The following is a 144,179-nucleotide window of genomic DNA, read 5'->3' as shown; positions in this document are numbered from 1 at the left end:
CCGGTAGCCGCGTGGTCGAGGCCTTGCCTCCCCGCGTGCGGCCGGAGCCTCGGATGAGCACTCGGCGGCAGAAGGATATCGTGGACGGGGGCGCTGCTGCTTTCGGGTCGAAGGTGACCGGGCGGCCCCCTGGTGGTTCGGGACCCACGGAGGGGAGGACTAGGAGGGCTTCCCCCCCATCGGAGAGTGATGATGAGGATGAGTCTGGATTCAGGAGACCGCATGGCCGGCCTGGGAGGCAACAGGCAAGTGCAGAGGGCTCCGGCCGGGGCCCTCTTGGCAGGAAGGTCGCTAGGGGGAGCTCTGCCACAGGGGGGGGGCGGGAGTAGGCCAGTAGAGGGCGCCCGGGCCGTAGTCGTAGGGGGGGAGGGTCCTGGGGCCCCTAAGAGGAAATGTGGTTCAAAAGGGGTGAGTTCCAAGGGCGGTGGGGGTTCTCGGGGTGCGGCCAGGTCAGTGAGCGGGTCCCCCAAGGGGGTGGGGGGTAGGTCTGAGCCGACGGGGTCTGGTAAGCATGGGGGAAAAGGTAAAGGGGCAGTGGCGGTGGGTGCGGGAAAAGGGGTTTCGGCGGTGGACAGGCGGAGGAGTGGGGTAGGCGGGGGATTGGGATCCTTTGTAGTGGCTGGGCGGCGGGGGGGCTCGGGTTCTGGGAGTAGTAGTGGCAGCCCCTCGCCCGTTAGATCTCTGGGGTCCCGGGATGCTCGGGGGAGGTCGGGTAGGCACTGCTCCCCCTCGGACGGCTCGGCAGGGGAAGTAGACGGGAGGAGTCGTAGCCCCAGGGGTTCCCGGGTGCCACGTGGTGGTAGAGGTCAGCGGGAGGCTTCGGTGCAGAGCAGGCGCTCCCGGGGTCGTGACGGGAGGGGTATTGATGTCCGTTACACCCTACCCAGGACTTCTTCTCCTTGTCCTAGATCTCGGAGCCGTTCCGCTTCCTCGCAGGCTGGTCACCGGGTGGGCTCCCCGGTCGGCGAGACAGTGGCGGAAGTTCCTCTTCCTGGACGTCGGGCGATCTGCACTGCAGCCCCCACCGTTCCGGTGTCGGGGGGCTTGGCCGGTGAGTCCAGTGGGTCACTACAATCCAGCGCTTTAGTCACCACACTTCAGGCACTACTCCACTCGTTGGGGGCGGGGGGTGACACTAGCGGCATTGGTCAGGTGTGGGCTCCGGGTGCTGTGGCTACGGGCTCGCGGGTCGGGAATTCCACAGGGCCTAGTTCGGCCGGGGACATGGTGGTGCCGCAGGAAGTAGGGGAGGCTGGGAGTGCACTTGAAACAGGACGTAAAGGATAAGATATGGAAGGGTGAGTTCTGTGAGATTTTCTCCCTCCTCCCGTTAGAGGACTTTATTGACCTCAAAGAGGAGGACAAGAAGGATGAGAAAAAGGAGGAGGAGGAGAAGAGGAAGCGGTATCGCAAGATCCCGAAGTCCTTTGGTAATTGGTTGAGGGCCTTTTGCGTGCTGGCTAGCGTGCTTGGCGAGAAATCGCCGGGGTTATGCTCGTCTCTGTTTTGCTATCTGGATGGCATTTGGGAAGCGTACCGGACGTACGGGGGGTTGGCGTGGTGGCGGTATGACGAGCAGTTTCGGCAACGGCTGGCGGCTAATCCGGGTATGCGGTGGGACCAAATGGACCTGCCGCTCTGGATGAAGCTGATGATGGTGCAAAAGGCGCAGCCCTTTCAGAACACGGCCGGCGCAAGGGGGCAGTCCACCTCGCCGGCCACCTTTCAAAAGGGCTTATGCTGGCTCTATAATGAGGGCCAATGCAAATGGGGGTCCACTTGTCGTTTCAAGCACGAGTGCTCCGGCTGCGGGGGCGCTCATGGGCTCAACCGCTGCTTCAAGAAGGGTAAGTCTGGAGGCGCCGGTGCGGCTGTCGCGGCCGGGGGAGGGGGTGCATCCGCTTCCCCGGGGCTTAACCCCAGTGAGGCTAAGCGCGATGGAGCCGTGGCTAAGCCGCTACGGTAACAGGGCAGATGCTGCTGTGCTCCTGGCGGGTTTTGCGAAGGGGTTTTTTATTCCGTTTCAGGAGCGGGTGGGGGGATCGGGGAGGCTGCGCAACCTGAAGTCTGTGGCTGACTTCCCGGACGTGGTGAGGGAGAAGCTGGGTAAAGAAGTCGGGCTGGGCCGCATGGCGGGCCCGTTCGCAGTGCCTCCGATGGTGGGCCTGCGGATTTCCCCACTTGGGGTAGTTCCCAAGAAGGAACCGGGTAAATTTCGACTCATTCACCATCTCTCATACCCGAAAGGGGAGTCGGTGAATGACGGTATTAGTAAGGACTTATGCTCGGTGTCGTATGCATCCTTCGACCGGGCGGTCGAACTGGTCAGGCGGGCCGGGCATGGGGCTCTGATGGCTAAAGTGGACATTGAGGCAGCGTTTCAGCTGCTGCCGGTCCACCCGGATTGTCATCACCTGCTGGGGTGTTTCTTCGAAGGGGACTACTTTGTGGACTTGTGCCTGCCCATGGGTTGTTCCATTTCGTGCTCCTATTTTGAGAAATTTAGCACTTTTCTCGAATGGGTGGTACGGGAGGAGGCAGGGAATCGTTCTGTTGTGCATTATTTGGATGATTTTCTGTGTGTGGGGCCGGCTGATTCCTTAGAATGCCTGCGCCTGCTGCGGACGGTTGAGTGGGTGGCGGGCCACTTCGGGGTGCCGCTGGCGGCGGATAAGACGGAAGGCCTGACCACGTGTCTGTGTTTCTTGGGACTGGAGATTGACTCTGGGCTGGGCGAATGTCGGCTGCCCTGGGATAAGCTGGACAGGCTTCGAGGGGCAGTGGCTGCGGTGGCTGCGGTGGCTGCGGTGGCTGGGGCGCGCAAGGTTACCCTGCGGCAGCTACAGTCTTTGATCGGGCTGCTCAATTTTGCGTGTCGGGTCATTCCAATGGGGAGGGTCTTCAGTCGCAGTTTGTCGGCTGCTACCGCGGGGGTTCGGTCCCCGCACCATTTCATCCGGGTGTCGGCGGCCATGAGAGCGGACTTGGGCATCTGGGATGCCTTCTTGCGGGATTTTAATGGGACAGTGTTGTTCCGGCAGGAGGGCCAGTCGTCGGCCGAGCTGGAGCTTTTCACGGATGCATCGGGCAGTGTGGGCTTTGGGGCATATTTTGGTGGCTGTTGGTGTGCTGAGAGGTGGCCGGAAGCTTGGGGGTCGAGCCCTCTTATGCGCAACTTGGCTTTCCTTGAGTTGTTCCCGTTGGTCGTCGCGATGGCACTGTGGGGCGACGGGCTGCGCGATCGGAAAGTGGTCTTTTTCTCGGACAACATGGCAGTGGTTCACGCGGTGAATCGTCAGTCTGCGGCCTCGAAGCCGGTGGTTAAGCTGCTTAGACGACTTGTGTTGCTGTGTATGTCTCGGAATGTTGTTTTTCGCGCGCGCCATGTTCCCGGCTATTTGAATGAGGTGGCTGATGCTCTGTCTCGTTTTCAGTGGTCCCGATTCTGGCTGGCGGCGCCGGGGGCATCGAAGGAAGGGCAGGCTTGCCCGGACGAGATTTGGCAGCTGGGAGCATCCTGCTTGGAGGACTTGTGAAGGCTTCTCTGGCACCGGCCACTTGGGCCTCATACAGTAAGGTTTGGGGCTTGTGGGAGCGGTCGCTGGACGGGTTGGCCTTGGACGGCGGGGATGCCCTGCGGGATGCTTTCCTGTGGTACACCTGTCAGTTGCTGGCGAAAGGGCCGTCCCCTGCTGTGGTGGACAGGTCCATGGCGGCGTTGGCGTTTTGGTTTAGGTGGCATGGGAAGGAGGACTTTACCAAGACCTTCATCATCAGGCAAGCCCTGAAGGGTTATCGCAGGGGTCGCATGTCGCCAGATACCAGGCGTCCAGTGTCGGTTAAGCTATTGGGGGATTTGGTGGGTCTATTGTCTGCGGTCTGCTTCGATGGGTTCGAGGCTTCGCTGTTCAAGGTGGCGTTTCTTTTGGCGTTTTTTGGGGCATTCCGAATAGGGGAATTGGTGAGTGCTAATAAGATGGTGCAAGGGGGTCTGCAATTTGCGGGGGTTCGTGTTTTGGATAGGAAGGTGGTGGTGCACCTTGGCAGCTCCAAAACGGACGTCCGCGGCGTGGGCCGGGACGTAACGCTGTGGGCCTTGCCGGGCTCGGCTTTGTGCCCGTTGGCTGCTACGGCGGAGTACCTGGCGCCGAGGCCAGCGATAGGGGGTTCCTTGTTGGTACATGCTGACGGATCGTCCCTTTCTCGGTTCCAGTTCACGAAAGTTTTTCGGTTGGGCCTGGGTAAGTTGGGGCTTCGGGCTGAGCGGTTTGGAACACACTCGTTCCATATTGGGGCGGCCACGGAGGCAGCGCGTTTGGGATTGGGGGACGAAGTGGTGAAGCGGATAGGGAGGTGGGAATCGGTAAGATTCCGTTCCTATGTCCGGTTGGGTTATTGGAGTGATGGACTTGGGGGACTGTATTAAAAAAAAAAAAAGAGAAAGTAATATATGGGGTTAGCTGATTAAATTAGAATGGAACGTTGCGATGTTTTGGGCTGGGGTAGGGGTCTCTGTTAGACTTCCCTCACCATTTGTTTTCTCCTCCCCAGGGCATGTGGCATGGATCATGGGCCATTCGTTTGTCTTCTGGGCCGAGAGGAGGGCCGCAGCTCGAGCACGAGGCCAGCAGCTGGGTTTTCCGGAAGGCCAGTTGGCAGTTCGTTGGTTTGGGTATCGGGGATTTTGCTGGGGAGATGTTTGTGGTGCGCTGTTTAGGATGCTGGCGGCGGGGTGCGCGCCGGACTTGCTGGTCCTGCATGTGGGGGGTAATGACCTGGGCCTTACGCCACAACGCCGGCTGGTGAAGTGGATGAAGCAGGACATTAACAAGTTGAGAGGCCTGCTTCCGGGGGTCATGTTAGTTTGGTCGGAGATTGTCCCGCGGCGCCGGTGGCGGCACGCACGGGATCCAGTGGCTATGGATAGGTGCAGAAAGAAAGTGAATAGCTTGATGGCAAGCTTTGTCCGGAAGGTAGGGGGTGTGGTGGTGAGGCACCTTGAGCTGGAGGAAAGGTTGCCAGGATACTACCGCTCGGATGGTGTTCACCTCTCGGATGTGGGTTTGGACCTGCTCAACTTGGGTTGGCAGGATGGTATTCGGATGGCACTGTTTCTTCGGGGTGGCGGAGCTCAGACAGCTTAAGGGGTCAAGGTCTGAGCTTGTGGCGGGACGGGGAGCTGAAGGAGAGGAAATAGGCTCCCCTGGATGAACGTGAGGTGGAATAAACAAATTGTGGTCATCGGTGGTTGAGAGGTTTCGAGTCCTGGAGGTGGCACAGAACCTGGTGGGGCAGGGGTATCCGGGTATACCCCTGCCGTGGTTAATGGATGGTTGGCACTTTGGAATAATGTTGGTGTATCTTATAAATATGTATATGTGTTATTATATGGGGGTCATTGCCTTTTGTATGGTAGCCGAAGGAACAGGATGCGAGGGGGCGGAGTATGGGGGGCAATGACCCATGTTTATCTGTTAATTTATTATCGTTATTATTATTATTATTATTATTATTAATATTATTATTATTATTGGTTAATAAAGCTGTGGACAAATTTCCCCATATTTCTTAGTGTCTGTGTGTTATTGGGTTAGGATATGGGTGTGGTTTGTCCTGGATTCCGACTGCCCAAAATGGCGACTATACACCTGTCATGTAGCCCCATGTAGCTAGAGCGCAGCTAAGCGGAAAAAGGCCTTGACAGGGGTTAGGAGGCGGGCTTAGGAGGAAGTAAGCAAGGGTTGGAATTATGGGTAAGTAGGATGGGCTATTTAAAGGAGCAGCCATCTTAGGTGAGTCATTCTAACTTTCTACCTGGTTGAGTTTGTCCCACCCACCCTCCCTTTGTTTGTTATGTGTTATTTAACCCGTTTCTTTCACAGCGGCGGGACGGGGAGCTGAAGGAGAGGAAATAGGCTCCCCTGGATGAACGTGAGGTGGAATAAACAAATTGTGGTCATCGGTGGTTGAGAGGTTTCGAGTACTGGAGGTGGCTCAGAACCTGGTGGGGCAGGGGTATCCGGGTATACCCCTGCCGTGGTTAATGGATGGTTGGCACTTTGGAATAATGTTGGTGTATCTTATAAATATGTATATGTGTTATTATATGGGGGGTCATTGCCATTTGTATGGTAGCCGAAGGAACAGGATGCGAGGGGGCGGAGTATAGGGGGCAATGACCCATGTTTATCTGTTAATTTATTATCGTTATTATTATTATTATTAGTAATATTATTATTATTATTGGTTAATAAAGCTATGGACAAATTTCCCCATATTTCTTAGTGTCTGTGTGTTATTGGGTTAGGATATGGGTGTGGTTTGTCCTGGATTCCGACTGCCCAAAATGGCGACTATACACCTGTCAAGTATATGCACGTACACATGCCACGTGGTAATCTCGGCCTACTAAATTTATTTTTACCGAGATTCCACCACATTCTCCCCTTTGATGCTTCTGATATTTTCACAATTCCAGAGGCATCACTTAACCATAGTTTGCATATACCTCAGGTTGCCATGAACCAGACCAGACTTTGCGACTCCCTAAAGACATGAATCCCTCAACATTCCTCTTCCTGTACTGGTTCTCCCTGATTTAAAGCCTCATATCTATATATGGCCATAATCTGTGCAGCAGCTTTTCTCTCTGCTATATTTTCTATAATGCCCTGCACAGACCTAACTACCAAAGGAACAAGACATGGTAGGAGAAGACACAGCATTAAGATTAGCATGACTCCACCTACCAATGCCTTAAGTCCTCCAAACTGCTCATACCAATTACCAAACCAACTACTTGGATTATACCCTTTCCATACCTGAGTAGGCACATGCGCTAGTTTAACCATATGGCTAGTAAGCGCAGCTATTGCTTGCCCTTCATCATCTATTTGAAGACAGAAATTGCTTAGGTTAAACTTCCCACATACACCTCCCTCTACTGCCAATAGGTAATCCAAAGCTAATCTATTTTGGTAAACGGCTGTCCTCATCCTAGTATTATGCTTCGCTAGGAGATAATTGGTAATTATCTCAACCACCGCCTGTAACCTTATAATACGGTTGAGCATATATATTGGGGTTCTATATCCAAAAGTACCATCCTCTGCCCATGTAGCTGGCCCATAATAATCTATAATACGCTGGGGAGGCCATTCATTATCTTCCCAGGTACCTATCTCTAGGGGTCCCCTTTTCATACTATGATTCACATCATATACTTTAACTCCCAAAGTCTCTCCTGTTTCAATAGGCAACAAGAAGAAGGATGGTTTGAGCATACCTAACACACATGCCCCTTCCCAGTCCTGTGGTAACTCCGAATAGGCTTTCTTACCACAGATCCAGTACAAATTTGCCGGGGCTTTCCAACTAGATGTGATAGATAGATCAAACCACATGTCCTTTAAATTGGTATACCTTGCAAACGGATAAGGTGGTTCTGAGACATTTGAAGCCGACCACCAGGTTGTATTCTTTGTAGTATCATCATAAGCTTTTTGCCCTAGACAAGTCAGTTCTCCTACAGATGTATTAAACATTATTCCTTTCCTTGCTATGCAAACATAACCTATAATGGAGGTCTTTAATCGCCACTCAGATTTACCTCTAACACTCATTTGATAATCGGCTTGAGAAGATATTATTTGTTCAATTGTCTCAGAACCAGAATACATTACCTCCTTTGCTTCCCAGGGCCATTGGTCTCCCATATTAGTACCTCCACACACATAGCAGTTGGTCACATTAAGACTACCAGCAATACTCTTAGCTAGATCAATAAACAGGTTTTTAGCATTATGGGGGATCTTATTTTCTACACTCATCTCTTCATAAAAAGAATGGAAAACCTGATGAGTTTGGGATGCTATGGTGTCGGTCTCTATCCCTATGAATAATATTGTCCCAGGATCCAAACCCGTCCCATATATCTGGAACCAAAATACGTTTCCGAACCTATCTATAAATTGTTCAGGATTATTAATAAGTATATGGACTTATGGACTTGGGTTACACTCGATAGACTTGCAATATGGTTTGGTAGGCAACTTAGTAACAATCATATCCCTATCTACTGTCTGTCCCCAAGTTGCCCACCCCACACAAGACCAATATGGACAATAATTATAATCCCTATCTGGGCATTTTGGATTTACATACTTGTTTTTACTACTGGGACAAATATACTTATCATTGGACCCATACGCTCTTTCCCATTTAAGATCCCCGCATACATTCCACGGTTTCCTACCACTTGATATCGCCTTACATGCATCAAATAGCAGAACACCCGAAGAATGTACGGTTTCTAATACTGTCTTATTTATTAGGGTCCCCTGTGGGTCTCCATTCTGGAGGGTCAACCAAATTGTACGGGGTTGATACTCTGGATTGAAGCACTTAGGTTCTCCTACTCCTAAATGGCATACACTATACTCTATACCTAAGTATCTACACCTAGATACATATCCTTTACACTCATATTGTGAATGCCAAATAAGGGTCTGGGAAATATGATTACCTGTTATAGTAGTCTTAATGCAAACCTCACAGCTAGGTGTGTCGGTACCTCTACCTTCCTGAATAATTAAAATCACAAAAATATACATTATCAAGAGCACTTCTTTCGACGTCTTAATCCTCATTCTCCGTCCGTGCGATGGCACCTCAGCTTCCAGGATGTAAGGGCTGCAAGGAATGGAGTTCTTCAGGTCCTCTCTTCCCTTCACAGAGGTCCCTTCAAGACACCCTGGCTATGTCACGTGGGTAAGTGGTCAGGCTTTATTATGGCCGTCAAAACACCCACTTGCTGATCTCTTTAAACACACTTGAAATCCCGATATCTCCTCGTCACTCCGACTGAGTCGTGCGCTTTAACCGGATCTTGCAGGGATTCTCTGGATCTGGTGTAGCTTGCCAATAATCTACTGATGCTGGTTTAACCCTGGAGTGATGAATCCACGGAGTCACTTCAGCCACCTTTATAGCTGTAGGGGTAGACAAAAGAACAACATAAGGACCCCTCCACTTAGGCCCTAACGGTACACTGTTCCACTCTTTTATCCATACTTGATCTCCTGGATGATAACTATGAACAGGGGGATAAATATTCACAGGTAATCTATCTTGTACCCATTTCTGTACCTCCTCCATAGTTTTACCCAACTCTAGAACCTGCTGCCGGGTAATTCCTTCTCCCAACTGACTCAAATCCCCCCTTAAGTTACCAAGAACGGGAGGTGGACGCCCATACATGATTTCAAAAGGTGAGAGACCCATCCTTCTGGTAGGTGTACTACGAATACGCAACAGAGCTATGGGCAAAAGAACATTCCACTTAAGCTGAGTCTCTTGACACATCTTTGCCAATTGGTTCTTAATAGTTCTGTTCATCCTTTCTACTTTACCAGAGCTCTGAGGTCTATATGCCGTATGAAGCTTCCACTTAATACCAAGCATATGAGTCAGTTGTTGTAGGCACTGGTGAACAAAGGCTGGACCATTATCCGATCTTATAGAACATGGTAGTCCATATCAGGGTATTATTTCTCGCAACAGGAATCGTACAACTTCTCCTGCTTTCTCTGTACGAGTAGGACATGCTTCTACCCAACCTGAGTAGGTACACACAACTACTAGTAGGTAGCGATGTCCACCGGATTTAGGCATTACCGTATAGTCTATTTGAAGATCGGACATAGGGAGTCCCCCCATATACTGGACTCCCGGTGGTTTCACTGGTCCTTGCCATGCGTTATTCTTGGCAAATATCACACATCTTCGTACAATGGCTTGAGTCAAGTTGGACAATCTTGGTATGTAGAAATGTTTTCTGAGAGATTCTTCCATACTATCTCTTCCAGAATGTGTCCCGTTATGATAGTTCTGGACAATTTCTACAGCTAGTGATGCTGGAATAACTATTCTTCCATCTTCTAACTGATACCAATTGTTCTCCAGGTACTTCCCAGTTTCAGTCTTTAACCACTCTTCTTCTTGAGCTGTATAAACTGGAGTCCATTGAGACAGTGGAGTCGGTATAAGAGCAGCTATATGTTCCACATACTCCTGTCTTCCTGATTCAGCGGCACGCTTAGCTGCATTATCTGCCATCCGATTTCCTTTGGTTACATCACCATCTCCATTCAGATGCGCCCGACAATGTATAATACCAACTTATTTCGGTTCTCACACGGCTTCCAGTAGTTGTAATATCTCAGCTGCGTACTTGATTTCTTTACCCTCTGAGTTCAATAATCCTCTTTCTTTATACAAAGCTCCGTGGGCATGAATGGTTAAAAACGCATACTTGGAGTCCGTGTAGATGTTCACTCTTAAACCTTCTGCCAATTGTAACGCTCGTGTTAGTGCAATTAGTTCTGCCTTCTGTGCCGATGTTCCTATTGACAATGGCCGAGTTTCTATCACCTTGTCTATGGTTGTTACTGCATATCCTGCATAGCGAATCCCTTCTTTCACATAACTACTACCGTCCGTATAGTACTGGACATCAGGGTTCTGAATGCCTTTTGCTGTTCAGGGGTCCACAGGAAGGGATCGTGTTCTGTACCTTTTATAGCTGCATAAAGAGGTTTCGCCAATATCGCATAACTGGGAATCCATATCCTACAGAAGCCTGCTGCCCCCAAGAATTCCCGCACTTGTCTTCTATTCTTGGGTATTGGTATTTGGCATACAGCTTCTTTTCTCTCTGGCCCCATTATCCTTTAACCTTCAGAGATATGGAATCCCAGATACTTGACAGTCGGCTGACACAACTGAGCTTTCTTCCTGGACACCTTGTATCCTGCCTTCCAGAGAATGTGTAGTAAATCATGTGTTGCTTGCTGACATATTTCTCTTGTAACTGCCGCTATCAACAAATCATCTACGTATTGCAATAGTACACACTCTCCTGGGATGGACTTGAAATCCAGTAAGTCTTGACTTAAAGCTGATCCAAATAGGGTAGGTGAATTTTTAAACCCTTGGGGCAGTCTTGTCCAAGTCATCTGGCGTTTCGAGCCCGTCACAGCATTTTCCCATTGGAATGCGAAGATACACTGGCTTTCCGCAGCAATTCGAAGGCAAAAGAAGGCATCTTTGAGATCTAGGACAGTAAAATAGGTAGCCCCGCCCGGAATTAAAGCAAGCAGGTTATATGGATTGGGCTAAACTGCGTGTATACTTACGACCGCATCATTGACTGCTCTCAAGTCCTGCACAGGGCGATACTCATCTGTACCGGGCTTTTGAACAGGCAGCAATGGGGTGTTCCAGGGGGAAGTACAGAATTTTAGGATACCATACCTTATGAACTTATCCAAATATGATTGTATGCTCTTCTTGGCCTTTTGTGGGATATGATATTGTCTTAAGCTCACTGGATAAACCCCAAGTTTCAATTCAATTCGAATTGGTGGAATATTGCGAGCAAGTCCTGGTGGGTTATTCTCTGCCCACACTCCTGGTATATTGAACAAGGATTCATCACTCTTAGGGTTTTGGCTAGTCAACACTGTATAAAGTCGCCACTCTTCTTCCTTTGGTACAGATATTGTCATTATACCTGAAGGTCCATTGAACTTTAAAGATGTTGTTCCATTAGGTAGAAACGTTATCTGTGCTTGTAATTTTGACAACAAATCACGTCCTAGCAGTTGGACTAGACATTCAGGCATATAAAGGAATTGATGTTTCACTACGTGGCCTCCCAATGTACAGAGTCGACTTTTAAGAACCGGTTTAGCAGCACTCCTTCCAGTTGCTCCTATTACGGTGATAGTTCTTCCAGATGGAGGAGCAACTAGGTCAGTCACCACCGAATGTTCAGCACCAGTATCAATCATGAAAGCACTCCTTTTTCCCCCTATTGCTACATCGACCATAGGCTCGGCTCAGCCAAGGGGGATGGAGCCCGGTCGGTATCAATAGTCCTCCATGACTGTGTCCGCCAAACCTACAAAGTCCCTATCTTCTCTATCGCGGGGTCTCTGCGCTGCTGGATAGTACCTGTCTCCACTAACACTTCCTCTATTATTACCACTATTCCCTCCAGGACCTCCTCTACCTCTCGCTCTGCCTCTATAATTACTATATCCTGCCCTAGGCCTGTCTTTCTCATACTGTTCCCTTTGTGGACACTCACTTCTCCAATGCCCTTCTTCCCTACAGTACGCGCATTGATTCCTCCTCAAGGGTTCCCTATTCCATTTACTCTCGCCTTTATCCGTTCCCCTATACACTTCCTTTTCCCTTCTATCTACGCCTGCGATCGCTACCGCTAGCATATCTGCCTTTCTACGCATCTTACGCTCTTCCTCCTTCTTTGTCTCTGTTTCCCTATTCATGTATACTTTATTTGCTACCTCCATTAGTTGGGTTATGGACATCCCTACAAACCCTTCTAACTTTTGTAGCTTGCGCTTTATATCTCCGTAGGCTTGGCTGACAAAGCCAGAGTTAACCATCCGGGAATTCTCAGGAGCCTCTGGATTAAAGGGGGTATACAAACGGTATGCCTCCAATAATCGGTCATAAAAGACACTGGGCGATTCATCACATTTCTGTAATACCTCAGCCGTCTTAGACATGTTAATCGCCTTCTTTCCTCCAGCTTTCATGCCAGCAATAATAGCGTCCCTATAAGCTTTTAAATGGACCATGTCTGCGCCATTGGCATTCCAATTTGGATCAGTGTTTGGATAATGGGCTGCGGCCCATGCTGCCGGGTTGGCCTGATTTTGTGTACGGGCCACTTCTTCCAACGCTTTAATTGCCGCTTGATTTATCCTTGTCCTTTCCTCATTATTAAATAATGTCATCAACAATTGCTGGCAATCAGCCCAAGTGGGATTGTGTGTCTAGACTATTGAAGTAAACAAATCCGTCATGGCTTGAGGCTTTTCGGTGTAAGAGGAGTTATGGGTCTTCCAATTAAAGAGATCGGTGGTTGTAAAAGGGACATAGACGAAGACTGGATCAGCATATTGTATCTGGCCGTCACCGTTAATGTGTGTCGGGCCAGGAGTCAATCGAAGAGGCATCTGATAATGTCGGGTTGTAGGGTACCAGTCATTTGTCGGGTTAGTATGGGGCTTCGTTGAGATACGTCAGTTAGGGGTTCCAGTCGAGGGGTAGTAAGACAAGGGGATGGGGACGCTTTACTAAGGGGAAGGTTGGTGAGTAGAATATTCCGGGCCGGGCTAGGAGGAGCCTGACCGGAAACTAGATATGCTGCCAGATCTGGGTAAGTGGAGATAACGGAAGTAGGTATCGGAAGGGGAGGGTTTGAAACAAGAGGGCTGGGCTCTGAGCTAGAGGAGGAAGTAGGTGGGGACAACGGGGCAAGGGGAGGAGCGTTTCCAACAGCACCTCCTCTTCCTCTTCCGGTGGAGGAGGAGTAAGGGGGCGGCATGGGGATCTCAGACTCAGGGGGCGTGTCCAAAATGGGCGTGATTACGGCCTTAGTGGACAAGCGAGTCCTGGCCACCATGAGGCGACATTGCTCCTCGTGGCATACTCGGATCCATTTTGGCAAGTCATTTACGGCCTTCCTCCAACAGTCTATATACGGAAACTGGCCGTAAAGTTCAGGCCTACCTGATACAGCCACGTGTACACGCTGTACCAGATTAGGATCCAAACTACCACGTGGTGGCCATGCGGCAACCAAAGTAGGCCATTCCCTACTACATAAAGTAGTCAGGCGTGCTGGAGACATCTTTACCCCAAAATCACATACAGTATATCCCTTTTTAAAGTTTTTTATCATACATCCTAAGTGATCCAAAATCGTTGTATCTGACGCGCCCATACTTAACAATGAAGCGTCATCGCCAACAGAAACTAAACAAACACTCTTCCAACGGTCACACCCATTCCCTCGGCAACAGCGCCACGTGGTACAGTTACTAAGCGAAACGCACACAACAAAACACTCAGGGAATTCCCGTACACACAGCTGTTACACCAGTCACTAAGTAACTAATACTGTGCCCTTTGGCGAAACTATACAGTCACCCACGCTATAATTCCCTATATCTGAATTACCCGTCTATAACATACCCCAGTAACATCGTCTTTACAAACAGTAGTTATAGTACGGTTAGCATTGGTTAGAGTACAATTTAAAGTCACAGTTCAATTAGTAGTGGTTATGGTGTTAAACATACAACTTAGACGACAATTATTAGTACTTATTTACAGTGTCAGTAATTATACATGGTTATGGTACCGTGCGCTATAATACAGTTACACACTATTCACACTCTCGCTAGACGGCAGAGCTCACGCTATCTAGCAAGATATACACGCTACTACAACAATCTTTAACACATTTACAATTCCCAACTAATCTATTGGCCAGTACCTTGATGAACTACCTAAAACTATCTACATACGTTTTGGTTAGCCACACTGCCCAAGCACCTCATATAGCGAACTAGAGGGCGGAATTTACAACAGTACCCTCTTAGTCTATCTACTCTATCAATAGTCTAGTGGGTTCCAAATTTACACGCCTTCCCACTTAGCCAAGATAGGTTGAGATCTAGCGAACCGAATTTACACAGGCGCAGCTTAGTCTCCCGGTCCCTCCGACCTAGCGAACAAAATATACACCCTAGAACGCTAGTCTAGACAAGACACCGGTGTCCGGCTAGGGCTATTTACACCAGAACCCCGCCTGACTCCAAACCAAAATTAAACGGGCTGACTACAGGGCGTTTAATTGAGCGGTGCGCCTTCGCTCCTTCCCTCCACTGGAGGGGGCAGATTCCAAATAACCCCTTTTGGGCCTACCGCACAATCGGTATCCAATACCCCTAGTGGGTCCGCCGTCTAAAACAGTGGTCGTCTTACCTCCTCATTCCTGAACCTGGGTTCACACTCATCGACGGGGACACCCCAGCACTTACTACGTAGAGGCCGATGATCTCCTGGACAACAGACCAGTGGCGCCGAGACGAAGGGAGGTCCACGCAGAAGTTCAGGGGTGCAGCCGTAGAGAGCGTGGGCAAAGATAGACCGTCTCACGCCTCTGCTTCTCAGCTACCGTTGAACGATGAGCTTCCCGGCCAATGCACCAAATGATACCGGAGAAACTGACGGAAGCCAAGCACAAAGAGATGGACACAGGTTTCTTCAGGAAGGAAGAGATTCTTTATTCGATTCACCGAACGGGACTCAGAGGGACTAATGTCACCAAAATACAACAAGATCTGAGCCCCGGACAATAGTGTAGGCTCCTTATATAGGCATGTAACTCCTCCCATAATAAGCTCCACCCACACATACTCTTACCCAATCAATCGAACAAGAACTAACTTCCTGTTTGACCACATGGCTTGCCCAGCACAATGGAGGAGGGGAATACTACATCCGGTATTCTCGCACATGCTCCGTACACTACTGATTGTATCTTTGCCACGTGCAACCAACCGACCGATACACCAGTATATGCACGTACACATGCCACGTGGTAAACTCTGCCTACTAAATTTATTTTTACCGAGATTCCACCACAGTGTCACAATAGCTTACATTTAACAAAAAAAAACATTTTGGACTGTAATATAATAGCAGTCAGTTTCCTTCACTAGTGTGCGTTTCAGGGCCTGCCCAGTTCAGATGGGGAGACAGAGAGGAGGAGGAGACAAGTTGGAAGCAGGGGGAGGTCGTCGCAAGGAGCTAGTGGCACAGTCAGACAGCATGCATCGGCACCCAGGGTCCGCCAGACAGCACGCCAATCAACGCATGCTGTTGCCACCACCAGAATACCGTCATTGCAGAGCTCAGCAGTGTGGCATTTTTTTTGTGTGTCTGCCTCTGACAACAGCGATGCATTTGCAACCTGTGCCAAAAGAAACTGAGTCGTGGGAAGTCCAACACCCACCTAGGTACAACTGCTTTGCGAAGGCACATGATCGCACATCACAAACGCCTATGGGATCAACACATGACACAAACTCAAAGCCGCCATCCTCCTCCTGGTCCAGCATCTTCAGCCACGTTAACCACTGCTGTCCTCCTTGCCCCCTCTCAACCATCCGCCCCTCCGTCTCTCGCCTTGAGCAGTTCCTGCTCATCTGCCCACAGTCAGGTGTCTGTCAAGGACATGTTTGAGCGTAAGAAGCCAATGTCACATAGTCACCCCCTTGCCCGGCGTCTGACAGCTGGCTTGACTGAACTCTTAACCCGCCAGCTATAATAGTCGTCGATGACTGTGGGTTTTGTGATTCAGTGTGTAGAGTGGTGGTCCAACTAGGGGCCGTGTGTGTATGATCGTATAGTGTCGGCATGATACGAAGTACCTGATGAAGGGGTGGGGAGAACAGTGGAATGTGATCCATATGTGCCCATGCTATAGCGCAGTCAATGTCCCCTCCCAATGATCCGAGTCAGTGAACGGTATCCCCGTCCGTAGGGCAATCAATTTTGCTCGTCGTGACATTCCCATTGAGGTGAACAAGTTTGGGTGAGCGTGGGAGGCTTGTGCCCTCTTCTGGTTTGCATGTTCCCTTCCGGGCTAGGTAAGTTAGTTAACATCCAGGCTGTTTCTCTAACTAAATATCATGTTGTCGTGACGCACTATGACAGGCATAGTGGGTGAGGACAACCGCCAAGTTCCCTGCCTAGATCAGTGTGGGCGCGGATCGCGCGTGTTCCCAGTTCTGTCAGGAGGGGGTAAAGTGTCGTTGTATGTGTGTGGATTGTAGTGTCTCGAGGCTGCCGCACACATCCATGGGTCAGACCGTCAGCGTCGTCAATGAAAGTTAGGGCTTGCTGTCGTATTGGGAGGGGACCTTGTGCGTCTGTTCGTCAATCTCGTGTTTGTCCCCTAGTCGTTGCGTGAGTTGTGAGCGGAATACTAGGGGTACCGTCTTAACCTAAGAACGTCAGAAGGTTGGTACTGAGCGTGATTCATGTCACACGGATGTTGTGGGGTTCGCACTGTCTCCTGGCCCCGAATTCCCCCCGGTACCCCCCTACGGCCTTGCGCGGTAGGTATACCACAGTTCCCAGGCTTCAGCGTATTGTGCTTCCCTGCCCGCCATCTCCGCCTTCAGTGCTTCAGCTGCCCTTATGTCCTCGACTCGGTGGATCCATTCCTCCCGTGTGGGGATGTCTTGCTTCCTCCAGTATACCGGTATAAGCGATTTTAGCCGCATTTAATAGGTGACGCATGATAAATTTTTTGTATGTGGACAACGGTCGTGTGGATATGTGCAGTAAGGCTAGTTCTTCTGACCATTCAAGGTCATCTCCCAGGATTATTTGAATGTCCGATTTGATTCGTCCCAGTACGGGACAATGTGTTTGCATTCCCACCATATGTGTTGCATGTTTCCCCTGTCTTCCTGGCATCTCCAACACGTTGGTGGTGTAGTGGGAAAAATCCTGTGTAGTAGTACAGGTGTTCTGTACCACATGGAGAGTAGCTTATAGTTCACCTCTTGATAATGGGAGCTAGAGGAGCTTTTATGTTGCCATATCAAGGCCTTATCACATTGTGCCAACGTAAAGGTTTTGCCCATGGCTCATTCCCAGTGTCGTTGGAAGATGTTGTTTTCTGAGGTGGAACTGGTCAGTAAGTATTGGTAGAGATTCGAGATAGCTTTCCCTAATGATGTGCCACGGGAGCAGAGGCTTTCGTACCATGTGAGGTCTCTCTGTAGTTTTTCATTGTGCGAGAGTGAGTTATAATAATGTTTCAGTTGCATGTATCAAAAAACCGCCATGTACGAGCGCGGTCGCGATTCCAGTAATGCGCCCAGCGTCTTCAGAGCGCCGTCCCGAGTGACCTTATGTATTGGGATGTAGTCTGCTTCACCTAGGAATGTCCAGGCGTCTGGCAGTAGTCCGCCTCCTATGTTGGGGTTATGTGTAATTGGCAGCAATGGGCAGGGAGTCGGGGATACTTGCGGTGTTTACCTGAGGTTTTCCCATGTGAGGAGTATTTGTGTTACTGGGTCTTCGTCTCATCTCCTATTGCCTCTCGTTGCCCGCCGTTTCCAGATTGCCGCCTTCAATTTTGCAGTATCCCCTTCCCGGTCCAGGATCACCCATTGTTTGGTCGTCTCCAGCTCGTGCCACTCCAGAATCCGTTGCAGCGTCGCCGCTTGGTGGTATTTTTTAAAATAGGGCAAGGCTAAGCCCCCCCTATGTCTGGGCATGCATAGTATTTCATGACTTATTCTGGATCTTTCCCCCCTCCATACGTACTTAATGACCTCCGATTTCAGGGCCGAGAAGAATTTTGCCGGTGGGGCCATCGGTATAGTCTGAAATAGGAGCCCTTGGGAGTACGTTCATTTTAAGGACCGCTATTCGGCCGTGCCAGGTGATGTGTGGGTAGGACCATCTTTTTAGATCGGATTCAATGCTTTGCAGCAATGTCGCAAAGTTGCGCCGGTATATGTCTTGGGGGTTCGTGGTGATCCAGATGCGAGGTATTTCATTGCTCCTGTACACCACCGAAACGGAAAGAGTGGGCTGAGGGACACGTAGTCTGCCGTGGACATGGTAATGTTCAGTGCTTCACATTTCGCTAGATTAAGCTTAAACCCTGAGATTCGGCCGAACCTCTCCATCTCCGAGAGTATACAAGGCAATGTGATCCTATGCTGGGAAACAAAGAACAGAAGGTCGTCCGCGTATGCGGCCACCTTATGCTTTATGTCCTGCCAGGTGTAGTCGTGGATGTCTTGATGGTCTCGGATTGCCTGTAGAAGTGGCTCCAACGAAAGTGCAAACAGGAGCGGCGAAGGAATAGTACTACTTAACACACCACTCCTATCTGGTGGCACATTAGATTGCAGGCGCAGTTCCCCAAATTTGAAGTAGGAGGACCGACCAAGCATCTTTTTCCATCTCCCGCTTCCTAAAATCGATGCCTTATATACATGTCCCCTGATAGGGGACGTAACAGGGATTAAACTGATAGGAATAATACTACTTAACACACCACTCCTATCTGGTGGCACATTAGATTGCATGCGCAGTGCCCCAAATTTGAAGTAGGAGGACCGACCAAGCATCTTTTCCCATCTCCCGCTTCCTAAAATCGATGCCTTATATACATGTCCCCTGATAGGGGATGTAACAGGGATTAAACTGATAGGAGTGGTGTGTTAAGTAGTACTATTCTTATCAGTTTAATCCCTGTTACGTCCCCTATCAGGGGACGTGTATATAAGGCATCAATTTTAGGAAGATGGAGATGGAAAAACATGCTTGGTCGGTCCTCCTACTTCAAATTTGGGGCACTGCGCGTGCAATCTAATGTGCCACCAGATAGGAGTGGTGTGTTAAGTAGTACTATTCCTATCTGGTGTTAGTCCCCTTGAAACAACTTTTCAATCACTATTGTGGCCAGAAAGAGTCCCTGTGGGTTTTAAAAATCGCCTGCCCATTGAAGTCTATGGCGGTTCGCCCGGTTCGCCCGTTCGCGAACATTTGCGGAAGTTCGCGTTTGCCATTCACGAACCGAAAATGTTATGTTCGCGACATCACTAGTGACAAGCAATATTAAAATAGGGTAAGTAGTCCAAAATCTGTCTGTAAGATACCAGTACAGATCCTATTTACAAAGTATAGTATATTTAGCCAATATCAATCAAAATCACTAAAGAAGATAATCAGTCCTGAGGTGCCTCCTTTAGTCATATAAAGCTGTTACAATTATTACTGAGTTTAATTTAGGATGCAATCCTCATTTGTTTTGTTTAGCAGTTACACAACAGCAGATAGACTTTTCTCTGTGCTGTTAATAAAGATACATTTCTCCTGCTGTGTATTTAATCGTTACAAAGTAGCAGTCTTTGATTGTCAGGTTGGTTCTAACTAGACCTGAATATCTTACATAGAACAGTGCAGACAGGTCAGAAAAATGTATCAGTAAAAGAAAAAACGGGTTTTATTCTTTAGAACAGACCTGCTGTATTTCTGAGCTCCTATTGCAGGGGTAGGCAACCTTTTAGCAGCACTGTGCCGATATAGGATTGTGATGTCCCGTAGCGTGCCGGTCCTATTTTTTTATAAATCGAGGTGTATGTGCTGCCGTATTCTGCTTGTGTTATTTCTACTGTAATTGCTTTGTATCGTTGTATTTGTGCGTATATATGCAGGGCCAGGGGTCAAGTCCTGGGGAATAAAGTGTGGGAACTCACTCGAGTTCCACCCTCACCCCACCACCAGAAAATCAGCTAACGGCGCGCGAGAGGGAGCAGAGAGGACACAGCTCCCTCGCCGCATCTGACAGCGAGACAAGAGCCGGCCGGGGGGATCCTTCAGGTGGCCATTAGGCCACCTCTTGGGCCCCCCATGACAGGGGGCATTTAGGGGGGGGGGCATTTTTTGCCGCCCCCTGAGTGCCTGCAGGACCATAAACGGGAACGGCGTTCCTGCACTAGAAAAAGTGCAGGAACGCCGTTCCCACGCGTTCCTGCAGGACTCGAGCCCGGTGCAGGGCTGTCTTTATTAATGACTGGACCCTGGGCAAAGCATTTGCTTAGGGCCCCCTGGACCTTGTCCCCCCTTCCCAGGCATGCAATCACGTCCTCCACCTCAACACAGTGGCGGACCTAAAGTAGAGAGGTGCAAGAATTCTTGGCGGTCTCCCTGTTGCACAGGTGATTAAAAGGTAGATCCCCATCTGTTGTGCAACTCCAGAAATGCATTGACAGCTGGGGCTCTACCATTTACTCATGTTTGCAGGTTTGTATTTAGCACTAAGCAGTTTTTGTGTGTTTTTGTGGAATATGTTTGTATGTGGTGTTGGCATGATTGCAAGCACACACGCACACACACACACACAGATATACTGACACACACAGAGACATACTGACATACACACAGACATGCTGTCATACAAACATACTGACACACACACACAGATATGCTGACACAGATATACTGACACACAAATAGACATGCTGACATACAAACATACTGACACACACAGATATACTGACACAGATATACTGACACACACACAGACATACTGACACACACAAAGACATACTGACACATACTGACACACAGACATGCTGACACACAAACATACTGACACACACAGATATGACACACACACAAACATACTGACACACACACACTGACAGACATACTGACACAGACATACACTTTAAAACTCACCCTCCAGTTTCCTACCTTTCCTGCTGGTGGCTGAAGGCGTTGGGAGTTGGAGTCTAGAGCTCTTGGCCAGCCCCCCTCCAATCTGCCTACTCTTCTTTCCTGCGCGCTCCTCTCTTTGTGGGAGGAAGTGATGCATGGCCGTCACTTCCTCCCAGCCTGCTGCCGAAAAGCAAGGGGCCCGCTCGTGCTGTTAAAGCACCTCAGCGTGTGCCGGGTCCCTGCTGACAGAAGCCCAGCGGGTGGTCCTTTGTGCATGGGCCACCCGGTGGGCCTCCTTAGTGTGCAGATTACCAGCCAGAGGGTTGGAAATAGTTGAGGCCAGCAGGGCTCACGGTGCAGCTGCCCAGTTTGCCCCGCGTTAAAGAAGGCCCTGCGTATATGAGCTATTATATTGTTTATGTTCATGAGTAGTTTATGGTATTGTGTATGATACATATGAATGTAAGCTGTGTGTGGGTGCTGCTTGTGGAATTGTGTGTGTGTGTGGATGGATATGTCAAAGTGTGTGTTTGATAGTGTGTGGGGGCTGTTTGGGGTATTGCATGTGGGGTTGTGTGCATGTATGTGAATTGTTAGTGGTGTTTCGTTTGTGCGGATTGTGTGTAGGTTTGTGTGTGGGCTGTCCATATTATTTGTATGAGGGGAGGGTTATTCTGCATTTCTGTGTATATGTAGCAGTGTGGGTGGCTTCCCTAGGTTCCAGTGGGGACTAGTCCGGCCAGGTACATGTGAAGGACAGGAGCTGCAACAGCAACTGCGAGCTGCTCTACTACAGTGTGGCTTCCTATTCACAAGTGCTGGGAGGAAGTGATCTGAGATCACTTCCTCTACGTGCTGCAATGCATAAATTGAGGATTGTCCTTCACCACCTTTTCGGATTAGCAGATATCTGAAGTTGTACTGGGACTCCTGATAGGCCAGAGCCTGTTTGACTCTAGCAGCCTTGAGTGCCGTGCAAAGACACCTCGAGTGCCGTGCATGGCACTAGTGCCGTAGGTTGCCTACCCCTGTCCTATTGTATAGTTAACGTTGAAAGAAGCAACACAAGGGTACTTAAATAAGTAAGCTAATGCTTATCTTATAGCTGGTCTATAGTTCTTTGGAGGGAACCTTCAAGGTTAAAGATTCTTATCTCATGTGCCTTCGAGGGCACCCCTTAATCTGTCTTATGCCCACCACTTAAAATTAGTAATTAGTAAAAGTAAATAGTCGATCTTTGGACTACTATATCCCTAAAAATGTGCAGGACATCTATACACCAGGTTAGTATTCTGTCAGTACAGATCTCGGCAATTACCGATTAGATGTCCTGCGCTCGAGGCTTTTGAAACATTTAAAGAAGCGTTTACGTCAGCCCCTGCTTTGCACCACCCTGACTCGTCGCTGCCCTTTATTGTCAAAGTCGACTCATCTGAGTCAGGTGTTGGTGCAATACTTTCTCAGAGAAAAACCCAAAACGATCCTCTTCATCCATGTTGTTTTTTCTCCAAGAAACTGTCGGATGCAGAGAAAAACTATAATGTGGGGAACAGGGAAATATTGGCCATAGTTTGGCATTTACAGGCATTTTCTACTGGAGGGTTCCAGACACCCTATCCTGGTGATCACAGACCACAAGAACCTCTCCTATATAGCTGAGGCCAGACGTCTGTCTTCTCGCCAGGCTAGGTGGTCCTTATTTCTGTCTCGCGTCCAGTATACTATAACATACAGACCTGGATACCGCAACGTTAAAGGAACACTATAGTCACCTAAATTACTTTAGCTAAATAAAGCAGTTTTAGTGTATAGATCATTCCCCTGCAATTTCACTGCTCAAGTCACTGTCATTTAGGAGTTAAGTCACTTTGTTTCTGTTTATGCAGCCCTAGCCACACCTCCCCTTGCTATGATTGACAGAGCCTGCATGAAAAAAAAATGGTTTCACTTTTGTAATTTACCTTAAATAATTGTATCTCAATCTCTAAATTGAACGTTAATCACATACAGGAGGCTCTTGCAGGGTCTAGCAAGCTATTAACATAGCAGGGGATAAGAAAATCTTAATTAAACAGAACTTGCAATAAAGAAAGCCTAAATAGGGCTCTCTTTACAGGAAGTGTTTATGGAAGGCTGTGCAAGTCACATGCAGGGAGGTGTGACTAGGGTTCATAAACAAAGGGATTTAACTCCTAAATGGCAGAGGATTGAGCAGTGAGGCTGCAGGGGCATGTTCTATACACTAAAACTGCTTCATTAAGCTAAAGTTGTTCAGGTGACTATAGTGTCCCTTTAAGGCAGATGCTATATCCAGGCAACACGAGCCACTGGAGGTCGACACCTCCCCTCCAGAACCCATAGTCCCTTCTGCCAACATTATTGCAGCTACACACGTAGTTATCTCTTCCCTCCTTCTAGATGAGCTGAAGAGATATCAAAACCAAGCACCACCTGAAACACCTACAGGTTTATGGTTTGTACAGGGGTTTGTGGGGTGCTGGTGTGTTATAACTTCATTTTCTACACAAGTAAATCCTTGCTGTGGAGTATTTTTGAAGGATACAGAACGCTGAATGGTCAACCAGACAGAGGTGCTGTATCTCATAGAAACACCACAAGGGACAGCTGAGCTAAACTGCACTCACATAAAGTACCACAGACCACAATCCCCCTCACCTGTAGTGTATGGCCAGTCAAGAAGATCTTTTGATCTCCCTTTTAGCTTGTGGAGCTGCATGGCTCTACCACAGATCCAGATGTCCAGGCAAATGTCTAATTTAGATTACAGAAGTGCCCACCTTACCTGCATGCCAACAGTCTAGAATTTGTTAGTAAAACCGTAATCCTGGACTGTTGATGTGCCTTGAGAACTAAGTACAGGCATCACAAAAACATATGATAACATAACAAGACCGTTTTGGTGGCCTTCTGTTAGGAAGGACATCAAAGAGTACGTCATGGCTTGTCAAATCTGTACACAGGCTAAGTCTCCCAAAAGCAAGCGACCTGGTCTCCTACTGTCTTTCTCGGTGTCCAAGACACCTTGGACGCACCTGTCCATAGATTTTATAGTGGACCTTCACCCCTCCAAGAGTCACACAGTGATTCTGATGGTGACTGATAGGTTCTCTAAAATGGCACACTTTGTTCCGCTTAAGAAGCTTCCTTCTGCTGCGCAATTGGCGGTCTTCGCAAAACAGGTATTCCGGTTTCATGGCATACCGATCGATATAGTCTTCGACAGGGCCCTCAGTTCGTCTCATGATTCTGGAGGGGTTTCTTTTCCTCATCTTATCACCCACAGTCAAACGGGGCTGCTGAAAGAGCGAACTGATCGCTAGGACTCTATTTACGCTGTTTTGTGAACAAGCATCAGCATAACTGATCCTGCCTCCTCCCATGGGCTGAGTTTGCCAGGAGCATGGTCTCCACTGCCTTCACTGGCTTATGTCCTTTCCAAGTGGCTTATGGTGTACAACCCAGCGTCCTTCCTGATCTGTTTTCCGATAAGGGAATACCCACTTTGGACGAACACCTAGCCTCGCTTCGGGAGATGTAGGATCAGGTCCATGTCGCTCTGTCTCGTGATCTAGAGTCCCAGAAAAGGTTTGACAATCGTCATAGGGCTGCGGCTCAAGCTTATGTGCCAGGTAACAGAGTATGGCTGTCCACAAAAAACATACGCCTTCGTGTCCCTTGGTGTGAATCGCTTTCTTGAGGTCATGCCACAGCATCTCAATCGGATTGAGGTCAGGACTCTGACTGGGCCACTTCAGAAGGCGTATTTTCTTCTGTTTAAGCCATTCTGTTGTTGATTTACTTCTATGCTTTGTGTCATTGTCCTGTTGCAACACCCATCTTCTGTTGAGCTTCAGCTGGTAGACAGATGGCCTTAAGTTCTCCTGCAAAATGTCTTGATAAACTGTAACCGCAGTATTTGACGCTTCTATTTGTCTCTCAGATATGAAGTGCACGCCCCAAATTTACTATTTAGCAGATTAGCACCCAGAAAATAAGAATGTTTACAATTGCGCTGTAACCACAGTATTTGACGCTTCTATTTGACTCTCAGATATGAAGAGCACGCCCCAAATGTACAATTAAGCAGTTTAGCACCAAAACAATTAGAATTTTTACAACTGCGCTGTAACCGCAGTATTTGACGCTTCTATTTGACTCTCAGATATGAAGTGCAGGCACCAAATTTACTATTTAGCAGATTAGCACCCAGAAAATAAGAATGTTTACAATTGCGCTGTAATCGCAGTATTTGACGTTTGTAGCGGAGAGGTAGTATAATCCACAGGGTCTCCGCTGGTAGACAGGAAAAACAGGTAATAATCCTAGTAGGCAGATACAGCATACAATAATCCAGGTAGCGTTATAAGAATCATTCCCTCCCAAGAACTAGACGACACATAGGCTGGGAGTCAACTGAGGTCTTTATTCACAGTTCCAGTATTTATGCAAGTCCCCATGCAAGGGGTTTCCTTACTGATATAACAGGGGCATTCGGTACATTTCTCCCATCAGGCACTGCTGGACGAGAGGGATACTCCCACTAAACTATACAGTTAAGTGGATTATCCCTCCGTGCAGCAGAACCGGCATTTTACCTTAAAACCCATAACTTTTACATTATTCGTTATATTTAAACGAATGGACGTTCGGTAGATAGCTGGAGTCTGAGCGCACATTTCGTGAAAGTACCGCTCAGATCCCAGCTTAAATGACCGAACGGCGCACAAAATACATATTATATTTAAGTTCACTTCAAACTACCGATTGAACGTAGGGAAACACTTTACCGAAAGACTGGGGCTCGCGAACGGCTTGGAAGTCCAGCGGTATTCGTGCCGCCGAGTAGCCAATTTTAGTTCCAGGCGCTCGACGACCAAATACCGCTGGGCTAACAAAGGATCCAAGATGGCCGACCGCCGCGTGGTCGGTATCCGAACGACGGCCACCCTGAATCCTCTTGATTACCGATTGCAACAATGTTGCAATCCTTAATGGGAGCCACATGACCTCCTGTGTGTGGTCTCCCTTCGGTAGTTTGTTCGTTTCACGAACAGAGTTGAAATTCACTGTTCGTGAAACCATTGCATGAATGCTGGCGGTTTTCATGCCGCCAGCATACGAACGCTATCGTTTGCCTGAACCATATTACACATACATACGCTTGGTTCTTAAAGTGGTACACACATATTTGAACAACATAGTTTTAAAGTGGCTGGTTTTGCCACAACGCTTCTATTTGACTCTCAGATATGAAGAGCACGCCCCAAATTTACTATTTAGCAGTTTACCACCCAGAAAGCAAGAATGTTTACAATTGCGCTGTAACCGCAGTATTTGACGCTTCTATTTGACTCTCAGATTTGAAGTGCAGGCACCAAATTTACTATTTAGCAGATTAGCACACAGAAAATAAGAATGTTTACAATTGCGCTGTAACCACAGTATTTGACGCTTCTATTTGACTCTCAGATATGAAGAGCATGCCCCAAATGTACAATTAAGCAGTTTAGCACCAAAACAATTGGAACTTTTACAACTGCGCTGTAACCGCAGTATTTGACGCTTCTATTTGACTCTCAGATATGAAGTGCAGGCACCAAATTTACTATTTAGCAGATTAGCACACAGAAAATAAGAATGTTTACAATTGCGCTGTAACCACAGTATTTGACGATTCTATTTTAATCTCAGATATGAAGAGCACGCCCCAAATGTACTGTTTAGCACCAAAACAATTCGAATTTTTACAACTGCGCTGTAACCGCAGTATTTGACGCTTCTATTTGACTCTCAGATATGAAGAGCACGCCCCAAATGTACTTCTTAGGAGCAAAAAAATGGCAATTTGTCAAAGTACGCCGTAACCGCAGTATTTGACACTTAGATATGAAGTGCACCCAACTAATGTACTTTTTAGCACCCAAATAATTTTAAGTTTTAAAACTGCAATGTGACAGCATTATTTGACGCTTCTATTTGATTATCAGATATGGAAATATGAAAAAGATATGTAAATCTCCGATGTAACCACAGTATTTGACGCTTCTATTTTATTGACTTTTTAAAACTCCGATATAAGCACAGTATTTGATGCTTCTATTTGACTCTCAGATATGAAGTGCACCCCACTAATGTACTAGTTTGCAGAATTTTTTCCTAAGCTGTCCCTGAAAGCAGCAGCATCCTCTCCCTACACTAATACGAGCTCATGTGCATGCGGCGCTACGCGACTTTAGCTTATATATAGAGCCTGGGTCACATGCTGCACTGGCCAATCACAGCCATGCCATTAGTAGGCATGGCTGTGATGGCTTCTAAGGGCACACGAGTCAAACGCTTGTTGATTGGCTGCCCTGCAGCCTTTCAAAACGCGCCATTAAATCGCCGAACACCGAACTCCAACCCGAACATACAGTGAAATATCAGTGTTCGGGTCCGTGGTCCAAAAACCGTAATGTTCGGTACGAACCCAAATTTTACAGTCCGAGTTCGCTCAACTCTAGTCTGTATGTTTATTTTCCAAAATGCATTACTTTGCCTTTATCTATTTTTATGTATTGAATCTCATTTAACAGTTGCCCGCCCAGTTCCAAATGCCATTGGAAAGAAATATAACAGTTTAGACTGTTATTAGCTTGTGTAATTTTCTGTAATCTGCAAACACCAACTCGTGATTTTCAATGGCCACATCAAGCTCATTTACAAACATTAAAGAGAAGTGGACCTAGGACACATCCCGAGGGTACTCCATTTACCAATTATTTTCAATTTGAAAATTTTCCAAATCACTTTTCTTTACACTCTCTTTAAGCCAACGTTCTAAGTAAAGACAAAAATTAATTGAGGGCAACATTTTGCAGGAATGGTGCAGCCCTAGTGACCAAAATTCATACATAATACAGATTAAGGAACAGTGCACACATAAAAATACATTTTTCAATTTTGTAAGCTACTTAAAATCACCTATCTCAGCAAACAAATATGTGGATTCAGTTCCCCCATATGGCCATATTGTGTTAAGCCCACCACTACTTTACAGTACCTAAATATCAGTGGGTTCTATGCCATTCCAACGTGGGAGACAAATTAAATAGTGCTAGTGCTAAATAACCTAAAGTGTATTTAAATAATCAGTTCCAAGAGCATTGTGAATATATATTATGAAAAATTAACGTGAGAAATGCAATTTTAAAAGAACAGCTCATTGAAGTGATCTGGGTGCACTGTCCCATCACCCTTAACCCTGAGCAAGTAATTATTGCAGTTTTTAATGAACTGCAATAATTACCTGCTAGGGTTAACTCCTCCTCTAGTGGCTGTCTACCAGATAGCCAGTAGCGAGACTTCCAGCTATTTAGGCAACTTTTTGTCGCTATGCATGAGGTCTTCCAGTATTACCAGAATCCCTATAGGAAAGCATTGAGTAATGCTTTCCTATAAGTAAATCCTACTGCAAGCGAGGCCATTGTGGTCATGAGGAATGAAGGTGGACTTGAGCCGGCACTGGATCCAGGTAAGTGACGGGGTTTTTAACCCATTCTGCACCGAGTGTGAGGAGCCTTGACGGAGGCAAAGCTTTAGTGCCAGAAAAACTAATTTGTTTTCCTGCATATATAGTTTTCCTTTTAACCCCTTAAGTCCGGAGGACGTAATATTACGTCCTGCAGGAACCGGCTCTAAACGCCGGCGGGCGTAATATTACGTCCTCGCCATAATGGCCGCCCACGTGGCCGGCGCTAATCGCCCGCTGCAGATCGCGGTCGGGGGGGATGCCTGGCCCCCCAGGCAACCCCCCCTGTGGCCGGTGACCGCGATCTGCAGTCTCTGATCGCAGTGACAGGCTGTCACTGCGACCAGTATTAAGCATGTGTCAGCCGATTTCAAATCGGCTGACACATGCGGCCGGCGGCGTTCCCCTTCTGCAGATCGCGGTCGGGGGACTTACCTGGCCCCCCAGGCAGTCCCCCTGGGGTCAGTGACCGCGATCTGCGAAGTCTGAGATCGCAGTGACAGGCTGTCACTGCGATCTCAGAACTCTCTGATCGCAGTGACAGCCTGTCACTGCGATCAGTGTTACATGTGTCAGCCTATTGGCTGACACATGTAACTGGCACAGTGATCCCCCTGCAGATTGGAAGGGGGGAGTGCTTGTACCACCCAGGCACTCCCCCCTGTGGTCAATTACCCAATCTGCAGGAGGTGATCACAGTGACAGGCAGTCACTGTGATCACTGATCCTGTGTCAGCCAGTGATGTGACATCACTGGCTGACACTGTCTCTGCCCCCTGTCCTGTAAAAAAAATAAAATATTAGTTCAAAAAATAAATGTAAAAAATTACAGTTACAAATAAAATATACTTAGATCATATATATTATATATATATATATATATATGATCTAAGTATATATATATATATACACATACACACACACACATTTACACATACACGACGTGTATTTAAATATTAATAAATATATATATATATATATATATAATAATATCAAATTACACGTAGACTGATACTGATTAAATATATATATAATTATTGTTATATATATATTTATATATAATATAAAAAAATATATATGTAAATACGTAAAAAAATAAAATTAAAAAAATATTTAAAAATAAATAATTAAAAAATATATAGATGTGTTATTTCGTTCTAACTGTATTGTGATATTAATATATATATTTATATCAAAATACACGTAGAACAAAATAATATATATATCATAATATATATATATATCTATATACATAAATATATACGTATATATCACTATATATATACCTATATATAAATAAAAATATTAAAAAAAAATTATATATATATATATACGTATATATACACATATGTATATATATACATATATTAATTCTACACATATATTTATGTAATAATTTTACATAATTAGGTATCCTAATTAATTACAATTAGCGGGACCTGCCTGACAACCCATGCCGAAAGTATAGGGAATTTAATTTGCTAGCACTATATTTAACCCTATAACTTTCCAAGACACCATAAAACCTGTACATGGGGGGTACTGTTTTACTCGGGAGACTTTGCTAAACACAGATATTAGTGTTTCAAAACAGTAATATGTATTACAACGATGATATCGCCAGTAAAAGTGACGTTTTCTGCATTTTTCACGCACAAACAGCACTTACACGGACGATATTATTGCTGCAATACTTTTTACTGTTTTGAAATACAAATATTTGTGTTGAGCGAAGTCTCCCGAGTACAACAGTACCCCACATGTACAGGTTTTATGGTGTTTTCAAAAGTTACAGCGTCAAATATAAGGCTTGTGTTTCATTTTTTTCACATTAAAATTCGCCAGATTGCTTACGTTGCCTTTGTGACCCTATGGTAGCCCAAGAATGAAAATTACCCCTATGATGGCATACCATTTGCAATAGTAGACAACCCAAGGTATTGCAAATGGGGTTTGTCCAGACTTTTTTAGTAGCCACTTAGTCACAAACACTGGCCAAAATTGGCGTTTTTTGCATTTTTCACACACAAACAAATACTAACGCTAACTTTGGCCAGTGTTTGTGACCAAATGGCTACTAAAAAAGACTGGACATACCCCATTTGCAATACCTTGGGTTGTCTACTATTGCAAATGGTATGCCATTATGGGTGTAAATTTAATTCCTGGGCTACTATACAGTCTCAAAGGCAACGTAACCAATCTGGCGAATTTCAATTTCAAATGTAACGTGCTATATTTGACCCTGTAACTTCCCAAAACACCATAAAACCTGTACATAGGGGGTACTGTTTTACACGTGAGACATCGCTGAATACAAATATGTGTATTGTATTGCAGTAAAAGCAAACAGTATTTTGACATCCACAGTTAAAATGTCACATAGAACAAAAAAAATTAAAAAATTCTTTTTTTCTCCCATTTTTTAATAAATTTTTTATATTAAATTATGTTCAATACCTAAATATTTGATGTTAAATGAAAGCCCTGTTTCCCCTGAATAAAATGATATATAATAAGGGGGGGTGCATTTAATATGAAAGAGGTGAATTACGGTTGGACAGACATATAGCGTAAATGCCAGGTTTTGTTTACGTTTTGTTCTGTTCACAACTTGTACATTTGGCTGCGGTGTTAAGGGGTTAAAAAAATACACTGTCAAAACTAAACAATTAAAGTTGTTCAGTTGGGTCCAGGTCTGCTGACTGTTTTTGCCAATTAAGAATATTCTAGTTCTCTATCTTTATCTCAGCACTTTGTTGGCTCACACTATATTATTTTTGTCATTGTCCATCTGTACTGTGTGAATCACTGCATGGTCTGTAGCAGCATTTGACTGAATCTGAGCAGATAAAATAGTCATATACACTTCAGACTACATCTCGCTGCTTCTGTCATCTGTTCATCATTGATAAACACCAGTGACGTGGTTCCATAGGTAATTGGTGAAATAACATACACTAGCCTACACTGTATTTTGCAGATGAATATGTATGCTTAGGATTCTGAGCTATTACTACCATAAGCTTCTTTCCTTCTAGTATTTTTTTTTTTTGTTTTTACTTTACAAAGTCTAATCTGACCTTCCTATTCCTGAGGCTCACCGATGGTTTGCATCTTTTTACAAATTCTATCAGTGCTATTCATGAAAGTGAGACTTGCAGAAAATTTATAGTTAATATCACAATGTAGGTCAAAACGGCCAAGAAAAAAAATCTCATTGTCAATTATAGATTCAGTTTGGCTGTTTTGAAGTTTACTTTGAATTCCCAACAATTGAAGGTTTGCAATAGCTTCCAAATTTAAATTCTACTTTAAAATAACCTTGTAACTGCTTTTTAATTAATAATGAAATATCAAAGGATCAGCTTCTCGGTCAATTTGCTAATTAATTCTGGCCCATTAGCACCTTAAAGGACCACTATAGTGCCAGGAAAACATACTCCTTTTCCTGGCACTATAGTGCCCTGATGGTGCCCCCACCCTCAGGGTCCCACTCCCGTGGCGCTGAAGGGGAAGGAAGGGGTTAATCCCTTACCCTTTTTCCAGCGCCGGGCTCCCTCGGCGCTGGGACTCTCCTCTTCTTCCGTCATCGGCTGAATGCGCATGCGCGGCAAGAGTTTATCAATGTTTTCCTATGGACGCTGGCGTCTTCTCACTGTAAAAATGTTTACTGCAAAAAGGGTTAAACCTAGCTGGACCTGGCACCCAGACCACTTCATTGAGCTGAAGTGGTCTGGGTGCCTATAGTGGTCCTTTAAGGACCAAACGGTCATGTGTCCTTAAGGGGTTAAAAAGTTCGGAACTAATGTAGAAAATGCTGTAATCCCTATCGTTATATAACTTCAAGTATAAAATATTTTTTCAGCCCAGCTAAAATCACTATAAAAAATGATTTCACAATTTAGCAAATTTATTTTCAGAAGAATTTTTTCAAAATTTCCAACTGAATTGCATCAGTTGATGATGGTGCTTTGAGCAGCAGGGCCGCCATCAGGGGGTGACAACCATAACGGCTGTCACGGGCCCGGCAGCCCTGGGGGGCCCGGCTGCCCGGGCCCCACATGATGAGGACAATGAAATGCCCTCAACTAAAGGAGATATTAAAGCTCTCCTACGCACAATTCGCCAGCTGTTTGCCGCAAATCTCGCGGTAGTGCGTGAGGGGATTCACTCAGTAGAGGGCCGTGTGAAGATGGTGGAGGAGGAAACACAAGACCACCTCACATGCAACACCACATTGGAGGCTACGACAGCCGAACTTCATAGAGCTCAAAAACTACTTGAACAACGCCTAGACAACATGGAGGACAAGCACAGGCGCCGGAACGTAAAAATCAGGGGCATTCCAGAGAGCATAATCCCTGTGGAGCTGCCACACTAAATCAGGAGACTGCTGGCAAACATACTAACCCATCAGCAGGCCAAACAGACAGTGGTGGACGGTGTATTCCACATTCCTAAAGCAGCAAGAGCACCAGCTGGCTCACCAAGAGATGTAATCCTACAGCTCCAAACAAGATCGGCACAGATCACCCTCATGACAGCAGTACGGGAACTGCCTTCCTACACATTCGAATCTGCGGCCTTAACCTTCTTCCAGGACCTGCCCAGACCAATGCTGATATGGAGGAGCCTCCTCAAACCCCTGACCACCACTCTCCATCAACATGCTAAACCATACAGATGGGCCTACCCACGAAGCCTGTTGATTCCACACAACGGGAAAACAATACGAGTTACAGACACCTCAGACTCTACATTGCTGACTCTGGGACTGCCGCTGAGAGCTGAACCGCAGGCTTCTCCGCTGACAGTACCACACAATTGGGGCATGTCTAGAGTTGTGGCCTTTAAGCCATCCAAGCCCCCTGCTGAAAGCCCAGGTCCCCCCTCAACCCCATCAACCTCCTCTAGACCGCGGAGCATATGTGGCCTCCCAACCGGCACCTGAAGAGATGGGACACTGACTTGGGAACTACACTAAAAGGTTCCAGTTGTACCACAGTTTTATTTTTATGTTAGTTACTCATTTTTAAACCTCTAATCCCCTTGTTTTATTATCAATATTCCCAATGTTAATTGTATGCAGCGCAGCCTTACTCTTTTGCTTAATAACCTTGTGGGAAGTTGCTGACAGTGAGCTAAGTCACAGTGGAGACTCCAAATAGACTTACCGGCTACCCTATGTAACAATAGCACACTGTTTAAACATGGGGGCACAGATAGACCCACTTGCACAAGCCACGCACAGCCAACATCCCCTCTCACAATGCAGCCGCACCATGGGAAGGGTGAACTAGAGAGAGTCACGGCCCCTCCTCAGCCAGGAACTTAACTTTTCCACAAATTAGCAACACATTCCCGAGCACAGCGCCAGGCACCTCTAAACTTACCCTCACTGTAAGGCATGTTTTGCCCTTCCCAGCCGAGTAGCCGATCACAACTCAGTAAAGAGCCAGGTCAGTGACATCTAACCCCTTCTCCCCTCCCCTAACCCCCCCCCCCCCCGCCCCACCCTGAGCTCAGGGACACATAGCACTAAACACAACATGCATTGACAGATACCAATACTAGAAATATTTAACACTACAGAAGCGCGACATTCTCTGCGCCCAAGCTACAGGGAGTACGGAGGATCAGTCCTGCTCCCCAGCGGCAGAATATTTTACCGGGAGGGGAGAGTGTCGTTCCCCCTGCCCAGCGGCAACCTAGCCCACCAAGGGGAAACACTAAGCCCCTCACCAGCGCAGATGGGACCGTGGTCTCTGCGCCCAAGCTACAGGGAGTACGGAGGGTCAGCCCTGCTCCCCAGCAGCTGGAAGTGTGTAAGGGAGAGGAGTTTGTTACCCCCTCTCCCCAGCGGCAGCCTAGCCCAACCAGGGGAGACACAAAGCCCCTCACCAGCGCAGATGGGACCGTGGTCTCTGCGCCCAAGCTACAGGGAGTACGGAAGGTCAGCCCTGCTCCCCAGCGGCTGGAAGTGTGTAAGGGAGAGGAGTTTGTTACCTCCTCTCCCCAGTGGCAGCATAAACCACCAAGGGGAGACACTAAGCCCCTCACCAGCGCAGAAGGGACAGTGGTCTCTGCGCCCAGGTGTAACGGCTACCCAGGTAGTGAGAGGGTATCTGCCGTTGGAGACGTCCTTTTCCCTGCAAGCTGCTGTGTAGAAGTCAGGCTGGTAGAATCCCATCCACGATATCCAGAGAGAGAGTCAGGTTCCGCTGTAAAAGAGCAGAGTAATATTCCCAAATAATCCCCTTCCAAGAACGAGACGAGGCTAAGTTTTGAAGGGTCAAGAAGAACTGAGGTGCTGGCACACCCAGCCTGGCTTTTATTACAAAAAGGTACAAACAGAACACACCCAGGGGGAGGTTGAAAATAACCAATTACATGCATGGTACAACCCCCACGTCTCCTCCCCTCAGATAAACATATAACATAATTATAACATACACTCTTTTACCCAAGTTCTGGATGTACCCCAAAAATAGGACCGCTTGATAGCTTTCGTTTAGGGGAACAACATGTCCAAATTTCAGCTCATTCGGTTGAGGGGTTCGGGAGTTATGGGTCCTTGAAGTTTTGTCTCCGTTCGCCTATTAAAACTCTACGAAATTCTTGCCATCCACAACTATCTCGGTGTTCGCTGAAATCCCCATAGAAGATTAAGTATAACTACCGAACGGCCGGTTGTTCGGTAGTTCCAGCACGGATTTACGGTTGTATGGAGGTCTCAGCGGTGCTTGCCTATTTGCGTATCCGTTTTTAGTTCCATGCGTTCACAGGCAAACACCGCTGTTCGTGCGCAAGATGGCAGCGAACACGTGGAAGTCCCGAAATGGCGGCCACCTATATTTTACACACGGAGTTCGTGCTGAACGATACGAACGGCTGGAAACAAGCTGGGAGGTAAAGTACTCCTTAATTACACACCAATGTGGTCCGGTGTTCGGTAGAAATACACTGACAAAGCAACGAATCCAGTTACCGAACAGAGGAAATATGCTGTAATTCCCTTGATTATTCCACAGGGCTTAGAGAATTGTAAGGCTCTGTTACACCAGGCTACAGGGAGTACAGACGGTCAGTCCTGCTCCCTAACGGCAGAATATTTTACCGGGAGGGGAGAGTCTCGTTCCCCCTCCCCAGCGGCAGCCTAGCGCAGAATATTTTACCGGGAGGGGAGGAGAGTCTCGTTCCCCCCCCCCCCAGCGGCAGCCTAAGCCCCTCACCAGCGCAGATGGTACCGTTCAGCCATACCAGGGGATTATGGTCTGTAATTAAGGTAAATTCTTGTCCATACAAATATGGGGTAAGTTTCTTTAAAGCCCAGACCAGGGCTAAACATTCTTTTTCCACTGCCGCGTAACTCACTTCTCTGGGCAACAGTTTTCTACTGAGATACGCGACAGGGTGCTCGCCCCCATCTTCTCCGATCTGGCTTAGAACTGCCCCCAGTCCATACATGGATGCATCTGTATGAACGACAAATCTTTTGTTAGGGACGGGGGCAGACAGAACAGGTGCGTGAATCAGAGCATTTTTCAGGGCTTGAAAGGCGGTTTCACAGGCGGGAGACCACAGGACTATCCTAGGCAGGTTCTTTTTGGTTAAGTCCGTCAGGGGTTTGGCGATGGCGCTATAGTCAGGGACAAACTTCCTGTAATACCCTGCCGTCCCTAAAAATGCTAATACCTGAGTCTTGGTGTGTGGTGTGGGCCAGTTGGCTACAGCCTCAACCTTAGCGGGTTCTGGGCACTGCTTCCCACACCCCACCCTGTGTCCCAGGTACTGGACTTCGGCCATGCCGAAGTTACACTTTTCTGGCTTCAGAGTCAGGCCTGCGGCCCGGATCTGATCCAGTACAGCCTCTACATGCCTCAAGTGTTCCCCCCCAAGTTTCGCTATAGATCGCAATGTCGTCCAGGTACGCGCAAGCGAAGTCCTGGAAGCCATCAAGGAGCCTATCTACCAAGCGCTGAAAGGTAGCTGGGGCATTCTTCATCCCAAATGGCATGACCCTAAATTGGTACAAGCCAAACGGGGTGACGAATGCCGACTTGGGGACAGCCTCCTTGGCCAGGGGAATCTGCCAGTATCCCTTGCATAGATCAATGGTGGTCAGCTCATCCACTCTAGGCATGGGGTACGCATCTGTCACGGTACGGTCATTGAGTCGCCTATAGTCCACACAAAATCTGGTAGCTCCGTCCTTTTTGGGCACTAGAACTACTGGGGAAGCCCAGGGGCTGTCAGATGGCTCTATGACTCCTAGCCTCAACATCTCCTGTACTTCCTTTTTCATTTCCTCCTTGACAGCCTCAGGAATTGTGTAGGTAGTCTGTCTAAGAGGGGTCTGTCCTGGGGTCTCGACATAGTGGGTCGCTAGCGTGGTGTATCCCGGTTCTTGGGAGAACGTTAATTTATTTTCTAGTATCAACTGTCTAAGTTGGCCCTTTTCTGCTGCGGTTAGTCGCTCCCCTAGTTGTATTGTGTCAAGCAAGCTATGGGGTTTTTTGAGCGCTAAAAGGTCTGGGATGGGTAAGCTATCGGGGTCCTCTGTAGCAGGAATGCATATAGCGGCAATATGTTCTGGTCTCTCTTGGTACTCTTTTAGTAGGTTAACATGAAAGGTCTTTTGAATTCTTTCATCTTTGTTGCTGGCAATCACATAAGTAGTGTTGCAGACTTGCGCTAATACTTTGTAAGGGCCTTGCCACGAGGTCTGGAGTTTATTCCCCTTTACTGGTCTAAGTACCAGTACCTTCTGTCCCACCTGGAATGTTCTCTGGCGAGCGCCCCGATCGTACCAATGCTTCTGTCGACCCTGGGCCGCATGGAGATGGTCCCGTGCCATCCGGGCTAACTGCTCCATGCGGTCCCGCATCTCCAGAACATATGGCACAATGGGGACCCCCTCGTGTTCCATCTCTCCTTCCCAGTGCTCCTGGATGAGGTCGAGGGGACCTCGAACCCATCTTCTGTAGAGCAGCTCGAACGGAGAGAACCCAGTGGATTCCTGCGGTACCTCTCGATATGCAAACAAGAGGTGCGGCAAGAATCGCTCCCAGTCTCTGTACTCCGCTGTGAAGGTCCTTAGCAACTGCTTCAGGGTACCATTAAAGCGTTCACAGAGACCGTTAGTCTGGGGGTGGTAGGGCGAGCTGAGGAGGTTCTGAATACCGCAGACCTTCCATAACTGTTGGGTTAGATCTGCGGTAAATTGAGTCCCTCTGTCAGACAGTATTTCTCGTGGAAATCCTACTCTGGTGAATATCCTCACTAGGGCACTGGCGACAGTGTCAGCCTGGATATTCGTCAGAGCGACAGCTTCCGGGTATCGGGTAGCGTAGTCCACCACAGTAAGTATATATTTCTTACCTGATGGACTGGGGTTAGGTAGGGGTCCTACTAGGTCGACTGCCACTCTGCTAAACGGTTCCTAAATCACGGGCATAGGTGACAGTCGAGCTTTAGGGTGATCCCCTCTTTTCCCTACACGTTGGCAGGTGTCGCATGTACTGCAGTAGCGCCGCACATCCTTTGAGATCCCCGGCCAGAAGAAGGTCTGGGTGATCCGATAGGTGGTGCGGTTACCCCCCAAGTGTCCTGCTAGAGGAATATCATGGCCAATTCGAAGAAGTTCCAACCGGTACTTTCTGGGTACCACTAGTTGGCGTTTCTGCGAAGGGGCACAGCCTCTTTTCCTACCTACAGTCAGTCGGTATAATCTGTCATTTTCCCATACAAAACGTTCCTGCTCATCCCCCCCACTGGCAGCTATCTCACGATATTTCTGGAGGGTTGGGTCCTCCCTGGTTTCCCTCCCAAACTCCTCTGGGGTGTCCCAAGCTAAAGGTTCCTCTCTCATATGTGATCTACGTGTCTGTGCTTGGCTTACCTGGGTCTCCCGTCCTGTTGTGGGGTCATCGGCAAGCCTGCTCTGTGCTCGGGTGGTTACGGGGCAAGCGGCATCTGTGGTGGGTAAGTAGGCCTCAGTCAGGGGGCCAATATCGTTGCCCAATACAACTTCAGCGGGCAGATTGTCCATGATGCCCACCGTGGTCTTTCCCGACCCGACCCCCCAGTCCAAGTGTACCCGGGCTGTGGGTAAACGGAATACAGCTCCCCCTGTGACACGGACAGCAACTGTGTGTTTGGACAGATGTTCCGGTCTCACCAAATGTCGTTGCATCAAGGTAATGGTAGCTCCAGTATCTCTCAAGCCCTGGGCTACTTGTCCATTTACTCGTACTTTCTGACGGTGGTGCTGACGGTTATCTGGGGATGCGGCTTGATTCGGATCTGCCTCGTACAGGATGCCCAAGCATTCCTCTGGGCCCACCTCGGTCTCTACACAGTGAGCAGCAGAGGTACGTGGCGTGTTCTCTGTAGTGGGTGAGGTGCGCCTCCAGTTATTCACGGCCGACCCCAGCGTGCAGTAACGTGCGATATGTCCAGGGTTGTTGCACCGGTGGCAGGTTATTCTAGATGAGTCCCGGGGGTAGTTGTTGGACCCTTGAGGGCGCACTGGCCCTGGGGGTATGGGAGCACGGAACTCTGGGCGAGGGGTGACAGCTGTGGTGCGTGGTTCCACTTTGTTAGCTGGCCTTGGGGTGCTCTGGCTCACTCTCTTGGACTCGGCGTACTCGTCTGCCAGCCGAGCTGCCTCACTTAGGTTGTTGGGTCGTCGGTCCCTTACCCAATCTTGTAAGTCAGCAGATAAACCTTGGAAGAAATGTTCTAATAAAAATAGCTGCAGTACTTCTTCCCCTGTGTTGGCTTTGCACCCTTGTACCCAGTGTGATGACACCCGCTGTAACTTATTAGCCCATTCCATGTGGGAGTCCACAACCTTTTTCTTGGACTCCCGGAAGCGACGGCGATAGGTTTCTGGGGTTACGGCATACCGGGTTAGCAGCGCCTCTTTAACTTTTTGATACTGTACAATATCCTCTGGAGCAAGAGCCCGAAAGGCTTCATTGGCTTTGCCCGACAATTTCCCTGACAAAATAGTGACCCATTGGTCTGATGGTACCTGGTGTAGGGAGCACTGCCGCTCGAAATCAGCCAAATATCCATCTATTTCCTCCTCACTTTCTACAAAAGCTTTAAATGCATTAAACGGTATTTTCCTCCCTGTAGCAGCGGGTGAGGGGGTAGGAACTGCATGTGTAATGGGCTGTCTAGCTCTTACCAGTTCCGTTTCTTGTCCCCTCTTAGTTTGTATCTCCTCCCTTGCTTCCCGGAACAGCTGGTTTACTAGTTCCACGGACGTTTCTGGATACAAAGTTAGTCTCCGCTGTACAATAGCAGTAATTACATCGTCCTCGCTGACAGGTGCAAGGGGCTCAGTTACTTCCATGGATCTATCCATTTCGTCCAGCTCTAGCAGGTCAGCTATCAGCTCTCTCCGTGGTCTGTTGCTGGCACTCCTACCACGGCTCTCCAATAAATCCTTTAGTGTGGGTCTTTTCAGCTTGGCGTACTGAGTGCTCTTTGGATAAAAGGACCATCCCACCGCTGCCAACCAATGTAACGGCTACCCAGGTAGTGAGAGGGTATCTGCCGTTGGAGACGTCCTTTTCCCTGCAAGCTGCTGTGTAGAAGTCAGGCTGGTATAATCCCATCCACGATAACCAGAGAGAGAGTCAGGTTCCGCTGTAAAAGAGCAGAGTAATATTCCCAAATAATCCCCTTCCAAGAACGAGACGAGGCTACGTTTTGAAGGGTCAAGAAGAACTGAGGTGCTGGCACACCCAGCCTGGCTTTTATTACAAAAAGGTACAAACACAACACACCCATGGGGAGGTTTAAAATAACAAATTACATGCATGGTACAACCCCCACGTCTCCTCCCCTCAGATAAACATATAACATAATTATAACATACACTCTTTTTTTTTCTAGCCGAAAAGAGTTCCACAAGTTTTGGCCCTGCGGTCGGTCTCCTTTCGCCTATTAAAACTCTACGAAAATCTTGCCATCCACAACTATCTCGGTGTTCGCTGAAATCCCCATAGAAGATTAAGTATAACTACCGAACGGCCGGTTGTTCGGTAGTTCCAGCACAGATTTACGGTTGTATGGAGGTCTCAGCGGTGCTTGCCTATTTGCGTATCCATTTTTAGTTCCATGCGTTCACAGGCAAACACCGCTGTTCGTGCGCAAGATGGCAGCGAACACGTGGAAGTCCCGAAATGGCGGCCACCTATATTTTACACACGGAGTTCGTGCTGAACGATACGAACGGCTGGAAACAAGCTGGGAGGTAAAGTACTCCTTAATTACACACCAAGGTGGTCCGGTGTTCGGTAGAAATACACTGACAAAGCAATGAATCCAGTTACCGAACAGAGGAAATATGCTGTAATTCCCTTGATTATTCCACAGGGCCTAGAGGATTGTAAGGTTCTGTTACACCAGGCTACAGGGAGTACAGACGGTCAGTCCTGCTCCCCAGCGGCAGAATATTTGACCGGGAGGGGAGAGTCTCGTTTCCCCCCCCCCCCCCCCCAGCGGCAGCCTAAGCCCCTCACCAGCGCAGATGGGACCGTGGTCTCTGCGTCCAAGCTACAGGGAGTATGGAGGGTCAGCCCTGCTCCCCAGCGGCTGGAAGTGTGTAAGGGAGAGGAGTTTGTTACTCCCTCTCCCCAGCGGCAGCATAAACCACCAAGGGGAGACACTAAGCCCCTCACCAGCGCAGATGGGACCGTGGTCTCTGCGCCCAGGATACAGGGAGTACAGCCGGTCAGTCCTGCTCCCCAGCGGCAGAATATTTTACCGGGAGAAGAGAGTCTCGTTCCCCCTCCCCAGCGGCAGACTGGCCCACCAAGGGGAGACCGTAAACCCCACAACTGTGCAGGTGGGACCGTAGTCTCTGCACCTGCACCCCTGGAGATATGGACCGTCTGTCCTGGTCCCCAACAACAGGACAATATATTGGAAGAGGAGGCAGTGTGCTTTCCCCTACTACAAGAGAGGACATCACAGGGAGAGGAGCCTGTTACCCCTTCTCCCCAGCAACCGCTTTGTCCAACCAGGGGAGAGAACACCCTGGTTATTTTTCAACCAGACTATGGATTTCCAACTGGGCACATGTGGCAGGAGAACACTGGAAGAGCTACAAAGGGTGAGAAAGGCAGACCGACTATCAAAGCACCAGACCGATTGAAGGTCTGGAGTCTGGATAGTCTCTTTGGTAAAGGGGAGAAATGTAGCGGACTGGACCCTGCACCAGAATCTGCCCCAGTTTACTGGAGGGGACTGCTTGCTCGCCTCCTGCCCAGTGATTATGGTCCTGGGAAGATGGGACCCTTAAACCCCTTTGACGGGACCTAAGGGATTGTGTATGACACTACTGGTCCTTTAAGACCCAGCAAGGGACATTAAGCTATGTACCAAGATTTGTGCCTTTCAGTTAACCTTTTCCTTCCCTTCCCTTTTTTTTATTTTTTTTTAAATTCTTTGATTTTTGTTGTGCACAAAATTACAAACAAACAATCTGGTATCGCCACGACAGCTCAAACCAGCTTCATAGCAACAAATTTTAAGGGTAACAGCATGGCTTCATTTGACATAACACATTTTTTATTAAGTAGTGAATCGTGTGGGTCAGTCTGAGTTGTGTGACTAGTGGAAAGGAGGATATGCAGGCGCTTGTCCGCCTGTTACTTAAGCTATATTCAGTCCGTAGTGTAGGTTTGATGTCTAGTGAATCTAGTCGATCTTAGGGTTGTACGGGCTGTCTATTGCTGACCGTGTTGCTTATCTAGCTTGACACCTTAGAGCTTAGGTGAGTTCCCCTGTGTGACGAAGTGCCCTTCGCCACTTTGTTCTGGAGAGGCCTGCTCGCCTGCCTCCTCCCCTGCGAATATGGCCCCGGGACATATTGCACTTTAAAAACTATATTTGGGCATATAGATTTGCATTAGGCTGACTCTAGCCCTTTAACTATGCTGTAGGTCTGGACTGTTAATATAACCGAACAGCAGGGTGATTTATACGAATATATATTGCATGAGAAATACCATTACCGGAGAATGCAGCCGTTCGTATGATTCCACACGAATTCTTTGTGCTCTGAATAGGTGGCCGCCATTTCGGGACTTTACACGTGTTCGCGGCCATCTTGCGCATGAACAGCGGTGTTTGCCTGTAACCGCATGGAACTAAAAACAGATATGCGAATAGGCGAACACCGCTGAGTCCTCCAGACCTCCATAAATTCGTACTGAAACTAACGAACATCCCACCGTTCGGTAGAAAGACTTAATGGACTATGGGGAGTCTAGCGACCATAAAGATTCGAATGGATGGCAAGATTTTCATGTCTTTTCACCGTGCGAACGGAGACCGACCGCAAGACCAAAACTTATGGAACTATTATCGGCTAGTTGGTCTGTGCGGTCGGTCAAAACTTTGGAACGGCATAACTCCCTAACCGTTTATCCGAATGGACTGATTTTTGGATATATATAAGCGATACCAGAGTTAAAGTTGTACCCCCTGTTTTTGGGGTACATCCAGAACTTGGGTAAAATACTGTATGTTTTAATTGGGTTACATTTTATCTGAGGGGAGGAGACGTGGGGGTTGAACCATGTATGTGATTATTTTGGTTATTATTTGGTTATTTTATACCTCCCCCTGGGTGTGTTCTTTCTGTACTGAATTGTAATAAAAAGCAGGCTGGGTATTCCAGTCCTCAGTTCTTCTTGACCCTTCAAAACGTAGCCTCGTCTCGTTCTTGGAGGGAACTGCTATATCACATTGGGGGATTGCTATGTGCTACATACTCCCTTGAGCTTTAACTACTGACTTCTTGTTCCTGATACGCTCTCCTGGAGGAGAGGTCTTCCCTACACGGTCCTGGATGTTGGAGATTCATACAGGGTGGAAGGGAGACAGCGTGGCTCCAGTTAAGCTACGGCGGTTGTGGAGCCTGCGGTGGTTGTGGTGTCGTCTTCAGTGCGTGGAGTCCTCAGGAAGCGCTAGGAGCATCCATCAACAGAAGGCGTTCCGTTACACCCTGGGTTAGGGTAATCAATACAGGCAGGCTGTTGGGGTACATTCTCAATTTATTGTGTGGGTTGTCAATGGGTGTTTTGTGCGGCAATCGCATGTTGGCTCTCCCCCAATGAGGCCGAGTGTGCGAGTGGAAGAGAGCATGTCTAGCGATTGGGCTACTTGTAAGCGAGCATCAGGTACAGGTATGTAGATTCTGCACTCTCGATACTGGTCTTGTATGTCGGAGCCTCTAGCTTGGGGGCTGCATGTCACATTTGTACTGATTTGTGATCTAGGGCTTGGGGGTCCTATCGTTTGTTGGGGTGTGTTGGGGAGGGGGTTAGTGCGGTCACTTGTTACGCATGGTGCTCTGGTTGGGTGGGGGAGTCTGTCGATCATGATTGACGCCTGGGGGTCAGACGTGTTTGTCTGTGTGGTCCTTTGTGTTATGTGGATGGTCGTACTGCTCGGTTTAGGTGTCGGCCTCCCTAAGGTTGTGGGGTGTGTTGGGGGTATGGTGCAACTGATTAGAGCTCGGTGTGTGTGTGTGTGTGTGTGTGTGTATATGAGGGTGGACATCGTGTCATGTTCCCCGTGTGCCGGTCTTATCTCCCGGTAGTTCGTGTCAACCATGGTCCCCGAACATAAGGGTGGCGAGGGTCATATTCAATGTTCAGATATAGACAACGGTAATAAAAATATAGATAAAACATAAACCAAAGATGTTCACTGTAAAACATGGGGAATGCAACCTGAAGGTTTGAAACCCATTTGCAGGCTTAAGTGTATGCCGGTCTCTGCCTGGGAGGGTTCATGTAGTTGTCTCGGCATAAGTTGCAGGGGTTGCTCCCCGGGGCACGAACGGAGTCACCTCTGCTGGGTTCCATGTGTGGGTTTTCGAAGCATTTAGGCATGGTTGTGCCGCGGTCAGAGCGTCCTCAGGCAGACCCAGTGTGGGGAGAAGGGCCCGTGCCTCTTGAGAGTCCCGGACAGCGTGTATTGTGGCGCTGTGTAGTATTTCCAGCATGTGCTGGATTTTCCATCGGTATGTGATGCCTTTAGATCGGAGAAGCGTGGTAAAGTGTTGTCCTCCACGCCATGGTGCTTCCAGATAGGTCCGCGTAGAAGGTGAGCGGCATGCCTTCCAATGTATATGGGGAGTGGTTCCGGACTGCGGCCGTGACAGCTTCCTTATCCTTGCCGCTTTGGAATCGTACCAGGAGATCTCTTGGTGCTGAGATTGGTGCTTTTGACGCTTTTTGTAGACAGAACATCCCCTCCAGCCCCACCGCTTTTGCCTGTTTGGGTGGCAGTAGTGTCGTTAGTAGTCGTTGCACGAGATGTGGCAGCTCCGTCTCTGTTGTGTTCTCGGCTATCCCTCTAATTTTGAGGTTTAGCCTTCGTCTCTGTTCTTCAATCGTTGCAAGCCGTAAATCTGTGTTTGCCTGTTGTTGTTGCAAGTCATGAACTGCCCGTTTGAGTAGAGCTGTTTGCTGGGCGTTTTGGTCATTTTCCAGTGCCCCCATGCGGTTTGTGAGGCCTAGGAGGTCTTTCCTGAGGTGGGCCATATCTGCTTGGAGTGTGCGCTGAAGGTCTGCGAGCAGATCCTTCATGATCGCTGTTGTTACAGGGGCTGTAGCTGGGTGAGAGGTTGAGGGCCCCAGGGCTCTCTGCTCTGGCGGGTATCCCGCTGTTGTTCCCAGGGAGATATCATCGGAAATCTGTGTCATTGTCCGATAAGTCGGCCATTTTGGGGTCTAGGTCATTTTGGGCTTGGCGCCACAGGTCCCCGATATTCAGGCCCAGTGTCTGCTTTTCAGGTTTAAGCTTCTTGGTTTTTCGTCCCATGTCGTCGTTGGCAACTGCTAGTATACAATGCAGGCTTTGGGGGTATGATAAAAACCCTTTGTTTGCCGTTTTTCCTGGTTTTCTGTTCGGAGCTCATGTATTGTGCAGGTCAGTGGCTTGGCTCCGCCCCCTTCCCTTTTTTAATAGTTTTATATGATTATGTTATTTACTAAAGTTTGAAATGAATAAAAACAGTGTATTGGTGCATCTGAGACACATGCACTTTATTTGTTTCTTGCAATGTCAGACATTTTACAAAGTATTGAAGAAGAAAAACAAAATGGGACTAAATTCAACTGGAAAAGTAGCAGTTTATTAAACAAAATTTCAATTAAAGCAATTAGGGGTCTTGCCCAGCATAAAACTTGGAGAGGAAATTAGTGGGTTGAGAAGTTTCAGTTTCATGGAAATAGCGCATGATGTGAGTCTTTTGCTTCCAAACCTTAATAGTTTCTTCTAGTTCCATCTTTCCCTAGTGGAACAGAAAATTAGTATAGTTAATGACAATGGAAATATAAAGTTACTCAAGTACAAAACTTTTTAAGTACTAGAATTTGCTTGCCAGAAACAAAGTCAACAATTGGAATGGTTCTACCTAAGGCATAAAAACACACAAAATGTATGATTATACTTAATTAGTGCTACAAAAACATGTATTCCTGACCCTATAGTGTTAACACCACCATATAGCCCCCCTGGGCCCTTCATGCCTCCATAAATATAGTAAAAATCTTACTGTATTCAAGCCTGAAGCTGGAAATCTGCATGCTGTTAGATTCGGAAAAACAAGCAGTCTGCTGACATGTGGTAGCCTGATCCAATCACAGTGCTTCACCATAGGATTGGCTAAGACAGGCAGATCAGGGGCAGAGCCAGCATGATTCAAACACAGCCCTGGCCAATCAGCATCTCCTCATAGAGATGAATTGAATCAATGAGTCTCTGAGGAAAGTTCAGTGTCTGCATGCAGAGGGAGGAGGTACTGCATCACAGGATGCTGTGCACAGTGCTGCCCTGTGCTCTGCTGACAGCAGATCTGAGTGGATGGAGGCATATTATGCCTGCATCAACTCCAAAGTTCCTCTGGTTCACTCTGAGTGACTGCAACTGGAGGTGTTCCTAGCTTTCAATGTAAACACTGTATTTTCTCAGAAAATACAGTGTTTACACGAGAGACTGCATGGAGCTATAGTTCTCACCTGAACAACCTCATTAAGCTGAAGTTGTTCAGGTGACTATATTGTCCTTTTAAGTTTCTATAGATATTGCTTTCCCACTAAGTTACAAGTATTAATATTTGAGGAGTATGTATATTTGTTGTGGGAGTTAAGCTCAGAAACACACTTGACTATAAACATTGTTTTTACTTTTGCAATGAGATTTCAGGGTCATGATCTAGACATCAAAAACTTTTCATCCCCACCCTCCCCCTTACAACATTATTTTCCCTTATCTAGGCAACCAAGATGGTGATATTATTTAGAAAGCTGAAGCTGTGAAAATGTGTGCTTGCAACATAATTATAAATTGTAATTGTGGATTGGGAGGAGATGAGACAGATGGAGAACAGGCACATAGCTGGGTAACAGTGGGGCGAGAAGGCAGAGGGGGAGGGAAGAGGAAAGGTTTAGCTAGTCCTGATCTAGTGCAGCCTAACAGATTTGCCCGTTTGAGTGAAGATGTTGGGTGCAGCAGCTCAGGAGTAGCTGTACTGCAGGAAGCTGTTCCTTCGAACAGCCGTGGGAACAGCCCCTCTAGTACGGGTGGGGTTGAGAGGGTAAGGAAGTCTAGACAGGTTGTGGTGGTAGGGGACTCTATTATTAAGAGAGTACATAGGGTAATCTGCCACTCTGATCGACTCAACCGGACAGTTTGCTGTCTCCCGGGTGCTCGGGTCCGGCATGTTGCCGACAGAGTGGAGGGATTATTGGGAGGGGCTGGGGATGACCCAGCTGTCATGGTCCATATTGGTACCAATGACAAAGTCAGAGGAAAATGGAAGGTCCTAAAGAGTGAGTTCAGGGATCTAGGAAGTAAGCTAAAGAAAAGGACCTCCAAGGTAATATTTTCAGAAATTTTACCTGTGCCGCGTGCTACAGCAGAAAGGCAGCGGGAGATTAGAGAGGTCAATGCGTGGCTGAAGTCTTGGTGCAGGAAAGAGGGTTTTGGGTTTTTAGAGCACTGGGCCGATTTTGCGCTTGGGTACAACCTGTATAGTCGTGATGGATTGCACCTAAACGGAAGAGGGTCTGCTGTGCTGGGGGATAGGATGGCTAGAAGGTTGGAGGAGATTTTAAACTAGTAGTAGGGGGGGAGGCTCAAAGCAATCTAGAAAAAGGAGATAGGATAGAAATGAGATGGGCCTTAGCTCAGAACAATGGGGGTGGAGATGGGGGGAGGGGGAAGCTCAGAACAGAGGAGGTATGTAATATTGATTCACAAAAAGTACAAATGACTCATGGTAATATTAAATGTATGCTTACTAATGCAAGGAGCCTATATAACAAAATGGGGGAACTAGAGGCAATAGCATACACTAAACAATACGATATAATAGGCATAACAGAAACATGGTGGGATGAGACACATGACTGGGCAGTTAACTTAAATGGGTACACATTATTTAGGAGGGATAGGAAAAACAAGAAGGGTGGTGGGGTATGTTTGTATGTCAGCCATGAGTTCAAGTCAAATCTTAGGCATGTGGAGTGTGACGAGGAAAATGTGGAAGCTTTATGGGTAGATATCTGCTTGGGGCAAACAAAGGGAAATACGTTATTGGTTGGGATATGTTATAAACCACCAAATGTAAATATTAATGAGGAAGAACTGCTGTTAGAGCAAATTGGTGAAGCTGCAAATCGGGGGAACACATTAATTATTGGAGATTTTAATTACCCAGACATAAATTGGGATAGAGGGACTAGTACTTCAAGTAGGGGAATCCGTTTTTTGATGACACCTTTATGTCACAACTGGTACAAGGACCAACTAGAAAGGATGCTTGTCTGGATCTCGTTATAACAAACAATGTTAATCTTTTAACCAACATTCAAGTAGGGGAGCATTTGGGAAATAGTGATCACAATATGGTAACTTTTGAAATAAACTCAAAAAAGCAAAAGCATGTGGGGTATATTAAAACGTATAATTTAAAAAAAAAAGCCAATTTTAATAAGATTATGGCAGCTCTACATATCGACTGGCATAAACTCTTTAGTGAAAAGAACACTGAGGAAAAATGGAAACTATTCAAACAAATATTAGAAAGGTACATTTCACAGTATGTACCATTGGGTAATAAATATAAAAGAAAAATTAAAACCAATGTGGCTTAATAGAGAAGTAAAACAAGAGATTAAAAATAAGAAAAGGGCTTTTAAAGCCTTTAAATCGGACCAATCAGATGCATCCTATAAGATATAAGGAAGCCAATAATACTTGCAAAAAGGCAATTAAAGTGGCTAAACTAGAAAATTAGAAATTGATAGCCAAAGAATGCAAAACAAACCCAATATTTTTTCAAGTACATTAATTCTAAAAAAAACAAAAAATGAAAGTGTAGGTACACTGAAAACAGAGATGGGTCTGTTAGTCAATGAAGACCAGGAAAAGGCAGAAATTTTAAATAACTATTTTTCTTCGGTATATATTAATGAGGATCCTATGGCAAGAGATATGCATATGATTGCTGCAACAAACTTGCAGATAACTTGTGATTGGATAACTCGAGACAAGGTGCTACAGCTATTAACCCCTTAAGGACAGAGCTTCAGAAGCTTGTCTTTCACTTAATGACAACGGCATTTTTTGCTATTTGCGTTCAACTGCAATTTGCTTTTTACTTATTCATTGCACCGACACATATTATATACCGTTTTTTAAAGGACAGAAAGGGCTTTAATTTGATGTAACACATATATATATAAATGCTTATTTATTATTAAAAAAATACAGAAATATGCAAAAAAAATAATTTTTGTGTGTTTTTTTTTTTACAGTTTTTGCAATAATAATGTGTACATAATTAGTGCAGGTTAAGGAAAGTAATTAAAAATAAATTCATTTAGTTGTTCTGAATTACAGAATATATAATGTGTCTGGGATTTTAAGTTTTTTTTGGTAGTTACAGGTCACAAAGCACAAGGAGTAAAATACACTTTTTATGTGGAGCGATTTTAGAATTTGGTATGTTTGTCTTGTAAGCCTAATAGCCATAAAAGAAAACAAAATTGCCACACAAAAGTATATATTTATATAAAGTAGACACCACAGGCTATTTACCTAAGGTTGTTTTGACACTTTCTACGTAGCCATTTTACCGCCAACCTCTGCTAAATATTGGAGTAAAATTGTGTTTTTTGGGGGTTTTCGCACACAAACTTATAACAAAGAACTTCTCATGTGTATTTTGTAAAGTTGGTGTGTGCTATTCCTGTACAAAGTTTTATTATGTGTTCAGTTACTTCTGCTGAGTACAACGGTACCCCCATTGTATGTCTTTGGCACTATTTCGTGAAGCTACAGTGCCATATAGGAGACCTGTCCTTTTCAGTATTCACAGTAGAATTTTGAGAGACGGATTTAATGAGCCTATGCTTCCATTTGGGGTATTATAACAGTTTGACTGTTCAAAAAAACCCCACAAAGGCCTACCATTTGTAAAAGTAGACACCCCAGGGTATGTCATAAGGTGCATATTGTGCCTTAACATGCCCCCATTTTTTTACCATTACATGCCAAAGTATGTGGTAAAAAATAATTTTGTGCATTTTTTACATACGGATTGCATTTTTGCTGGGCATTTTGTATATTTCATATGTGCCACTAAGTTCAAACCCCCCAAATTATGCTCAGCTAAGTCTTCTGAGTAAAAGGACACCCCCATTGTATGTCTATGGCACTATTTCGTGAAGCTACAGTGCCATATAGGAGACCAAGCCATATCAGTTTTTACCGAACTTTGAATTTTGACGCCGGGCCTAAGTGCAATTTCCAAGCATCTTCGCAGGTTTTAAATTCAAACTACCCCACAAAGGCCTACCATTTCTTAAAGTAGACACCCCAGGGTATTTCAAAAGGCATATTTTGAACCTTAGCGTGGGATCATTTTTCCGCTAGCGTGTACCAGGTGTAGTGGTAATAAGCGTTTTTTTCTGCCTTTTTGACACACAAAGTGAGTTTGCACAGTATATTTTGCAAACCATATGTGTACTACCACTGTATAATACTTCATATGTTGCTCAGCTATGTCTGCTGAGTACAAAAACACCCCCGTATGTACCTTTGCCAGGTATATGTGGACATCAGAGGGGCACATTTGGGACACAGCCATTCCATTTTTTTTTCCAACTTTCAATTTTTACGCTGTGCCCATGTCCCATTTTAGAGTATTTTACCAGGCTATATAATCCAAATACCCCATAAAGCCATACCATTTCTTAAAGAAGACATCCCAGGGTATTTTAAAAGGCATATTTTGAACCTTAGCGTGGGATCATTTTTCCGCTAGCTTGTACCAGGTGTAGTGGTAATGAGCGTTATTAAATGTATTTTTTTACTTTTTAAAACTTTTTTTACTTTTTAAAACTATTTTTTAAACTTTTGTTTCGCTTATTAATTTTTTTAAAGTTTCCTAAACTTTCGTAAAACTTTTTTTTACAGATTTAACATTTTTCTAAGCTTTTTCTTTTACCGTTAACCCCTAACTAGCAGTAAGCAGCACTAACAGTAAATTCCCCATTTTCCCATAACTTCCACCCACCCCAGCTAGCAAAATATTTAATTATACAATATTTAAATTAGTTAATTAAATTAATTTAACCCCTGAGGGTTAAAAAATAAATAAAAGTTAATCATCAGGGGTTAAAAAAAATTAGATCACAGTATAATACTGTGATCTGTATTTTGATCACTGTAGGCAGTGATCGACTGGCAGGGAAGGGGTTAATTTTTATTTGGACTGGGTAAAGGGTTTATTTTTTTACATTTTTTACTTAAACGTTATTAAAACTTTTTTTAACTTAATTTTTTAACTTTTTAAAGCTTATTTTTAAACTTTTTTTAACGTTAACCCCTAGTTAGCCTAATACTAAATCCCCCAATTCCCCACTAACTTCCACCCTCCCCAGCTAGCTAAATTTATAACTTTAAAAATTTTTAATTAATTAATAAAATAAATTTAACCCCTGAGGGTTAAAACAAATAATAATTAACCCTCAGGGGTTAAAAAAAAAAATCAGATCATAGTAAAATGTAATCCCTGCCAATTGATCACTGTAGTCAGTGATCAATTGGCAGGGAAGGGGTTAATTTTATATTAAAATGGGTAAAGGGGGGGTAAAGGGGGGTGGGATTTTAATTAAACTTTATTGTTTTGTCACCAGGGGGCAGGATCACTGAAGATCCGGCTCCCTGCACTTCACACAGAACCAGGAAGTGCAGGGAGGCGGAGGTGAGTATAGAGAGCACATGTGCCCGCTCTGGCATGCTGTCAGAGCGGGCACATGTACTCTGACAGCCCGATCCGGTGCTCCCGGTCTGCCTCTAATGCAGAGGCAGACCGGAGCACCATTAACCCCACGATCGCCGCGATTGCGGCGATCTGGGGTTAATTTTAACGGGTGACGGACGAGGTCCGTCACTCGTCGTTAAGGCAATACCCAGAGTGACGGACCTCGTCCGTCACTCGTCGTTAAGGGGCTAAAGAAAATGAATGTAAATAAAGCTCCGGGGCCTGACGGTATCCACCCACGAGTACTTAAGGAGCTAAGTGGGGAAATAAGTGAACCTCTGTATTTAATTTTTCAAGATTCTTTTGTTTCAGGTATTGTACCGGAGGATTGGAGGAAGGCAGATGTTGTTCCTATTTTTAAAAAGGGTTCAAAATCCTTACCTGGAAATTATAGACCTGTGAGCTTAACTTCTGTGACTGGGAAATTATTTGAACGGCTATTAAGGGATAATATTCAGGAATTCATTGGGAAGAACTGTGTTATTAGCAATAATCAGCATGGTTTTATGAAACATAGGTCATGTCAAATAACCTAATTGCATTCTACGAAGAAGTAAGTAGAAATATAGATCAGGGTGTTGCAGTGGATGTGATCTACTTAGATTTGCCAAGGCATTTGATACGGTTCCTCACAATAGGTTAGTCTTCAAACTAAAAGAAATTGGTCTAGATGAATATTCTTGTTCTTGGGTAGAACATTGGCTTAAGGATAGAGTACAGCGAGTTGTCATAAATGGGAAATTTTCAAGCTGGACAAAAGTGGTAAGTGGTGTCCCTCAGGGTTCTGTTTTGGGACCGCTTCTATTTAACATATTTATAAGTGATCTTGAAATGGGCATTGAAAGCCATGTATCAGTGTTTGCAGATGACACAAAACTTTGTAAAGTAATAAAATGTGAGCAGGATATTGCCTTGCTGCAGAGGGATTTGGATAGATTGGGGGACTGGGCACTAAAATGGCAGATAAAATTTAACATAGAAAAATGCAAAGTTATGCACTTCGGGGTTAAGAATGCACAAGCAATTTACACCCTAAATGGTAGTGAACTAGGGATAACCACACACGAGAAGGATTTGGGAATTGTTATAGAAAACAACTTAGGTAGCAATATGCAATGTCAATCTGCAGTTGCTAAGGCCAGTAAGGTTTTGTCATGTATAAATAGGGGCATAAATTCTCGAGAAGAAAATATAATTTTGCCGCTTTATAAATCGCTGGTAAGACCACACATTGAATATGCTGTGCAATTTTGGGCACCTGTTCTAAAGAAGGATATCAAGGTGATGTAGAATTATTAAAAAATCTTTATTGAACTTGTATTGAATTATTGTACTAACTCCATTTTAACCCTCACATTGAGACAAACCCTCCATTTTGTCCTCATTACCTGACTTCTCCATTTTAAAACTACATTACATGACAGAATTTCCCAGCACATTTAATACAATGAACAGAGACCGTATGCTCTATAAGGACATGACTAACTCAGAAACTGCTGAATTTCCCCTAACTCGCAACATAGTATAATTTGAAGGCCATGAGAACACTGTACTAATGAAATGTTCTATTCATAAGAGACCTTGCACCTGACCACAAGACCTGACATCACCGACTGTGTAAAATGACGCTCAAGCCCCCCTTTCCACCGAGTAAACCTCATGCTAGGGAAGATGGCGCTTGAGCCCTCTGTCCCCACCCGTGTCCAGAACAATACCACCTATCGGTGGGTGGACACCTAGCTAACCACTTAGTTTTTGAGCCAATTAATTATATTGATAGGTGGACACTAACCCCGACACTTAACAATTAATCCAATTAATGATGTTTATTTACTGATATCTTGATAATCAATGATGACGCAAAATGCCTCTTAAAAGGGCCTGCGAGCCCGCTCTTGCTTCACTTGCCAATAAATTTCCTCGAAGTTATTTTAACCTGAACTCCGTGTGTCAGTCTGAATTACTTCAGCGTATATACGCAATTTAATTTTCTCTAATTTGGACAGGAACAGATAGACATTTAAACATCTTTGTTTATTGCTAAAAAATACCATAACAAATTCACTAGAAAAAGTGCAGAGACGAGCTACAAAATTGATAAAAGGAATGGAGCATTTTAGTTATGAAGAAAGGTTAAAAAATGTAAATCTCTTCAGTTTGGAAAAACGGCGCCTTAGAGGGGATATGAGAACATTATACAAATTTATTCGGGGCCAGTACAAACCATTATCTGGAAATCTATTCATAAACAGGGCTATACATAGGACACGAGGTCACACATTTAGGCTTGAAGAAAGGAGATTTCATCTAAGGCAAAGAAAAGGTTTTTTTACAGTAAGAGCAATAAGGATATGGAATTCATTGCCGGAAGAGGTGGTTTTGTCAGAGTCTATACAGATGTTTAAATTGCAATTGGATAAATACTTGCAAAAACATAACATACAGGGATACAATTTCTAATTAGTGGGGTAATAGCTGCTTGATCCAAGGAGACATCTGACTGCTATTTTGGGGTCAAGAAGGAATTTTTTCCTATTTTTTTTGCAAAATTGGAAGTGCTTCAGACTGGGTTTTTTGCTTTCTTTTGGATCAACAGCAAAAGCATATGTGAGGAAGGCTGAACGCAAGTCTCTTTTCAGCTATGTAACTATGTATATGAAGAATGTCTAAGATTTATTTTCTATTAAATTATGTAAAGGGAAACAAGTCAGAAATGTCTCTATTATAATACATCATACACATAATGTATTAAAAAAATACTTTATAAAAGAGATTGTAAAGTTGTACAGAATAGAAAAGCTGACTGCAACTTCAGGTCGGCCCCTGCCATCAGAGGCCTTTCACTCTGGTCTATGGAATCTGATCTTATGCCATAAACTCCTATACATCAGTGGTTTATGAGCTGGATGGATTGAATCCTTTGGGAATAGATTAACAGGAATTTGATTAGTTTGTCACAGGTAAAATGGATTTGTGCACAAGGATTGTCAATACTATTGTGCCAAATTTCATTTTTATTAGGGATTTAGTACTGCATTTAAAAATAAAAATGTGACAGAATTAAATACATTTATACACACACACCAATGCTTCTTTCTCTATTAGGAACATTTGATTGGGCAAAAGATCGGTAAAAAAAGACTCGGCATCACAAAGGGAGAGCCGTGGAAGAATATTGGAAGAACTTGGCCCAGCGCTGAATTTTAGGTAGTTTCGAACATTTTATTATCTTTTTTAAATAAAAATTTTTTTAGTGAGGCGGAGCTTGAACGCCAGAAAAGGGAGCTCCAAGCCTTAAAAAAAACTGAGAAAAAGCCTGAAATACCCCCTCCTCTGTGCCCCAACTGGCAAGCAAACACCCCAAGACCTCATGGGGAGAAAGGGGAAGAAAACAATACCACACAAGCCCACCTCGGGACTTACGATAGGGGAGATGTGGAGGCTCCGAATCCAACATGGCGGCTCTGCACGGCGGGTGCTCGGATTTCTCAGAGGACATATCAGAGGAGGAGGGATAACAAAGCAAAGGGATAACAAAGCAAAACAAAGCGGCATGGGAACAGACACCGAGCCGATCACTACAGCAGTCCTGAAGGCGTTACTAGCGGACCTGAAACGCAGCATCCACGAGGATGTCACAGCGCTCTGCGCCGACTTGAAAGGCCTGACAGGACGCATCTCAAAACTAGAGGACTCCTCACAATCCTAGGCTCAGTGTCACTGCACTGCAACACATCGTACAAGCCCTGCAACAGCAGAACCAGCAATATGAATACCCCCTCGCGGTGATTGAGGACGCCAGGCGAGCTTCAAACATCAAGATCAGGGGAGTCCGAGAGGACATACCGGAGGCCGAACTGCCTAAACTTATGGGGCGCCTGATACCAGCAGTGCTGCCACAAAGACAGACCACAACAATCACCCCAGCGGAGGTCTTTAGAGTCCCTAAACCAGACACGGCCACGAGGGATGTCATTCTGACCCTCCGCAACAACAGAGAGAAAGTGGCGATTCTGTCTTCCCTCCGGGGCAAAACCCCCTTTCGCTTTGAAAATATGGACCTTTAATTTTACACAGATCTGTCCTCTGGCACCCTAGCCTGGCGCAGATCGCTCAGGCCAATCACCTCAACGCTCCGAGCCCACAGGATTGACTACCGCTGGCAGTCCTCTAGGGCTCTGACGGTCCAGCGAGGATCCAATATGCTTACCCTTCAGGACATTCGGGACGCACCGGCCTTCATGCAGGCCCTGGACCTGCCTCAAGACTCTCTGCCCCAAGCGGAAATGGCCGCCAACGACAACGGCTCCCCAAACCGCACCCATGTTTGGGATACAGACCAAATCGCCCCATTCATCCCCCAAAGCTCCACGCCGGACACATTTGCAACAATTACGTCCTAAAGGCACAGAGACACCCCCCAACGGAGGCTAGGACCTGCCGCTTGGCCCCGGTAAGGACACGGTATACATCACCCGAACATCCTGACCGCTGCCGGTCTACCTCTAGCCGGGAACGGTACAGACAAGCAGGACACCAGAGACCCAATGATACAGACCACAGAACACTTACACCAACGAAAAATCCCCCGATCCCGGGCAACACTGTGTCCTCGCTCTAACGAGACTAGGTTGGCAGACCCATGTCGAGACTCTGGAGACTTATGGGCACTCACCACAACTCTTAATTTAAATTTTTTACTTTTAACTTTCTGGTTCTTATCCTGCAACCCATCAGCTAGGATTAGCTTATATGCATGCTTAATTCGTTCCTGTAGGCATCGAGAACCAAACCTCACGTTATCACATGACCCAAACATGTATGTATCTATGTACCAATATACGGCTGATTAACTTGAGTGCCCTCGTTTGCCACCATTTACTACCATTGTGGCTCTCATGACCTACACTTGTTTATATTGATGCCCCGGTCAGTAGTTTGCATGTCTACAGTTTATAGCAGGTACACTTACTGTAAAGTTGAACATAGTCTCAGATTAGAGCACTAGCTCTCCACCAGGCACGGCCTCAGCATGGCATATACTGTTGAATGAGGGGTCTTGGTTTAGTTTATCGTATTCACGTTTATGCTTAAAAATTTTAAATTCTTTTTTTTTGGTGCAATAAGAATTACAAACAGGCCTGTGGTGCCACGACAGCAGACACAGGCTCAATGATGCAGACACAGTCATGACAATAGTCAGTTGCACGATTTTTGTATATAAAAGACAGGATGTATTTGCATGTGTGTTGCATATAGAATGTGTACATCGGCATTTGTGAGATGCGTTTCTATAGAGTACAAGAATTTAAACTTTGCTTTTAAACTAGGAACATGCTTAAAGAACATAGGCTAAACATGAGAAATAAAGTGAGAAAACACACTTATGGGTTGTGCATGAGACTGTGGGTATCATGTTGTAGAGCTTGGGTGTTTAACTGTATAGATTGTGTCACTCGTTTGAGAGGTAGGGTAGCTTGTACAGGTAGGGTTAAACTGGCTCTGAGTGCTTGTGGGCCTTGTTTCTAGTTTGGTAGAAGCTCACAGGACCAGTGAACCGGATAGTTGGGGTTAATAGTGTAATAGGGTTGGGAGAATTGAGTGCGCTTAGGGCGCCGTCACGTCTCCAACCTACCCTGAGGTCCCAGTAAGGCTCCTCTTGCCCGGCATGTTGATTGCCTCCAGTATGTTACGATTTATAACTTTGCTAAATTAACTTAAATTAGACTACAGGAAAAGGTAAAAACGTTAGGGAACCTTGCCGTCCATATGACTTGCAAAATTAGGTTCGTCCGTTCCTTGTCGGGATTATCCGACGCCCCGCTGGGGTGTTACAGACTGTGAAGGATTTTCCTGTACAGCTGTCCCATGGCTTAGGTACAGACCTATTAGGTAAAGTTAAGGTAGGCATCTCCAGTGAGATTGCGCTGTGCCGAACCCTGTTGGAGCGCTTACAGTTATGGTTGCCTGTGGCCCAAAAGTAAATGATAAATTAAGGAAATAAAATGTAATAAATAGCTGGTTACAGGCTAGACATGCTAAGTGTGGCTTCTAACGGGCAGGTCTATGCATGAGGTTATGTTGGTTACAGCACATTAAGGACACGTGCTGCAAGGTGGGTATCAGGGCAGGAGAGTCTTAGCTTGCTCAAGTTCAGTGTAAGGCCAAGAGATAGAGGTGATCTGGGGCTACTACCGCTAGCTATACATCGTTGGTGCTGTTGTATAATAACGGCGGTATGGCTCAGGGAGATGCTGCCTGGAGTATATGCAGGTTAGACCAGCGTCTAGACCTGAGGTAAGATAAGCTGGTGTAGCTGAAACCAATGCAAAATATTTTAAAATAAAATAAAATTAAAAATATAATAACAATAAAAAAAATAAATAAAAAAAAATAGTTCAGTTCTACAGTTCTAGGCGTGTAGAGTAAGTACTCGGAACCCAGAGTGTGGGATAAAACATGTCCTTTGGACTGTCCCATTGGTAGGTGTTGCACCAGGTAGGTGGTGTCTGGTTACCCTGACAGCGGACGTCGATCTCCGTCGGCAGCAAGGTAGGTCTTGGTTGTTTGGGTAGTCCGCAGCCCTGTTCATGTGGAGGTCGTAGAGTAGGCGCCTGCGGGTGTCTTCCTGGGGATAAACTCTGTAGTATGTACGGAGTGTCTGTCCAGTGGTAGGCTACGGCCTGCGGGATACGTTGCTTGATTCTGAGAATCTGTGGGGATGTTCAGGAGCCTCATCACCTCTGCGGCCTCTTGGGGGGTTGCGTATCATGTGGTTGGTGTCTCCTCCGCTGACGTTGAGGACTCGGTTTGGGCCCCAGCGGTATTGGATTTGATGGAGGCGCAGGAGGGCTGTAAATGCGCTCAGGGATCTCCTCCACGCCAGCGTTCCAGCCGACAGGTCCGCATAAAAAGAAAGACAGCCCCTCAAAGAGGTACGAGGGCTGTCCTTTTGTGGCATCTAGGACCATCTTCTTGTCTTTGGCCGAATGAAATTTTAGTATGAGGTCCCCAGTGGCAGCCTGAGGTGCCTTTGCTGGTCGTGGTAGCCGAAATAGGTCCTCCAGTGTGATCGTTTTAGCTGCCTTAGGTGGCAGCAATGCCGTGAGGAGTCGCCTGATGAAATGCGGTAACTCCGCTTCTGGTATGGAGTCCGTGACCCCTCTAAGTTTGAGGTTGTTTCGTCGGTGTCTGTCTTCCTGTGCGGTCAGTTGGATTTCTTGCTGCAGGGTTTTTTGCTGCAGATCCTCGATCGCTGCTTTCAGATCCCTGATTTGGTTGGTGTGGCTGTCGGAGGAGGCCTCCACCTTTCCCAGCCTGTCTGTGATGCCCTTGATGTCACCTCTAATTAGGGCCACGTCGGCGGCTATCTTCTTATGGCGAGTCGCCATCAGATCACCAATTGCTTCCATGGTCACTGGGGTGGGGGGGGATCTTTGTGGGTGGTGGTCCCTGTGATTGGGAGTGTGTCAGCGTCGCCAGTATGGAGTCTCCCCCATCCTCATCCGACGAACCCTCCGTGAAGTCCGAGCAGCCGCCGTGCAAGGACTCCATCTTGGCGCCTCCTGCCTCGTGCGCCTGCCGCCATAGTTCCCCGATGTCCATGCCCTGTCGGGGGTTATCGGGTTTTGCTTTTTTGTTTTTCCGCCCCATTCGGCTCTCCCGGTTCCCTGTGCCGTCTCTGGGTACTGTTTGCGTGGGTTTTGGTGCTGGCAAAGTTGCTTTAGCTGTAGTTTGTCCCAGAGCACCGCGGCCATGCGACCGCTCGCTTCAGATGCTTAGCTCCGCCCCCATGCTTAAAAATTTTAACGTATGCCAATAGTTTGTTTATGCTTTAATGATGACACAACTACACTCCACACTACTGGCAGCAACGTTTACTCAACCAACATACATGCTGACATTAAGGCATTAGCTCATTCTTTTCGATGCACCTGAATATAACTGAGCCTGTCCCTAGTTGAGAATCCACATCTTACCTACCAGACGCAACAACTTAGCGTACAAAGGCGACAGGCGTGACAGTCAAGTGCAGTGAACGCGTTGTAGCGGAGGGCAGGTATTAAAGACCACGATCTCCGCTGGTTCCACGAGTAAATCCCCAGTCAGCGCTGAAAAGTAAGGCAAGTCCCCAAATCCTCCCAATAACCGGACGAAACACAGTCAACTAACTCAGTTTATTCACAAGCTGGCATATTTAAGCAGTTTCCCATGCCAGGGGTTTCCTTACAGATAATTCAGGGGATTTCTCCTAACATGCATTGTTCTTTTCCCAACAGGCATTGCTGCACGAGAAGGATACTCCCACTAAAATGGACGATTAAGTGGATTATCCCCTCGTGCAGCAGAACTGACAATTTACTTTAAAATACATATTTTCCACAATATTCGGTACTTTGAGATGACCGAACGTTCGGTAGATAGCTGGGGTCGGAGCGCACCTTTCGTGAGAATACCGCTCTGATCCCAGCTGAATTGACCGAACGCCGCACAAACATAGCTTCACATAGAAGTTCCCCTCAATCTGTCGAACATATCTAGGGGAACGATTCTAACGAAAACCGGGCTCCCGAATGGCTTGGAAGGGCAGCGGTGTTCGCATCATCGAGTAGCCGTTTTTAGTTCCAGGCACTCGACGACCAAACACCGCTGCCAAATAGACGAATCCAAGATGGCCGACCGCCGCATGGTCGGTAGTCGAACGACGGCCACCCAGAATAGTCTATAATTACCGATTGCAACATTGTTGCAATCGGTTAACAAGTGCCACACGACCATAAGTGTGTGATCTACCAGGGGGGCCCTTATTCGTTCGGCGAACGGCTTAGATCGCCGCTGTTCGCCGAACGAAGTACCTGTATGCTGGTAGCTTACGGCTGCCAGCATGCGAATCAACATAACATAACACATACACAGCAAATATACACAGCACATATTACAGCCTCCAGACACCCTTCCCATATTATAGTTCAACAGTGGCTAGGTTTGCCACACGCGTGGTAGCATTATTTTTCGCCCTTTATATTACCTTTTGTCTACAGCATGTCCTCATCCCCCTATTACCAAGCGTGCGACAAAAGACACTGCTTAGCAGGTTCATATTACCCGCTCAACCATAAATGTGTTAGGCCCACGCTGCCATCAGTACAAATCCTAGACTTATCAAACATTAACAATCACAGACAGACACAACTCATATATTGTTATTCTTTAAAGTATATAACCTGTGTAAAGTTTTTTTTTGCAAGCATGTTTAATATAAAAACTGCAGTACTAACTCATGCAATATATTGTTTGACCTCAAATTGCTGGTATCTGCTGTTGTGGCAATATCGGCACACATGTACCTTCTACACACAATAAAAATAAAGAATTAAAAAAAAAAAAAAAAAAATTACAGTGAAAAGAGGGCCCCTAAAGATAATGATAGTACATAAAGCACAAAAAGGGTTACACCAATAATATGTAGGAGTAACCCTTTAACAAAAAAAATAGTATTAAACAAATACACAATTACAACCTGTTGGAAAAACTAATCTTTAACGGATTTATTTTCAGATAGATTTCTTTCTTTTAGTTCAAAACAACCTAATATTTAGTTAATAAGCGTGGTACCAAAATTACCTTGATAACAAGTATATCAATAACTCTGGGATCTGTTACGTGGGCATTGTTCTGGAACATCTGGCGCAATTTGTCTCTTCCTTGCTTTACGGTGATATCCAGCTGGTAAACCTGGACTAAAAATGGCAAAACAAACAATGAAGGTCATCAGGGCAGCTTTTTTGTTTGATTAAATAAACTGAGTACTGTCCACACCTATAGATTGTCACACTTATAATTTGGATGCTTAGCTTCCACATTATCGTCATTTCCATCCAAACTAGATGACAATGATAAACTTGGACAATCCACAACCCAATGTTCAAAGTCAATCACGGCCATCCAGTTTGAATAGTGAAGACACTTGAGAATATGGAAGCCTAGTTTTAGAATCAAAGCAACTAAAGATGGAACAGTCTAAATGCAATATTTCTCTCCCTTATGTCGCCTTTTCTTGGCAGTTAAAGGGAAAATCCACTCCCCAAATAAGAATAAAACTGCTTAGTAGATATACACCCAATGAAAACATGCATGCGATTGGGGCAATAACAAGAGAAAAATAATAAAAAACAGGCAAAAAAATGCAGATTTCAACTCATGGGTCGCCAATAGTCAAGGTTTCAGTTTCCTAAAAGGTTTTTAATCTGAAAACTGAAACAATGACTGTTGTGTTTGTGTGTATATCAGATGCCCATAATTCAAAACAGACTTGGCATGTCCATAAAAAGCTAAGTGTCCCTGGGCACCTTCTTACCTTACAGGGTTCAACTGTTCTCAAACCTTTTAACCCCAAGGTTTTGTTTGCGATTGACAGACTGAGAATTTCAGCTGGTGCTCTCAGTCTATCATTGTCTGACCCTCTCTGCAATCAAGGCAATAATGTCTTTTTAGTGTGCAGGCCGCGCAGGAGGCAGTTCAGACAGGTGCCTTGTTGCAAACCGAGCCACTTAAGACTGTTTGTATGTGTAAGGGTTGTTTTATGTTCCGCTTTATATGTGTTAGAGAGCATTTGTATGCTAGCGGCCCGAAAGCTGCTAGCATTCATATGGTAGTTTCACAAACAGTGAATTTCAACACTGTTCGTGAAACAGACAGACTACTGAATGGGAGACCACACAAGGGGGTTGTGTGTCTCCCATTAACCCCTTAAGCACCAAACTTCTGGAATAAAAGGGAATCATGACATGTCACACATGTCATGTGTCCTTAAGGGGTTAAAGATTGCAACAATGTATCTACAGACAGTTAATTTGTGTCCCGGGTGGCCGCTGTTCGTATGCCGAACACGTGGCGGCGGCCATCTTTGCTCACGAAAGACCAGCGGTGTTTGGTCGTCGAGAGTCTGGAACTAAAATCGGCTGGACTTCCAGACCGTTCGGATGGATTATTCTTTTGGCATATTCAAGCTACCAGTATATGTTCACATTACAAGGTCTGTTCGTCTGAAACCATAATTCGAATGGCTTTTGTTTAATAATGCAGGGATCTGAGCGGTACTTTACCAGATGGTGCGCACAAATCTCAGCTATCTAATGAGGGGTCATTCGGATAAATCTAACACATTTGAGGGTAAAACAAGAACTGAGTACTGGGATGCCCAGCCTGCTTTTTATTGTGGTTACATGCAAACAGGACACTCCCAGGGGGAGGCATAAAATCACCAATCACACATTTGGTACAACCCACACATCCCCTCCCCTCAGATAAACAGATAAACCAATTATACAGTGCATATTTTCAACCAAGTTCTGGATGTACCCCAAAACCAGGGGGTACCCCTTTAAGTCTCATAGATCTCATTCAGGGGAGCAACATATCCGAAAACCAGCCCGTTCGGATGAATGGTTCGGGAGTTATGGGTTTCCAAAGTTTTGACCGACCGCACAGACTTTCTAGCCGAAAATAGTTCCACACGTTTTGGTCTTACGGTCGGTCCTCGCTCGTACGTAAAAACTCCACGAACCCTTTGCCATCCATGGTTATCCCTGTGGTCGCTGTACTCCCCATGCGAAGGGCAATCCTCCTACCGAACGGTGGGCCGTTCGGTAGGTCCAGCACGAAGTTACGTTATCCTGGAGGTCTTAGCGGTGTTCGCGTCTCCGTTTTCAGTTCCAGACGATTGCTGGCAAACACCGCTGTTCGCACGTAAGATCGCCGCGAACACGTGCAAAGTCCCGAAATGGCAGCCACCTATACGTTTACACAAAGGATTCGTGCTGAACCATACGAACGGCTGCAAATAGGGCTGAAAGGTGAAAATAGCACTTTAAGGTACACAATGAAACTAATGCTTTTGTAACAGTGCTCCCTTTCTGTGGAACACTCTGGCAGACACCGTCTGACCCCTTTTCGGGGCAGACTAAGGCTGTCCAGACCGCTGGTTATGCTGGGCTGAGGTCGGTTTGTCTGGACAACCCGTCGGCGTTGCCATTCTGTTTCCCAGGTCTGTAAGTAATGGTGAAATTGAAGGGTTGCAACGATAAACTCCAACGTAATAACCTGCCGTTATCTCCAGAGACCCGGTTCAGCCACACCAACGGGTTATGGTCGGTGACCAGAGTGAACTCCTGTCCATATAAATAGGGAGTCAATTTCTTTAACGCCCACACCAAAGCCAAACACTCCTTTTCGACCGCTGCATAGCTGACTTCGCGGGGCAGGAGCTTCCGGCTGATGTATACAACTGGATGCTCCCCTCCGTCTACTTGGCTGAGGACGGCTCCCAGCCCGAACATGGAAGCGTCTGTATGGACGATAAAACGTTTGTTAAGGGCTGGGGCCGCCAAGACAGGAGCGTTAATCAGAGCATTTTTGAGAGCCTGGAAAGCCGTTTCACAGTGGGGAGACCACAGGACCTGTTGAGGTAAGTTTTTCTTGGTCAAGTCAGTCAGGGGTTTGGCAAGTGTGCTGTAGTCTGGTACAAACCGTCTGTAGTACCCTGCCGTGCCCAGGAAGGCTAGGACCTGAGTCTTAGTGATGGGGTGGGCCAATTGGCGACAGCTTCTATCTTGGCCGGCTCTGGTCGCTGTTTTCCACACCCCACCCGGTGACCCAGGTACTGTACCTCGGCCATCCCAAAGTGTCATTTTTCTGGCTTCAGAGTCAGGCCAGCAGCCCGGATCTGATCCAGAACCATTCCTACATGAGCTAAGTGGTCCTCCCAGGACTCACTGTGGATCGCTATGTCGTCCAAGTATGCGCAAGCAAAACTCTGGAAGCCATCCAGGAGCCTATCCACCAAGCGCTGGAATGTAGCTGGGACAATCTTCATCCCAAACGGCATTACCTTAAACTGATATAAGCCGAATGGGGTGACGAATGCCGACCTGGGGATAGCCTCCGGGGCCAGGGGAATCTGCCAGTAACCTTTGCAGAGGTCAATAGTGGTCAGGTAATTTCCCCTGGCTATACGATCGAGTAGCTCGTCTACCCTGGGCATAGGGTAAGCGTCCGTCACTGTCTTTTCATTGAGCCTCCGATAATCTACGCAGAACCGGGTTGTCCCATCTTTCTTGGGCACCAAGACAACTGGGGAGGCCCAGGGACTATCGGAGGGCTCAATTACCCTGAGTTGGAGCATCTCATCGATCTCCTTCATTCCTGTCCTAACTGCTTCGGGGATTCGGTACGGAGCCTGGCGCAAGGGAGCTTGTCCCGGAGTAACTACCTGGTGGGTGGTTAAGGTAGTGTACCCTGGCTTCTGGGAGAAGGTGAGGTGTTTGGACTGTAGGAGTTGGTTGAGCTGCTCCCTTTCAGTGGGGCTAAGTCGGTCTCCTATCTGAACCTGAGCTACTATACCTGTGGGGGGACTCTTTTCTAATAGGTCTGGAATGGGTAGACTGTCGGGGTCTTCCTGAGGGGGACAACATACGGCCGTCACGTTCTCTGGTCGCTCAAAATATTCCTTGAGCATGTTTACATGGAATGTCTTTCTAAGATTGTTGTCATGGCAGCTAGCTATGACATAAGTGGTGTCTCCCCTTTTCTCTACGATCTGGTAGGGGCCCTGCCAGGACGCCTGCAATTTGTCTGTCTTCACCGGCTTAAGTACTAACACCTTTTGTCCTATGGTGAAGATTCTCTTTCGGGCCCCCCGATCGTACCATACCTGCTGTCTCCTCTGGGCCGACTGGAGATTAGCCCGCACTGATTTGGCTAATTGTTCCATTCGGTCCCTGAGTTGCAGCACGTATGGCACAATGGGGACACCGTCAGTCTCCATCTCTCCCTCCCAGTGCTCCCGGATCAGGTTTAGGGGTCCCCGTACCTTTCTTCCGAAGACCAACTCGAAGGGAGAGAACCCTGTCGTTTCCTGGGGCACCTCCCGATAAGCAAATAGGAGGTGCGTCAGGAAGCGTTCCCAGTCTCGGTATTCCTGAGTGAACATTTGCTTGAGGGTCCCATTGAACCTCTCACAAAGCCAGTTCGTCTGGGGAGCTCAGGAGGGACTTAATTTTGCAAACCTGCCAGAGTTGTTGGGTCAATTGAGCCGTAAATTGGGTGCCTCGGTCGGACAGGATTTCTTTTGGAAATCCTACCCGGGAGAACACCTGTACTAGTGCATTCGCTACCGTATCCGCTTGTATGTTGGATAGGGCGACAGCCTCTGGGTACCTGGTAGCGTAGTCCACTACAGTAAGAATGTAACACTTACCGGAGGGACTAGGGGTAGCCAGTGGTCCCACTAGGTCAATAGCAACTCTGCTGAAGGGTTTCCTCTACAATGGGCATATTTACTAGATGGGCTTTAGGGTGATCGCCTCGCCTTCCTACTCGTTGACACACATTGCAGGTATTACAGTAAGTTCTAACGTCAGCGTGTACCCCTGGCCAAAAGAACGTGTGAGTAATGCGGTGTAGGGTACGGGTTACAGCTAGGTGGCATGCTAAGGGGATGTCGTGGCCTATCTTGAGTATTTCTTGACGGTATTTGTGGGGCACCACCAGCTGTCGCCTACGCTGTCCCCTTTTCTCTGTCAAGCGGTATAGTTTCCCTTTTTCCCATAAAAATGTTTCGTTATCTGCCCAGCCCCCTCCGGTCTCTGCTCGTTCCCGGTACTTTTGTAAGGTCGGGTCAGTCTTGGTCTCGAAAGCATCTGGGGTGTCCCAGGGTATGGGGCCTAACATGTCAGGCAAGGTCGGGGTAGGTCTTACCTGTGTCTCACGCACTGGTGAGAGTTCTCGCTCCGTCCGGGCTTGGGCAGTCACTGGGTTCGCCTCGTTGTTGTATACTGGAGCATAGGCAGAAGTCAGGGGGCCCAAATCGTTGCCCAGTAGTACTTCGGCAGGTAAATTATCCATTATGCCCACGTTCACAGCCCCCTTTCCCGCTCCCCAATCAAGATGCACTTTAGCTGTTGGAATTTTGTACACATCCCCCCGCCACTCTAACTGCCACAGTCTGTCCTGATCGCTTGTGCTCCGGCACCAAATGACTCTGTACCAGCGTGATAGTAGCCCCTGTGTCTCTCAATCCCTCGGTAGATCGCCCCTCGAGCCATACCTTCTGCCGATGGTGCTGGCGGTTATCTGAGGCAGCATATACAGGGTCCGCCTCGTGAAGCGGCCCCAAATATTCCTCCATAGGGGCCTCTTGGTTAACACAGAGGGCCCGGGCAGGACGATATGACCCAGAGGGGTAATTGTAATTCCTGGGTGTCTGGTGCGTATTAAGGGGGCAGCTAGCCATGAAATGCCCTGGTTGCTTGCATCGGTGGCAAGTCGGTCTGGGACGATCAGAGCTGTTATTGGGTGGTCCTGAGTGTCGGGCGGGCCCTGCGGGCACCGGGGCTCGGAATTCAGCACGAGGGGGTGCACGGTAAACCTCTCTGGGTTCGACCCGTGCTGGAGCTCGGTAGTTCGTGAAGACGGGAGTCATAATGTTCATCGGCCAATCTGGCTGCTTCTTCTAAGGTAGAAGGTCGCCTGTCTCACAGCCATTCCTTCCCCTGCTGCTCCATGCCATTATAAAAATGTTCTAAGAGAAACAATTGTAAAATTTCCTCACCGGTCACAGCTTTACTTCCGCTCATCCAGTGATTTGCCGCTCTCCGCATTCGGTGCGCCCATTCCATATGGGTATCGTCGGGCTTCTTTTTCGTGCCCCGAAACTGTCGGCGATACGTGTCCGGAGTTACAGCGTACCGTCGTAACAGTGTCTCTTTAACTAGCTCATACTGTGTCACTTCCTCAGCACCCAGAGTACGAAAGGCTTCCAGGGCTCGCCCGGATAGTTTCCCAGACAATATCGTGGGCCACTCTCTGTTGGGAATCTGGTGCAGGGCACATTGCCTTTCGAAGTCCGCCAAATATTCATCAATCCCTGTCTTGCTCTCTAGGAAGGGTCGAAATGCCGCATAGGGTATCTTGGGCCTCCCAGCATTTTCGACAGGGATGATTACCTGCGGGGCTTCTGCATTGCGGTGTGCGTTCGCTAGGTTGAGTTCGTGGGCTCGAGTCTTTCGTATATCCTTGTCCGCTTCCGCCATCAACTGCTGCACCAGTTCCATGGATGGGTTCGGCCCGTATAGTGAGAGCCTCTCGCGCACAATCCTGGTTTTTTCGTCACTAATCGTGGTCGGTGTTTCCGCCATTGTGAAGCTCTGATCCAGTTCGGTCAATTCTGCGATCAGCTCTCTCCTCGGCCGGTTGCTGGCGAACCCCCCTCTGCTTTCAAGTAAATCCTTTAGGGTTGTACGCTTCAATTTTTCGTAAGCGCTCTCAATCCGTTCTGTACCTCTCCTAGGAAATCCAGGATAGTCCCGCCGCTGCCACCAAATGTTATGGTTACCCTTAGTCTTGCTGAGAGATGGACCGCTTAGTAGTCTGGATTCCTATTGCTGAAGAGGGGAGAAGCTGCTTTCCATAGTATTCCATACAAGTCCTGTAAATGTAGAATAATCCCACTAGCTACAGTACAGCTAGGATACCCTTCTGCCCACAAAACGAGTCAAAGCTGCGATTTGAGGGTCAAACAATGTCAGGATCGGGTCAGGGATCCAACACGCAAAGTACAAACAGGTACAGGGTACGTATACCGGACCTTAGAATGGCCGGACTAACGTACAGAGAGTATAGAGAATGGTCAGAGACAAGCCGAGGTCGAGGGAACGAGAGGACAGGTAAGCGAGTAACAAGCCGGGTCAAGGATAACAGAGGTAAACAGAGTAAGTCAAACAAGCCGGGTCGTAACCAAAAGGATAACTGAAAACACCAGAGCACTGTGTGACTAGACAGGCTAGAACCACGACAGGGCAATGAGCAACAGGGCGAAGTATGTTTAAATACCCTGGCTAGAGAGGATAGACACGCCTCCGACGAGTCCTGATTGGTCTCCAACGGATTGAGTGACAGGTCGTTCCGGATTGGCGTCATGACGTCGGTCTCCGGGCACCATGCTACATAAGGAAGTAACTCCTTCGCGGCCGGCGTCTATGTGAACGGGTCGACCGCGAGGAACAGGAGAAACATGGCGTCCGGACGGATAAACGTCTAAGTCTCTACCTCTCTCGGAGGTAGAGACCTCAGGTACCCTGACAAACAAGAACTGAGGACTGGGATGCCCAGCCTGCTTTTTATTGTGGTTACATGCAAACAGGACACTCCCAGGGGGAGGCATAAAATCACCAATCACACATTTGGTACAAACCACACATCCCCTCAGATAAACAGTTAAACCAATTATACAGTGCCTATTTTCCACCAAGTTCTGGATGTACCCCAAAACCAGGATAGGATAGGCCTTGTTCAGGGGAGCAACATATCCGAAAACCAGCCCGTTCGGATGAATGGTTCGGGAGTTATGGGTTTCCAAAGTTTTGACAGACCGCACTGGCCTTACGGTCGGTCCTCGCTCGTACGTAAAAACTCCACGAACCCTTTGCCATCCATGGTTATCCCTGTGGTCGCTGTACTCCCCATGCGAAGGGTAATCATCCTACCGAACGGTGGGCCGTTCGGTAGGTCCAGCACAAAGTTACGTTACCCTGGAGGTCTTAGCGGTGTTCGCCTGTTTGCGTCTCCGTTTTCAGTTCCAGACGATTGCTGGCAAACACTGCTGTTCGCACGTAAGATGGTCGCGAACACGTGCAAAGTCCCGAAATGGCAGCCACCTATACGTTTACACAAAGGATTCGTGCTGAACCATACGAACGGCTGCAAATAGGGCTGAAAGGTGAAAATAGCACTTAAAGGTACACAATGAAACTAATGCTTTTGTAACAGGGTTAAACTCTGTATGTGCTGCCTTTCAAAGCAAAACGCTGCACATACAAACTTTAGGCACCATAACCACTTCAAGTCACTGAGCGGTCCTGGTGCTTGATAGAGACAGACTGATTATCAGTTCCGAGGATTATTAGTGCGGATATTAGACATATTTCTGATCATCTATATCGGTCATGTAATTTAACTTACTCACTTCTCCTAGTCACTACGCAACGTTTTCCGCATCCATAAACTCCAGCGGCCACCCAAAGAGGCGCCACGTCACAGTCCCTACTTTGTCTCAGTATCCCTCTCGACTGGGTAGGAATTTCAGTGAAATTCTAACACACTCCTAATGAGTATTTCAGAATGACCCTATATACCATCTCTACATCCTCCTGTATACTTTACCTTTCCAATAAAGTCCTTTAAAAAAAAAAAAAAAAAAAAAAAAAAAACACAAAACCCAACATTTCTTATACAATGTGCACTTTGTGTTGCCTCAGGTCTTGTTTTAAGCCCAGTAAGCCTTACTTCAGTAGTGGGGAAAGTGATGGAAACCATGTTAAAGGATAGGATTGTTGAACATCTAAAAACACATGGATTTCAAGATCAGAGACAACATGGGTTTACTTCAGGGAGATCATGCCAAACTAATCTTATTGATTTTTTTGATTGGGTAACTAAAATTATAGATCAGGGTGGTGCAGCAGACATTGCTTACCTAGATTTCAGTAAGGCTTTTGACACTGTTGCACATAGAAGGCTTATCAATAAACTGCAATCTTTGAGTTTGGATTCCAATATTGTTGAATGGGTAAGGCAGTGGCTGAGTGACAGGCAACAGAGGGTTGTAGTCAATAGAGTATATTCGAAGCTTGGGCTTGTCACCAGTGGGGTACCTCAGGGATCTGTACTTGGACCCATTCTCTTTAATATTTTTATTAGTGATATTGCAGAAGGTCTTGATGGTAAGGTGTGTATTTTTGTGGATTGATACTAAGATATGTAACAGGGTTGATGTTCCAAGAGGGATAAGCCAAATGGCAAATGATTTAGGTAAACTAGAAAAATGGTCAGAGTTGTGGCAACTGACATTTAATGTGGATAAGTGCAAGATAATGCATCTTGGACGTAAAAACCCAAGGGCAGAGTACAGAATATTTGATGGAGTCCTAATCTCAACATCTGAGGAAAGGGATTTAGGGGTGATTATTTCTGATGACTTAAATGTAGGCAGACAATGTAATAGAGCAGCAGGAAATGCTAGCAGAATGCTTGGTTGTATAGGGAGAGGTATTAGCAGTAGAAAGAGGGAAGTGCTCATGCCATTGTACAGAACACTGGTGAGACCTCACTTGGAGTACTGTACACAGTACTGGAGACCGTATCTTCAGAAGGATATTGATACCTTAGAGAGAGTTCAAAGAAGGGCTACTAAACTGGTTCATGGATTGCGGGATAAAACTTACCAGGAAAGGTTAAAGGATCTTAACATGTATAGCTTGGAGGAAAGACGAGACAGGGGGGATATGATAGAAACATTTAAATACATAAAGGGAATCAACACAGTGAAGGAGGAGACTATATTTAAAAGAAGAAAAACTACTACAACAAGAGGACATAGTCTTAAATTAGAGGGACAAAGGTTTAAAAATAATATCAGGAAGTATTACTTTACTGAGAGGGTAGTGGATGCATGGAATAGCCTTCTGGCTGAAGTGGTAGAGGTTAACACAGTAAAGGAGTTTAAGCATGCGTGGGATAGGCATAAGGCCAGAGACTAATGAAAGTATTTAGAAAACTGGGCAGACTAGATGACCCGAATGGTTCTGATCTGCCGTCACATTCTATGTTTCTATGTTAAATACTAATTGTTCAGAGGGATGATAGTGACACTTCAGGGATACACAGCACATTACCAAAGCCGGTCCAAAGCCAAGTTGATGGCTGAAGCTTCGACCTTTTTCAGCCTGACCCTTGCCAAAAAAAACTAAGCAATCCCTCCTTTACCTTTTGAGGTATTTTTTATCTCAATGGCATTTGGCACTTCAAATCTGTCACCATGAGAATTTGATAAAGATTTTTATCTTCGTGAAATACTCATAACAGAGCTGCTTTAACAGTGTACAAAACACAAAGCAATTTAAATCTATTATTTTTTTTTTTATATATTATTACTTAAATCCCTGTGAGCCCATGTGTGTAAATGGGACTCTGTCACTCCAGCCGGTGTCAGTGTACAAGCTGCCAGTGTTGGAGGTCAATAAAAAGGACACGGCCGATATCATTACTAGAATGTGCCTTACCCGTATTGGGAACCTCACGGTACCATGCCCGATACAGCTCCCGAACTCGACGTTTCGCTTCCCCCAAATCGTGGCTCAGCAGCGGTCTCACGGCAGTAGCTGCACGAACCGATGCATTTGCAGCAGAGGTCGCCGCCATCTTTCTCCACCCTCCCCAGACAAGCACTAAAGCAGCCAATCAGCAGCAAACGTATAGCAACGTAACGGAGACCTAAACAAGAGAGTCCCAGACAGCTTCTCGCCTGTTCTTTATACAGCTTTATACTTTCCTTGGGTGCCCCACCCCCTTTAATTTGCTGTAGTCTAACTTCACATACAGTGTGCCAACACATTCTTATTTTTAAATAAATGATATTGCAGCTTCGGTAAAATATAAAGAATATTGACATTCAGTCAGGCAACAGGAAGAACTACGTATTCCGGCATGCTGTGCGGCAACGTTGTCGCGTACATGACGTCAAGGCTTGAGGACACATTCTCCCATCTAACATGGCATCACACGTGGGGCAGGAGGATGCAGCCGATCAAGTAGAAGATAAATCAACTTTTAAAGACCTGGTGAGCAGCCGTCACAGAGCGAATGAAGGGCTCGGTGTGTTAGGGATATAAAGTAGGGAAGGGACCTTTTATTTAGCTCTTGCTTCACTTGTTATAATATCCTCCATTCTTTCATCATTTGTGAAAAGCTTGTTTGAAAGTTCCATCACACAGGCAGTCTGCTGTTGTTTATATAGCACCATCAGATTCCGTAGCGCTGTACAAAGGGTATATATCGGTTTTAGAAGGTCACATCGGTTCATTGAGCGTCACTGATAAATTAAAAACATGTTGTGCCTTCACCTGTAGAATAGGTTTGATTACATACATACAATGTTTTACTTGTTCCTGTTCCCTTACAATCTGCTCGTTTAAAGGGTTAGCCAACCACCAATACTACCTGCTTTAAAAAGTGGCCATGGTGGTAGGAGTCTGAAACACAATGCGCATCCAAAGATATTTCCAGTTTTGTGACAGAGGCACTTCCGTCAGTTTCTCCGGTATCATTTGGTGCATTGGCTGGGAAGCTCATCGTTCAACGGTAGCTGAGAAGCAGAGGCGTGAGACGGTCTATCTTTGCCCACGTTCTCTACGGCTGCACCCCTGAACTTCTGCGTGGACCTCCCTTCATCTCGGCGCCACTGGTCTGTTGTCCAGGAGATCATCGGCCTCTACGTAGTAAGTGCTGGGGTGTCCCCGTCGATGAGTGTGAACTCAGGTTCAGGAACGAGGAGGTAAGACGACCGCTGTTTTAGACGGCGGACCCACTAGGGGTATACCGATTGTGCGGTAGGCCCATAAGGGGTTAATCTGTGTATGGAATCTGCCCCCTCTGTCGGATGGGAAGGCGCGAAGGCGCACCGCTCAATCGAACGCTCTTTTTAGTAAGACCGTTTGATTTGGTTTGGAGTCAGGCGGGGTTCTGTGTAAATAGCCCTAGCCGGACACCGGTGTCTTGTCTAGACTAGCGTTCTAGGGTGTACAATTTGTTCGCTAGGTCGGAGGGACCGGGAGACTAAGCGGCGTCTGTGTAAATTCGGTCCGCTAGCTCTCAACCTATCTTGGCTAAGTGGGAAGGCGTGTAAATTTGGAACCCACTAGACTATTGATAGAGTAGAAAGACTAAAAGGGTTCTGTTGTAAATTCCGCCCTCTTGTTCGCTATATGTGGTGTTTGGGCAGTGTGGCTAACCAAAACGGATGTAGATAGTTTTAGGTAGTCCATCAAGGTACTGGCCAATAGATTAGTTGGGAATTGTATATGTGATAAAGATTGTTTAGTAACGTGTATATCTTGTTAGATAGCGTGAGCTCTGCCGTCTAGCGAGAGTGTTAATAGTGTGTTGCTGTATTATAGTGTACGGTACCATAACCCTGTATATTTACTGACACTGTACATAAGTACTAATAATTGTCGTCTATTGCATGTTTAACACCATAACCACTAATAATTGTATTGTGACCTTAAATTGTACTTTGACCTATGCTAACCGTACTGTAACTGCTGTTTGTAAAGACGATGTTACTGGGGTGTGTTATAGACGGGTAATTCATATATAGAGAATTATAGCGTGGGTGACGGTATAGTTTCGCCAAAGGGCATAATTTCGATTACTTAGTGACTGGTGTAACAGCTGTGTGTGTACGGGAATTCCCTGAGTGTTTTTATTGTGTTATTGTGTACGTTTCACTTGGTAACTGTACCACGTGGTGCTGTTGCCGAAGGAACGGGTGTGACTGTTGAATAGAGTGTGTGTGTGTATAGCATTCGTTGTCAACGACGCTCCATTGATAAGTATGGGCGCGTCGGAGTCGACTATTTTGGATCCCTTTGGATGTATGGTAAAGAATTTTAAATAGGGATTTACAGTATGTGATTTTGGGGTTAAAATTTCTCCTGCACGTTTGATCACTTTGTGCACTAGGGAATGGCCTACTTTGGTTGCGGCATGGCCGCCACGTGGCAGTTTGGATCCAAATCTGGTACAGCGTGTACACGTAGCTGTATCAGGTAGGCCTGAACTATACGGACAGTTTCCATACATTGATTGTTGGAGGCAGGCCGTAAACGACTTGCCAAGATGGGTCCGAATATGCCACGAGGAGCAATGTCGCCTCATGGTGGCCAGGACTTGTTTGTCCACTAGGACCACGGTTAAGCCCATTTTGGACACGCCCCCTGAGTCCGAGATCCCTATGCCGCCCCCTTATTTCTCTGCAAGGGGAAGTGATACAAGTACAGGAAGTTCTACACCCCCTCCCCCGTTGTCCCCATCTACTTCCTCCTCCAGCTCAGAATCCACCCCACGCCATACTAAACCTCCCCTTCCGGTACCAGCCCCCGTTAAGCCCACCTATCCCGATTTGGCGCCATTTCAAGCTTCCGGTCAGGCTTCCTCTAGCCCGGCTCGGAATATTTTATTCACCGGCCTTCCCTATGATAAAGCTTCTACATCCGCACGTCTTATTACCCCCCGACCGGAACCCCGAACCGACGCCCCTCCACGAAGCCCTATACTAACCCGACAACTGACCGGTACCCAAAAACCTAAACATTACCAGATGCCTCTTCGTTTGAATCCCGGGTCAGCTTACCTTAATGATGTAGGTCAAATGGTGTATGCTGACCCAGTCTTCGTATATGTCCCATTCACGACTACCAATCTCTTGAATTGGAAGACCCACAATTCCTCGTATACTGAAAAGCCACAAGCCATGACCGATCTGTTCACCTCGATAGTCCAGACGCATAATACAACTTGGGCTGATTGCCAGCAATTATTAATGACATTATTTAACAATGAGGAGAGGACTAGGATAAACCAAGCGGCTATTAAAGCGCTGGAGGAAGAAGCCCGTACTTTAAACCAAGCAAATCCAGCAGCATGGGCCGCAACTCATTATCCTAATGCTGATCCCGACTGGGATGTTAATGGCGCAGATATGGTTCATCTAAAAGCCTATAGAGACGCTATAATTGCTGGCATGAAAGCCGGAGGGAGGAAAGCCATAAATATGTTGAAGACGGTTGAGGTGATTCAGAAAAGTGATGAAGCGCCTAGTGTCTTTTATGACCGATTATTGGAGGCATACCGTCTGTATACCCCCTTTAATCCGGAAGACACTGAGAATTCCCGAATGGTAAACTCTGCCTATGTCAGCCAAGCTTACGGAGATATTAAGCGCAAGCTACAGAAGTTAGAAGGGTTCGCAGGAATGTCCATCACCCAATTAATGGAGGTAGCAAATAAGGTTTATATGAATAGGGAATCAGAAAGTAAGAAAGAGGAAGAGCGCAAGATGCGTAAAAAGGCGGATATGCTAGCGGTAGCGATCGCAGGCGTAGATAGACGGGGCCCAGATAGAGGCGATAGTAGGTGGAATAGGGAACCCCTGAGTAGGAATCAGTGCGCGTATTGTAGAGAAGAAGGGCATTGGAGAAGCGAGTGTCCAAAAAGAGAGCAATACGAGAGAGACCAACCCAGGGCAGGATATGGAAATTTTAGAGGCAGAGCGAGAGGTAGAGGAGGTCCCGGAGGGAGTAATAGTAATAACAGAGGAAGTGTAAGAGAAGACAGATACTATCCCGCAGCGCAAAGGTCCCGCGATAGAGAAGATAGGGACTTTGTAGGATTGGCTGACACGGTCATGGAGGACTATTGATACCGACCGGGCTCCATCCCCCTTGGTCGAGCGGAGCCTATGGTCGATGTGTCAATAGGGGGAAAAAGGAGTGCATTCATGATCGACACTGGTGCTGAACATTCGGTGGTGACTGACCTAGTTGCTCCTCCATCCGGAAGAACTATTACCGTAATCGGAGCAACTGGAAGGAGTGCTGCAAAACCGGTTCTTAAAAGTCGACTCTGTACATTGGGAGGCCACGTAGTAAAACATAAATTCCTTTACATGCCTGAATGTCCAGTCCAATTGCTGGGACGTGATTTGCTATCCAAATTACAAGCGCAGATTACGTTCCTACCAAATGGAACAACATCCTTAAAGTTTAATGGACCTTCAGGTATTATGACTTTATCCGTACCAAAGGAAGAAGAGTGGCGACTTTATACAGCGTTGACTAGCCAAAACCCTAAGAGTGATGGTGTCAGGATCGGGACAGGGATCCAACACGCAGAGTACAAAGAGTGGAAAGGTACGTATACCGGGCCTTAGAATGGCCGGACTAACGTACCGAGAGTAACAGAGAATAGTCAGAGACAAGCCGAGGTCGAGGGAACAGGAAGACAGACAAGCGAAAGACAAGCCGGGTCAAGGGAGAACAGATAAGCAGGGTAGTACAACAAGCCGAGTCAAAACCAAAAAGAGCAAACTAGAATACCAGAGCACTGAGTGACTAGACAAGCTAGAACCACGACAGGGCAATGAGCTGAAGCGAGAAGTAAGCTTAAATACCCTGGCTCTGGATGGTAATCACGCCTCTGACAAGTACCGATTGGATATCGGACACTTGAGTGACAGGTCGCTCGTGATAGCGTCATGACGTCACGTATTGAGCGTCCCGCTAGAAAAGGACGTGGATTCCTCGCGGCCGGTGTTTAAGTGACTGGATGAACCGCGAGGAACGAAGGAAACAGCTCGCCTGGACGGGCAAACCACCAAATCTCTACCTCCCTTAGAGGTAGAGGCCTCAGGTACCCTGACAGTACCCCCCCTCTCAGATACGCCCACCGGGCGGAAGGAACCGGGGCGAGATGGGAAGCGGAGGTGAAATGCTCTGCGAAGGCGAGAAGCATGAACGTCCTCCTGAGGTACCCAACTCCTCTCCTCAGGACCATATCCCCTCCAGTTGACCAGATATTGCAATTTTCCCCTTGAAATTCTGGAATCAATGATGGAGCTGACCTCGTACTCCTCCCGACCCTCCACCTGAACAGGACGAGGCGAGGAGACCTTAGAGGAGAATTTGTTGCAAATAAGAGGTTTCAACAAGGAGACATGAAAAGAGTTAGGAATGCGTAAGGCAGGTGGCAGAGCAAGGCGATACGCAACCGGGTTGATACGAGTGAGAATCCTGTAAGGACCTATGTAGCGAGGAGCAAATTTCATAGATGGAACTTTTAGGCGAATATTCTTAGTACTCAACCATACCCTATCCCCAGGAACAAAAACAGGAGCCGCTCTTCTATGCTTGTCAGCGTGTTTCTTGAACAACGAAGAACTATGTAATAGAATTTGCCGAGTCTGATCCCATAATCTCTTCAGATTGGCGACATGATCATCAACCGACGGTATCCCCTGAGAAGAGGAAACCGAAGGAAAAATCGAAGGATGAAAGCCATAGTTCATGAAGAAAGGGCTAGAGCGAGTTGAATCACAAACAAGGTTATTGTGTGCGAACTCCGCCCAAGGAATCAGACCGACCCAATCGTCCTGATGTTCGGAAACAAAGCAACGCAGATACTGTTCGATCTTTTGATTAGTGCGTTCAGCAGCTCCGTTAGACTGAGGGTGATAGGCAGAGGAGAAGTTCAACTTGATACCCATTTGAGAACAAAAGGATCTCCAGAAACGTGAGACAAATTGAGAACCTCTATCAGAAACAATCTCCGAAGGAATCCCATGTAGGCGAAAAACCTCTCTCGCAAAAATCTCCGCCAATTCAGGAGAAGTCGGAAGTTTAGGTAATGGTACGAAATGAGCCATCTTAGTAAATCTATCCACCACCGTGAGAATAACAGTCTGTCTCTTGGAAGCAGGTAAATCAACGATAAAGTCTATGGACAAACAGGACCAAGGTTTCTCAGGAACGTCCAAGGGGTGTAACAGGCCACATGGAGAAGCATGAGGTAGTTTAGTCTTGGCACAAGTCTCACAAGCTGCGACGAACTCCTCAATATCTTTTCGAAGTGAAGGCCACCAGAAATCCTTGGATATTAGAGAGTATGTCTTGCGAATACCAGGATGACCAGCTATCTTACTTTCGTGAAAACACTGTAAGAGCTCCAGTTGAAGTTCAGGAGGAACAAAGTTTCTTCCCTCAGGAGTGTTTCCGGGAGCTAGATGTTGTGACTTCAAGATCTGGTCAAGTAGCGGAGAATGAATTTTAAGGCTGGTATTAGCAATAATATTGCATTTGGGTACAATGGAGGACACAAGTGGTTCAACTGAAGCAGAAGGCTCAAATTGGCGAGATAGCGCATCGGCTTTAGAATTCTTTGAGCCAGGTCTGTAAGTCAGAACGTAATTGAAATGGGTAAGAAACAACGACCAACGAGCCTGCCTGGAGGACAAACGCTTGGCCTCTCCGATATAAGACAAATTTTTGTGGTCTGTTAGAATGGTAACAGGATGTAAAGTACCTTCCAATAAATGTCTCCACTCTTTCAAAGCCTTGATAACCGCTAGTAATTCTCTGTCACCAATGTCATATCTGCTCTCAGTACCGGACAATTTTTTAGAGAAAAATCCACATGGATGTAAGGGTTTATCAACCCCCAACCTTTGGGATAGGACAGCACCTAAACCAGTCTCTGATGCGTCTACCTCAAGCAGAAAAGGCAGGGAAGTGTCGGGGTGAACTAAAATTGGAGCGGAAGCGAAAAGCTCCTTGAGAGTTTTGAACGCAAGAAGAGCTTCAGTAGTCCAATTCTTAGTATCAGCCCCCTGTTTGGTCATATTAGTGATAGGTGCGATAATTGAAGAGTAGCCCTTAATAAAGCGCCTATAATAATTAGAAAAACCAATAAACCTCTGTACGGCTTTAAGACCTTTGGGTAAAGGCCACTCTAGAATGGACTGGAGTTTATCCGGATCCATCTTAAATCCCTCCCCAGAGATCACATAGCCGAGAAAGGTTACCTGGGTTTGATCAAAGCTACATTTCTCCAACTTGCAGTACAAACCATGCTGAAGAAGCTTGTGCAAAACCCTCCTGACTTGCTTGTGATGAGTCTCAATCTCGCTAGAATGTATAAGTATATCATCTAGGTATACAATGACGCACTCTTGCTGAAATTCCCTAAGAACCTCATTTATCAGATCTTGGAATACCGCTGGTGCATTGCATAACCCAAAAGGCATAACCGTGTACTCATAGTGACCATAGCGAGTATTGAATGCCGTCATCCACTCATGTCCCTGCTGGATTCTCACCAAGTTATATGCCCCTCTGAGGTCTAACTTGGTGAAAATTGTGGAGCCCTTCAAACGATCGAAGAGTTCGGTGATCAAGGGAATCGGGTAGGCATTTTTAATGGTTATCTTATTCAAGCCTCGATAATCAATACAAGGTCTCAAAGAACCATCTTTCTTTTTAACAAAAAAAAATCCAGCCCCGGCAGGGGAGGAGGACCTCCTGATGAATCCCTTGTCTAAATTCTCGTGAATATACTCCTCTAGAACTGAGTTCTCTTTCGTAGATAATGGGTATACATGACCTCTGGGGGGCATGGTACCAGGGAGTAGGTTAATTTTGCAATCAAAGGACCTGTGTGGAGGTAAGGTATCGGCTTTCTTTTTGTCAAATACTGCCTTTAAATCTAGATACTGAGACGGAATTTGTGTCTCTGTAGGATTGTCAGAGGTAGCCGATGTGTTAGTTAATCCTAGAGGTAAGACCTTCCGCAAGCATCCTTCTTGACAATTCTTTCCCCACGAAACAATCTCCCCTGACTCCCAATTAATAATAGGGTTGTGTCTCCTCAACCAGGAGTACCCCAGGACTATGGGAATAGACGGAGAAGAAATGAGCATTAAGGATATATCCTCTTTATGTAGGATGCCAACAGTTAAGTTAATCGGTGTGGTCTCATGGAAAATAACAGGCTCAAGTAACGGTCTACCATCGATGGCCTCAACAGCCAGTGGTGTCTCTTTTAACTGGGATGGGATAGCATGCTTGGCAGCAAAACCCTGATCTATAAAGCTCTCAGCAGCTCCAGAATCGATTAGTGCCATAGTCTTTACTACTCCCTTTTCCCACCTCAAAGAAACGGGTAACAGGAGCCTGAACTCTTTGTAGTTGTGAATAGAGGACAAAGTAGAAACACCCAAGGCCTGTCCTCTAGAGAAACTTAGGTGCGAGCGTTTCCCGAACGATTAGGACAATTTAGGCGTAAATGGCCTCTGACTCCACAATACATACATAAACCCTCCCTTCTTCTGTACTGTCTCTCTCTCTCTGTGAGATGAGTACTGCCTATCTGCATAGGTTCAGAAGTACGTAAGTCCTCGAACTCAGAATTTTGAAAGGTAGGCGCTAGTTTAAAGGAGGGTCTACGGGTCCTATCTCGAGTGTTCTGCCTCTCTCTTATGCGTTCATCAATACGAGATATAAAAGACATTAAATCTTCCAAATTCTCAGGGAGTTCTCTAGTAGCGACCTCGTCAAGAATTACATCTGATAACCCATTCAGAAACACATCTATATAAGCCTGTTCGTTCCACTTAACTTCTGCCGCCAAGGACCTGAACTCTAGTGCATAGTCCACAAGTGTTTGATTGTCCTGTCTAAGGCGCAACAGTAATCTAGCTGCATTGACCTTTCTACCAGGAGGGTCAAAAGTTCTTCTAAACGCAGCTACAAAGGCATTATAATTATAGACTAGTGGATTATCATTCTCCCATAAAGGATTGGCCCATCTCAGAGCTTTCTCAATGAGTAAAGTAATAACAAATCCAACCTTCGCTCTATCTGTAGGATAAGAGCGGGGTTGTAATTCGAAATGGATGCTAATCTGGTTCAGAAAGCCACGACACTTCTCCGGTGACCCGCCATAACGTACTGGTGGGGTAATACGGGAAGAAGCACCTACAGTGGCTACCTCTAGACCTGAGACTGCAGGAGAAATAGAAGGAGTACGTGTCTCCTCAGGTGGGTTACTAGCACGAGACAAAAGTGCCTGTAGTGCTAGAGCCATCTGATCCATCCTATGCTCCATGGCGTCAAACCTGGGATCAGAAGAACCAAGCTGACTGTTTGTACCTGCAGGATCCATTGGCCCTGTCGTAATGTCAGGATCGGGACAGGGATCCAACACGCAGAGTACAAAGAGTGGAAAGGTACGTATACCGGGCCTTAGAATGGCCGGACTAACGTACCGAGAGTAACAGAGAATAGTCAGAGACAAGCCGAGGTCGAGGGAACAGGAAGACAGACAAGCGAAAGACAAGCCGGGTCAAGGGAGAACAGATAAGCAGGGTAGTACAACAAGCCGAGTCAAAACCAAAAAGAGCAAACTAGAATACCAGAGCACTGAGTGACTAGACAAGCTAGAACCACGACAGGGCAATGAGCTGAAGCGAGAAGTAAGCTTAAATACCCTGGCTCTGGATGGTAATCACGCCTCTGACAAGTACCGATTGGATATCGGACACTTGAGTGACAGGTCGCTCGTGATAGCGTCATGACGTCACGTATTGAGCGTCCCGCTAGAAAAGGACGTGGATTCCTCGCGGCCGGTGTTTAAGTGACTGGATGAACCGCGAGGAACGAAGGAAACAGCTCGCCTGGACGGGCAAACCACCAAATCTCTACCTCCCTTAGAGGTAGAGGCCTCAGGTACCCTGACAGATGGATCCTTATTCAACATACCAGGAGTTTGGGCAGAGAACAACCCACCAGGACTGGCCCGCAATATTCCACCCATTCGAATCGAACTACGGCAATATCATATCCCGCAGAAGGCTAAGAAGAATATTCAATCTTATCTGGATAAGTTCATACGGTATGGTATCCTAAAATTCTGTACTTCCCCCTGGAACACCCCATTGCTGCCTGTTCAAAAGCCCGGTACAGATGAGTATCGTCCTGTGCAGGACATGAGAGCAGTCAATGATGCGGTTGTCAGTATACATCCAGTTGTGCCCAATCCGTATAACCTGCTTGCTTTAATTCCGGGCGGGGCTACCTATTTTACAGTCTTAGACCTCAAAGATGCCTTCTTTTGCCGCAGAAGGCCAATGTATCTTCGCTTTCCAATGGGAAAATGCTGTAACGGGCTCAAAACGCCAAATGACCTGGACAAGACTGCCCCAAGGGTTTAAAAACTCACCGACCCTATTTGGTTCAGCTCTGAGTCAAGATCTACTTGATTTCAAGTCCATCCCAGGAGAGTGTGTATTATTACAATATGTAGACGACTTGTTGATAGCAGCAGTTACAAGAGAAATATGTCAGCAAGCAACACACAATCTACTACACATTCTCTGGAAGGCAGGATACAAGGTGTCTAGGAAGAAGGCCCAGTTGTGTCTGCCAACTGTCAAATATCTGGGATTCCATATCTCTGAAGGTCAAAGAATAATGGGGCCAGAGAGAAAAGAAGCTGTGTGCCAAATACCAACACCCAAGAATAGAAGACAAGTGCGAGAGTTCTTGGGGGCAGCAGGCTTCTGTAGGATATGGATTCCCAGTTACGCGATATTGGCGAAACATCTGTATGCAGCTATCAAGGGTACAGAACACGACCCCTTCCTATGGACTCAAGAACAGCAAACGGCATTTGAAGATGTGAAGAGGGCTTTGATGAGTGCCCCAGCATTAGGTCTACCTGATCACACACGACCATTCTACCTGTATGTACATGAGCAAAGAAGAATGGCTGTGGGAGTATTGACACAGTACTTGGGATCATGGCAAAGACCTGTTGCCTATATGTCTAAGCAACTGGATGCAGTGGCCAGCGGTCTTCCACCTTGTCTAAGAGCCGTAGCTGCAGCCGCCCTGCTGGTAGCTGAAGCCTATAAACTCACTCTGGGTCAAGAACTTTATGTACGAGTTCCACATGCAGTACAGACGTTGTTGGATTACAAAGGAAATCATTGGTTTAGTAACAGCCGTATGACCAAGTATCAAGCAATGTTGTGTGAAAACCCAAGAGTGCATTTAGAGACTGTAAATACCTTAAATCCAGCTACCCTTCTGCCGCAACCTACTGAAAGTCAACACGATTGTTTGGAAGTGATGGATGAAGTATTTTCAAGTAGACCAGATCTTCGTGATTTTCCCATCCAGAACCCCGATGTCCAATATTACACAGACGGCAGTAGTTATGTGAAAGAAGGGATTCGCTATGCAGGATACGCAGTAACAACGATAGACAAGGTGATAGAAGCTCGGCCACTGTCAAAAGGAACATCAGCACAAAAGGCAGAATTGATAGCACTGACACGAGCGTTACAATTGGCTGAAGGTTTAAGAGTAAACATCTACACGGACTCCAAGTATGCGTTTTTAACCACTCATGCCCACGGAGCTTTGTATAAAGAAAGAGGACAGAGGGCAAAGAAATCAAGTACGCAGCTGAAATACTACAACTATTGGAAGCAGTATGGGAACCGAAAGAAGTCGGTATTATACATTGTCGAGCGCATCTGAGAGGAGATGGTGAGGTAACCAAAGGAAATCGGATGGCAGATAGTGCAGCTAAGCGTGCCGCTGAATCAGGAAGACAGGAATATGTGGAACATATAGCTGCTCTTATTCCAACTCCACTGTCTCAATGGACTCCAGTTTATACAGCTCAAGCAGAGGAGTGGTTAAAGACTGAACCTGGAAAGTATTTGGAGAACAAATTGTATCAGTTAGAAGATGGGAGAATAGTTATTCCAGCATCACTAGCGGTTGAAATCGTCCAAAACTATCATAACGGGACGCATTCTGGAAGAGATAGTACAGAAGAGTCTCTCAGAAAACATTTCTACATACCAAGATTGTCCAACTTAACTCAAGCCATTGTACGAAGATGTGCAACGTGTGCTAAAAATAATGCAAGGCAAGGACCAGTAAAGCCACCAGGAGTTCAGTATATGGGGGGACTCCCTATGTCCGATCTTCAAATAGACTATACAGTAATGCCTAAATCTGGTGGACATCGCTACCTACTAGTAGTTGTGTGCACCTATTCAGGCTGGGTAGAAGCATGTCCTACTCGTACAGAGAAAGCAGGAGAAGTTGTGAGATTCCTTCTACGAGAAATAATACCCCGATATGGACTACCCTGCTCTATAGGATCGGACAATGGTCCAGCTTTTGTTCATCAGTGCCTACAACAACTGACTCATATGCTTGGTATAAAGTGGAGACTTCATACGGCATATAGACCCCAGAGTTCTGGTAAAGTAGAGAGAATGAATAGAACTATTAAGAACCAGTTGGCAAAGATGTGTCAGGAAACCCAACTTAAGTGGAACGTTCTTTTGCCCATAGCTCTGTTGCGAATTCGCAGTACACCTACCAGAAGGATGGGTCTCTCTCCTTTTGAAATCATGTATGGGCGTCCACCTCCCGTACTTGGTAACTTAAGGGGGGATTTGAGTCAGTTGGGAGAAGGAATTACCCGGCAGCAGGTTGTAGAGTTGGGTAAGACTATGGAGGAGGTACAGAAATGGGTACAAGATAGATTACCTGTGAATATTTATCCCCCTGTTCATAGTTACCACCCAGGAGACCAAGTGTGGATTAAAGAGTGGAATAATGTACCGTTAGGGCCCAAGTGGAGAGGTCCTTATGTTGTTATTTTGTTTACCCCTACAGCGATAAAAGTGGCTGAAGTGACTCCGTGGATTCATCACTCCAGGGTTAAACCAGCAGCGGTAGATTCTTGGCAAACTACATCAGATCCAGAGAATCCCTGCAAGATCCGGTTAAAACGCACGACTCAGTCGGAGTGACGAGGAACCTTGTGGATTACAAATTTTATTGTTTCAGAGATTGGTAAGTGAGTGTTTAGACGGCCATAATAAAGCCTGTCCGCTCACCAACGTGTAATTAAAAAGCCAGGAAAGTCTCGAAGGGACCCCTGTGAAGACGAGCATTACTCCATTCCCTGCAGCCCTTACATCCTGGAAGCTGAGGTGCCATCGCACGGACGAAGACTGAGGATGCAGCCGACGAAAGATGTATTTGTGATGTTTATTTATATGTATTTTTATATTCAGGAAGGTAGAGGTACCGACACTACTAGCTGTGAGGTATGCATTAAGACTACAAGAACAGGTAACCATATTTCCCAGACCCTAATTTGGCATTCGCAATATGAATGTAAAGGTGATGTGTCTAGGTGTAGATACTTAAATGTAGAGTATAGTGTATGCCATTTAGGGATAGGAGAACCTAGGTGCTTCAATCCAGAGTATCAACCCCGTACAATTTGGTTGACTCTCAGGAATGGAGATCCTCAGGGGACCCTAATAAACAAAACGGTGTTAGAATCCGTACATTCTTCGGGTGTTCTGCTATTTGATGCATGCAAAGCAATCTCAAGTGGTAGAAAGCCGTGGAATGTATGTGGGGATCTTAGATGGGAGAGAACGTATGGGTCTAATGATAAATAAATATATATGTCCCAGTAGTAAAAATAAGTATGTGAGTCCTAGATGCCCAAATAGAGAATATAATTTCTGCCCATATTGGTCTTGTGTGGGGTGGGCAACTTGGGGACAGACAGCAGACAAGGACATGATTGTGACTAAGTTGCCTACCAATCCATACTGTAAGTCTATGGAATGCAATCCAATCCATATTCTTATAAATAATCCTGACCAATTCTTAGATAGATATGGTAATTTATTTGGGTTTCAAATATACGGGATGGGTTTAGACCCTGGGACAGTATTGTTTATAGGGATAGAGACCGATACGGTAACCTCCCAAACTCATCAGGTATTCCTTTCTTTTTATGAAGAGATGAGTATAGATAATAGGATCCCCCATAACGCTAAAAACCTGTTCATAGATTTAGCTGAAAGTATTGCCGGTAGTCTTAATGTTACCAACTGCTATGTGTGTGGAGGTACTAACATGGGAGACCAATGGCCTTGGGAAGCAAAGGAGGTAATGTCCGGTTCTGAGGCAGTTGAACAATTAATATCTTCTCAAGCCGATTATCAGATGAGTGTTAGAGGTAAATCTGAGTGGAGATTAAAGACCTCCATCATAGGTTATGTTTGCATAGCAAGGAAAGGAATAATGTTTAATACTTCTGTAGGAGAGTTAACTTGTCTAGGGCAAAAAGCTTATGATGATGATACAAAGAATACAACTTGGTGGTCGGCTTCAAATGTCTCAGAACCATCTAACCCGTTTGCAAGATATGCCAATTTAAAGGACGTATGGTTTGATTTATCTATCACATCTAGTTGGAAAGCCCCAGCAAATTTGTACTGGATCTGTGGTAAGAAGGCCTATTCGGAGTTGCCACAGGACTGGGAAGGGGCATGTGTGTTGGGTATGCTCAAACCATCCTTCTTCTTACCAGGATGAGGACAGCAGTGTACCAAAATAGATTAGCCTTGGATTACCTATTGGCAGTAGAGGGAGGTGTATGTGGGAAGTTTAACCTGAGCAATTGCTGTCTTCAAATAGATGACGAAGGGCAAGCAATAGCTGAGCTTACTAGCCATATGGTTAAACTAGCGCATGTGCCTACTCAGGTATGGAAAGGGTATAATCCAAGTAGTTGGTTTGGTAACTGGTATGAGCAGTTTGGAGGACTTAAGGCATTGGTAGGCGGAGTCATACTGATTTTAATGTTGTGTCTGCTCCTGCCTTGTCTTATTCCCTTAGTGGTTAGGTCTGTGCAAAGCCTGATAGAAAATATAGCAGAAAGGAAGGCTGCAGCACAGATAATGGCTATATATAAATATGAGGCTCTAGATCAGGGAGAACCAATGCAGGAAGAGGAGTGTTGAGGTATTCACATCATAGGAAAAGTCTGGTCTGGTTCATGGTAACCTGAGGTGTATGCAAACCAAGGTTAAGTGATGCCTCAAGTAATTGTGAAATATCAAGAGGCATCAAAGGGGGGAATGTGGTGGAATCTCGGTAAAAATAAATTTAGTAGGCCGAGATTACCACGTGGCATGTGTACGTGCATATGCTGACGTATCGGTCGGTTGGTTGCACGTGGCAAGATACGATCAGTAGTGTACGGAGCATGTGCAAGAATACAGGATGTAGTATTCCCCTCCTCCATTGTGCTGGACAAGCCATGCGGTCAAGCAGGAAGTTAATTCTTATTTGTATTGATTGGTCAAGAGAATTTGCGGGTGGAGCTTAATATGGGAGGAGTTATGTGCCTATATAAGGAGCCTGCACTATTGTCCGGGGCTCAGAACTTGTTGTATTTTGGTGACATTAGTCCCTCTGAGTCCCGATCGGTGAACCGAATAAAGAATCTCTTCCTTCCTGAAGAAACCTGTGTCCATCTCTCTGTGCTTGGCTTCCGTCAGTTTCTCCGGTATCAGTAATCTACAATAGAATAATAACAGAGAAAACCATAGTGCAATAATGTTGTAACAATTGTGAGTGAATAATTGAATAAGTCACACTCTTTATTTGATGTGCCTTTTTGCCACTTTCATCCTGTAAGTGTGCCTTTTTATTTTTAAGTGTCAGTTTGCACTATTATTTTTTTTTTTTCTTCTATTGATACCGGAGAAACTGACGGAAGCCAAGCACAGAGAGATGGACACATGTTTCTTCAGGAAGGAAGAGATTCTTTATTCAGTTCACCGATCGGGACTCAGAGGGACTAATGTCACCAAAATACAACAAGTTCTGAGCCCCGGACAATAGTGTAGGCTCCTTATATAAGCATGTAACTCCACCCATAAGTAGCTCCACCCACACAGTCTCTTACCCAATCAATCGAATAAGAACTAACTTCCTGTTCGACCACATGGCTTGCCCAGCACAATGGAGGAGGGGAATACTACATCCGGTATTCTCGCACATGCTCCGTACACTACTGATTGTATCTTTGCCACGTGCAACCAACCGACCGATACACCAGTATATGCACGTACACATGCCACGTGGTAATCTCGGCCTACTAAATTTATTTTTACCGAGATTCCACCACATTCCCCCCTTTGATGCCTCTGATATTTTCACAATTACGGAGGCATCACTTAACCTTAGTTTGCATATACCTCAGGTTGCCATGAACCAGACCAGACCTTGCGACTAATGACGTGAATCCCTCAACATTCTTCTTCCTGCACTAGTTCTCCCTGATTTAGAGCCTCATATTTATATATGGCCATTATCTGTGCAGCAGCCTTTCTTTCTGCTACATTTTCTATAATGCCCTGCACAGACCTAACTACCAAAGGAACAAGATATGGTAGGAGAAGACACAGCATTAAGATTAGCATGACTCTACCTACCAATGCCTTAAGTCCTCCAAACTGCTCATACCAATTACCAAACCAACTACTTGGATTATACCCTTTCCATACCTGAGTAGGCACATGCAGTAGTTTAACCATATGGCTAGTAAGCTCAGCTATTGCTTGCCCTTCATCATCTATTTGAAGACAGCAATTGCTCAGGTTAAACTTCCCACATACACCTCCCTCTACTGCCAATAGGTAATCCAAAGCTAATCTATTTTGGTAAACGGCTGTCCTCATCCTAGTATTATGCTTCGCTAGGAGATTGAGCGCTTGTGATGTCTCATTGGTAATTATCTCAACCACTGCCTGTAACCTTATAATGCGGTTGAGCATATATATTGGGGTTCTATATCCAAAAGTACCATCCTCTGCCCAAGTGGCTGGCCCATAATAATCTATAATACGCTGGGGAGGCCACTCATTATCTTCCCAGGTACCTATCTCTAGGGGTCCCCTTTTCTTCCTATGATTCACATCATATACCTTAACTCCCAAAGTCTCTCCTGTTTCAATAGGCAACAAGAAGAAGGATGGTTTGAGCATACCTAACACACATGCCCCTTCCCAGTCCTGTGGTAACTCCGAATAGGCCTTCTTACCACAGATCCAGTACAAATTTGCTGGGGCTTTCCAACTAGATGTGATAGATAAATCAAACCACACGTCCTTTAAATTGGCATAACTTGCAAACGGGTTAGGTGGTTCTGAGACATTTTAAGCCGACCACCAGGTTGTATTCTTTGTATTATCATCATAAGCTTTTTGCCCTAGACAAGTTAGTTCTCCTACATATGTGTTAAACATTATTCCCTTTCTTGCTATGCAAACATAACCTATGATGGAGGTCTTTAATCGCCACTCAGATTTACCTCTAACACTCATCTGATAATCGGCTTGAGAAGATATTAATTGTTCAACTGCCTCAGAACCGGACATTACCTCCTTTGCTTCCCAAGGCCATTGGTCTCCCATGTTAGTACCTCCACACACATAGCAGTTGGTTACATTAAGACTACCGGCAATACTTTCAGCTAAATCTATAAACAGGTTTTTAGCATTATGGGGGATCTTATTGTCTACACTCATCTCTTCATAAAAAGAATGGAAAACTTGATGAGTTTGGGATGCTACGGTATCGGTCTCTATCCCTATAAATAACATTGTCCCAGGATCTAAACCCGTCCCATATATCTGGAACCCAAATAAGTTACCGAACCTATCTAAAAATTGTTCAGGATTATTAATAAGTATGTGGACTGGGTTACATTCCATAGACTTACTCTCTGCTCTCTGTCCCCAAGTGTCCCACCCCACACAAGACCAATATGGGCAATAATTATAATCCCTATCTGGGCATTTTGGACTTATATACTTGTTTTTACTACTGGGACAAATATACTTATCGTTAGACCCATACGTTCTCTCCCATTTAAGATCCCCGCATACATTCCACGGTTTTCTACCACTTGATATCGCTTTACATGCATCAAATAGCAGAACACCCGAAGAATGTACGGTTTCTAATACGGTTTTATTTATTATGGTCCCCTGTGGATCTCCATTCCGGAGGGTCAACCAAATTGTACGGGGTTGATACTCTGGATTGAAGCACTTAGGTTCTCCTACTCCTAAATGGCATACACTATATTCTATACCTAAGTATCTACACCTAGACACATATCCTTTACATTCATATTGTGAATGCCAAATTAGGGTCTGGGAAATATGATTACCTGTTATAGTAGTCTTAATGCAAACCTCACAGCTAGGTGTGTCGGTACCTCTACCTTCCTGAATATTTAAAGACACAAAAATACACATTATCAAAAACACTTCTTTCGACGTCTTCATCCTCAGTCTTCGTCCGTGCGATGGCACCTCAGCTTCCAGGATGTAAGGGCTGCAAGGAATGGAGTTCTGCAGGTCCTCTCTTCCCTTCACAGAGGTCCCTTCAACACACCCTGGCTATGTCACGTGGGTGAGTGGTCAGGCTTTATTATGGCCGTCAAAACACTCACTTACTGATCTCTTTAAACACACTTGTAAGCTTGCCAAGAATCTACTGCTGCTGGTTTAACCCTGGAGTGATGAATCCACAGAGTCACTTCAGCCACCTTTATTGCTGTAGGGGTAGACAAAAGAACAACATAAGGACCCCTCCACTTAGGCCCTAACGGTATACTGTTCCACTCTTTAATCCACACTTGATCTCCTGGATGATAGCTATGAACAGGGGGATAAATATTCACAGGTAATCTATCTTGTACACATTTCTGTACCTCCTCCATAGTTTTACCCAACTCTACAACCTGCTGCCGAGTAATTCCTTCTCCCAACTGACTCAAATCCCCCCTTAAGTTACCAAGTACGGGAGGTGGACGCCCATACATGATTTCAAAAGGAGAGAGACACATCCTTCTGGTAGGTGTACTACGAATACGCAACAGAGCTATAGGCAAAAGAACATTCCACTTAAGCTGAGTCTCTTGACACATCTTTGCCAACTGGTTCTTAATAGTTCTATTCATTCTTTCTACTTTACCAGAGCTCTGAGGTCTATATGCCGTATGAAGCTTCCACTTAATACCAAGCATATGAGTCAGTTGTTGTAGGCACTGGTGAACAAAGGCTGGACCATTATCCGATCCTATAGAGCATGGTAGTCCATATCGGGGTATTATTTCTCGCAACATGAATCGTACAACTTCTCCTGCTTTCTCTGTACGAGTAGGACATGCTTCTACCCAGCCTGAATAGGTACACACAACTACTAGTAGGTAGCGATGTCCACCGGATTTAGGCATTACTGTATAGTCTATTTGAAGATCGGACATAGGGAGTCCCCCCATATACTGGACTCCTGGTTGTTTCACTGGTCCTTGCCTTGCATTATTCTTAGCACATATTGCACATCTTCGTACAATGGCTTGAGTCAAGTTGGACAATCTTGGTATGTAGAAATGTTTTCTGAGAGATTCTTCCATACTATCTCTCCCAGAATGTGTCCCGTTGTGATAGTTCTGGACAATTTCTACAGCTAGTGATGCTGGAATAACTATTCTTCCATCTTCTAACTGATACCATTTGTTTTCCAGGTACTTCCCAGCTTCAGTCTTTAACCACTCTTCTTCTTGAGCTGTATAAACTGGAGTCCATTGAGACAGTGGAGTCGGTATAAGAGCAGCTATATGTTCTACATACTCCTGTCTTCCTGATTCAGCGGCACGCTTAGCTGCATTCTGCCATCCGATTTCCTTTGGTTACATCACCATCTCCTTTCAGATGCGCCCGACAATGTATAATACCAACTTCTTACGGTTCCCACACGGCTTCCAGTAGTTGCAATATTTCAGCTGCGTACTTGATTTCTTTACCCTCTGAATTCAATAGTCCTCTTTCTTTATACAAAGCTCCATGGGCATGAGTGGTTAAAAACGCATGCTTGGAGTCCGTGTAGATGTTCACTCTTAAACCTTCAGCCAATTGTAACGCTCGTATTAGTGCAATTAGTTCTGCCTTCTGTGCCGATGTTCCTTTTGACAGTGGCCGAGCTTCTATCACCTTGTCTATAGTTGTTACTGCATATCCTGCATAGCGAATCCCTTCTTTCACATAACTACTGCCGTCCGTATAGTACTGGACATAAGGGTTCTGGATGGGAAAGTCACGAAGATCTGGTCTACTTGAGAATACTTCATCCATCACCTCCAGGCAATCGTGTTGACTTTCAGTAGGTTGTGGCAAAAGGGTAGCTGGATTTAAGGTATTAACAGTCTCTAAATGCACTCTTGGGTTTTCACACAACATAGCTTGGTACTTAGTCATGCGGCTGTTACTAAACCAATGATTGCCTTTATAGTCTAGCAATGTTTGTACTGCGTGCGGGACTCGCACATAGTTCTTGACCCAGAGTGAGTTTATCGGCTTCAGCTACCAGCAGGGCGGCGGCAGCTACGGCTCTTAGACAAGGTGGAAGACCACTGGCCACTGCATCCAGTTGTTTTGACATATATGCAACAGGTCTTTGCCATGATCCCAAGTACTGTGTAAATACTCCCACAGCCGTTCTTCTTTGCTCGTGTACATATAAGTAGAATGGACGTGTATGATCAGGTAGACCTAATGCTGGGGCACTCATCAAAGCCTTCTTCACATCTTCAAATGCCGTTTGCTGTTCTTGAGTCCATAAGAAGGGGTCGTGTTCTGTACCTTTTATAGCTGCATAAAGAGGTTTCGCCAATATCTCATAACTGGGAATCCATATCCTACAGAAGCCTGCTGCCCCCAAGAACTCTCGCACTTGTCTTCTATTCTTGGGTATTGGTATTTGGCATACAGCATCTTTTCTCTCTGGCCCCATTATTCTTTGACCTTCAGAGATATGGAATCCCAGATACTTGACAGTTGGCTGACACAACTGAGCTTTCTTCCTGGACACCTTGTATCCTGCCTTCCAGAGAATGTGTAGTAGATCATGTGTTGCTTGCTGACATATTTCTCTTGTAACTGCGGCTATCAACAAATCATCTACATATTGCAATAGTACACACTCTCCTGGGATGGACTTGAAATCCAGTAAGTCTTGACTTAAAGCTGATCCAAATAGGGTAGGTTAATTTTTCAACCCTTGGGGCAGTCTTGTCCAAGTCATCTGGCGTTTCGAGCCTGTTACAGCATTTTCCCATTGGAATGCAAAGATACACTGGCTTTCCGCAGCAATTCGAAGGCATCTTTGAGATCTAGGACAGTGAAATAGGTAGCCCCGCCCGGAATTAAAGCAAGCAGGTTATATGGATTGGGCACAACTGGATGTATACTTACGACCGCATCATTGACTGCTCTCAAGTCCTGCACAGGGCGATACTCATCTGTACCGGGCTTTTGAACAGGCAGCAATGGGGTGTTCCAGGGGGAAGTACAGAATTTTAGGATACTATACCTTATGAACTTATCCAAATACGATTGTATATTCTTCTTGGCCTTTTGTGGGATATGATATTGCCTTAAGCTCACTGGATAGAGCCCAAGTTTCAGTTCGATTCGAATTGGTGGAATATTGCGAGCAAGTCCTGGTGGGTTGTTCTCTGCCCAAACTCCTGGTATATTGAACAAGGATTCATCACTCTTAGGGTTTTGGCTAGTCAACGCTGTATAAAGTCGCCACTCTTCTTCCTTTGGTACAGATAGTGTCATTATACCTGAAGGTCCATGGAACTTTAAAGATGTTGTTCCATTTGGTAGAAACGTTATCTGCGCTTGTAGTTTCGACAACAAATCACGTCCTAGCAGTTGGACTGGACATTCAGGCATATAAAGGAATTGATGTTTCACTACATGGCCTCCCAATGTACAGAGTCGACTTTTAAGAACCGGTTTTGCAGCACTCCTTCCAGTTGCTCCTATTACGGTGTTAGTTTTTCCAGATGGAGGAGCAACTAGGTCAGTCAGCACCAGTATCGATCATGAACGCACTCCTTTTTCCCCCTATTGACACATCGACCATAGGCTCCGCTCCGCCAAGGGGGATGGAGCCCAGTCGGTATCAATAGTCCTCCATGACCGTGTCAGCCAATCCTACAAAGTCCCTATCTTCTCTATCGCGGGATCTCTGTGCTGCTGGATAGTACCTGTCTTCTCTAACATTTCCTCTATTGCTACCATTATTCCCTCCAGGACCTCCTGTCGCTCTGCCTCTATAATTACCATATCCTGCCCTGGGTCTGTCTCTCTCATACTGTTCCCTTCGCGGACACTCACTTCTCCAATGCCCTTCTTCCCTACAGTATGCGCACTGATTCCTACTCAGGGGTTCCCCATTCCACTTACTATCGCCTCTATCCGTTCCCCTATACACTTCCTTTTCCCTTCTGTCTACGCCTGCGATCGCTACCGCTAACATATCTGCCTTTCTACGCATCTTGCGCTCTTCCTCTTTCTTTGTCTCTGTTTCCCTGTTCATGTACACTTTATTCGCTACCTCCATTAGTTGGGTTATGGACATCCCTACAAACCATTCTAACTTTTGTAGCTTGCGCTTTATATCTCCGTAGGCTTGACTGACAAAGGCAGAGTTAACCATCCGGGAATTCTCAGGGGCCTCCGGAATAAAGGGGGTATACAAGCGGTATGCCTCCAATAATCGGTCATAAAAGACACTGGGCGATTCATCACTTTTCTGTAATACCTCAGCCGTCTTAGACATATTAATCGCTTTCTTTCCTCCAGATTTCATGCCAGCAATAATAGCGTCCCTGTAAGCTTTTAAATGGACCATGTCTGCGCCATTGACATTCCAATTTGGATCGGTGTTTGGATAATGGGTTGCGGCCCATGCTGCTGGGTTGGCCTGATTTTGTGTACGGCCTCTTCTTCCAGCGCTTTACTTGCCGCTTTATCCTAGTCCTTTCCTCGTTATTAAACAATGTCATTAATAATTGCTGACAATCAGCCCAAGTGGGATTATGTGTCTGGACTATTGAAGTAAACCGATCAGTCATGGCTTGAGGCTTTTCGGTGTAAGAGGAGTTATGGGTCTTCCAGTTAAAGAGATCGGTGGTTGTAAAAGGGACATAGACAAAGACTGGATCAGCATATTGTATCTGGCCGTCATCGTTAATGTGTGTCGGGCCAGGAGTCAATCGAAGAGGCATTTGATAATGTCGGGGTTGGAGGGTACCGGTCAGTTGTCTGGTTAGTATGGGGCTTCATTGAGATGCGTCAGTTAGGGTTCCAGTCGAGGGGTAGTAAGGCAAGGGGATGGGGAAGCTTTACTAAGGGGAAGATTGGTGAGTAAAATATTCCGGGCCGGGCTAGGGGGAGCCTGACCGGAAGCTAGATATGGCGCCAAATCTGGGTATGTGGGGTTAACGGAAGCAGGTATCGGAAGGGGAGGTTTTGAAACAAGAGGGCTGGACTCTGAGCTGGAGGAGGAAGTAGGTGGGGACAACGGGGCAAGGGGAGGAGCGTTTCCAGCAGCACCTCCTCTTCCGGTGGAGGAGGAGTAAGGAGGCGGCATAGGGATCTCAGACTCAGGGGGCGTGTCCAAAATGGACGTAATTATGGCCCTAGTGGACAAGCGAGTCCTGGCCACCATGAGGCGACATTGTTCCTCGTGGCATACTCGGATCCATTTTGGCGAGTCATTTACGGCCTGCCTCCAACAATCAATATGTGGAAACTGGCCGTAAAGTTCAGGCCTACCTGATACAGCCACGTGTACACGCTGTACAAGATTAGGATCCAAACTGCCACGTGGTGGCCATGCGGCAACCAAAGTAGGCCATTCCCTACTACACAATGTAATCAAGCGTGCTGGAGACATCTTTACCCCAAAATCACATACTGTATATCCCTTTTTAAAATTCTTTATCATACATCCTAAGGGATCCAAAATCGTCGAATCTGACGCGCCCATACTTAACAAGGGAGCGTCGTTTCCAACAGATACTATACAAACACTCTACCAACGGTCACACCCGTTCCCTCGGCAACAGCACCACGTGGTACAGTTACTAATTGAAACGCACACAACAAAACACTCAGGGAATTCCCGTACACACACATCTCTTACACCAGTCACTAAATAACTAATACTGTGCCCTTTGGCGAAACTATACAGTCACCCACGCTATAATTGAATTACCCATCTATAACATACCCCAGTAACATCGTCTTTACAAACAGTAGTTATAGTACGGTTAGCATAGGTTAAAGTACAATTTAAAGTCACAGTACAATTAGTAATGGTTATGGTGTTAAACATACAACATAGACGACAGTTATTAGTAGTTATTTACAGTATCAGTAATTATACATGGTTATGGTACCGTGCGCTATAATACAGTTACACACTATTCACACTCTCGCTAGACGGCAGAGCTCACGCTATCTAGCAAGATATACACGCTACTACAACAATCTTTAACACATTTACAATTCCCAACTAATCTATTGGCCAGTACCTTGATCGACTACCTAAAACTATCTACATACGTTTTGGTTAGCCACACTGCCCAAGCACCACATATAGCGAACTAGAGGGCGGAATTTACAACAGCACCCTTTTAGTCTATTTACTCTATCAAAAATCTAGTGGGTTCCAAATTTACACGCCTTCCCACTTAGCCAAGATAGGTTGAGATCTAGCGGACCGAATTTACACAGACGCCGCTTAGTCTCCCGGTCCCTCCGACCTAGCGAACAAAATATACACCCTAGAACGCTAGTCTAGACAAGACACCGGTGTCCGGCTAGGGCTATTTACACCAGAACCCTGCCTGACTCCAAACCAAAATTATACGGGCTGACTACAGTAGGGATCGACCGATATTGATTTTTTAGAGCCGATGCCGATAGCCGATATAATTTGCCGATATTCTGTACATTTACCATTTTGGAAAATAAAAACTATTTCTAAAGGTAAATGCACAAAATATACATGCCACGTGTAGTGGAATGCAGTGTGTTTAGACAGGGGAGCTGTGTATGTTTGTGTAGTGTGTGTGTAGGGGATGCAGTGTTTGTTTAGTGTGTGTGTGTAGTGGATGCAGTGTGTGTTTGTGTAGTGGATGCAGTGTGTATTTGTCTAGTGTGTTTGTGTAGTGTGCGTAAAGTGAATGCAGTGTGTGTGTAAAGTGAATGCTGTATATACTAAATGCAAAGTGTGTGTGTTTGTGTAGTGTGTGTATTTGTGTAGTGTGTGTATAGTGTATGTATATAATGCAGAGTGTGTGTGTAGTGTGCATTATATAAACACACTACACAAACACACACTGAATTATATAAACACACTACACAAACACACACTGAATTATATAAACACACTACACAAACACACTGTTTATATAATGCAGTGTTTATATAATGCAGTGTGTTTGTATAGTGTGTGTATAATGCAGTGTGTTTGTATAGTGTGTGTATATATAATGCAGTGTGTTTGTATAGTGTGTGTGTATATATAATGCAGTGTGTTTGTATAGTGTGTGTATAAATAATGCAGTGTGTTTGTATAGTGTGTGTATATATAATGCAGTGTGTGTTTGTATAGTGTGTGTATATATAATGCAGTGTGTGTTTGTATAGTGTGTGTATATATAATGCAGTGTGTGTTTGTATAGTGTGTGTATATATAATGCAGTGTGTGTTTGTATAGTGTGTGTCTATACAAACACACTGCATTATATACACACACACACTATACAAACACACACTGCATTATTATACACACACACACACTGCATTATATACACACACACACTGAATTATATATTGTGTAGTGTATGTGTATAATAATAGAGTGTATGTGTGTGTGAGGGGGCATTTTTTTTTTTATATTAAATTAATATTTTTTTTATATATGTTTAAGTATTATAATTTTTTTTATGTTGTCCCCCCTCCCTGTTTTTTGCCTTGCCAGGGAGGGGGTGGGCAGTCAGTGGCATTGGCTTAGGCTGCTGGGGGGGGGGGGGGGGGGGAGGGGGGGTGGTGAGCGGGCAGCAAGCGTTTACTCACCTCCCAGCAGCTCCTCCAGCTCCTCAGTGTAAATCTTGCGAGACCCGCGGCCGTCAGAGCTGGCCGCGGGTCTCGCGAGATTTACACTGGGGCGCTGGAGGAGTTCCTGGGAGGTGAGTAAATGCTTGCTGCCCGCCCCCCCAGGACCGCCGGGCTTGTAATGAGCCTGGCGGTCCTGGGAGGTATTATCGCCAATATCGGTATCCCTATTGGCCGATACCGATATTGCCGAAAATACCGAATATCGGCCGATTATATCGGTAAAACCGATAATCGGTCGATCCCTAGACTACAGGGTGTTTAATTGAGCGGTGCGCCTTCGCTCCTTCCCTCCACTGGAGGGGGCAGATTCCAAATAACCCCTTATGGGCCTACCGCACAATCGGTATCCCATACCCCTAGTGGGTCCGCCGTCTAAAACAGCGGTCGTCTTACCTCCTCGTTCCTGAACCTGAGTTCACACTCATCGACGGGGACACCCCAGCACTTACTACGTAGAGGCCGATGATCTCCTGGACAACAGACCAGTGGCGCAGAGACGAAGGGAGGTCCACGCAGAAGTTCAGGGGTGCAGCCGTAGAGAACGTGGGCAAAGATAGACCGTCTCACGCCTCTGCTTCTCAGCTACCGTTGAACGATGAGCTTCCCGGCCAATGCACCAAATGATACCGGAGAAACTGACAGAAGCCATGCACAGAGAGATGGACACAGGTTTCTTCAGGAAGGAAGAGATTCTTTATTCGGTTCACCGATCGGGACTCAGAGGGACTAATGTCACCAAAATACAACAAGTTCTGAGCCCCGGACAATAGTGTAGGCTCCTTATATAAGCATGTAGCTCCACCCACACATTCTCTTACCCAATCAATCGAATAAGAACTAACTTCCTGTTCGACCACATGGCTTGCCCAGCACAATGGAGGAGGGGAATACTACATCCGGTATTCTCGCACATGCTCCGTACACTACTGATTGTTTGCCACGTGCAACCAACCGACCGATACACCAGTATATGCACATACTAAATTTATTTTTACCGAGATTCCACCACACTATATCTGCCATGATGTTCCACAAGTCCTGAGGCTTCCATAATTTTATGATATGCCTTCAATCAATTTTGGTTTGGGAGTGTGACTTATTATCCAATTATTAACTCACAGTTGTTACAACATTATTGCACTATGGTTTTCTCTTTTATTGCATTGTAGATTACCTTTGATTATTTTTCTATATTGCTTTGAGGGCTGAGAGGAGTCCTTATCTACAATATCTACAGTATAAGGGTAATTGTTGTGAATTTTTTACCTATTGCCCACTGAGTGTTTGTTCTATCCACCAATAGGTGTATCTGTGTATATATATTTTAATCTGGTTATCCATGGATACATGATGACTTGCTTTAAAGGGTTACTGCAAGACTCAAAGAACCATGACCAATTTAGTGCTTGGCAGTGTTCATGGTATATGTGTAGCTTTTGCTTTAAAATTATTATTTTATTATTTATATAGCGCCAGTTAATTCCATAGCGCTGTACAATGCTGCACATACAGAGTTTAACCCTTCTTGTGTTGTGCTGAAGCTATATTACCACCTCTGACAGCATCACTGGGATGTTATGAGCTAGCCAGGGACTAGAGTTCAGGGTCGTTAATGTCATGAGAACAGTCAGCTGACATTCTTTGCTTATGAATGTCAATGGCGGTTGCTCCTGTGGTCTGCAGGACCCAAAAGATTGTCGCCGGATTACCAGGGGAGCCTTGCAAAACTGTTTGACCCATTTCCAGGGAATCTGGCCAGGGAACTGTGGTATAAATGTCCATGAGCATATTTGAATGTAATTGGCCAATCCTTTGGTAATTGGAACATACATGCAGATCACTTATTTATGTCCAGATTTTTACAATACCTTGACTGCTATATTTCATGTTCATTTGTGCTTAGGGGGTAGTCGATGTCTTGTGTGAAGCCTGTGAACAGCTGGGATGGAAACAGCCAACCAAGATCCAGATTGAAACTATTCCTGTTGCCCTGCAAGGTGAGGAATAGGATATTTATTTTAATATTTACATCTGGTTCTCTTAAAATAACTTGAGCACTATCAGTGTACAATACCCATGCTGTCTGCTGTTCACGGAAAATGTATTGAACAATCGGTCGGTTGCATCTATATAAAATAATGCAAGGTAAATGACTCATCCTCATCCTGCAGAAGTGACAGTTACTTGTTTCTAATTATCGGTAAACACTATTGCAGTTTTAAGCAAGATGAATGGTGCAATGGAAGTTATTAAAAATTATTTAGAAACTATGACAACTTTGCCATTATGTTATGCCTCGGGTACACTTGGCATTTTCTTCAGTGTGAACTGTTAATTTATGATGAAGCATGTAACTGAGAATAAACAAATATGTAAACATAGAGGACGTTTCTTTGTTTACAATTGTGTGGAATTGAAAATAAAAATAAAACATGTCCAAGGTACTAAAGTGGTAGCCCAGTCTACTTGTCCTGATACAAAATAATATAAATTACAAAAGATCGGAGGCACTTGCGTAGACCCGATTTGCTAAACTCATTTTTACAAATTGAATCTGTTTGAAAAAAATAGGGGCAAAAACTGTTGAACTACATCAAACCAACATACTGTACATCCCAATTTCATATTACCAGCAGCTTTAATCCTGCAGTCGATCTGCAGTTGTCTCCTTGACTTATCTTTCCTCAGTGCACAGATTTCCGACCTCCAGGATATGATGTCATGTTGTATCCCAGCCTGTGCATCGCTTGGAGCGTTTGCTGCTCCTCGCACCTCCCCATGCCCTGAGTTTACTGCTGCTCCATCTGGCTTTAGGCACAGCAGACAGTCGTTCAACCACTTTAATACTACATCCATCCCACCCCCCATGCAGCTAAAAGAATCGAAAAACAATTTGATCTACTCCCGGAACGGTATTTTCCTGACATATGGTAGCAGTACAATAGGGATGTACTCTTCCCTCGGGACAAGCATCTGAAATAAATAATTAACAAAAAAAGTTCCTCCCCTTACCAGGTATAAGAGACCAAACCAGCCCTGGGACCTCAGTTCTTTCTTTTTCCATCAGGAACGGACGGCATCTGGAATGAGATGGGTTGCTGCCAGAGGGATCCTGTCTGATAGCCTCCCGGGTGGAGAGCTGTCAGCAAAGAATGGTCAGCAAGCATCCTGCAGGATTACGGAGCAGGTATGGTAAGCCTGCTTTATGCCGAGTGCAGTCACTGGCGAAGCAGGGAGGCGGTTTCTAGTGGCAGCAAATCACTGCCCATTAGAGACACATGCGCACGGCGGTGGAACGCACGCCCGGGTGGTTATGCGTTCCACTGGAGTTCCGACCGCGCTATGCGCATGCGCGGTCTAAACTCCCCGAAATGGCAACCGATTTTAAACGTACCTGCCTATTTATGCTGTGCAGATCTTACTGTCAGCATGGAGCTCTGAAGGTCTCCCGTGTCACCAGCCCCCCCACACGGGTCAGAGGTTTTATTCTTTAGGTCTCTAATATTTAAAACTCTCTATATTTTTATTGTTTCTACAAATATGGTTTATTTGCTTATGTATTGCAGATATGTCTAGTCCTGTCGCTACTGATAATATGGATAAAGACAGTTCCAAAGCTAAACATCTCTGTTGTAGTGAGTACTCCAGTCCTTTACCAGATGGTTTTAAAAGGAAAGTCTGTAATATTTGCTCTTCTTTGACGCTAGAAAAATCCAAGCAACAAGAGATGAAATATTTTTATTGTCTTGGTTTCAGGATAATCTGGCCCAGTCTTTTGAGTCTTTTAACCCCTGAAGGACACATGACATGTGTGACATGTCATGATTCCCTTTTATTCCAGAAGATTGGTCCTTAAGGGGTTAAAGAGCCTGCACACACTTCTCCTGTAAAAGCTACTAAAAAGAAGTCTAAAAGGAAGAGAACACCGTCTAGTTCAGAACTATCCTTGGGTGAATGTTCTTTTTCTCATTCAGAATCCTCTAGCGACTCTTCTGTTACTGAGGTTTTTTTTCCTCATGATGAATTGAGAAAATGTATTAAAGAGGTTAATGTTATTCTTTCTGATGAAACAGTAGACAAATCCAAGGGTAAAACACTTCCAGTCCAACAAAAAATGCTGGATTTTATATTCAGAGAATGAAAGAACCCTGAGAAAAGGGCTTTTATCCCCAGACATTTTAAAAGTATTGTTAAAATGGAGGAGGAAGATAAATGGGAAGAATTGCCTGTAGTTGATGTACAAGTGGCTCAATTGTCTAAAAAAACTACCATACCTATTGGTGAAGTTTCTGGTCTGAAAGACCCTATGGATAAGAGGGCTGAAACTTCCAGCAGAAGGGCAAATCGGGCTGCAGGTTTTTTAGGCTAAAGCATTAGCCGGGGCTTCAGTGGTGAGAGCCCAGAATCTTTGGCTTAACACTATGGAAGATGGTCTGGGTGATAACCAAGACAAAGGCCTTTCCCTCCTGTTCCAAAATGTAAGGTTGTCTAATGAGTACCTTATGGATATTATCACAGAGGTGATTAAAGGGACACTATAGTCACCTGAACAACTTTAGCTTAATGAAGCAGTTTTGGTGTATAGAACATGCCCCTGCAGCCTCCCTGCTCAATCCTCTGCCATTTAGGAGTTAAATCCCTTTGTTTATGAACCCTAGTCACACCTCCCTGCATGTGACTTACACAGCCTTCCATAAACACTTCCTGTAAAGAGAGCCCTATTTAGGCTTTCTTTATTGCAAGTTCTGTTTAATTAGGATTTTCTTATCCCCTGCTATGTTAATAGCTTGTTAGACCCTGCAAGATCCTCCTGTATGTGATTAAAGTTCAATTTAGAGATTGAGATACAATTATTTAAGGTAAATTACATCTGTTTGAAAGTGAAACCAGGTTTTTTTTTTTCATGCAGGCTCTGTCAATCATAGCCAGGGGAGGTGTGGCTAGGGCTGCATAAACAGAAACAAAGTGATTTAACTCCTAAATGACAGTGAATTGAGCAGTGAAATTGCAGGGGAATGATCTATACACTAAAACTGCTTTATTTAGCTAAAGTCATTTAGGTGACTATAGTGTTCCTTTAAGCTTTCGGCTCGTGTCATGGGTTTGACATCTGTGGCCCAAAGGGCACTGTGGCTTAAGGCCTGGACAGCAGACACTGCATCAAAATCTGCATTATGTGAACTGCCGTTGGAGAAGAAAAAGTTTGTTGGTTCTCCTTTAGAAGAGTTAATCCGACAGATGTCGGAAACCAAGAAGGCCCTGCCTCAAGACAGGAAATATACCTGGAAATCCAGGTATAGAAATTTCCAGTTCAAAAACCGTAGGAGCTTTCAAGAAAAAAACAGTTTTTTTCATCAACAAAGGAACGATCCGAAATTTGACACACAAAAAGACAATAAGTCTGACAGAAACAAACGTTTCTGACGCCATCACAGTGGGCGGAAGGTTGCAAGGTTTTGTTCACAGATGGAGAGAGACCACTACAAATCCATGGATTCTGAATCTGGTGAAAAAAGGATACCGAATAAAATTCTTAGATGTTCCAAGACCAAGTTTCCTTGTCTCCTCCTACCGGTCGAAGTTAAAAAACCAAGCCCTTTTTCTGCCTCAGTCTCCCTATTAAGAAAAGGTGTGGTAGAAAGGATTCCAACTTCCCAAGTGTATCCGGGTGTATACTCCCGGTTGTTCCTAGTCCCAAAACCGGACATGTCTTTTCGTCCAATCTTGGATCTAAAAAAACCTGAACAAGCTCATTCCTTACCAACATTTCAGAATGGAGACTATAGCGTCTGTCACTCGTATCCTTCGAAAAGGAGATTTCATGGCAACTTTAGATCTAAAGGATGCCTACCTGCATATTCCTATGGATGTGAAATCAAGAAAATACCTGAGGTTTGCTATAAAGAAAGGGGAAAAATGTCCATTTCCAATTCAGAGCCCTTCCATTCGGGCTAGCTTCAGCACCCAGGATTTTTACAAAGGTCCTCACACCTGTCACAGCTTTTTTGAGGATGCAAGGAATCACAGTAGTACCTTACTTGGACAGTTAATAAAGGCAGACTCAAGAGGCGCTCTAGAATCAGATGTGGCCTATACGCTAGAAATCCTGGAAGAACATGGTTGGATTATTAACCTAGAAAAATCACACCTTACCCCTTCAAGGTCTATCCTGTTTTTAGGGTTTTTGATCAAGTCAGACACTCTGTCTGTTCATCTGACAAAAGAAAGAAAAAAGAAAGATTTTAATAAAAAAAACCTTCTTCGGATGTCAGAATGTTCGGTGAGGAAAGTCATGCAGGTTTTAGGTCATCTGACCTCTACAATCTCTGCAGTAAAATGGGCCAGAGCAGAATCAAGTCCCTTACAGTGGGAAATTCTTGTCCAATGGTCAAAGAAGGAAGAAGACTTGGATGCATTAATGAGTATATCAGATCATACAAAAGAAAAACTCTCTTGGTGGCTAGAGGAAAAAATCATTACAGAAGGCCTGTCTTTTCGTCAAAAATCTTGGATCGTGATTTCTACAGACGCTTCAAATACAGGTTGGGGAGCTCACCTCCTGTATCACTTAAGACAAGGTGTTTGGTCGAAAAAGGAATCTTCAAATTTCAAGGAGTTGTTGGCAGTACTCTACGCTCTTCAGCAGTTCAAGGATTCCATTGTAGGAAAAGCTGTAAAAATCCAGTCGGCCAATCAGACTTCAGTCTCCTACCTGAACAAACAAGGTGGTACAAGAGTAAAAAAAATAGTATTTCCTTTGTTCACGGATTATCTCCTGGGCTCAAAGTCCTCTAGACGACATTTCTGCCATTCATATTCGAGGGGTAGACAACGTGGTAGCGGACGATTTAAGCAGATCACAATGGTCCCAGAATAAGTGGTCTCTCAATCCAGAAATTTTCGCACATCTTGTGAAGAGATTTGGTCTTCCAGTCATAGACCTTATGGCAAGAAGATCAAATGCAAAAGTAAGATCGTTTGCCTCCTTCTTCAAGGCAGACAGGCCGCTGATAATGGATGGTCTTTCGATCCGGTGGGAATTTCCCCTTGCTTACATTTTTCCCCCAGTAAGCCTTGTCCCAAGGATTCTGCAAAAGGTAACATGAGATCAAGCTTATATTCTGGCCATAATACCGTACTGGCCAAACCGCAGCTGGTTCTAGTTTTTAAAGAAGATGGCTTTAAAGTACTGGATTCTGGGGGGCGGGGCCTGACCGCTGAGCCGAGAGGCAGCAGAAAAGAGGTGCTCCTGCTCCAACGGACAAATCTCCTGAATAAAAAAACCTACAAAGCACCCTAATCGACTCGCATAAGCAGCTCAGATAAAGGTGACACCGGGAGCTACACGTGGATATCAAACATGTGGAATGTAGGGCAGGAGGCACCGAAGCACCCTATGAGGCCTACTAGCATGGTCGGCGCGGGGGAGACGGCCGCTCCCCTGTTGCCTCCAACAGCCACAAGCATGAGCACGGGCCATCGTTTCCCCCCCATGGACCGGCGGGGGTTATCCCGGTCCCAGGTGGGCACCTCCAGAGGAAGCAGCAACAACCCCAACGGAGGCAAGCTGAATCCAATATGGCGGAGAAAGCCGCCAGGCCATCTGACACCTCACATGTAAGCGACATCCTGGCACGGATCAACGCTACATTTGAAGCGTTTTGGAAAAAGCTGGAAGACAGACTGAGCAACACACAGGCTCCGATTACAAGTGCACCCATGGCTCTACCCTGCAGCTCCCATCCAGACGGCTTGCTCACCCAAACCAAGCGCGCCAAAAAATGGAGCCTCAAACGACACTCTCCACCGCCGGCAGGAACACAGGTGAGGAGACGCACACCAGCGACTAAAACCCAGCACAAGGCACAGTATACCCAATCCACAACCCGGCACCAACGCAGACCTGCATACCCACGTCAGCAAGGCTCTACCAAACGCCGACCTGGTAAAGACCCGCCGGCAGTGGCACAGAGGCGAGAACCGACATGGCACAAGCCCAAACCTGACAAGCAACAGAGAGACCGAACCCTGATAGCCAAGCCACATTCCTTATCATCAGCACCTCCAAGCCTGACATGCCCCAGGGCGGACATGGACTATGCCCTACCGATACAGGGAGTAGGAGGCTTGGGCTACCCTGCAAATGGGTCTGGACAGTATCTGATAGCCATGGGCGTAGGCTGAGCAGAACAAGCACAAGGGTACACTAGATAAGTCAGAGCTATAATCTGCTGTTCCCTCTCACACACTCAGCATTGTTATACCATAGCAGCATATGTTTTAATATTTTGTTTCAAGCTTATACTCCTATGCCCACCAATCCACCTGATCCCACTACTATTTGGTACCCAGTCATTAATAGACCTGGTGGTCTCCTCTCTCAAGTAATGACCCGCATCCGTAGTCCCTTAGCCTGTATAATCTTAGCAACGACCTGAATGCTACTGCAGCTCCTCTAGGACCAGTCACTTATTGAGATATGACATGCATAACTTTACTATCTTACTCGGCCCTAGATAAATTCTCTAAGCCTGATTTATACGCCTGATTTATACGCCTGTTTTTCAAGCTTGTTTCGTCTTAAATATACAAAAAAGTGCACGGTCTATTCAAGCCACATTACAATCTATGTATGAACGCGTAAAATCTGGCAGAATGCTGTTGTGGCACTTGCCGGCACAAATGTACCTGGTCTTAAATATGCACAATAAAATAAAGAATTAAAAAAATAAAAAAAAAGTATTGGATTCTTCCGGTAACACCAGATCTTCTGGAAAACTAGGGAATTCCAGTAGAGGTATTGAACATGTTCAGGTTGACAGCTTGGCTGCTGCACAGCTAATTATGCATAATAGGGGCATTAAAGAAGAGAGGTTTCAGTTACTGTTAAATTCTACCAGGAGCTCTACCTCTTCTATTTACTTAAAAATTTGGACGAGATTTCTTCACCTGTGCATATCTCATCATTGCATAGGATCCTCTACTTCTACTGATACTATCCTTCATTTTTTGCAAGATGGTCTTGCTCAAGGTTTTAGTCTGTCTACCCTCAAAGTTTAAGTTTCCGCTCTCCGTAATTTTTTGATAGAAAAATTGGGCTTCTGATCCTCTCATTAGGAGATTATTTAAAACTGTAAGACTCTTAAAGACTCCTAAGAAAATCTGTTTTCCCTCTTAGGATTTGTCTTTAGTTTTGAGATCTCTGTGTACTCAGCCTTTCGAACCTTTGGAAGAAGCTTCATTGAAGAATCTGTCCCTGAAGACTGTGTTTTTGGTGGCCATTACTTCGGCTAAGAGGATAGGAAAACTCCCAGGCCCTTTCTTCCTCTCTTGACTTTTCAAAATTTCTTCCGGATAACGTGGTTATGTACCCTAAGCCTTCCTTTCTTCCGAAGGTTATCTCCTCCAAGGTTATCAACCAACCTATTTTTCTTCCCTCCTTTAATGGTCCATCTATGCCAGATTGGGAATTTGATTGGAGCCAACTAGATGTTGGTAGGTCTCTGAAAATCTACTTGGACCGCTCCTCTGCGTATTTCTTTGGAAAATTTAAAGGCCAAGTTGCCTCCAAGGCCACTTTGGCAAGATGGCTGGTGGATACTATTAAATTGGCTTATTCAATCTACCTCTGCCTCCCTCCTTGAAAGCACATTCTACTAGAGCCATGGCTGCCTCTTGGGCCAGAAAAGGTGTGTGCCTCTCCGGAAGATATATGCAAGGCGGCTACCTGGTCTTCTTTCAACACTTTTTTGTCAAACATTACAGGCTAGACGTATTCTCTGCCTCTGATACTGATTTTGGGCACAAGGTGTTGCATGCTGTTATTGCCTAAATTCCCGCCCTGAGTCTGGGATATCGAGATATCCCTATTGTACTGCCACCATATGTTAGGAAAAACTGTAATTTTACTCACCGTAAATTCCTTTTTCCTTAATATGGTGGCAGTACATCAATCCCTCCCTCTATGTGTATATATATTAATTTTTGGGGTGTTCTATGGATTCACTGAGGTGTTCTTGGTACGTACTGAGGTCCCAGGACTGGTTTGGTCTCTTATACCTGGTAAGCGGAGGAGCTTTTTATGTTAATAATTTATTTCAGATGCTTGTCCCGAGGAAAGAGTACATCCCTATTGTACTGCCATCATATTAAGGAAAAGGGAATTTACGGTGAGTAAAATTAGTTTTCCCAGTCGTCTAGGATTATAAATTCCACATCCCTGGTCTAATATTTTTAATGTTTTAGTCTGCGTATATAGAACATCCGAAAGATAAATATGTAAATTGGGTACGTTTTGAGATGTAAACTATTTTGTTCTTTAATCTCAGTAGGGCTATAAATGTTATTTTGAAGTAGTTTTACCAAACCTCAGTCTATAAAATATAATAAAAGCTTTCCAGTTTGCAGCATTCTAAATTGATACAGAGTGGTTTGTGTTTTTCCATTATCACCAATTTTCCCTATAGTATCTAGTACTGATAAACTGCTTTGTAGAGTTTTTTTACCATTTTTCCAATTACAGAATGTGTTGGCTTTTATACTCTTGTAGCTTTTTTTTTTTTTTACTTATTTGTCAATTTCCATCCTTTTAGGAAAAGACATAATTGGTCTCGCTGAAACTGGCTCTGGAAAGACTGGTGCCTTTGCTATTCCAATTCTTCAGTCTTTGCTTGAAAGTCCCCAACGGCTTTATGCTTTGGTTCTCACCCCCACCAGAGAATTGGCTTTTCAGATTTCAGAACAGTTTGAAGCTCTTGGCTCTTCAATTGGTGTCAAAAGTGGTATGTGAACATTTTCTTTTTCATTTTATTTAGCAGACTTTTTTGAATATTTTGTTATCATGTTAATTTAATTGTATACAATTTGCTACATGTTGTATGTCTAGACCTAACATATACTGTGTATTTAGAAAGTCTTGACACCCCTTAATTTTTTTCAACAATCTAAACTCAATACCTCGTAAATACGAAGCAAAAACAAAATTTTATAAACCAAATCTATTAAGCAGAAAAATAAATCGAGGTATCAAGTTGACCTAAGTATTCAGAGCACCGAAACAAGATTCTTTGGCAGAAAGTAGGCAGAATAATATCATGGTTTTACCGAAGAATCACAAAGTACCTTTGAACAGTTGTTTGATAGGAGTATATAAGTCAGATCTAGTCTCTGTTTAGAACAAAGAAGAAAGAATTAGACTTTCTGAATTTTTTTTAGCAAGAGTTTCAGAGAGCTATTGAGGGGGGACAGAGAAGATTCCCAAAGGAATAAATCAACTACACAATGTATACCATATAACCTCATAGATCATAGATGTAGAAGACTGGCTGGCTTGAAAAAATATATTGATGACTTCTTCATCCAAAATCTTTGAGTTAAAGTACTAGCCTCTCAGCAGACATGCTGTCATCTTGAAGGTTTTTAATACTTCTGGTGAGATTCTCTGATTTTAGAGCAGATGATCTGATGAACCAGTGAGCTTTTACTAGTGACCAGAGAAAACTTATATGGAATGTAGAAGGCATTTGAAAAAATCCAGTTGGTCCAGCCTGATGTGGAATGCTGATATGGCTGACACATGAACTCCTGCCCAATACGTGATATTTCTAAAAAGAGTTATGATAATGGAATTCTCATGACTCCCTGCTGATGCTGTATGCCACTACTGTGTGATTGCACTGTGTTTACATTTTAAGCGCTGTATTAAACTGTCTACATTAGCAAAAAAAGATTTCCCTTCCTTGGCATCAGATGGGTCTTTTTGTTGAGTCTATAAGTCCTTAATATCAGATTTTTCACATTTTGTAAGCAACCAAAGGGACTGTAGGAATAATATAGCAACTATGGTGTATTTGTTCAGTTCTGCTGGTCCCGCTTTAGTAACCAATCATCTAGATATGGAACAACTGTCAAACCTCTTCTACAAAGTAGTTTCACTATTACCAAGATTTGTGTGAATACCCTTGGAGTAGTTGCTAACCTGAATGGAAGAACTTTGAATTGATAATGTAATATTTCTCTTTTTGCTCATATAGCCCTTGCTGTGCTAGTTGCTGTGCATTTAGAGGTTTGTTGTGCATGTAGGGCAAATTTCTGTATTGCAACAATCAAATACATTTGATTGAGAACCAAGTCTGAGGGAAGCACCTCTAGTAGTTGACGGGAAGATGGCCATTAGAGTGGTGTCTTAACCCAGCTAAAGGAAACTTTGCAGTTTTACATTGCAGGGTTAAATTGTCAGTCACTGTTCCAAGACCACTTCTTTGAGAGACCTTGTTTGGGTACCTTTAGTTTCCCTTTAACTTCATACACTAAGCCAGTAGAATAGTTTTGTTACATGTTTTGTATTTGTGAGATCACAAATGTGTGAAATTTACCATAATCATCTTCTCACCTGGACTGTTTTCATTCTTTATCTACTTTCATTTTCTATTCAGTCTATCTTTTTACCTGCTGTCTTTGTTGTGTCTACAAAATGGATTATACCTTTCCTCTCTAGAGTAACAGGTTGATAATAATGGTCTTGAACAAAAAATGTTCTATATGGGTCTTTTATTGTGCTGAGGTAAAGCATTCTTCTTTTCTCCTCTGCTTAAAACAGTCATCCAAGGTGAAAAAAACACATAAGATGCTGAGGTTGTGCCCTTGTGAGAGGGCAACTACCCAGCCGGCTGATAAGGTTGTTGGTACAGTATAGTTTAGTGCCTGGATGAATCTTAGGGTCTGGAATCCAGTAGACAGACAAAAAAAAGGGGGGGGGGGGGTGGGGAGCGGGGTAAGGAAAAAGTTCCTACAGAGCAATACTTCAATGCTATGGGGTAAAGTGCCAAAGAGTATCCTTATATCAATGAAAAAAATAAAACTTTATTGGTCTATTACAAGATAGAAGGAATACAAGAGCACTTATATATCAGCAGATTAGCTCTGTTATCTATATTAGCCTTAAGTATCAAACCTTGGTATATAATACTACTCAAAAGCCTCCTTGATTGGGGCTTATACCGTGGAAGCTTAGGCTAATATTCCCCTGAGGCAGCACCTAACCCTAATGATCTTGCTAGGAGATCAATCAGTTAGGTTATAAGTCCACCCAGTACAGACAGAGTATATTCATAAGTATGAAATAGCAGATATTGGTTGCAGGGAATAGTTAAACAATAGTGACAGAGAGAACAGAGCGATCGAAGTGTACAGTGAAAAAAGTTAAGTCTAATGTTGCAAAGACCTATCACTGTTCTATTACTGTTGCTATTCCCTAGCTTCTGCTAATAAACACCTTCTTGGGTGTTCTAAACTCAATGGCTGAACTCAATGCTGCAATACTGTCTAGTGGAGTTGGACTCCAGAAAAAATCATAGGGGTAAAGTGATTAACAAAAATTAATAACCATTGCAAAATAAGTGAGAGGAGGGATTCCCTTAGTGCCTCCGGTGTGGTGCACTGTGAGGTGCCGATATGTGGTGATTGGGGATCCCTCCAAGTGACCCGACGCGCGTTTCGGAGTTTGAAAACTCCTTCGTCAGGGGTAAGGATTGCCGCCCGAAACCTCCCGGTATTTAAATGCCCCTCATCCAATCATTGGCAGGATCATCGCAACGTCATCAGTGACGTGCCGCCTAGACCCTCTCAGTGAGTGAGTTGCTGTTAGCCAATCACGCAGGGGATCGTCACATCGTCATATATGACGTGGTGTAGTTCCTCCACGTGGGAAAAAGTGGGTGGAGTGTTTGACAGTTCTATCTACCCGATTGGCTGGACATCTTTATTACAATTTGATACAGTCATTTAGATAGCGATAGTTTAAAGATGTTATAAATGCGGTTTGGCTATTTGGACACTGTAGAGAATGTACAGATTATGAGTGTCAGACTGACAGAGCATAAATCTAAATGTACTAAGAGTCAACATAACACAGTAAAATAGGGATACAATGCATCTATACGAGTAAGCTATTTATATAAATATAGAGCTATCACTGAGATGCCTTAATTTAAAGAGGAAACATTCAATTTAGATATGGAGTTACTTGAGTATAAAAGGGAAGAAATCCAATACATGAATGTTCTTTGAGATAGAGTCAATCTATCTGAATGTGTTATGTCGAATATATTAGATATCTTTAGTAATATGGCTATAGTGTCACTGAGCTGCATATATCTATATTTCCCCACGGTGTAAAGGAGGCGGAGGGGAGGGGGAGAAAGAGGGGGACGGTCAATCCTGGGACAATTCATGTCCCTACTTTTAATAACAAAAAACAAAAGTGAAAGTGAAACATCAAGTGAGTGAATACCCTTAGACTGATCAAAAAGTAACTAAGAAACATAGAGTAGGCTATTTACAAATATACAAGATAAGAATTTTAAAGAGACTTCTAGATATATGGGGAGTATGAGAAACCCTCATTGAGACCTTTGGGGGATAGGGTTTTGAGTCGGTAAATCCAATAACACTCGCGTTTTCTTAAGCGTTGATCCCAATTGCCCTTCCTCTGGTCCTGTTTGATTAATTCAATGCCTTGAAATTTAAGGACATTGGGGTCTCCATTGTGAGCTGTTTTTACGTGTCTGGAGATCGATGTTTCTATGTGCCTGGCTGATTTAACAGAATTGATATGTTCAAGAATTCGTCTCTTGAACGGTCTGAAGGTTTTGCCGACGTACATAGCATGACAGTGGCAGGTGATTAGATAGATCACTCCCTTCGAGTTGCAGTTGAAAAATGACAATGATTTAAAATTTTCCGTATTAGAGCTGTTATTAAAGTTTTTTGAATTGGTCTCTATGTATCTGCAAGCTTTGCACCTACCGCATTTGTAGGTGCCTTTAATTTTGCTTGACAGCCAGTGTGTGGGTGGTTTGCTGGTTTGAAAGTGACTGTGCACCAGTAAGTCTTTCAAATTATTGCCCCTTCTAGCTGTCAAGGTGGCGTAGGAGGGGAGGGCATCTCTGAGGTGGCTGTCTTGTTTTAGCAGAGGCCAGAAGCGATTCATAATTGTTTTGACTTGGTCCCAACCCCCATCGAAGGTGGCAACACATCTGAGTTGTTTTTGTTCAGGTTTTGGTGTTGATGCGGGAACGCCTTCTTCTCTTAAAAGGTCTTCTTGTTCGGTTAAGAGGGCCCTATGGTATGCCCTCTTGAGGCATTTATTGGGGTACCCCTTAGACCTAAACATGTGACGTAATTCTTTAGCCTGTGTTTTAAAATCTTCCAGGTCAGAACAATTACGCCTTAGACGTAAATATTGGCCCGTCGGTATTCCCCGTTTCTGCTGAATTGGGTGGTGACTTTTCCAATTCAGAAGATTGTTGGTGGCTGTGCTTTTTCTGAATAAGTTTTTTTTTTTATGATGCCCTGTTGTTGCGGGGACACCATAAGATCGAGAAAGCTTAAAGACGGAGTGCCAATTTCGGCGGTGAACTTTAAGTTTAATTCATTAGTGTTCAGGCTATGTGTGAATTGCCTGAATTGTTCCCCTGACCCAGTCCAGATGATTATTATATCATCTATATATCTTTTCCAGAGATAAATGTACTGGGTCAGGGGATTTTTTGGAGGAGATGTAAAGACTATTTGTTCCTCCCACCATCCCAGGTGCAGGTTTGCATATGAGGGTGCGCATGACGTCCCCATAGCAGTCCCCTGCACCTGGTGGTAGTACACTCCGTCAAACAGGAAAAAGTTGTGCGTTAAAACAAACTTTAAAAGGTCTAGTACCAGGTCACTGTGTTTATCGAGGGATGTCCCTCTCCTCCTTAGGAAATGCTCAGTGTGTTTTATTCCCAGAGTATGTGGTATTGAGCTGTATAATGATTCGACATCCAAACTGCAGATGATGGAGTTGTGTGGTAATTTAGTTCGAGTTAAAACTGCTAAGGTTTGTTTGGTGTCTCTTAGGTATGATGGGAGTTGTGTGACTAGTGGTTTCAGGATATGGTCTAAATAGACACTAACATTCTGGGTCATGTTGTTGTTGCCAGAAACAATGGGTCTGCCTGTCAAGATCATCTGTTGTTTATGAATCTTAGGTAGGCTGTAAAAAGTTGAGATACGGGGGTTATTAATGGCCATGTAGTTATATTCATCTTTCGAAATTAATTTGTCATCAAAACCTTGTTGTAGTATGCTTCTTAGCCTTTCAGTGAATATTTTGGAGGGATCTTGTTTCAAGATTTTATAAGTCAATTGATCCGTGAGTATTCTTTTATTCATTTCCATATATTTTTGAGTATCCATTATAACTATATTGCCCCCTTTGTCCGAGGGCTTTATAGTTATAGTCTGATTCTCTTTTAATGTCTTAACCGCTATGTACTCTGAAGCTGTTAGATTTGAGTTTGGTTTGTGACTTATTTCTTTGAGCTTTATTTTCTCAATCTCCTCGCGTACTAATTCTACAAAGGTCTCGACGTACTTAGAGTCTCCCAGTTTAGGGCAGTAGTGGCTTTTATTCCTCAGGTTAGTCAGAGGGTATTTTGGTCCTTCTGAATCGTCATTCTCTTCTAACAATTCTGCTAGGATCATAGTCATACGGTAGTCTTTGAGTTCTAGACCTAAATTTTTGGCTTTTTTCTCTTCATTAAGGAGATAGTTTTTATGTAGAATGAGCTTTCTCGCAAAAAGGTGAATATCCTTAACCCAGGTGAATTTGTCAAAGCGTGGTGTGGGGATAAATGACAGGCCTTTTGCCAACAGATCTAATTCTGACTGTGTGGGAATATAGTCAGATAGGTTGACAATCTGTCTGTTTTTCAATACCGGTTCTTTCTGTTGTATTGTTTTTTGGGTCTTGGTCTCAGGAATGGGCGGTTGTCCCCATGTGTATGGTCTAAAAAAGTGACACCTCTCTTTAGAATCCCTCTATTGTTCTCACTTGAGGTGGAGGGAGTCGCTGTTACATCAGTGTCTGATCCACTAGACTCATATTCAGAGGTGGAAGCCTGATCACTGTCAACCCTTCTCTTTCTGTTAAACTTTTTATAGACGTTACCGGTTTTGAAATCTTCCAAGGTGGTTCAAAATTTTTTATTTCATTTTTTGAAAGGCTAATCAAAAAGCACATTTTTCGAAGCAATGTCTGCTGCCCAAAATGTTACACGCATTGCTGTGCAACTGATAGATGACAGAACCATGCATCTTGCTGATCCTTTCAAAGTTCCCTCAATAGCATCACGCAAAAAGGAGGCTCGAAGCTTTGATATTGTTTTAATAACAGGATGATGTCTTCCATGGTTTCGCAAGCCAAGCCGCTTTTTAAGAACTGGAGCTAAACATTTTGGGCTCTAGCTAGAATACTAGAGTATCACTAGCGATACGTGCTTTACTATGAAATTCAGCCACTTGTTAAACTCTTGTAAACATAGTTTCTGATATTTTATCTGCACACTCCTTAAGCCCAGTTGCATATTATATGGGAAAACTGGTCTTCTTTTAGAGATCGCAACAATGCTACTCTCAGAATAGCATTGTAGTCCTAAAATTCTTTAACTTTGGATAGTAAAGATTGTTTTTGTAAGAAATGTAAGACATTTGTTTGGATTTTCGGGGGGGGGGAGGGGGGAGGAGTTGTTTTTGTTTTTTTGCTTTACCACTATATTGAGTATATATTCAAACAATTGTGGCATAATGCTGCAAAATAAAATGTTAAAAAATAAATACCGTATATACTCGAGTATAAGCCGAGTTTTTCAGCCCATTTTTTGGGCTGAAAAACCCCAACTCGGCTTATACTCGAGTCAAGGTCTGTATTATGGCAATTTGCATTGCCATAATACAGACTGGGGGAGAGGGGGGCTGGCAGAGCTGTAACTTACCTGTTCTGCAGCTCCTGTCAGCTCTCTCCTCCTCTGCGCCGTCCGGTCAGCACCTCGGTCAGCTCCCAGTGTAAATCTCGCGAGAGCCGCGGCTCTCGCGAGACTTACAGTGTAAGCTGACAGAAGAGCAGAACGGACGGCGCAGAGGAGGAAAGAGCAGACAGGAGCTGCAGAACAGGTAAGTTACAGCTCTGCCAGCCCCCCTCTCCCCCCCACTGAACTGCCACTGGACCACCAGGGAAGGAGAGCCCCCCTCCCTGCCATATATCAAGCAGGGAGGGGGGACGAAAAAAAAATATATAAATAAAATAAGAAATAATAATAAAAAAATAATAATAATAAAAAAAAATTAATAATAACAAAAAAAAGGGGTATAAGGACCACTATGGGAGGGAGGGGGTATAAGGACCGCTATGGGAGGGAGGGGGGGTATAAGGACCACTATGGGAGGGAGGGGGGGTATAAGGACCACTATGGGAGGGAGGGGGGGTATAAGGACCGCTATGGGAGGGAGGGGGGGTATAAGGACCGCTATGGGAGGGAGGGGGGTATAAGGACCGCTATGGGAGGGAGGGAGGGGGGGTATAAGGACCACTATGGGAGGGGGGGGATAAGGACCACTATGGGAGGGGGGGGATAAGGACCACTATGGGAGGGAGGGGGGGATAAGGACCACTATGGGAGGGAGGGGGGGATAAGGACCACTATGGGAGGGAGGGGGGGTATAAGGACCACTATGGGAGGGAGGGGGGGGGGATAAGGACCACTATGGGAGGGAGGGGGGATAAGGACCACTATGGGAGGGAGGGGGGTATAAGGACCACTATGGGAGGGGGTGGGATAAGGACCACTATGGGAGGGGGGGGGTATAAGGACCACTATGGGAGGGAGGGGGGGGGGGGGGATAAGGAACACTATGGGAGGGAGAAGGGGGATAAGGACCACTATGAGAGGGAGGGGGTGGGATAAGGACCACTAGGGGAGGGGAGGGTAAGGACCACTAGGGGAGGGGTGAGTCAGGACCACTGGGGGGGGGGGGTGAAGGAACACGGGGGTGGGGAGGTAAGGACCACTGAGGGAGGAGGAGGGGAAGTCAGGACATATGGATGGGGGGGGGAGGTGGCGGCAAAAAAATTTTTGCCTACGGCGGCAAATATCCTTGCACCGGCCCTGCACACACTGCATTCACACACTGCATTCATACACACACACTGCACTCATGCACACACACGCTGCACTCATGCACACACACGCTGCACTCATGCACACACACGCTGCACTCATGCACACACACGCTGCACTCATGCACACACACGCTGCACTCATGCACACACACGCTGCACTCATGCACACACACGCTGCACTCATGCACACACACGCTGCACTCATGCACACACACGCTGCACTCATGCACACACACGCTGCACTCATGCACACACACGCTGCACTCATACACACACACATACGCACACACTGCAATCATTATACACACACTGTAAATAAATATTCAATTAATATATTTTTTTTAGGATCTAATTTTATTTAGAAATTTACCAGTAGCTGCTGCATTTCCCACCCTAGTCTTATACTCGAGTCAATAAGTTTTCAGAGTTTTTTGGGATAAAATTAGGGGCCTCGGCTTATATTCGGGTCGGCTTATACTCGAGTATATACGGTAAATATACTGTGTGTGTATTTGTATACTGTATATCATTTATTTATTTAGTCCTATTCTACTAGCCAGGCCTTGAAGCCTGTTGCTTCAGAACATGTTCCCCTTGAGGTTTTCCCCAACCTGCCTAATATGCTGTCTCTATCCATTGTGCTCTTTAATAATGTCCAATTATGTCTTCTCTTATATTTCAGCTGTGATTGTAGGGGGCATTGATATGATGTCACAGGCATTAACACTGGCAAAAAAGCCACATGTTATAATTGGTAAGTTTCTTTTTTAAGATGTTTAATGCAGAATTCTTATATAACTGCAAATCACAATAAATGAATACTCTGTTAATGACTTCATATTAAATCGAGGAGGATTTATTTAGATTTTATAAACACTTGCTGTTGGCCATTATTAAACCAATTATAGGTAGAGGCGTTACCTGTCTAAATATGTGTAATGCTCATACAGTGTCTTTCTGCATTTTGTGTTTACATTTTATGAAGAGCACATCTCATCTTATATGAAATGTATTGTGACCTTGTATAATGGTGAACAAACGTCGTTTGGAAAACTACTCTGCTTTTCCAGAGAAGAGTACCTTAAAATTGGTGCAATTATAAATACTTGGTGTGCTGTGCCATCTTGTGTCATAACAAATATCATGTGGTATGGCAGCAATATTGGTTTACATGACCAATTGTGAAAACTCCTCAAATAAATTTATAAAAAATATGTTACTGGGGCGGAGCCTGACGACCGAGCTGTGCAGACGTGTGTAGCACGAGCTCCTGCACAGCGGGCAGAAACTGGGGCAAAAAGCAGCGGCTACATAGCCCAAAGCCTCGGGGATGCACCGTCCATGTCGGGGGTGCACCACTGAACTGACCGATACCGCCCCGGAGCCCATCGGAGCTGGGGAAGCAGGAATCCACGTGCGGCCTACTGGGGTAAGAGCTCGGGAGAGGTGGCCGCTCTCCCTGAAGCCAGAGCCCTCAAGCTACCTCGTACTATCCTGCACCTCCCCCCCCCCCCCCCACCCCCCCTTTGGACCGGTAGGGGATATCCCGGTCCTCACTGGACTCATTGATAAGGCTAAGGCAGGAGGGCAGACTCACCGACTACACAGCACACAGGGGCACCAAATCAACGCAGCGCATACAAGATGGCCGCCCAGCACAGGCCCAAAACGCTGTGCACTAACACTCAGCCACCCACATACCCACTGGGATCTTTTGACCGGCTCTGTACAAGATTCTGGGACATACTGTATAGCCGCGGAATGGCTTATCACCTGGCGATAAAAACCGTGGCTGCATGGATTCGCCCGGCAACACGACGTCGCCACTACAGGCACCCACCTCACGCCTCCAGAGCGGCCATCAGGAAACGCAGGCATCAACGATCCTCAAGGCGGGAAGAGGCGCCATATTATTCGGGCGCACGCCCCCACTCATAACAGCACAGGTGCTGGACCGCCAAACAAGCACCATACGCAAACACCCCACTCTACCCTACAATCGGCAGGCAACGAAGCATGACCCTACCCTCTACGATCAAGGCTGCTCACCTGGTAGCAGTGCAGCTGCACATACTACAGGTCAACGCTGGAGCTGACCCCCAATAAAGGGGCACCATCGAACAGACACACCGCAACTATGAGAGAGTCTTCCCTGTCCTGGGCATCGGCTAAAGCACCCGCTACCTTAACTCCCAGTGGACATACCACCCTAGCATCCTGGAGGCCCGCTATCATCAGCAGTTGCTGTCTGAACTATGCTTATCACGTAATTACTTATCGCCCAGTTATGTCAGTTGTTACACTCCATTAACAGGCAGACCCAATGGTTCTATGCATGCTCACCTTAGCAGGTCATATTATTTTACAATACTCTGCTATATGCATACTTGTACTGCTAATGTGCTACTGTTTTAAGCCTCAATCTATAACAAGCGTAAAAAGTTTGACTAATCTGCTATTTTCCTTTTTATTCACATTTCTTCCTCCTATGTATAACAAAATACTACAAAGCAACGTTCACATGAAGCAGAAATGTTTAGATAACAGTCTACCTATTTTATTATTATTTTTATTTATATTTTTTTTATCTCCCAACATGTAACTAACTCGTGCTGTTTTACCTAGTTAGTGATGTACACTAGATTACTACGCCTCTCAGACCTTGGTCCCATGATGTGATTTTATGTACAGCTTACTAACCATATTTTTAGATTTAGCGATACCTGTACTAAAGCGAGAGATAACAGTATTAAAGTTAGAGATAACAGTATCGAAGCGAGAGACAACAGTATTGAAGCGAGAGATAACCGTATTGAAGCGAGAGATAACCGTATTAAAGCGAGAGATAACCGTATTAAAGCGAGAGATAACCGTATTAAAGCGAGAGATAACCGTATTAAAGCGAGAGATAACCGTATTAAAGCGAGAGATAACAGTATTAAAGCGAGAGATAACAGTATTAAAGCGAGAGATAACAGTATTAAAGCGAGAGATAACCGTATTAAAGCGAGAGATAACAGTATTAAAGCGAGAGATTACAGTATTAAAGCGAGAGATTACAGTATTTAGCCATAGCATGTTATTATATATAAAATGAGGTTGATAATCATAGGAGACTTTGTCCATATGTTATGACGACCCTATCCTGGGCAACTCTTGAACGTCTCCCTCTCTTTTTTCTGTACCCCTATAATCACATGCCTCAACAAAAATAAAGAATTTAAAAAAAAAAAAAAAAAATATGTTACTATTTAACGCTCTACCACAATATCTGCTTAGGTGCTATAACCCGGCTCTTTTTCTTTGCAATCTCGATTGCTGCTTTGTCTCTTTTTTTTTTTTCTTTCTTTTTCTTTTTTTTTTTTTTCTTCAGCCACACGTTACATTTTCACTATGAGTTTAATTTAGGCTGATTCATCCAACTACTTTAACCCCTTAAGGACACATGACATGTGTGACATGTCATGATTCCCTTTTATTCCAGAAGTTTGGTCATTAAGGGGTTAAAACCTCCCAAATTGTATTCAACTAAAGGGTGCCAGAGATTCCAATAAATAATCAAAAGATGAACCACCCTCCAGAAAGTAATAAAACATAACTTTGAATCCATGTTACATGTAATGCATTGTTTTGAACTATGTGATTGACACACAAAAATCTCTATGTGCTGCTCAGTCACATGTTGTCACAATATATATATACTTCTACTTGCAAGAGACACAAAGGATTTGCATATACTTTTCAAAACTTTGGAATTGTAGTTTATCTTTAGTAAGCATTTGACGTATATTGGCTATTAATATAAACATATTGGTTTGTTCATATTAGTTCTCATTTAGCTGTATAGATTTTGTTAGAGCAGCTATCAGCCTCTTGCACTGGCTGTACTTGTATTATTAATTTTGAATAATTAATTAATTTTGAATATAGATTTTACCAAGACAATCCTTAGAGGGTTGTTTTTTTAAGTATGGCTGTATTCATGCAGTGTCTTCTTTCTTCCTAGCCACACCTGGGCGCCTTATTGATCACCTGGAGAATACAAAGGGCTTTAATCTGAAAGCACTGAAGTATCTGGTGATGGATGAAGCTGACCGCATTCTCAATATGGATTTTGAAACCGAGGTGTGTAGCAAAATTTACTTCTTTATCAGTAAACAAATTCCTAGAACACTTGAAGTATTGAATAACAGAAATTGTATTTGCACAATCCTTTTAGGTTTTTTTTTAATTCCATGTATATTTTTTCATTAAGAAATTTCCAAAAGCAAACATTTCTGAAAATGAGGGCAAATGTATGCTCATGATATAATGTAGAGAAGATTGGCATGTATTTTAGGCAATTCTCCGTAGTGAGATACATTTCCAAAAGCCTAAAACAAATAGCTTTTTTCATGTTGCATGAATATCACCCTTCATAACAAACCTTTTGGAAGTGTGCACATGTAAAAAGACTTTAATGGGCAGGCTAATATATGTTGGTTGATGTATGCAGTTCTGTGTATACATAATTTGTCACTTCTTATATAGTGTTACATTTATTTTGTGATGTTTATGTTAATTTTGTCCTGATGTTAGCTACTATGAAAAGGGTCTTGATATCCCTAGAAATCTTTTTACATTACAAATTATATGTGGTACTTTCATTCAGCCTGTGTATGTGTAATTGTCACTCAGTGGTTGTATCTTTTTACAGATGGACAAAATTTTAAAAGTTATTTCCCGAGATCGGAAAACATTCCTGTTCTCTGCTACTATGACAAAAAAGGTAAGATAGCTAAATAGAAATTAATGGTCTTTACAGTAGTAGGACATCCCAAACAAGAAGGTCACAGCAAAAAATGTGATTTGTTTTAAAAAGTGGGACAATCACAAATGGAAAACGGTAGAACCAACAGGCACATTCCATTGCTGACTCCTCTCATTTTACTTTATTGACCACACCCGTTAATAAATCCGGAGTGCTAAAATGGTATAGAGACTTCAGGGTCAATAATATTATACAAAGTATATTGAGCTGTTATGTCATAGAATACTTATGCTGCACACTATTGTGTTTAACACACACACACACACCACAAAATAGAATAGCAAAAAAAGTGGAGCAATAATTAGGTAAAATATCCCATACCAAAATTGAAAAATACATATGGTTTAATAAATCTCCCAGACATGTTCCTGGACTGGCCTCTGCCTCTAAACGTAAACCAAATGCCGCTGTTGACAGCAGTGACTGACAGTGTGAGACAGAAGGGAAAAGGACAGTGAGACAGACACATAGTTAGTATTACTAATACATGTATACCTTTCTGGCTTGTAGGTTGCCTATTTTATTCCGTTTTGTTTAATAGTTATTTAAAAATGTTTGTTTCGTGGGGTATTTTTTTTTTTTGTACTTTTAACTTTATGCACATAATCATGTGATCATTTTTTTCCAGGTACAAAAGCTGGAACGAGCTGCTCTTAAAGACCCAGTAAAATGTGCTGTTTCTTCCAAATATCAAACCGTGGAAAAGCTCCAGCAGTACTATATATTTATTCCTTCTAAATTTAAGGTATGTGTGCAAATGTATGTATTCCAGGTTTTATTCAGTTTATGATCACATATCACAAATGTGCATAATGCAAAAACGACTACATTCCTGCAATAAGCAATTTATGCCCCGGCCACACACAGAATTTGTTTAACTGCAGAACCATGGCTGCCTGTTCAAAGCCTGGAGTACAGCTTTGAGAAATGGGCTGTGTGCAGCGACCTGAAGTCTCTCTGCTCTCGGCTGTAGCTCTTCTCTCTCCACAGGAGCAACTGCAGTAATTCTAAGTCACTCTTGACAGAATGCACTATGTTGCCTTAGGTAATCCTTAACCTGTATTATGGTTAATCTAGGTTTAAAGACACACAAACTGAGCAGTAGTTGTTGGCATACTATAATCACTGATGAAGCTTCATTTTAACAACGCAGTGGGGACTGGTGTATCTGTTGCATTCGGGGTAGTACTTTCTTTAAAGGAAGGTTGTTTTTATTATTTAATATTATTTGCATTTGTAAAACAGCAGTACTCACAGTTAGACAAATGGTACTTTTTTTGCGGCCGCTCTGCTGTTAACCCTCACAGTACCATTTGTTTCAAAGTTTTTATTAACTTTTTGACAGCTGGCTGTGAATATAATTTGCAGGAAAGCACTCATGAATCCTGTCTGAGCATTTCTGTAGTTCAGCTTTTGCAGACACTTCCAGGATCTGTCTTAACTGGTTCTGCTGAATTGTAAGAGATGTTGGAGATAACTGGTAGATTAAGGCAGGTAGTAAGTCATGTGCACTACCTCTGTTGTTTCTGTTCCAGATTTTCACAATTTCAACCAAATGGTTGTGTGAATTTGCTTTGGCAGATTTGGAGCTTGATGAATTACTCTGTCTACAGATAGACCTAATGGTATCACTACTGAACAACAAACTGGCTTAGATGTCCTACTTTCTAAACAAAAAGGATCACCAGAAGTCCTGGATGCTTATCATGTGCCTTTGAATTATCTGCTTTATGTTTTCTTGCCTGTGCCATTGAATCAAAGAGTCCTCAGGCAAATTTAAAGTCTGCAGTGCAGTTGAAATGGCAAATATTCCCACTTATATTCTCCATAAATGTTAATAGCAAGGCAGAGATCAATTGTAGGAGGTTGGAGTTCATTGTTGTAGTGCAGTGCACTGGATTCATCTTCTAAAACAAAAAATTGACTCTGTACATAATTGAACAATGGTCTGCACTCTGATGGTAATATATGCACATTTATTAATAGCATGAAGTTTATTCTATTTTAAAATTGGTTTTCTTTCCAATACAAACTCTTTTCCCTACATATAAGGAAATATGGCTATATATTAGCACTACATCTTTGTTATCATGAATTGATTCATAATGAATAAGATGATGACGTGACACTTCACATTCACCTTACTTTTTTGATCCTTTTATTTTCAGGACAGTTATCTTGTGTATGTTCTAAATGAACTAGCTGGAAATTCTTTCATGATCTTCTGCAGCACCTGTAACAACACACAGCGAGTGGCTCTACTGCTGCGCAACTTGGGCTTTACAGCTATTTCTCTACATGGGCAAATGAGTCAGGTATAACTTTAATGTTTATATTGTTTGAAGGTTGAATTTGATGGATTTGACTCAACCTAAATTACTGTGTAACTGTTGTTCCTGTATAGCTGTCTAATGGCATTTAAATTATAACCCCCGTGCTAGAGGCTTTTAAAGTTTTAATTGAACCAAGATAATTTTGCTTCCTTGTAATGTTGAATGACTCATCTCATTAGTAACTAAACAATTCAGAATCCATTTATTTTTGAAAGGGTTGTTAAACACTCATTGAAAAAAAATTATAGTTTTGTATGTGTGTGTGTTCTGGATAACTATGCATAAATAACTTTTTTTACTTTAAAATACATATATAGGCCAATTTAATGACAGTTTGTTGAGGGTTGAATGAGTTACTGAGCAATGAAGTCAAATATAAGAAGACAATATTTTAAAATTGATTTTTTTGAGTACTTGGCTTTTTAAACTTCTACCTCTGCTTTATGTGTTCAGGATAGAATGCCTTCTTCACTTTGTTCTGGTTAGAACACAATCTAGTAGTATATTTTTTGGAAATTGGCAACTTTTTTTTTTTTTTTTACTCTTGCGCTATTAAGAGCTGGAGATTAATTCTACATTAAAGGAACACTATAGGGTCAGAAACAAAAACATGTATTCCTGACCCTATAGTGTTAAAACCACCATCTAGCCCCCCTTGATACCCTCATGCCTCCCTAAATTTAGTAAAATCTTACTTGTATTCAAGTCTGGAGCTGCTTGATTTGTTCCGGTTTCCTTTTGACCTGCCCACTGCCTGCTGACATCATCAGAAGTGGTAGCATGATCGAATCACAGTGCTTCCCCATAGAATTGGCTGAGACTGACAAGGAGGCCGATCAGGGGCAGAGCCAGCACAATCCAAACACAGCCCTGGTCAATCAGCATCTCCTCATAGAGATGAATTGAATCAATGAATCTCTGAGGAAAGTTCGGTGTCTGCATGCAGGGGGAGGAGATACTGATATGTTGTGATGCATTTTAGGGAGCCATGACCCAGGAAGGATCTCTAACAGCCATCTGAGGAGTGGCCAATGAAGTGATCACTAGGCTGTAATGTAAACACTGCATTGTCTCTAACAAAAGACGGTGTTTACAGCAAAAAGCCTGAAAGTAATGATTCTACTCACCAGAACAAATTCAATAAGCTGTAGTTGTTCTGGTGACTATAGTCTCCCTTTAATGTAAGAAATGAGGTGTAAACATTAGATCTCACTTTATGGTAAGTGTTTAGGAAGGTTGTGCATGTTACTTGCAGGGAGGTGTGACGAGGGCTTCAAAAACAACGATTTAATTCCTAAATGTCCAAGAATAGATCAATGACGACTGCAGGGGTATGATCTATACACTAAAATCATCCCATAAAGCTAAAATAGTTTTGGTGTCAATAGTGTCCTTTTTTTATTATTATTAAATTCTCAAAATCAATGTAATTTAAATGTAACATTTCTATTTTTTACCTTTTTTTTTTTTTTTTTTTTTTCTCATGTCACAGAACAAGCGACTTGGCGCTTTGAATAAGTTCAAGGCAAAATCTCGGTCCATCCTCTTGGCAACAGATGTTGCGAGCCGTGGTCTTGACATTCCACATGTAGACGTTGTAATGAACTTTGATATTCCTACCCATTCAAAGGTGAGCTAGTTAATTATAAGGTTTGTGTATTCATTAATATTAAGCTTGGTAATTTATGGAATGACCAGAGAATTACTGTACCGATCATTGCATTAATCAGACATGACAAGATGTTGGTTTTCAGAAAGTGATCACCAAATGGTTAACTCATGCAATTTAAGAAAAAGCCCTAAAAATACAAAAGTGCTCTGTGCCCAAGGCGCTTATGAATACAATAAAGTGCAACAAAGTGTATTATAATTACCGTATATACTTGAGTATAAGCCGAGTTTTTCAGCACATTTTTTGTGCTGAAAAACCCCAACTCGGCTTATACTCGAGTCAATTGTCTGTATTATGGCAATTTGCATTGCCATAATACAGACTGGGGCTGTGGGGGCTGCAGAGAGATGTTACTTACCTTTCCTGCAGCTCCTGTCAGCTCTCTCCTCCTCCGCCGGTCCGTTCAGCTCTTCTGTCAGCTCACAGTGTAAATCTTGCGAGAGCCGCGGCTCTCGCGAGATTTACACTGGGAGCTGACCGAGGTGCTGAACGGACCGGCGGAGGAGGAGAGAGCTGACAGGAGCTGCAGGAAAGGTAAGTAACATCTCTCTGCAGCCCCCACAGCCCCCTCCTACACAGTGCCCATCCACTGGACCACCAGGGAAGGAGAGCCCCCCTCCCTGGCCAGCTAGCAAGCAGGGAGGGGGGACAAAAACATTTATATATATATTAATAATAATAAAAATAATAAAATAAAAATAATAATTAAATAAAAAATAATAATAAAATAAAAAAATAATAATAAACATGTAATGAAACAAAAAAAATATTAAAATAATAATTAAAAAATAAAAATGCCCACCCCCCACCAAGGCTCTGCATCACACTCTGCATTACACACACACACACTGCATTCATACACACACACTGCATTCATACACACACACTGCATTCATGCGCACACACTGCACTCATACACACAGCATTCTCATACACACACACTGCACTCATACACACACACTGCACTCATACACACACACTGCATTCATGCACACACACACTGCATTCATGCACACACACACTGCACTCACACACACAGCATTCATACACACACACTGCATTCATACACACACACTGCACTCATACACACACACACTGCACTCATACACACAGCATTCTCATACACACACACAGCATTCTCATACACACACACAGCATTCTCATACACACACACAGCATTCTCATACACACACACTGCATTCATACACACACTGCACTCATACACAGCATTCTCATACACACACACTGCACTCATACACACACACTGCACTCATACACACACAGCATTCTCATACACACAACATTCTCATACACACACACTGCATTCTCATACACACACACTGCATTCTCATACACACACACTGCATTCATTATATACACACACTGTAAATAAATATTCAATTAATATAATTTTTTAAGGATCTAATTTTATTTAGAAATTTACCAGCAGCTGCTGCATTTCCCACCCTAGTCTTATACTCGAGTCAATAAGTTTTCCCAGTTTTTTGGGGTAAAATTAGGGGCCTCGGCTTATATTCGGGTCGGCTTATACTCGAGTATATACGGTATATACAATAAAGTCCAACAAAGTGAATGTTTTATTGTAAGCAGCTAAACCACTATAGGTACTCTCCACCCTAATTTCATATTAAAAAAAAAACCTGGCTTCTTGACTTGCAGTTCTGGGCACATTTATAAGCCACTAATATACCTGTTGTTTTCTGGTATATTCTGATGTTTCCTGACCACCCCTTGATAGCATTCAGAGCTCTCTCATAACTTCATCACTTTAGTCCATGTCTGGCTTGTGCTGGAGAGGCAAATGTGTGTTCATGGAAAACACAAATGGGTTTGAAGTCACTGTATTTGTAATGTTGGGAAAGTAATTTAAAGCCGTTTTAGCATAGTAAGACACCACATGAAAGCATTCCATGTTGCTGTTTGCCTTCACTTTAGCTCTGTGCATTTTAAGGTAGGATTTACGGTTCTTTCCTTCTGAAATGCTTCTTTGGCTCCAAGGCTGGTCCTGTAGTTTTTCTCTCTGTCTAATAATGTCTTAACAACCTAGAGAGAGTAAACCATTGTTTGAAATGGAGTTTTATTGATTCCAAAGTTAGCAAAGGCCACCCCTCACAGGGGAGAAGACGGTAAACCTTTGTGTATGTCCAAACACTTTGTTTCACAAGTTTAAATTCATTTACATGATGTCTCTTAGAAAAGGGGGAAAAAAATACTCAAAACATTACAATCCTTGCTCTAAAGAAGCTTCTGATGCTATCAAGAGAGTGGCTTTTGGACTGAAATCTCATAGTTGTCTAATTTGCTAAATGTTTAAAAACAAAATGTGCCAGATCTCCTTCATAGTCTGATTCATGCAGAGGCACTTTTTCAGTGAGTCTCTCTCAGGATTGTCTTAATTTTCAGAAGACAACTGTTTCCATTTGAGAGCTTTCATAAAGTAAGATGTTTCATTGATAATTGAAGAAGAGAAATGTTCTTACAAATTGTTTGGTTTTTTCACCTTCCCAACTATGAATACTGTAGCGGGAGAGTTGCAAATGGTGAAAATAGAGGACTTTCGTCACAGACCAGTGTAAATGCTTCTGTCAAAGATGAGAAACCCTTGAAAAAAAGTCCCTAAGATTTGAAAAGGATTTTAAGAAAAACAAAGCCTTTTTGTCCATGGTTTCCCTTTTTAGTGCATCGGTTGATAGAAATTCTGTGTGTCTCCACGTCTGAAAGCTTCGTTATCTGGAGGATCAGTGGTGTTGGCCACAGTGGGCAGATTAACAGTAGTCTGGTTAAATTTCTGGTCGGCTAATACTCCCGTATCCACTCTCTGGTCATCACTGGATAAATTATTCAAATCTATGGCCAAAAAGAAAAAGGCCCCCTTGTGCATTTTTTTTTTCTATCCTAACAAAATGCAGTTTTAAATTAGATCAACTTTGAGTTGGCCATTTCATAGAAGATATTCTTACTTTGGAGACAGACCAAGATATAATTAAAAAGTTAAAAGAAAGAGGGAGTCTTCTAGAAGCATTTGGTCATATAAAGTATGTTGCTAGGTCTTTGTTATACTTTCTTCAAATCTAAGAGCAGTCTTTTGGTTCTAAAACACATCTGAGGACATTAGAGAGTTTTGACAGTCTCTTCTTCCTTCCTCTAGGCTCAGTTCAGACATGCATTCTCCTCTAAGAAATGCTGGTAGACACATTTAAAAAAAAAAAAAAAGATGTAATGTTACTTAACACTGCAAGTCTGGAGGGTCCATGACATATGGAATTTTCACTCACCATGGCTAAATCATTTAATTTGCTTAATGCCAGTGGCCAGTAGAATTTTTTGGAACTTGAGTCAAGTTCAACTAGCAGAGTAGGTGATAAGTGTTTGTAAATTAAACACATTAATTGTGAAAAGTGACAGTTAAATTCTGTCATAATTGTAAGCATATTTATTAAAGTAATCTAAAAAGGTGCCTTCTTCATAATAAATGATACCAGTTTTTGCAGAGTTTTCAATTTCAGAAGGACTTAAAACTTATATTGACGGGAAAAAATGATCATAATTCCGTTGGCAAAAAATGGTGCAAATTGAAAAATGACAGGAAACAAACATTGCAGATGGAAATAAAATCTGACCAGTTTAGTCAATTGCACCAGAAATTCAGAGAGCATTTGTGTCATTGACACTTTGCTAAATCTTATCCACAGTCCTTTAAAATGTGATTGGAAATTGTTTTCTTTCATGCAGTCTTTGTGGGAAGGTGTACTTAGAGCTGCACACAAAAAGTGCAGAGAATAAACCTCATAGAATTTAACAACAAGCATGATCTGTATATTGCTTCATTAAGCTAAAGTTGTTTTGTTGTTAAGAGTTTCCCTTTAAGATTTCAACCCCTTAAGGACTCAACAGAAATATATTCCATCTTGATTCCCTTTTATTTCTTTAACTGTGTCCTGAGGGGGCTAAGAAGAGCACATTTGCTTCCAAAAAGAAATTGTAAATGTAAACAATTCACTTTGCCATTCACATGTTCAGCAAATGTAGATTATGTGGGCTCTTTGAATTTTGGATTACCGGTAGATAGGAATACATTGTATATTTTAAAAGCATCTTAAAATATCTGCATCAATGGGAAGTGCATGGCTTTCACCATATCTGCCTCCTCATTATTAACTACAAAGCACTGGTGCACTGTTGTGCCTGCTTTGCTTGCCTCTCCAACTCACATTTCTAGCATAGCTCTAAGAGGTGCCAGAATTGTAGCTGAGGTATGCTGCTGAGCCATGTTGTTACAAATGGCTATTTGTAACTGGCCCTTTAAATGAAAAATTGCCCTGCTTCCCTGGATTGTGGAGAAGCCTATTTGCCAGCCTCCTGCCTCATGACTATGGCCCCTGGAAGATTGTGCCCCTGAAAATGTATTAACTTTTATTGGTGTGTATGGCCCTTTAAGAACCGTCTGGGGACATATTGTGACTTTGCTGAACAATGCCCCTTTAAGACTATGTCCCCAGACCTGTAAAATAACTTGTTCCTGGCTTTCCCCCACTTGGTTCAGTATATAGGGCTTACTGAACCAAGTACCACACAGGCGGACCACCCAGAAGCTAAAGTGTGCAGGCAATTTACCTCCCAGGCTGTGAGGTTACTGCCGGTTAATTGCACGTGGCAATTCGAAATGGGACTTAGTCGTTTTTTCGCATGAAATTGACCGACCGCACAGCCCAAATCTATGGAACTGTTTTGGGCAGGAAATTGTGCTTGCGGTCGGTCATAAAGGACTTCCAGCTAACTTTTGATCCACTGGAGGGATTTGGCTGATTTTTGGAAGTGTTTATGTTTGATGTATGCTGAGTCTGAATATGCAACTTTTATTGAAATTGAATGTATGGTTTTAAAGTTACAGTGTGTGTGTAAAAACTATTTTTATTGTATGTAATAATTGGTTTAACTGTTTATCTGAGGGGAGGGAATGTGTGGGCTGCACCAGATGTGTGATTGGTGATTTTATGCCTCCCCCTGGGAGTGTCCTATTTGCATGTAACCTCAATAAAAGCCAGGCTGGGTGTTCCAGCATCTCAGACCTCTTCTGACCCTCTAACTTGCAGCCTCGACTCATGTTTGTAGGGGACAGCTATAATCACTACAGGGATTGCTATGCTCTTCATACTCCCTTAGCTACTGAGCTCTTGTAAGAGCTCTTGATCCTGATCCTGCTTCGCTCTACAGAAGGAAGAGGTTCATCTACTGGAACCTGGAGCCTGGTCGTAGGGCCAGGGAGCAGAGCAGACGGCGAGATACCAGCCCAGCAGCGGTGGTTCGTGGAGTCTGCAGTGCTTATGGTGGCTACGGTGCTGATGGTCCTTTAGTGAGCGCTAGGAGCATCCTTTTCTACGGTCCAACTTCCAGCCAGCCTGGAGGCAACCGTAACATTTGGTGGCAGCGGTGGGATGGCGTCCTAGCGCCAGGAGCAGCACCCCAACACATGTCTTCTGTCAACAACCATGTCACCTGATGTGCCTGCACAGGGGAGCTTTAATGGCACATTAGTGGCAGCCAAAGACAAAAAGTGTGCCGCGCTAGGGCTACTCTATATGTCTGTGGTGAAGTCCACACTCTTTCCACCTGCCCTGGGTACTTCCTCCTTTAAAAGTGATACACATAAGCAGTACAGATTTATGCTAAATTTTGGTCAGGAAGGCAGGCAATTGGAAGCTAGAATCTGTATTCATTGATTAGATGGCAAAAAGCTCCCCTAACAGTTGGCCTATCCATCTTGTCACCTTATTTGATAGCTGTTTTGACATGCCCCTTACCTGTACAGCGCCAAATTCTTAAAGGATCAGTAGAGGATGTATTTTTTGCTCCCCAGTCTCTGACCAGTTTGGGCTTCGTCCCTTCCTTCTGCCTTTCTCTCCTCCTGCAACAGAACAACCCTGTGATGTGTGTCTTCTCCATGCCACAAAGCCTGCATTTTGCCAAACACCCATCTACCTTCGTGTAAACATGTTCCCACATTTTTTACCTTCACTGTAGATTTGCTTCTGCTCAAAGTGAAATAGAGGATCTTATGCTGCTCTGCTCCTGCTACATTGAAGCACCACTTGATTTTTTTCCACTGCTTGTTGTAGTAGTGTTTTGTTAAGGCTATTTTGTGTACACTGTCGCCAGTGATTTTTTGTTTATGTGCAGTGTTTATATAAATGCTGGTTTTCATGTTAGATAAAATGTTTTTTTAAATTGCTTTTTGTTTATTTAAAAATTTATTTATTTTTTTCTAACAGGATTATATACACAGAGTAGGGCGTACAGCTCGAGCTGGAAGATCTGGTAAAGCAATAACATTTGTGACTCAGTAAGTAGTTTTTCCGTATGAGGTTAAATGTATGTAAATAAAATTGAATTTCCTTTGGTTTTGTCTCTAAAAAGCTTGGAAAATCAAATACTGGTGTACTCTCTAAATCTTTGTGTTTAATACATTCCCTCCCCGCAGAATAAGGCAACATTTAAAAACAGAAAATGTAAAATGCCCATTTCAGAGAAGCAATGTATAACCAAAAGACAAAACCATTATGTGAAATGTTATACAACAAATTGCCTTGTAAATATTTTGTACGAAAATACTTTCCTTTTACACATATCATTTCTCTCAAACTACATAATGTTATCAAATTCCTCATACCCTTACATTCCATGTCATTGTAGCTAACCAGTATAATCAGAAGGACAAAGCATTTCTATTAGTACTGTAAGAGGCTGCAGGAGCCCATAACTGCATTGGGTTTTTTTTGGGTGTCACTTTTTTCAGGTTACACACACTTTGATGGTGATAAACTAGAGAAGTAAAATATAATGAGCAATATATTAATGGGAACTAGGTAACATAAGTAATAAGTTACATGCCTGCATTCTTTGCTATCTCTAATACAAAATTGTTTCAGATTCCTCCTACAAATACAAAGATATGAGATTCAAAGAAAACTGGCAATACTCAAATTGTTTTATGTATCAAAATACAAAAAATAATGGAGCATTTAAAGCGTTATTCCAAGCACCAAGACCACTTCAGTGATCTAAAGTAGTCTTGATGCCAGGAGCCTATGTGCAGAGTTTCTGTATTTAACCCCTCTGCTGTTTGACATGTAACTCCATCTGCATCATTGGGGTGTCACAAGCCAGCCCAGAACACCGTGACGAACTGTGTAACTTCTGGGGAAATTTGATTGCACAGAATGTCATTCATTGGCTGAGAGAAGTCATCTGATGCGCTCAGCTACTGTATGGGGATGGCATTGACTTCTATAGGATTAAGGGAAACGCGTCCCAAAACCAGCTTAGCGGGGAGCCACGTAAGAGAGTGCAGTGTTGCTAAATGGTTTGCTCCATTACCATGGAACCAGGCAAGGGTACTCTTAACATGTGGTGTGCTGTAGTGGTTATGAAAGTTGAAGTGACACTCTAAGACCACACTTTAACCCAACAACTTTAGCTTAATGTAGTATTGCTTATAGTCCATGTTATCCCTGGCTTTAATATCAAACCTTCTCAGAATGGTTTAATATAAAGTGGTGGTCATCCGCATCTCTGCTACATTGATAATGGACAGATCACTCTAACACAGGGGTTCTCAACCTTGTCCCCAAGGACCCCCTACCAGTCCAGGGTTTAAGATTTACCTGGGTGTGTCTAAGTTGTTTAGAAAAAGGGGAAAAAAACACCTTAGATTCTAAGGTGTTTTTTCCCCCCTTTTTCTAAACACCTTAGACACACCCAGGTAATCTCCAAATCCTGGACTGGTAGGGGGTCCTGAGGACTGGGTTGAGAACCCCTGCTCTAACACTTTCTGAATGTAAATTGTGTCCAACCTGGACAAGATTAGCTGAAAATGTTATGGCAGGTCTACTATTGTTGGGAAGGGGTTTGATATTATCCCGGGGAAAGGTACTACACTCTTGGTCATGGCATTTTATTGATGTCCCCAAAAGAGCAGAATATCAGTTTGACATTTGAGTCCATTAAGAGTTGACTCACTCATCACTATTTGTCCTCTAAGAATCGATTTTTAGGATGAATTCTTAATGCTAATATTTAGCAAACAACAATAACATGCATTTCCTTGTAACACAACTGGTTTAAATATTCTAGAATGTGTGATCATCTTGAGTGCAATATGTTATTTGACTTGTAAATGTTTTGTGTTCAGATATGATGTAGAATTGTTTCAAAGAATCGAACACCTGATTGGTAAAAAGCTCCCAGCCTTTCCAACACAAGAGGAGGAAGTGATGGTTCTAAACGAAAGAGTGTCAGAAGCCCAGAGATTTGCTCGTATTGTAAGTACCGCTTTGTTTTTGTTTATGGTCACTTATTGGCACTTTGTAATTACCTGAAGGAGAATTAGATCAGCTTTTGTAATACTAAGTTCATACAAGTTTTACATCATATTGATTTGATTTTAATTTTCTATTGCATAAATAAGATATGCAAAATGGTGGTTAAATTCGTAATTTCATCAACTTATTTAGGTTTAATCGTTAGAATTTGAATATTTTGAAAGTGCCAATTATATATTAAAAAATAAAACCTACCTTTCTGTATGGTGGTGGAAGAAACTAGCCATGCCTATAATAACTTTGATAATGACTAGATTTCACAAAGAGATGGATAAACTGAATGCCCTCTCTAGGGTTCCTTGACTTTTCACAGGGGCATATAATGAAAGTAGAGGGTGAATGGGAATGTGTTTGGGAGTGGGGACCAAAACCTAATGTGTATTTTTGTTATGTATATTGTACAGGGCTTGCTAGACACTTATACACTTATTGTTTGTGTGATCTTAAGGGTGCCTGATACTTAAAAAATATATTTTCTTAATATAATGTAATGAGGTAACTCTTTTTTTGAACACATGCTGATTATTTGTACTGCCTCTCTTGGCAAACTCATTAACTCCTTTGGATTCCACTACCATCTGTATGCTGACAACACCCAGATATCTCTCCTCCCCTGATCTCTCCCCCACGGTCCTACAACGTGTCACTGCTTGCCTTTCTTCAGTCTTTGATTGGATGTCCTCCCACTTTCTGAAACTCAATCTCTCTAAAACTGAGCTTCTGATCTTTCCCCCCTCATAATGCTGATCCTCCTCCTTTGCTTTCTCTGCAAGCTGATTGTACTTGCATCAGTCCATCCTTGCAATCGCTTTGTCTTGGTGTTATCTTTGATCCTGGCCTCACCTTTGCACCTCATATCTAGTATGTTGATAAAACCTGTCGAGTCCACCATAAAAACATTGCCCGCATCCGCCCCTTTCTCACGCAAGATGCTGCCAAGAAGCTTGTTTTTTCTATCCAGTTGGTCTCCCTAGAAGCTGTACTGCCCTGCTACCATCAGTATGAAATTAATGCTATCGCCAGGCTAATCTTTCTCACCTGTTGCTCCTCCCATACCTCACCTCTCTGTCGATCCTTACACTGGCTTCCTGTATCCAATAGGTGTCAATTCAAAATACTAACCCATACCTATAAAGCTCTAGCCCCTCTTACATTTCTTTACTGATTCGTAGATATGCCCCTTTCTCGGTCTCTCCGTTCTGCCGGTGACCTTCTGCTGCTCGCACCCTTACTGCCAACTCGCACTTGCAGGACTTCTCGCAGGCGGCTCTCTTCTTTTGGAACAGCCTGCCTACCCCATCAGACTCTCCCCTAGTCTTCAATTGTTTAAGAAGTCCCTCAAAACACCTCTGTACAGAAATGCTTATGGACTCCCAGAAAGACGTATCTATACCTATCTATATCCGCCTCTTGCTCTCATAAAGAGCCACACTCCTCTGTCACCTCCAGTTCTGCTGCTTTTCCACCTTGTTTGGTGGCGATCACCTTTGCTGCCCTGTTGTGTATTTGTACCCGACCTCCTCTAAACTGTAGCTCGTTTGAGCAGGGCTCTCATCTACCTATTGTTTCTGTGTCACTGTGTAATTCTCATTTATTGTAAGCCCCCCACCCTTTCCATAATATTGTAAAGCGCTGCAGAATTAGTTAGCACTATTTAAATATCAATAATAATAATAGTAAAAACTTACACTAGTTTAGGTTCAACAAGTGGAATTCTTGATATTCCCTAATGCACTTTCTTGAGACAGTGCAAATTTGCGTTAGTTGGTTGATTTGATAATGTGTTTGTTTAATCCTGTTTTAGAAGGGGACCATGTCACCCCACTGATTTTTCATTAAAGCTCCAATTCTCAACTCTCATTTACAGTCCTACATCTGTATAAGAGTAATTTTGCAATCAATATTTGTAAAGGCTGAGATTGGAGTACTTAGTCAGGTACACCAAATCACTTCTCCTTGAAATCAAATGCAAATTAGATTATTAGTTTTACGGTTGGCATTCTGTGCTTGCTGGTATTGCCTCTTCTACTTTTCTTCGAAGGGAAGAATCTTCCCACCCCCCTCCTCCGTTTCCCCTATTTACATGATTATCCAGTTGTTGTTTCTACCCCTTTAAAATCTGGATTAAAAAATAGCATATACCTGATATAGAATTCTATTTGAATATTTTATGCATATGTGAAGGTGTACTTGATGTGACCGCTAAAGCCTGAATTTCTTAAACAATAAACTGTTTATTAATGTAAGAAATATTCTATCCAGGTTGACCTGTCTGCTTATTATACTTCCATAATCTGATCATAAAGATTATTGAAAATATATCTTGACATTTGACTTTTTTTACATCTACCATTTTCCCCACTTTGACCACCACCCAATTAAAACGTAACTACATGGTCTGAAATTTGTATATTTAAAGATATCATCCTAATCGCAGCTAAATCCAAATCCCACTATTCCATACTACTACTTCTTGACCTCTCTGCTGCCTTTGACACCATTGATCATGCTCTCCTTCTTCAAACTCTTCAATCACTCAGTCTCTGTGACTCTGTCCTCTCATGGTTTTCCTCACATCTCTCCCAACGCTCATTCAGTGTCTCCTTTTCTACTGACACCTCCTCCCATCGTCCTGTCTCAGTTGGAGTCCCCCAAGGCTCTGTACTTGGTCCCCTTCTATTTTCTCTTTACACTGCCTCTCTTGGCAAACTTATTACCTTTTTTGGAATCCACTACCACCTGTACGCTGATGACACCCAGATATATCTCTCCTCCCTAGACCTCTCTCCTGCCGTCCTGCAACGTGTCACTGCTTGCCTTTCTTCCTTTCTCTGACTGGATGTCCACCCGCTTTCTGAAACTCAATCTCTCTAAAACTGAGCTCCTTGTCTTTCCTCCTCTTTCGCTCTCCCTTCAAGTTTGTGGTCCCCACATCAGTCCATCCTTGCAAGCGTGCTGTCTTGGCGTCATACTTGATTCTGGCCTCACCTTTGAGCCTCACATCCGGTATGTTGCCAAATCCTGTAGATTCCATCTTAAACATATCCTGCATCCGCCCATTTCTTACGCAAGATGCTACCAAGGAGCTTGCCCATGCTTTAGTGATTTCTCTCTTGGATTATTGTAACCCTCTCCTGATTGGTCTTCCCAAAAGCCGTACTGCACCGCTACAGTCCATAATGAATGCTCCGCTCTGCCCGTTACCACCTCCTGTCCATTGTTCGCACCCGTACGACCAACTCACGCTTGAAGGACTTCTCCCGGGCGGCTCCCTTCCTATGGAATAGCCTGCCTACCGCCATCAGACTCTCCCCTAGTCTTGCATCTTTCAAGAAGTGCCTTAAAACCCACCTCTTTAGGAAAGCTTATGGCCTCCCAGACTAACCTCTACCTCATACCTGTCTCTTGCTCTCTCCTAAAAGGCAGCCCACATTATTTGATTGCAAATTCCTGTCCTATTGTGTTTTACACCCCACCTATAGAATGTAAGCTCGTTTGAGCAGGGTCCTCTCCAACCTATCGTTCCTGTAAGTTTTTTTTATTGTCCTATTTATAGTTAAATCCCCCCTCTCATAATATTGTAACGCACTACGGAATCTGTTGGCGCTATATAAATGGCAATAAAAATAATATGGTGAAAAGCCTTTATTGCATCTGCTATCTGTATAATTTTCTAAATCTCTCATTTCAGGAGCTAAGAGAACATGGAGAAAGAAAAAAGCGTCCACGGGAAGAGATGGCAAAAGACACAGATGGCTATTTAGGAAAGAGTGAAAAAGTGACTGGAGGAAAATTTAAGCGGAAAGTCCACTGATTATTGCTGATTAATTCATCATTATTGATAAGTGACTGCTAGGACAGCAATGATTTTTTTCATGTTATTGGAAGACTTTTGTATACTGTACAGTTGTCCTTTAGGATTCCAGTGGAAGAGATCCACTGCTTATTTCTTCTTGGTAAAACTTAAAGCAGGTTTAACATTTTTAAACTACCGGTATATTCCTACGTATCAATATTTTGTATGCAGAATGTAAAAGATGGAAAAACAATGCTTCAATTGAAGCTTTGCTACCCAATACGTTGTAAATATGAATAACATTTGTTACCACTTGTTGAAATGCAGCGTGTGGAATGCCGTCGGGGTACCACACGCATACTGTTATATTTCTTTGCACAGCAAAAATTAAAAATTTTAAAAAAAATAAATAAATAAAAAAATTTGTTACCACTATACACAATTTGTCACTAAAACGTCACACAAGCGTAAAATAACAAAAAAAAAAATGCTACATTTCCGGAGCACAATAAGTTGAAATCTCAACATTTTAAAATTTGCTTGATTTTCTCCTGATGACATGTTAAACGTGCTAAGTATCACTCCACATAAATCATACCACAAAATCAGTGAAGTATAAAAAGAGTAATATTTCTTAAATGAAGGTAGAACATAAATAGGTTCTTAATATTGCTCACATTTTCTGAACCCTGTTTGTATATGCAGCACCCCATTATTTATTAACAGGTTGTTTCCCCCATGTACAGTATGTGTTTGTATATATGATATATACAGTGTGAGATTGAGATGTAAATTAAGCTATGAGGGCTGCACTCACCTGAACATGCATACATTATAAGGGTCCTGCTAGGGCCAATTCATACAACATGCAAGAGCCAGTGCACTCACTCATTCACTAAGCAGCAATTTCATTCTCACAATCTGTGAAGTATTAATTGGCAATACCAATACTATAACAAAGCTATCACCTTCACAACTTGTTTATTGATGGTGCATAAACAGAAAGCAAAAGACAAACGTCCCTCTGTAACCTATATGTCAGCAAAGTTAACTGATATAACAAAATCCCTGTTTTTTGGTGATCGGGACTGTTGTATGGCATTCTGGCAAGTTGCTATTCAGTTCTTAAAAATCAGGCTCCTATTGAGACTTAAGGTCTACTGTATTGTCATTGTGACACATGCCTGACTCAAATACTCAGTCCCCTCCTCATTATTTTTAGGGCGAGGGGGGTAGGTAGGGGGATCATTTTTTTGGGGGGGCAGGGGGTGACTAGGGGTTTGGGGACGCCTAGTCACCTGGGGGGGCAGTTTTTTTTAGTGCCCCCACCCGCCGCTCAGGGGTGGGGGCCGGGGGGGAGCAGTGTGTGTATGTGTGAGGGTGCTGTGAGTGTCAGGGGTGCAGTGTGTGTGGGTGCTGTCAGTGTCAGGGGTGCAGTGTGTGTGGGTGCGAGTGAGGGTGCAGTGTGTGTGATGGTGCAGTGTGTGTGCTAGGAGTGTCAGGGGTGCAGTGTCTGTGTATGTGTGTGCTAGGAGTGTCGGGTGCAGTGTCTGTGTGTATGTGTGTGCTGTGAGTGTCAGGGGTGTGTGTGTGTGTGTGCTGTTAGTGTCAGGGGTGCAGTGTGTGTGCGGTTAGTGTCAGGGGTGCAGTGTGTATGAGTGAGGGTGCTGTGCGTGTCAGGGGTGCAGTGTGTGTGAGTGAGGGTGCTGTGAGTGTCAGGGGTGCAGTGTGTGTGTGTGAGTGAGGGTGCTGTGAGTGGCAAGTGAGGCTGAAGTGACTAGGGTGATTATTTCCCCCCTCCCTGCTTACCTTTATCCTGGGAGGAGGGAATCCTGTTGCTGGCATCCATCCCTGGTGGTCCTCGTGGTGAGTGAACTCTAGCCTGTGGGGCTAGAGTTCACTCCTGCGAGACCATGGCAACGCTCCGAATCTCGCGAGAGGAACCCGGCGGAGCTGTAAGTAGGAGCTCCGCCGTGTCCTCTCCTGGCTGTCTCCCTCACGGTCTCCCCGCTGGCGGCCGCAGTATACTGTATGTGGGCAGGTGACGGAGATCTTTGATCTCCCCACCGGCCCGCCGTGGACTACTGCAGGGCCGGCGCTCTGGTAGCGCTGGCCCTGCAGGGGCCGGCCGGGGAGATCCTGTGATCTCCCTGCCGGCCTCGGCCCATGGCCACCGTGGCCCACCAGGGATTTGCCTGGTGTGCCCGATGGCCAGCCCGGGCCTGAATCACAGTGCTTCCCCATAGGATTGGCTGAGACTGACAAGGAGGCAGACAGATCGGGGGCAGAGCCAGCATGATTCAAACACAGCCGTGGACAATCGGCATCTCCTCATAGATGAATTAAATCAATTAATCTCTATGAGGAAAGTTCAGTGTCTGCATGCAGAGGGAGGAGACACAGTGCAGCCATGTGCTCTGCTGACAGCAGATCTGAGTGGATTGAGGAGATTTATGAGAGAGGCTGCAGGGAGCTATAGTTCTCACCTGAACAACCTCATTAAAGGGACACTCCAGGCACCCAGACCACTTCAGCTCATTGGAGTGGTCTGGGTGCCAACTCCCACTACCCTTAACCCTGCAAGTGTAATTATTGCAGTTTTTTTAAAACTGCAATATTTACCTTGCAGGGTTAAGTCCTCCCCTAGTGGCTGTCTATTAGACAGCCACTAGAGGACACTTCCTGCTTCATAGCACAGGTTTTCTGTGCTAGAGCGTCGCTGGACGTCCTCACGCTGTGTGAGGACCTCCAGCGTCGCTCTATTCCCCATAGGGAAGCATTGAAATTCATTTTCAATGCTTTCCTATGGGGTGCGCTAATGCGCATGCGCGGCATTGCCGCGCATGCGCATTAGGTCTCCTCGGCCGGCGGGCGAGATCAGTCTCGCCCACCGGCCGACGTAACCAGAAGGAGGAGCGGTGGGGGAGGAGGAAGCAGCGACGTGGGACCTGTCGCTGCCCCTGGTAAGTGACTGAAGGGGTTTTCACCCCTTCAGCAACTGGGGATTGGGGGGTGGGAGGGAGAGGGACCCTCCAGTGCCAGGAAAACGGATAGTTTTCCTGGCACTGGAGTTTCCCTTTAAGCTGAAGTTGCTCAGGTTTAACATACTTTGACAAATAACTACTTCCGATTTGAAAACAGGTTGTACATGCAAATGTCAGGAACTTCTACAGGTGCTGCAATGTATGCCAATGGCTTCATTTATCAAACTGAGATGACACATCCTACAGCCATTCAAAAAAAAAAAAACAATCTTTGGTTATTTTTGCATCATAGATGACATCATCGGGGGGGGGGGGGTAAAATTGAGGATGTCACTACAGCAATTGAGTAAATCAATGGCTTAAAAAACACCAATTCAACTAACAATGTCAGCAAGGTATGAAGCAATAGACTTTCTGGATGTGAGAAATTCCAGAAATCATAATAAATTGGCTTACACATTATTGACCAAACCAACTGACAGAAAAACAAGCTTACATATGTCCAGCTTCCATCTAAGACATTTAAAACAGTCTTAACCACATTTGTAGTTCTTGTGAGTTCTAAGAAATAACAGCAAAGCAACAGCATATGTTCAGCTCTGTGAGATGTGGACTACGTTCGCACAAAAAGGTAACAATGAGCCAACTTTACAAAGGGCTCTGTCTTGAACGATGTTATGAATACAATATGAAAAACAAGATTAAAGATACCACCTTTACAACTATTACATCAAGTTTGAACAATACCATATATAAAAATTGGAACACTGTTGCAAATGACACTACCTTATCAGAATGCTTTTGCCATACTCCTGAGCTAAATTAACTCGTATATGGCTTATAGACCGCAGTATAAATATATTGCAAGAAAGAATTGTCAATATAATAAAATATAGTGATACAAATAAATAGATAGACACTTATAGAGTCCTACTAAAAATACCAAACTTAAACGATCCTAGAAATCAGTCCATAATATGTAGCATAAGGGTTAATATAATCCCACTCTGTGTATAGACACACAGAGTAGCTTAATCCTTAGAGTTGTATACAGTAAGGTACCCAAATGCCAAATTGATCTGTTTTACTGAAAAATGGATACAGTATATATTAGTAAAAATCTAGAAAATGGTTGCTCCCACTTAGCAAAATGTTTCACTAGTGCCTAGAAGTAAAAATAAAAATACAGTACTCACTGTAAACTGGAACTTTTAATAAATTGTAAGATTAAAGGGATCCTATAGTGCCGGGAAAACAAAGCCGCTCCCGCACACAGCCCCTCCCGCATGGATGAAGGGGTTAAAACCCCTTCAACCACTTACCTGAATCCAGCGCCGATGTCCCTCGGTGCTGGGGCAGGCTCCACCCACGCTCCTCCCCCGCAGACGTCAGCCGGCGGGGGAGACCTAATGCGCATGCAATGGCCATGTGTGCATTAGACCTCTCCATAGGAAAGCATTATTCAATGCTTTCCTACTGGGAAAATCTGATGCTGGAAGTTCGTGAGGTCCGTTTGGATTCCAGAAGCCCTTTAGTGGCTGTCTGGTAGACAGTCACTGGGGGCAGACTTAGAGCTGCAATGTAAACATTGCAGGTCTCTGGAACTGCAATGTTTTACTTTGCAGCACTAAGTGCAAAAGGGTCACAGCACCCAAACCATTTCAATTCGCTGAAGTGGTCTGGGTGCTTAAAGTGTCCCTTTAAAAACACTCACAAAGTGAATATGAATCAATGCAAAATTGGCTCAATAGCTTACAACCAAACTTGATTCTGTGATCCTTAGGATGGATGGAATCTGTAGGAGCTGCAGTCCATGCTGTGTGTATGCCGCTGGTGAGCTCGGCATGCATTCCACCCGAAGCCTCACTCCAAAGTCCAACTCTCAGATCTCGTAGACCAGTTTCCGGTCTACGAGAGCAGCAAGTAGTGGTGCTTTGCAGTTAGCTTCCTAATGTTCAATGCCTATATATATACACACTTGCTCATTTGCTCATTCACTAAACAACAATTTCAAGTCTCACAGTTTTAAAAACACCTCACCTAGGCAAAAAATAATGGGGGTTTAGTTACAGTATATTATCATATATTGCATATGCCTGCCACAACATCAATGTAGTTCATTCTTGGCAGGTCCGATTCTAGCTGCTTAATACCTGCTCTTATGAGATCGATCCACTTACTTGGGAAATTCTTCCTCCTGGGACTCTCTGCAGGTCAAGGTTAAATAGGACCCTTAAACAAGGCACATGTGAAAGGGAGGTGTGCCAAACCAAGGATTTATTATAAAAATAAATGAAACCAAGGATGACTAGGGCTGCCTTCACCTGAACATGCATACATTATAGGGTGCTGCTGGGGCCATATATAATAATCTTGCACTCCATAAAAACAAAATTTCTTAGCCTGGTGCTTGTCAAGCAAAATACAAAAACTTAACAAATGAAAGCACTCTCGGGACTTGTAAAAATAAAACTTAAAACTTAAGTCATATTGCCTTAATCAAAAAAGGTCAATGGGTCGAAGTTTCAGTATGGTAAACATGATGTAATAATTTAGCTAAATAAGGGGTGAGGAGGGTGGATCACTTGAAACTGAATGGCCCAATTAAGAGGGGGGATAGGGTTTATATCGGCAAACACCTACGTAAAATACAGGCCTTTGACTTTAAACTTGTAGTCAGAAACATGATAGTTATATGAAACAGTAGAATGGGGTGATAGTAGAAAGTAGTGAAAGTTGGCAGTGGTGTTACAGGGTAGGCCTGTAAATATAGAAAGTTGGCAGTGGTGTTACAGGGTAGGCC

The 144,179-nt window shown here is 44.6% G+C and overlaps 2 protein-coding genes across 2 annotated transcripts; one reads left to right on the top strand and one right to left on the bottom strand.

Annotated features, from left to right (window-relative positions):
- Positions 1–45,820: 45,820 nt before the first annotated feature.
- On the bottom strand, positions 45,821–72,338 carry NDUFA6 (NADH:ubiquinone oxidoreductase subunit A6). The gene is made up of 3 exons (XM_063427584.1): positions 72,161–72,338; positions 61,668–61,783; positions 45,821–46,001 (listed from the first exon to the last, which is right to left on the bottom strand). Exons 1-3 carry the CDS (start codon positions 72,297–72,299, stop codon positions 45,870–45,872), a joined length of 387 nt encoding a protein of 128 aa, XP_063283654.1. The 5' UTR covers positions 72,300–72,338; the 3' UTR covers positions 45,821–45,869.
- A 280-nt stretch (positions 72,339–72,618) lies between these two features.
- Positions 72,619–138,706, top strand: DDX47 (DEAD-box helicase 47). The gene is made up of 12 exons (XM_063427583.1): positions 72,619–72,718; positions 100,292–100,385; positions 108,981–109,169; positions 118,065–118,136; positions 121,389–121,507; positions 122,079–122,150; positions 122,821–122,937; positions 124,361–124,507; positions 126,018–126,155; positions 132,488–132,558; positions 134,407–134,536; positions 138,288–138,706. Exons 1-12 carry the CDS (start codon positions 72,650–72,652, stop codon positions 138,408–138,410), a joined length of 1,341 nt encoding a protein of 446 aa, XP_063283653.1. The 5' UTR covers positions 72,619–72,649; the 3' UTR covers positions 138,411–138,706.
- Positions 138,707–144,179: the final 5,473 nt, after the last annotated feature.

This window comes from Pelobates fuscus, chromosome 7 (genome assembly GCF_036172605.1).
Source record: "Pelobates fuscus isolate aPelFus1 chromosome 7, aPelFus1.pri, whole genome shotgun sequence".
Lineage (NCBI taxonomy): Eukaryota > Metazoa > Chordata > Amphibia > Anura > Pelobatidae > Pelobates > Pelobates fuscus.
The sequence above is the reverse complement of the archived record's forward strand: the minus strand, read 5'-3'. Positions and strand labels throughout refer to the sequence as shown.

Coding starts and splice junctions, on each gene's coding strand:
- DDX47 (XM_063427583.1), top strand. CDS start 72,650: ATGGCATCACACGTGGGGCAGGAGGATGCAGCCGATCAAGTAGAAGAT. Junction 100,386..108,980: donor TATTCCTGTTGCCCTGCAAG/GTGAGGAATAGG, acceptor CCATCCTTTTAG/GAAAAGACATAATTGGTCTC. Junction 124,508..126,017: donor TACATGGGCAAATGAGTCAG/GTATAACTTTAA, acceptor CTCATGTCACAG/AACAAGCGACTTGGCGCTTT.
- NDUFA6 (XM_063427584.1), bottom strand. CDS start 72,299: ATGGCGGCGACCTCTGCTGCAAATGCATCGGTTCGTGCAGCTACTGCC. Junction 61,784..72,160: donor CCGTGAGGTTCCCAATACGG/GTAAGGCACATT, acceptor TGCCATTTTTAG/TCCAGGTTTACCAGCTGGAT. Junction 46,002..61,667: donor TTGATATACTTGTTATCAAG/GTAATTTTGGTA, acceptor CTGTTCCACTAG/GGAAAGATGGAACTAGAAGA.